Source organism: Salvelinus namaycush, chromosome 1, assembly GCF_016432855.1.
Source record: "Salvelinus namaycush isolate Seneca chromosome 1, SaNama_1.0, whole genome shotgun sequence".
NCBI classification, from domain to species: Eukaryota; Metazoa; Chordata; class Actinopteri; order Salmoniformes; family Salmonidae; genus Salvelinus; species Salvelinus namaycush.
The window spans coordinates 48,359,170-48,468,697 of record NC_052307.1 but is presented as its reverse complement, the minus strand read 5'-3'; the positions used below and the strand labels follow the sequence as shown (position 1 = coordinate 48,468,697).

Here is a 109,528-nt window from a genome sequence, read left to right as displayed (position 1 = left end):
TGCTAATGTTGATGGATGTGTGTTTTAAAATCCTAGCCCCCGTCCCCGCAGGAGGTCATTTGCCTTTTGGTAGGCCGTCATTGTAAATAAGAATATGTTCTTGACTGACTTGCCTAGTTAAATAAAGGTTTAATAAATGTTTTAAAAGCAGCCCCACATCATCACACCCCCTCCTCCATGCTTCAAGGTGGGAACCACACATGCGGAGATCATCCGTTCACTTACTCTGTGCGTCTCACAAAAACACGGCGGTTGGAACCAAAAATCTCAAATTTGGACTCATCAGACCAAAAGACAGATTTCCACCGGTCTAATGTTCATTGCTCGTGTCTCTTGGCCCATGCAAGTCTCTTCTTCTTATTGGTGTCCTTTAGTAGTGGTTTCTTTGCAGCAATTCAACCATGAAGGCTGATTCACGCAGTCTCCTCTGAACAGTTGATGTTGAGATGTCTGTTAATTTCTGAGGCTGGTAACTCTAATGAACTAATCTGCAGCAGAGGTATATCTGGGTCTTCCTTTCCTTTGGCGGTCCTGAGAGCCAGTTTCATCATAGCTTCAAAGTTTACTACTTTAGTAGTGGTTTCTTTACAGCAATCCGACCATGAAGGCCAGATTCACACAGTCTCTTCTGAACAGTTGATGTTGAGATGTGTCTGTTACTTGAACTGTGTGAAGCATTTATTTGGGCTGCAATCTGAGGCTGCTAACTCTAATGAACTGGGTCTTCCTTTCCTGTGGCGTTCCTCATGAGAGCCAGTTTCATTATAGCGCTTGATGGTTTTTGCGACTGCACTTGAAGAAACTTTCAAAGTTCTTGAAATTTTCCAGATTGACTGACCTTCATGTCTTAAAGTAATGATAGACTGTCATTTCTCTTTGCTTATTTGAGCTGTTCTTGCCATAATATGGACTGGGTCTTTTACCAAATAGGGCTATTTTCTGTATACCAACACTACCTTGTCACAACACAACTGATGGGCTCAAACGCATTAACTGTTACGGCTAGATGTTCCGCTAGCGGAACCCCTCGACAACATCCCGTGAAATGGCAGAGCGCGAAATTCAAAAAAACATATTAGAAATATTTAACTTTCATACATTCACAAGTGCAATACACCAAATTAAAGCTTTCAAAAAGGCTTTACAGCGAAAGCACACCATGCGATTATGTTAGGTCAGCGCCTAATCACAAAAAACATACAGCCATTTTCCAGCCAAAGAGAGGAGTCACAAAAAGCAGAAAAAGAGATAAAATTAATCACTAACCTTTGATGATCTTCATCAGATCGCACTCATAGGACTTCATGTTACACAATACATGTATGTTTTGTTCGATAAAGTTCATATTTATATCTAAAAATCGCAGTTTACATTGGCGCGTTATGTTCAGTAATGTTTTGCCTCCAAAACATCCGGTGAATTTGCAGAGAGCCACATCATAAACTTTGATGAAAGATACAAGTGTTATACATAGGATTAAAGATAAACCTCTCCTTCATGCAACTGCTCTGTCAGATTTCAAAAAAGCTTTACGGCGAAAGCACACCATGCGATAATCTGAGTACAGCGCTCAGCCACAAAACAAGCCATACAAGCCAAGTTGTGGAGTCAACAAAAGTCAAAAATAGCGTTATAAATATTCACTTACCTTTGATGATCTTCATCGGAATGCACTCCCAGGAATCCCAGTTCCACAATAAATGTTTGTTTTGTTTGATAAAGTTAATCTTTATGTCCAAATATCTCCTTTTTTTTGCACGTTTAGTTCACTAATCCAAATGCACAAAGCGCGGGCACTATGTACAGACGAAAAGTAAAAAAAGTTCCATTACAGTTTGTAGAAACATGTCAAACGATGTATATAATAAATTTTTGGGATGTTTTTATCATACATTTTTAATAATATTCCAACCGGACAATTCCGTTGTCATTAGAAAGGAAAGGGAACGGAGCTCGCGCTCACGCGCGATAAACAACTAAAGGCTTGAGCCACTTACTGTGAGTGGTCTTATTCTCTCCCCTTTCACAATAGAAGCCTGAAACAACTTTCTAAAGACTGTTGACATCTAGTGGAAGCCTTAGGAAGTGCCATCTGACCCCATTTACACTGGATATTGGATAGGAAATCACTTGAAAAACTACAAACCTCAGATTTCCCACTTCCTGGTTGGATTTTTCTCAGGTTTTTGTCTGCCATATGAGTTATGTTATACTCACAGACATCATTCAAACAGTTTTAGAAACTTCAGAGTGTTTTCTATCCAAATCCACTAATAATATGCATATCCTAGCTTCTGGGCCTGAGTAGCAGGCAGTTTACTCTGGGCACGCTTTTTACGCGAACATGAAATACTGCCCCCTAGCCCAAAGAGGTTATTAAGGAAAGAAATTCCACAATTTAACTTAACAAGGCAGACCTGTTAATTGAAATGCATTCCAGGTGACTACCTCATGAAGCTGGTTGAGAGAATGCCAAGAGTTTGCAAAGCTGTCATCAAGGCAAAGGGTGGCTACTTTGAAGAATCTCAAATATAAAATATAAAATGTGTTTAACACTTTTTTGGTTACTACATGATTCCATATGTGTTATTTCATAGTTTTGATGTCTTCACTATTATTCTACAATGTAGATAATAGTAAAAATAAAGAAAAACCCTTGAATGAGTAGGTGTGTCCAAACTTTTGACTGGTACTGTATGTACGAAGACATATGACCATAGTTTGGATCATAATTAAAGTATTTCAATACAAAGGGAAATCCACTGGAAACATTAGGATCCTGGTGGCGCAGCAGACTAAGTAGCCTATTTTTTCCTGCACCATAGGAAATTTAAACTTTTATTGCATTTAAGGTTAATAAAATGCTTATAAAGTTTGTAATTTCCACTTTAAAATGTCAGACTTTTTTTTGCCCAAACGAAAAATGTATCAACCTATACAAAATGTACCATTAATTATAATCCACATAGTAATTCACATTTCCTGTTGTTGCAGGATTATTTTCCTGCTGTGAGAAACTGGTCAAATTATGATTCTATACCTGGATAAGTGTCTCGGATGACATCTCCATTAATGTTAGGGAAATGTTCTAGTAATGTTCTCTCATAACCAATTTAATTGAACCCAGACATGACCGCTGAAGAATGTTTAGGGAGCGTTATTGGAACAATCATGGCATAACGTCACACGAAAACATTATGAGAGCATTGTGGGAATATTCCCTGCATGTTGCTATGGGTGTTTTTAATTACATCGCCATCAACATTAAGAGAATGTTCCTGTAATGTTTCCTCAGAACCATTTCTATTGCTCTCACATTTTGTTGCAGCAGTATGTTCTAAAAACATTACTTTTACATTGTTATTACCTGGAAACCTAATGAGAATGTTTGAAGAATGTTCTGTGGTGGATGTTACAGCTGTTATGCACAACATTTTAACGTTAGGAGAACATTCTAAGGACATTTTTTTATTTTTTTATTCAACAACAAAAAAACATGTTATCATCCTAATGTTATATAAAATCTTAACTAGAAGTTAATGGGAATCTTAACTAATGTTCTGGGAATGTTCCCGGTTTGCTGGGAAGCTTTTTGTATTTTTCAAATTAGTTAATTATATTGGGGGAATTCTAAGAAATTTCTGTTCAAACTCTTTATTTTCCTATGATTGGATTCAGGTCAATGCTGTGTCTGATTCAGCGACTAGTTTTGTTCTTCTAAACATTGACAGTCACTCATATGTGATCAGTTAACTGCTAGACAGACCAGTGCGACAATCTACTCTCACCTCGACGTGAGTATAGCTACTTTTATTGGTAATATTTTCTTTATGTGGTTCCTTGTGACTTTTTGTACTGAACACACTTTCAATGATTTATTTAAATGATAAGAAAAATTATTGTGTCCCTGCGTATTTCATTGGAATGAAATGTTAACTGAGACTGAGACCTCTAGGTGCCCAGACCCTTGTTAGTTTGTCTCTCTGTGATTTTGATGCCGAATTTCGTTAGTTTTATGACCAGTGCATAGTGTTGGCATGAAGAGGGACATAGTGTCAGTCAGACATAGCTGTGTGTGCATGTATGTTTGTTCACGCCTGTGCTACAGGGGGTACAGTGCCTATATTTAACCCAGCCACGGAGAATCTAGTCTTAAAGGGATAGCTGCAAGATTAGCCCTTTATACTCACACCTGTATACAGGTTTAAAATGGCAGGTTTGGGCACTGATAAGCGCCTAAATTGGAACGCAGTGGCTATACAGTAACATGCTATAAATTATCACAGAGCTCAGGCTCTGCGCTTCACAGCACTGTATGGGTTTTGACTGACAGCTGTTTTGAACTTGAGCACCACACGCGACAAGAAGTAGCCCCCTTCCCTCCTGCTAATTGGGAAACTATTAAAACATTTTTGTTGTCCGAGTGAGGGAAATGCTGTAAATTAAGAGGACTGGTACAGTTCATACAGTATAGGGAAATCAGTCAATTGAAATGAATTCATTAGGCCCTAATATATGGATTTAAATGACTGGGAATACAGATATGCATCACAGATATCTTTAAAGGTAGGGGCGTGGATCAGAAAACCAATCAGTATCTGGTGTGACCACCATTTGTATAATTTAGCATGGCACATCTCCTTCGCAGAGTTGATCAGACTGTTGATTGTGGCCTGTGGAATGGTGTCCTACTCCTCTTCAATGGCTGTACAAAGTAGCTGGATATTGGCGGGAACTGGAACAGTTGTAGAGAGCAGTTGTACACAGCGATCCAGAGCATCCCAAACATGCTCAATGAGTGACATGTCTGGTGAGTATGCAGGCCATTGAAGAACTGGGACGTTTTCAGCTTCTAGGAATTGTGTACAGATACTTGTGACATTGGGCCGTGCATTATCATGCTGAAACATGAGGTGATGGTGGCGGATGAATGCCACGACAATGGGCCTCAGGATCTCGTCACGGTGTCTGCATTCAAATTGCCATCAATAAAATGTGTTCGTTGTCCGTAGCTGATGCCTGCCCATACCATAACTCCACTGCCAACATGGGGCACTCTGTTCACAACGTTGACATCAGCAAACCACTCCCCCACACAACTCCATACATGCTGTCTGTCATCTGCTCAGTACATTTAAATCCGGGTTTCATCCATGAAGAGCACACTTCTCCAGCGTGCCAGTGGCCATCGAAGGTGAGCATTTTCCCGCTGAAGTCGTTTACGATGCCAAACTGCAGTCAGGTCAAGACCCTGGTGAGGATGACGAGCACGCAGATGAGCTTCCCTAAGACGGTTTCTGACAGTTTGTGCAGAAACTCTTCAGTTGTGCAAACCCTCAGTTTCATCAGCTGTCCGGGTGGGTGGTCTCAGATGATCCCGCAAGGTGAAGAAGTCAGATGTTAAGGTCCTGGGCTGGTGTGGTTACACGTGGTCTGCGACTGTGAGGCAGGTTGGATGCACTGCCAAATTATCTAAAATGACGTTGGAGGGGGCTTATGGTAGAGAAATTAACATTTCATTCTCTGGCAACAGCTCTGGTGGACATTCCTGCAGTAATCATGCTAGTTGCATGCTATCTCAAAACTTGAGACATCTGTGGCATTGTGTTGTGCGACAAAACTGCACATTTTGGAGTGGCCTTTTATTGTCCCCAGCACGACCTGCACCTGTGTAATTTTCATGCTGTTTAATCAGCTTCTTGATATGCCACACCTGTCAGGTGGATTGATTATCTTGGCAAAGGAGAAATGCTCACTTGCAATTATATTTTTGTTTCGTATAATTTGAAAGATGACACGTTGAGGATTATAATTAATATCACTTTGATGTCACACAAGCAAGCCAAACACCCGTGAGTCCAAATTTGCACTTCACATTTCCATATCATAAAACTCATATGCGGTCAATATTTATGATCACTTTGTTTGATGTACAATTACTAGATGACATGGCGTCATACCCTGGGTTGTTCTGAACTATGTTTGTCTTATGAAGAAAATTTGCCTCGGAACACGCACCTGAATGCACGCATGACTCCTTTCGATGCGCACCAAAATGACGATCCGTTTCTCTGAATTGCGCTGTGAAAACCTGACACTAAGATTTTATTTTATACCTTACCTAGTCATGTTGGCAATAGAACAAGCTTTCAAATGTGTATTTATTATGGATCCCAAGGCAGCAGCAACTCTTCCTGGGGTCCAGCAAAATTAAAGCAGTTATACAATTTTAAAAACATTACAATACATTCACAACACATTGTGTGCCCTCAGGCTCCAACTCTACGACCACATATCTACAACACAAAATCCATATGTACGTGTATATAAACTCAGCAAAAAAAGAAACGTCCTCTCACTGTCAACTGCGTTTATTTTCAGCAAACTTAACATGTGTAAGTATTTGTATGAACATAACAAGATTCAACAACTGAGATATAAACTGAACAAGTTCCACAGAGATGTGACTAACAGAAATGGAATAATGTGTCCCTGAACAAAGGGGGGGTCAAAATCAAAGTAAGAGTCAGTATCTGGTGTGGCCACCAGCTGCATTACGTACTGCAGTGCATCTCCTCCTCATGGACTGCACCAGATATGCCAGTTCTTGCTGCGAGATGTTACCCCACTCTTCCACCAAGGCACCTGCAAGTTCCCGGACATTTCTGGGGGTAATGGCCCTCGCCCTCACCCTCCGATCCAACAGGTCGCAGACATGCTCAATGGGATTGAGATCTGGGCTCTTCACTGGCCAAGGCAGAACACTGACATTTCTGTCTTGCAGGAAATCACGCACAGAACGAGCAACATGGCTAATGGCATTGTCATGCTGGAGGGTCATGTCAGGATGACCCTACAGGAAGGGTACCACATGAGGGAGGAGGATGTCTTCCCTGTAACGCACTGCGTTAAGATTGCCTGCAATGACAACAAGCTCAGTCCGATGATGCTGTGACACACCGGCCCAGACCATGTCGGACCCTCCACCTCTAAATCGATCCCGCTCCAGAGTACAGGCCTTGGTGTAACACTCATTCCTTCGACAATAAACACGAATCAGGCCATCAGCCCTGGTGAAACAAAACCACGACTCGTCAGTGAAGAACACTTTTTGCCAGTCCTGTCTGGTCCAGCGATGGTGGGTTTGTGCCCATAAGTGACGTTGTTGCCGGTGATGTTTGGTGAGGACCTGCCTTACAACAGGCCTACAAGCCCTCAGTCCAGCCTCTCTCAGCCTATTGCGGACAGTCTGAGCACTGATGGAGGGATTGTGCGTTCCTGGTGTAACTCGGCAGTTGTTGCCATCCTGTACCTGTCCCGCAGGTGTGATGTTCGGATGTACCGATCCTGTGCAGGTGTTGTTACACGTGGTCTGCCACTGCGAGGACGATCAGCTGTCCGTCTTGTCTCCCTGTAGCGCTGTTTTTGGCGTCTCACAGTACGGACATAGCAATTTATTGCCCTGGCCCCATCTGCAGTCCTCATGCCTCCTTGCAGTATGTTCACGCAGATGAGCAGGGACCCTGGGCATCTTTCTTTTGGTATTTTTCAGAGGCCGTCGAAAGGCCTCTTTAGTGTCCTAAGTTTTCATAACTGTGACCTTAATTGCCTAGTCTGTAAGCTGTTAGTGTCTTAACGACCATTCCACAGGTGCATGTTCATTAATTGTTTATGGTTTATTGAACAAGCATGGGAAACAGTTTTTAAACCCTTTACAATGAAGATCTGTGAAGTTATTTGGATTTTTACGAATTATCTTTGAAAGACAGGGTCCTGAAAAAGGGACGTTCCTTTTTTTGCTGAGTTTAGTACATATGCTATCGTGTGTGTATATGCATGTATCTGTGCCTATGTTTGTGTTGCTTCACAGTTTCCAACTGTTCCATAAGGTGTCTTTTTACCTGTTTATTAAATCGAATTTTACTGCTTGCATGAGTTACTTGATGTGGAATAGAGTTCCATGTAGTCATGGCTATATGTAGTAATGTGCACCTCCGATAGTCTGTTCTGGACTTGGGGACTGTGAAGAGACCTCTGGTGGCATGTCTTGTGGGGTATGCATTGGTGTTCGAGCTGTGTGCCAGTAGCTCAAACAGACAGCTCGGTGCATTCAACATGTCAATACCTCTCACGAATACAAGTAGTGATTAAGTCAATCTCTCCTCCACTTTGAGCCAGGAGAGATTGACATGCATATTATTAATGTTTGCTCTCAGTGTAAATTTAAGGGCCAGCCGTGCTGCCCTGTTCTGAGTCAATTGCAATTTTCCTAAGTCCCTCTTTGTGGCACCTGACCACACAACTGAAAAGTAGTCCAGGTGCGACAAAACTAGGGCCTGTAGGACCTGGCTTGTTGATAGTGCTGTTAAGAAGGCAGAGCAGTGATTTATTATGGAGAGACTTCAACCTATCTTAGCTACTGTTGGATCAATATGTTTTGACCATGACAGTTTTACAATCCAGGGTTACTCCAAGCAGTTTAGTCACCAAAACTTGCTTAATTTCCACATGGTTCATTACAAGATTTAGTTGAGATTTAGGGTTTAGTGAATGATTTTAAACTATGCCACTTTATGTTTACATACCCTACATTACTCATCTCATATGTATATACTGTACTCTATACCATCTACTGCATCTTGCCTATGCCGTTCTGTACCATCACTCATTCATATATCTTTATGTACATATTCTTTATCCCTTTACACGTGTGTGTATAAGGTAGTAGTTGTGGAATTGTTAGGTTAGATTACTTGTTGGTTATTACTGCATTGTCGGAACTAGAAGCACAAGCATTTCGCTACACTCGAATTAACATCTGCTAACCATGTGTATGTGACAAATAAAATTTGATTTGATTTGAAATACAATGCTTTTAGTTTTTGAAATATTTAGGACTAACTTATTCCTTGCCACCTATTCTGAAACTAACTGCAGCTTTTTAAGTGTTGCAGTCATTTCAGTCACTGTAGTAGCTGACGTGTTTAGTCATCCTCTTTCATAGACACACTGGCTTTACTCAGAAAAAAACGCCAGAATTTCGGTTTTCAATCGTTTGGCAGCTGTTTTCATAATTTGGTTCAGGTTTTTACAACTTGGAGAAAAAGCACAACACAGACAGCAGCTGCCTCTGTTCTCTCCCGTGATGGTCCTATACGCCATCCTTTCAGAAGTTTTGCCTTCACACAGCCTGTCCGCTGATGCCCACCTGACCCAGATTGCGATTTATAAATGGTCTGTTTTTGGGATTGCGTAAAACAGTAATTGTGTGATGGCGGGGTTGCAGGGTTGTGTTCCAAACAAAGCAACTACAAATGAGCTTGCTCTAGTTCCTCAACGGCACAGCTAGGAGAGTGCCTTGAAAGAGTGCCTTGAAATTACTTAGGAACTGTGCACACTTTGGAGAGGTGTCTGGCCACTTGGAGACACCAGATAGTCTTCTCACCCAAACCCACAATATTCTTATGTTACTGAATGTATCCAGAGTATTTTCAGATGATCAACAAATGTGTTAAAGTACAGTAAATGTCAAATATACATAAAATCAACAGTGTAACGTTTGGATTCAGTCTTGTCAGATGAACTGTTGTCCTCAATTTTCCCATAATCTCCAAACTGTTCCCTTTCATTTGCTACCATGCTTATATGTATGCATTTGAGCATATGCTTTTCATATTTCTTCTGTGAGAATCACTTCAATGTAGCCCTATCCTTATATGCCAATTCCCACAAGTGTAAAAGGGTAAGGCCTTTTTCTACTTACCCAGAGTCCGATGAACTCATGGATACTTTCAAATGAAAGTTCAAGAACATTGGGAAACGGCACTCCAATTTTATTTTTTATTCACATAGAAATGTGTATTATAGATCTATCATTCTACTTGAAAGCAAGTCTAACAAGCTATTTCTATGCTTCCCGTTCTTAAGTTTTGTTTTTGCATCTTTTACTTTTGTTTTTTCATACACTAGCTTTAAACAGCTGAAACAACACTATTTTTCGTTATGGAAAACATATTTCACAGCGGTTTAGATGGTACAATGATTATCAACACAACACTAGTTTATTTTGTAACATAAACTGAAATTAGGCAAACTATTAAAGTTTTAGCCACCAGGAAATAGCGGAACGATTTCTGCACAGTGCAACTTTAAAAGACAAAAAAAAAGTCACCTGATTTCACCTTTTTATTTTTGTCCGGGAAGGCTAACACGTTTTAGCACGTATTCCTTCATCAGAAATACCATTTGTATGTCTCTGAGGGTAGTTTAAAGGAAGTAAAAAAATAGTTTTGTGAGTCATTGCTAACTAGCGTTAGCGCAATGCCTGGAAGTCTACCAGAACAGCTAACATGCTCGCACTATCCCTTTAAACTCACACTGACCCTGATCCATGCTGCCACTAGAACACTGTGGCACTGTGACCCACTTAAAGCTATTTTAGTGTTATGACCATGTCATGTTTCTAACCAGGACCCACCATTTGGTGGACATTGATTTATAATTCCCTCTGTGTTGTTGCACACAGGGAGCAAACTTGCACAGCTTTAGATACTGTAGGCGTTGTATCTTAGGGAACAGTTGTTGCAGTGAGTGACATGTTACGTCTCTGTCTGAGGGTGTTGTTGTAGGTCCACAGACTGAAACGCAGGGGGCAGAAAGACACAGTGCCCTGTCTCACACTCCTCACCCCTCCGTCCCTCTCTTTCAGCCTCTCTCTTCTCTCCATCTCTCTCTCTCCCCTCCCCTCTCTCCCTGTCCCTTAGCCCTCTCCTGTCTCGCTCTGTCCCTCTCTGTCAGTCTATTTCCAGTGCTAGCTGAGTCAGGCGAATAGCTCTCAGCTTGGATTGACACAAATAGGAAGAGGGACTCCAATACTCTAAGAGGGTCAGACACCAACAGAAAAATAACAAGAAACTTTAGAAAACATCAGGAACTACGGAAATATACTGAAACCTGCTAAAGGAACCTGCTATAAACTACAAAAATGGACTCTGATATGGCGATGACGGAATTACAGGAGCATGAGTTGCCAGAGGCCGTCGTTCAGGAGGATGAAGACGACGTGGAGGAACTCAGGAACAGGTGCTTGAATTTCAGCTAAGTGCTTCACTGTCGTACTGTGCTCTGGAGCACACACACACACACACACACACTCTACAACACTAGGACAATTAGTGCTCTATTAATTCAGATCCAGCTAATGTTTTGGTTGTTTTGGCCGTGTCGGAGGTGAAACTGCGTTAGAGCTGTCAAATCCACAAGCGACTCCTGTCATTATACCTAAAGCGGACATTGCCAATGGCTGCACGGAGTCACATTACGAGAAATCCTATGCAAGCTTGTTTACAAGTTTGAACACTCAAAAGCGATTAGGCTGATAGAAAACCTTTTTCTATCAGCCTAAAAATTATTTTTGTTGAATGATTTTCAATTTGAGCATCATTATTTCTATTTAGCCTACATTTTCTCATTCTGAATTTGGGACGGGTGTGGCTTTGTGACAATGATCAAGAGCAGCTGCTCACCGGTTTGACAACTCCCAGGCAGTTACAACTCAGACACCGCCGAAACATCAGTATGCGGGTGTCAGTGATCACCAGTTAACACTTGATCTAATTGAATCTAGGCCTTACACTATCACACAGTTTAGTGCTTTACTCTAATCAGGTTATCCTGAATATTGCTACTGTAGGTACATAGATAGTTGTCCCTCAGCCCCAGTCACGATGACGTTCGGGGACACTAGCCTTCCCAGTTTTTATCTACCATTGGACAGAGCGAGTGCTCAGTGCATATAGGATCATTTGTTATACAGTTTTTCTCAATCGCGTACAAGCAATTTTTCAATCTGTGTTGAAACGTATCTATAGCATAACAGCAATGATCAAATGCTCAAATGCATATCTTAGACCACATTTTGCAAAACATGAAATACAAATGTCATCAGTGAATAGTACAAAGTTCAATGTTTTGTTCACAGAATATTAACACGTTGTTTTCATCATAAAATAAATGTGTGGAATTGTGTTCACTGTTTCTGGCGATCAGTAAATACTACTGCACAAAATTCTAAATCATCCCATCAGTGTCATACCATTTGAGTCGTTCCATGTCATTTCAGCAAGCCATGACACCCACCATTGTTCTGAAATCGTTTCTGTAATTATAAACTGGTAAGATTGACATTCCCGAAACCTTATTTTGTTGAAATTGTATTTCATCTCAGAAAAATTTATCAAATTGATTGCACCCAAATTGTCCATTTTAGTTTAAAGGATATATTCAATAAATATAGCACCCAACATCCGATTTGGACCAAACTTCTTCCTAGCAATGAGTAAGACATGAGGGATCCAATAAAATATTCAAAAGCCACCCACAAACCCCCCACTTCAATCCCACCCCAACAACCAGGATACAATATAAGTTCTCTATGTCTGACAAGTAGTATGAATATGCAGTTTGGAGTATTGTTTCTTCATACTATGTAATGTATTCCTTGTTAATTTGGTGATGGTTATTTTCCTCTGTTCTGAGAAATTTGAAATTGAAGTCTCTTGCAATTTTTATCATAAATTAGTGTGAAAATATCAGGTTTTGACCACTTGATGCTGCTGTTCCTGCTATGCTGCCAGAGATTTTGCTGGTCCCTTGTTGTTTTAAATAGATCACATTTCCTTTGCAACTTTGGGTAGAAAACCAATACATTTTGCTCATGGTAAATTAATTATGTGGTCATCCTCACAATTCAAGTCATTCCTTCATGAAAGCAATTCATTTAGTCTTTCTCTTAGCAACTTAATGCTTCCACCAAACATTCCTTGAATAGTCCAACAAGGCAGCCTTCTGCGAGAGCTATGCCTATGGTGCAATGAACCTTTTCTACAAGACTAAAACTTTGTTGGAGAAATGGGCTAGCGACTAAAAGGTTCTAACAACCTTAATAAAATATTACAATTGTAAACCATTGCATGGCAGTCTTATATTTCCAATAACATTATTAGAAAACAGCTCTATATGCAGTGTGATTAGTGACATTTATCATTAAACCCAACCCAACTCAATACCATTACAATTGCAAAAGACTATACAGTGTGTGTTTGGGACTTTCACAATTTAAGACCACTAGCGCCCTCTACTGAAGAACATTAGAATGATGCTTGACAAGGCCAATTCATTACCGGTCTCAATCAAATTAAGTGCATGCTCGGAAAAGCACAGAGCAAAGTTATTTTTTGAAGATATCTGCTGGGATGGTGTAAATACAACTAGGCTGCATTCCACGCTGCAAGGGATATTCCAACCCTGAGCACCGGCCTGCTCTACTCTTGCTGATTTGATTGCCGTAAATGCCAGAAGTTTGATTTTGAAAATATATTTTATTATAACTCTGGTTTCTCAAACCAACACTGACATTCTTATTATTACTGAATCTTGGTTAATAAAGTCTATGTCGAATACTGATGTGTCTCTGACTGGTTATAATGTATACAGATTTGGCAAAGGTGGGGGTGTCGTCATATTCGTAAAGGGCAGCTTAAATGTTTCCCTAAGCAATCTGAATGTCTAATCTTGAATGTAGGCCTTGGTAATAAAGCCCAGCTGACACTGGTGGGAATTTACCTCCCTCGGTTCTGCCTTGTGCTCTAAGGGGGGAATTACAACCAGAGTTAAGCACGCATAAATGGAATGGCATTCCCTTTTTATGCACTTTTTCTCTCTACGTGTATTCTGATCTTGAACTTAGACATGAGAATAGCATGTTATTGGGGTGGAGATCAAAGAAAGGATGTATGGCGGCGGTGTGTCTACAGATACGCCGTATTCTGACCTTAACTTAATTTCCAACAATTTCACGCGTGAATAAAGGATGAATAAGGTCGACATCTACTTTATTTTTCCCGATATAAATAGCACCATTCTTCATGCACTGTAATTTACAAATTGATAAGAGATAATGATAAGAGCTACTGTAGGTAAATGAGTAAGCCGTTTGGATAAGGGGATTGTAAATATAAATGACAATTGTTTCGATTTATTTTACCTTATGATTACAGGAGACACATATGTAACTAGTCATATGGCGGCAAACTGAAGCATATCAATATATCACCTTTTCCACAGTGACATTTATGAAATTCTGGCCTTATAACCTTGCAGGGATGAAGTTTGGAGAGCCATAGCTTCTGTAGCCATGCGCAAATTACAGTATAGCACCAAACATACCAAGTTGATTTATAATTTCTATCATGTTTAATTACAGTGTACGGCCAGACTTTTCAATGTATTTTTTACAATGTGTATCGTGTTAAATATTAGCCACTATCAGTAGCCTTTGTTCCTAAGGATTGCTAGCATTCGTGGATCATATTAGGCTAACAAATTAATTTGGGACATGTAGCCTATTTGAATCATAATGGGATGCATACCATACCGTAGCAGCTTAAACCTGGACCCTGGCGCACTGTTCACGAAGACTGGATTCAAATTAAAGGTACACCAAATTTAAAGGGATGGCTGTAGATACATGTACTGAAAACCATATTGAACACAACTCTACAAGAAAATCTGTTAGTGGGAGGGTTTTCAGGAGTTGAATTACATTTATTCAGTGTGTGCAGGGGAACCACACCTGCTAAGCCTGATACGCACCTGCATAAGGTAAGTCTGAATAACAATTACTGAGAAGTGCGTAGGAATGCCGTAAATTTTGTCTGAATCGGGCCCTAAGCAAATTGTCTGAATTACTGTCTTACTATGCTAAATCTTAATAATTCATATTGGGTCATTTTAATCTGGATTGGTTGATGCCAGTATCACATAGGCTGAAATATATTTTTACTGAGCTAACTCTAACTCTGCTGATAAGTAAACCAACTCTCCCCAACTTTAAACACCCTAAAGAATGTACTCTTTTAGATATTTTTCTAACTAATGCCCTCATAAATATACTGCCAACGGAATCTTTGCTAATGAGCTCGGTGAACATTGTCCCATTGTCTGCATAAGAGATGATAAACTACCTAAATCCTGCCCACGGATTATTACAAAGAGACATTTTGGGCATTTGAATTAGCAACATTTCATGTCTGATCTGGGGTTGTGTGACTCGGGGATTGTGTCATCTGACTCGGATCAGGCGCTAAATTGTTTTGCTTCTCTGTTCAACAATTGTAGATAAGCATGCATACATTTAACTAAAAATTACAGGAAATACATTTTGCTTGGGCTAAGGCTAAATTGACTGATACCATGTATGACTGGCAGTCCTATAGATATTTGAGAAATATATTTGCCTTCAGAAAGTATTCATACCGCTTGACTTGTTCCTGAATTCAAAATGTATTAAATATGTTTCACCCATCTACACACAATACCCCATAATGACAAATGAAAGCATGTTTTCATGAATGTTTGCACATTTATTGAAAATGAAATAGAAAAATATGTAATTTACACAAGTATTCTAACCCCTGAGTCAATACTTTGTAGAAGCAACTTTGGCAGTGATGAGTCTTTCTGGCTAAGTCTCTAAGAGTTTGCCACATCCTGATTGTGCAACATTTGCCCATTTATTCGATAAAAAATTATTCAAACTATGTCAAATTGATTGTTGATCATTGCTAGACAACCATTTTCAGGTATTACCATAGATTTTCAAGTAGATTTAAGTCAAAACTGTAACTAGGCCACAGGAACATTCACTGTGTTCTTAATTAGCAACTCCAGTGTAGATTTGGCCTTGTGTTGTAGATTATTGTCCTGCTTAAAGGTGAATTCATCTTTCATTGTCTGGTGGAAAGCAGACTGAACAAGGTTTTCCAATAGGATTTTGCCTTTACTCAGCGCCATTCCATTTCTTTTTTATCCTAAAGAACTCCCCAGTCATTAACGATTACAAGCATACCCATAACATGGAGCAGCCACCACTATGATTGAAAACACGGAGAGTGGTACTCACTGATGTGTTGTATTGGATTTGCCCCAAATATAACACTTTGTTTTCAGGACAAAAAGTGAATTGCTTTGCCACATTTTTTGCAGTATTACTTTAGTGCCTTGTTGCAAACAGGATGCATGCTTTGGAATATTTTTTATTCTGTACAAGCTTCCTTCTTTTCACTCTGTAAATTAGGTTAGTATTGTGGAGTAACTACAATGTTGTTGATCCATCCTCAGTTTTCTCCAACACAGCCATTAAACTCTGTAACTGTTTAAAGTCACTATTGGCCTCATGGTAAAATCCCTGAGCGGTTTCCTTCCTCTCCGGCAACTGAGCTAGGAAGGATGCCTGTATCTTTGTAGTGACTGGGTGTATTGATACGCCATCCAAAGTGTAATTAATAACTTCACCATGCTCAAATGGATATTTAATGTCTGCTTTTTTATTTTTACCCATCTACCAATAGGTGCTCTTCTTTGTGAGGCATTGAAAAACCTCACTGATCTTTGTGGTTGAATCTGCATTTGAAATTCACTGCTCAATTGAGGGACCTTCCAGATAATTGTACGTGTGGGGTACAAATATGAGGTAGTCATTATGCAACTATGCAACTTATGAATCTTTGCAACTTATGTGACTTGTTAAGCGCAGTTGTCAGGGTTGTGTGCGGAGAATATTTGGAGTCAAACGCAGGACACAGGTGTTGAGCGAAACCACAGTGTTTTACTCAAAATAAATGCACAATTCCACAAATGGAAAATAAACAGATACGTACACGTATCAACTACAACACCTAACGCACAAACAATCACGGACAAAACAGAAATGAAAGCCAGAGGGTTAAATAGGGAACATGATGGGGGAATTGAAACCAGGTGTGTATAATACAGACAAAACAAAACGAAACTGAAAAATGGATCGATGGTGACTAGAAAGCCGGTGACGTCGACCGCCGAACACCACCCGAACAAGGAGAAGGGCCGACTTCGGCGGAAGTCGTGACAGCAGTTTTACTCCTGAACTTATTTAGGCTTGCCATAACAAAGGGGTTGAATACTTATTGACTCAAGACATTTCAGCTTTTATTTTTGAATTAATTTGTAAAACTTGAAAACATTCTTCCACTTTAACATTATGGGGTATTGTGTGTAGGCCAGTGATGACAAATTCAGGCTGTAACACAACAAAATGTGGAAAAAGTCAAGTGGTGTGAATACTTCTAAAGGCACTGTATATGTCTATCTTTGGTTTGGAAAGCAAAGTCACCATACTGTACTTCTTGAACTGTGTATCTGAGAATAGTAGGAATCTAGCAAACTTCTGGAAAGTACTTAAATCTCTGAAAGCTAAAAAAACGTTAGCTGACATGGGCTAGTTGATCTGGACATTTCTGCCAAGTTATAAATAGCTCTCTAAGGTATTCAATGACTGACATGACAAGAGGAAAACTGATGACCGATTGCACCTTGTGCATTCTACTATTACAACTTTCAAGACTAAGTTGAAAGCTGGACTGAGGTCAGCTCAGACAGAGAACGTAGCGTCTGATGGAAACACCATTTTGCCTCAGCTGGCCATCTATTTAAAAGAATAGTTTCTAGAAATTCCTCTAATTCCAGTACAGGGAGTCATTTATTCCCCTCGAAACAGACTTTTGAAAATGATGCACTCCCAGATACACATTCTCTATTTTCATTTCAACCATTTTATATCTATGATTTAGTAAGTGCCTTGCTAACAAATCCACAGGGGCTGATTCTCTTGATCCCTTCTTACTGCAGCTCTCTGCCCCACTTATTGCAGAATCATTGTCCTATATTTTTTACTTGACAATTGTTTCTGGTGTTATCCCTAAGATCTGGAAAGTGACACGTCCTCCCCTTACACAACGGAGTAGATCATTTTGACTTAGATAAATGATCTTGCCTTTCCAAAGTTTTAGAATCCCTGGCCAACTATCAGCTAAGAACTTTTTTTAACTTCTCATTCTATTCTAAATGTGCACCAGTCTGGTTTTAGACTCAGACATAGCACAGTTTCAGCTGCTACGCTTGTTATAGACGATGTGCTAAATTGCTTAGATCATAAAAACCATTGTGCTGCCTTATTTATAAACCTTCCAAGGCCTTTGACGCTGTTGACCATTACGTTCTCATTCAAAGACTGACTTGACTGAAATAGGCCTGGATCAGGCTTCTTGCAAGTGGTTAGACAATTATCTGTGACAGGACACAACGAGTGATTTGTGATGGTGTCCGGTCTACTTTCCTGGATAGTACAAAAGGTGTACCGCAGCATCGACTATCCAAATAAAGAAAGTTCAACAAAAGAAAAATCCAACTCTGTTGAACAGATAAAAATGTTGTTGATCTTTAGAACATTTATCCTATATCTGCCATTTCCATTACACATCCAACTGGGCACAGACATCAATTCAATGTATATTCTACGTTGGTTCAATGACGTGGAAACAACGTTGATTCAACCAGTGTGTGCCCAATGGGATGTTGATTTTGTTGAATAAACCCGGGGCAATGGAAACCTGCCTATTGACTCTCCCCTTTGACTGCCCCAAATTGACCCATTTTTAGCTTCAACTTCTGAGTCCATTGGAGAGGACCAGCTTGAGCAAAGTGGGGTGTAGAATCTTTGCTCTAGAATTGATCTAGTAATAGTATTCCCTGCCTGCCAAATAATAGGGTTTGTACAATTAAAGATTCGCAGAGCTATGGTCAAGCGATACCCCTTGCCAAACACACGCGCCCAACCAGACATTGATTGATTGATCACTTATCACACGCACACACACACACACACATATATGCACACACACACTGCAGGTTGATGCACACTTCTCTAGTTATCAAGCTGAGAAACGGTTGAGGTAATCACGTTCAATGTGAGGTTTTTGCTCACAGTTTGCTATTCCCGGAGTACCCCGTGAAGTACCCCCACATGTGCATTTCACTTGTAGACCTATGTTCTTATGTGCTCCCAAGTAACTCATCTAACTCCCTGTTCCTTTCTTCAGTCTGCGGGAGGTGGTCCAGGACCAGTCTGTGAAGCCCAAGCTGCAGTGTCTGATGGCGGACCCGACCTTCTCCATGGTGACAGTTCAGAGTGAGGACAGCGGCATTGTCTGGGAAACGGCCTCCAGCCGATGCTCCACACCCTGGGCGTCGGAGGCCAGCTACAGCTCTGACACCTACAGTTTGGACGGCTCTGCTACCGGTGGTGGAGGTGCACAGGGCAAAATTACCATTGTCTTCGATGAGGACAAGATAATTCGGAGGAGGAAGAGGACGAGAGGAAAGGCCAGGCTGGGGGAGAGGCTAAGGAGACCCGGGAGCTCCAGGTCTGGCTCGACACTGGGGGTGGAGAGGCCTGAGATGGCTGAGGTGTCTGTGCCAAACATCCGAGTGGAGAGTGTAGAGTCAGACACAGAGTCAGGGGAAGTGAAAGACAAAGACCAGGAGTTGTTTAGTCTGATCTCAGAGGGTTATGAGATCCTCAACATCAAAGTCCCGTCCAAACTGCCCACAGTGGACGAGGAGGAGAGCACTGAGCTGCAGGATAACCTGTCCTACTTGGAGGAGACACCCAGGATCAGGTCCAAATCCAGGCGGGGCTCTGAGGCCTTACCTGCCCAGGACTACCCAGAAATTAAGGAGGGCACAGAAGGAGAAGAAGTGGGAGAGTCTAAACCCTCAGAACCCACAGAGCAACAGGGGCCTCACAGCCACAAGGACAGCACCAGCGACATGGACTACTTTGAGGCGTTTACCCTGCTGGATGAGGTGGTTCCTGGGCAGCAGGTTCCAGAGCCAGTGGGAGACGAGACACCCACGAAGCCCCAACGAGAGGAGCCTAATCTGGGGCAGATGACAGCCACAGACAGCCTCTCTGCAGCTCCGGACGATGACTTTGTGTTTGTCACAGACATGGAGATTGCCAGCGAGCGTTTGGATGAGGTGTTCTACGGGAACAAACACCACGCACCCCCAGAGGACCTGATGAAAAGGGGAGAAGAGGATGAAGAGGAGGGAGGGAAGGAAGGAAGAAGAGAGAGTATGAGGTCTCTGAAGGAGAGTGGGTCAGCGCTGTTCAGCAGAGAGGAGAGCATCCTCACCCCCATCTTCCTCTCCCCGGGACCCCCTAAGATCATTGATCCCATCCTGCTAGAGGAACCCACAGCCATGTCCTTCCTCTACTCCGACCTGTACGAGGACGCCATGGGGGAGAGGAGGAGGAGCGACGAGGAAGGCTCAGAGGCAGAGAGCGTGGGGTCGGACAGATCGTTCCAGAGGCGACTGTCTGATTCAGAGGAAACAGACGGATACCTGGAGAAGTTTATCCTGAAAGACGAGACTCCCAATGTGGAGGACCAATCAGAAGAAGCGGATGGTAAAGGGGAGGGGCTAATGATGTGGTCGCAGAGTAAGTTTGAGCTGACCGGATTCCTAACGAGAGTGGTGGAAGAAGAAGAAGAGGAGAAGGAGGAGTGTAAGAAGGAGGAGATCAAAGATGCAGAGATGAATGGGTACCTGCAACCAGCAGGATATAAAGAGATTAAGAAATCAACAGAGATGGAAGAATCAACAGAGAAATCTTTGTTGCACATCAAGGAAACTGGTCCTGATAAAGACTCTGAGTCTATAAATACAGACAGCAAAGTCACAGGAAAGAGACCTGAGAAGGTTGATGTGGTAGAGGAAGCTAAAAGTGAGACAACACCTGAGGCACATGAGTCAGAGGTTGACAGCCAGGAGGAGGTAGTGTCAGATAAAGTATCCCATGAAACAGAGCTACTAGCTCAGGCAGAGGAGGTGAAAAAACTAGACGAAGTAGAAGTGTCTAGAGTGGCAAAACCAGTTGTAATTCAGGAGCCTGTGGTTGTACAGGTGAACCAGGTGACAACTGAAAGTAAAACAGAGACTGTAGTTAAAGCATCTGAACCTGTAAGAGCAGAGGATGCTATTAAAGATCCAACTGAGGCCATAGCAGGAGCACAGGAGCTACACAGGGTGTCTCAAAAGGCAGTTACTGATTTATCAGTAGTTATTGTGAAAGTATCCGATGATACTAAAATGGCATCTGAAATTGCAGCTGAAGCAATCAATAGAATGGAAATGCTAGCTGAAGCACACAAAGTTGAAAAAGTAGAGAATAGATCTGAGGAGCCTTTGAGTGTAGAGGAGGAGTCCTTTACACACAATCCTGAAGCCGAAGTAGTTCCAACTGCCCCTCCTGCAGAAGCAGCGGACCGGTGGTCGTCACCTCTTGCCCCTGCTGAGGGAGATAAGGGACAGGAGGAAGAGCCAATGAAGAAGCAGGACTTGGACGGTGAGGACGAGTGGGTGTTCACTCCCCTCAGGAGCTTTGCTCCTCAGGAAGACCTCTCTGTGCTGCACAGAGAAACTGTGGTTTCAGAGATGGAGCTGCACACTGACCCTGGGGTCACGGAGAGAGAGCTGCACAGGGAGACTGCAGAAGAGCTGGAGTATGAGATAATCTCGCAGCAGGAGGCAAGAGAGATGATGGTGTCTGAGACAGAGAGAAAACAACTGTGCCCAGGCCCTAACTCTAATCTAGAGAGAGAGAGGGAGCTGGAGAAAGAAAAGGAGAGAGAGATGGAGTTGGAGAGGGAGAGAAAGAAACAGAGGCTCAAGGAGGAGGAGAGACAGAAGAGGGAGGGGAAGGAGAGACAGGAGAAGGAGAAACAGATGGAGTTGGAGAGGGAAAGAGAAAGGGAGAGGCTAAGGCTGAAGGAGGCAAAGGAGAGACAGGAGAAGGAGAGACAGGTGGAAAAGGAAAGAGAAAAGGAGAGGCAGAGGCTGAAAGAAGAGAAGGAGAGACAGGCGAGGGAGAGAACGATAGAATTGGAGAGGGAGAGAGAAAGGGAGAGGCAGAGGCTGAAGGAGGAGAAGGAGAAGGAGAGACAGGTGAAGGAGAGACAGGAGAGGGATAGACATATGGAGTTGGAGAGGAAGAGAGAAAGGGAGAGGCAGAGGCTGAAGGAGGAGAGCGAGGAGAAGGAGAGACAGGAGAGGGAAAGAGAAAGGGAGAGGCAGAGGCAGAGGTTGAAGGAGGAGAAGGAGAGACAGGAGAGGGAGACACAGATGGAGAAGGAGAGAGAAAAGGACAGGCAGAGGCTGAAGGAAGAGAAAGAGAGACAGGAGAAGGAGACACAGGAGAGGGAGAGACAGATAGAATTGGAGAGGGAGAGAGAAAATGAGAGGCAGAGGCTGAATGAGAGAGAGGAGAAGGAGAGACAGGAGAGACAGGAGAGACAGGAGAGGCAAAGAGAAAGGGAGAGGCAGAGGCTGAAGGAGGAGAAGGAGAGACGGGAGAGACAGATGGAGAAGGAGAGAGAAAAGGACAGGCAGAGGCTGAAGGAAGAGAAAGAGAGACAGGAGAAGGAGACACAGGAGAGGGAGAGACAGATCGAATTGGAGAGGGAGAGAGAAAATGAGAGGCAGAGGCTGAAGGAGAGAGAGGAGAAGGAGAGACAGGAGAGGGAGAGACAGGAGAGGGAGAGACAGATGGAGTTGGAGAGGGAAAGTGAAAAGGAGAGGCAGAGGCTGAAGGAGAGGGAGGAGAAGGAGACGAAGGAGAGGGAAAGACAGATGGAGTTGGAGAGGGAGAGAGAAAGGGAGATGCATAGGCTGAAGGAGGAGAGGGAGGAGAAGGAGACGAAGGAGAGGGAAAGACAGATGGAGTTGGAGAGGGAGAGAGAAAAGGAGAGGCAGAGGCTGAATGAGAGAGAGGAGAAGGAGAGACAGGAGAGACAGGAAAGGCAAAGAGAAAGGGAGAGGCAGAGGCTGAAGGAGGAGAAGGAGAGACGGGAGAGACAGATGGAGAAGGAGAGAGAAAAGGACAGGCAGAGGCTGAAGGAAGAGAAAGAGAGACAGGAGAAGGAGACACAGGAGAGGGAGAGACAGATCGAATTGGAGAGGGAGAGAGAAAATGAGAGGCAGAGGCTGAAGGAGAGAGAGGAGAAGGAGAGACAGGAGAGGGAGAGACAGGAGAGGGAGAGACAGATGGAGTTGGAGAGGGAAAGTGAAAAGGAGAGGCAGAGGCTGAAGGAGAGGGAGGAGAAGGAGACGAAGGAGAGGGAAAGACAGATGGAGTTGGAGAGGGAGAGAGAAAGGGAGATGCATAGGCTGAAGGAGGAGAGGGAGGAGAAGGAGACGAAGGAGAGGGAAAGACAGATGGAGTTGGAGAGGGAGAGAGAAAAGGAGAGGCAGAGGCTGAAGGAGGAGAGCGAGGAGAGGGAGAGACAGGAAAGGGAGAGAGAAAGGGAAAGGCAGATGATGAAGGAGGAGAGCGAGAAGAAGGAGAGACAGGAGAGGGAAAGACAGATGGAGAAGGAGAGAGAAAGGGGCAGGCAGAGGCTGAAGGAAGAAAAAGAGAGACAGGAGAAGGAGACACAGGAGAGGGAGAGACAGATAGAATTGGAGAGGGAGAGAGAAAATGAGAGGCAGAGGCAAAAGGAGAGAGAGGAGAAGGAGAGACAGGAGAGGGAGAGACAGATGGAGTTGGAGAGGGAAAGAGAAAATGAGAGGCAGAGGCTGAAGGAGGAGGAGGAGAAGGAGACGAATGAGAGGGAAAGACAGATGGAGTTGGAGAGAGAAAGGGAGATGCATAGGCTGAAGGAGGAGAGCGAGGAGAAGGAGAGACAGGTGGAGAGGGAGAGAGAAAAGGAGAGGCAGAGGCTGAAGGAGGAGAGGGAGAGACAGGAGAGGGAGAGACAGATGGAGAAGGAGAGAGAAAAAGACAGGCAGAGGCTGAAGGAAGAGAAAGAAAGACAGGAGAAGGAGAGACAGGAGAGGGAGATACAGATAGAATTGGAGAGGGAGAGGGAAAATGAGAGGCAGAGGCTGAAGGAGAGGGAGGAGAAGGAGAGACAGGAAAGGGAGAGACAGGAGAGGGAGAGACAGATAGAATTGGAGAGGGAGAGAGAAAATGAGAGGCAGAGGCTGAAGGAGAGGGAGGAGAAGGAGAGACAGGAGAGGGAGAGACAGATGGAGTTGGAGCGGGAAAGAGAAAATGAGAGGCAGAGGCTGAAGGAAAGAGAGGAGAATGAGACAAAGGAGAGGGAAAGACAGATGGAGTTAGAGAGGGAGAGAGAAAGGGAAAGGGAGAGGCAGAAGCTGAAGGAGGAGAGCGAGGAGAAGGAGAGACAGGAGAAGGAGAGACAGGAGAGGGAGAGACAGATAGAATTGGAGAGGGAGAGAGAAAATGAGAGACAGAGGCTGAAGGACAGGGAGGAGAAGGAGAGACAGGAGAGGGAGAGACAGATGGAGTTGGAGCGGGAAAGAGAAAATGAAAGGCAGATGCTGAAGGAAAGAGAGGAGAAGGAGACAAAGGAGAGGGAAAGACAGATGGAGTTAGAGAGGGAGAGAGAAAGGGAAAGGGAGAGGCAGAACCTGAAGGAGGAGAGCGAGGAGAAGGAGAGACAGGAGAGGGAGAGACAGATGGAGAGGGAGAGAGAAAAGGACAGGCAGAGGCTGAAGGAAGAGAAAGAGAGACAGGAGAGGGAGAGGGAGAAACAGATGGAAAGGGAGCGAGAAAAGGACAGGCAGAGACTGAAGGAAGAGAAAGAGAGACAGGAGAGGGCGGAGAAGGAGAGACATGAGAGGGAGGAAAAGGAGAGGGAGAGAGAACGAGAGAGAGAAAGGGAGAAAGAAATGGAGAGGCTGAGGCTGAATGAATTGAAGGAGAGGGAGGAGAAGAAGAGACAGGAAAGGGAGGAGAGTGTGAGACAGGAGAGGGATGAGAAGGAGAGACAGGAGAGAGAGAGAGAAAGGGAGAGGGAGAATGAGAGACAGGAGAGGGAGAGACAGATAGAATTGGAGAGGGAGAGAGAAAGGGAGAGGCTGAGGCTAAAGGAGGAGAAGGAGAGACAGGAGAGGGAGGAAAAGGAGAGAGAGAGGGAAAGGCAGGAGGAGAAGGAGAGGCATGAGAGGGAGAGTCAGAAGGAGAAGGAGAGGAGGGAGAGGCAGAAGGAGGAGAAGGAGAGGCATGAGAGGGAGAGACAGATGGAGTTGGAGAGGGAAATAGAAATGAAGAGGCTGAAGGAAGTGAAGGAGAGGGAGGAGAAGGAGAGGGAGGAGAGAGAGAGAGAAAGGGAGATGCAGAGGCTGAAGGAAGTGAAGAAGACACAGGAGAGGGAGAGACAGGAGAGGGAGGAGAGGGAGCAGAAGGAGAGACAGGAGAGAGAGGGGAAGGAAATACAGGAGAGGGAGAAAGAAAGAGACAATCAGAGGCTGAAGGAGCGACAGGAGAGGAAGAGTGAGATGGAGTTGGTATTGGAGGGAGAAAAGCAGAAGGAAAGGGTGAGAGAAAACCTCTTGATGGATATGGAGAGGCAGAAAGAGCAAGAGATGGAGGAGAGGGTAAGAGAAGAGAGAGGACTGTATCTCCCCGCTTACGAGGAGCCCATTGAGGCTGATTATGAGATATTCGATGCGGAGGAGGAGAGCCAGGCCAGAGCAGCTGCTGCCCTACAGGGGATGGATTGCTTCTGTCTGGGCTGTGGTTGTCTGCTCTCTGAGACTGACAGACTGTCTGGAGGACACCAGGATCATGAGGTCACCAGCGTGGAGACAGCCTACGAAGACATCAAGGTGAGTGACAAAGTTAGATGTTAGTGGATAGAGTACACTATTCACATCACCCCATGTCACAATTCAGGTAATTCATTATTGTGTCCCTTCCTGGAAATGTGTCTTGCGTCTTATACTCAACAGCACAGCATCACCACATTTAGTGCAGTTATACATAAATGCATAGAACAATGTAAATCATGAGCAATATACAACTAGATTCAACACTTGTGGATCAGACCTTGGTTCAAATACTATTTCAGGTATTTCATTACTTTTCAATACATTTCAAAACAAAATAAATTTGAACAAGTACAGTGGGTATTCACCCCTTTGGATTTTTTCACATTTTGTTGTGTGACAAAGTGGGATTGAAATGGATTTAGTTGTGATTTTTTTTGTCAACTACAAAGACCAGGGAGCTTTTTGAAAGCTTCATAAAGAAGAGCAGTGATTGGTAAATGGATAACAATAACAAATCAGACAATGATTCAAGTGTTTGTTTCATATGATTGTTGGTTATTGATGTGTTTATGGAGGGCTCATCTGCAAAAGAGACTGTGGTCTCAGCATGCCTTCCTGCTTAATTAAAGGTTGAATAAAATACAATAAAATTGAATATCTCTTTAAACATGGCCAAGTTAATAATTATGCTGTGGATGATGTATTAAACCACCCAGACCCAACAAAGATAGAGTCGTCACTCTGAACTGAGCTGCAGGATGAGGCCATTGGTGATTTTAAAACAGCTACAGAGTTCAAGGGCTGTGAAGGGAGAAAACAGAGGATGGATCAACAACATTGTAGTTACTCCACAATAATGGCCTAAATGAAAGAGTGAACATTTAATAAAAAATATGCAGAATTTTTAAAAACCAAAACATGCAACAAGGCACTAAATTAAAACTGAAAAAGACAAAAACACGGCAAAGGAATAAACTTTTTGGCCTTAAATGCTAAGCCTTATGTTTGGGGCAAATCCAACACAACACATCACTAAGTAACTGCCTCCTTATTTAGAGGAAAACCTGCTTCAGTCTGCTTTACACCAGAGACTGGGAGAGGAATTCACCTATCTGCAGGACAATAACCTAAAACACAAGGCTTTACACTTGGCTCATTCTGCTCTAGCTATCATGTTTCAGGTAATTTTATTTTATTTTTCCTTTATTTAACAAGGCAAGTCAGTTAAGAACAAATTCTTATTTACATGATCTGTGTAGTAATATTAATTGAATCAGAAATCCATTTGCATTGCTAGTTATAGCCTAATGTTAGCTAGCTAACAATGAACCAAGTTGGTTAGCTTTAGCTACCTGCAGATTCATACTACAGCTATGACAATGGTTGTATTGGTAGTAGTATGAGTTGGGATTATGCCGGTTAATTGTTTAGCTAGCTAGCTACATGTCTAAACAAAAGACTCCACTTCGCCAGATGATTACATGACCCATCAAGTTAGCCAGGTGTGTCTGGGGGTGATTATGGCCATCTATTGTATTTCATGAACATGTGTGTTCATGAAGGGTGTCCCTAGTGTCCCTTCCACATAGCTACATGTGGCTGGGAGGTGGTTATAGCATTTTCTTCACATGGCCCATCAATTTAGATTAGTGTGTTGGGTAAGCGTCATCTAATAATTTTAAAGTATATTTATCTGGACACTTTCTGTTTTTGATATTGCTACTATGCAGTAACCATTTCACTGCACTATTTTCACCTTCTGTATTCTGTGCATGTGACAAATAAACTTAGATTGTATTTGATACCAGAGTCTGTTTACCAGAGATGGTGATTTGAAGAACAACATGACCTGCACCAAAGTCAGATTACGATATAGGCCAGGGACTAGATAGTGTATTTTTACCTGAAGTTTTTCCTTATTGTTGGCTAATACTTTTACTACTTTTAGTCTTGAAATCGTTGGTTGTTTACTAAACTACTCACTCTGTTTAGCACATGGCCTCACGTGAATCCTTAAAGAGATGGGTGGGGCTAAGGCTCTAAGAGGGTGTGAACAATGCTGAATAGGTATAGACAAAGAAGAGCTCTCCAGTAGGTGTAGAAAAATATTCAAGATACATTTTATGGGTGAATATTGAAATATTGAAATATTGAAAAAGCTTCAAACTGTAACTTGTGCCTGCAACCTGCTTCAGGTTATAAGTCAACCTAGCAGGGTAGTTACAAACAGGACATGAATGACATCGTAATCATGTATTGATCACATCTTTACTATTGATGCAGAAATTTGCTTTAAAGTAGTATCCAACTCCATCGGATGTAGTGATCAAAATATGTTAGCCAAATCTAGGAAAACCAAAGTTACCAAAGTCTGGGCCTAATATAGTGTCTAAGAGGTCATACAATAAGTTTTGTAGTGATTCCTACATTGTTGATGTAAAGAATATTTGTTGGTCTGTGGTGTGTAATGAGGAGCAACCAGACGCTGCACTTGACGCATTTATGAAATTGCTTATTCCAGTTACTATTAAGCATGCACCCATTAAGAAAATGACAGCAAAAACTTAAATCCCTGTGGATTGATGAGGAATTGGAAAATTTAATGGTTGAAAGGTATGAGGCAAAAGGAATGGCAAATACTGTAAGTCTGGTTGCAGAACCGATTGGTAAACGTACTGCAAATTCAGAAATCATGTGTCTATCTGAATAAAAATAAGAAGTTATACTATGAAACCCTCCTGTACTCCCTGGTCAATCATGACTGCACGGCCAGGCACGACTCCAACACCATCATTAAGTTTTCTGATGACACAACAGTGGTCGAACTGATCACCAACAACGACGAGACAGCATATAGGGAGGAGGTCAGAGACCTGGCTGTGTGGTGCCAAGACAACAACCTCTCCCTCAACGTGATCAAGACTAAGGAGATGATTGTGGACTACAGGAAAAGGAGGACCAAGCACACCAAGACAGTCGTGAAGAGGGCACAACAAAACCTTTTACCCCTCAAGAGACTGAAAAGATTTGGTATGGGTCCTCAAATCCTCAAAAGGTTCTACAGCTGCACCATCGAGAGCATCCTGACTGGTTGCATCACTGCCTGGTATGGCTACTGCTCAGCCTCTGACCACAAGGCACTACAGAGGGTAGTGCGTATGGCCAGTACATCACTGGGGCCAGGCTTCCTGCCATCCAGGACTTCCATACCAGGCGGTGTCAGAGGAAGGCCCTAAAAATTGTCAAAGACTCCAGCCACCCTAGTCATAGACTGTTCTATCTGCTACCGCACGGCAAGCGGTATCGGAGGGCCAAGTCTAGGTCCAAGAGGCTTCTAAACAGCTTCTACCCACAAGCCATAAGACTAATGAACATCTAATCAAATAGCTACCCAGACTATTTGCATTACCCCCCCCCCCCCCCCCCCCTCTTTTACGCTGCTGCTACTCTCTGTTATTATTTATGCATAAGTCCCTTTAATAACTTTACCCACGTGTATATATTACATAAATTACCTCGACTAACCGGTGCCCCTGCACATTGACTCTGTACCGGTACACCCTTGTATATAGCCTCACTATTGTTATTTTACTGCTGCTCTTTAATTATTTGTTACTTTATTTTGTATTTTTGTAGGTATTTTTCTTAAAACTGCATTGTTGGTTAAGGGCTTGAAAGTAAGCATTTCACTGTAAGGTCTACACCTGTTGTATTCAGCACATGTCACGCCCTGACCATAGTTTGTTTTGTATGTTTCTATGTTTTGTTTGGTCAGGGTGTGATATGAGTGGGCATTCTATGTTTTATGTCTAGTTTATCTATTTCTATGTGTATGGCCTGATATGGTTCTCAATCAGAGGCAGGTGTTTGTTGTTGTCTCTGATTGGGAACCATATTTAGGTAGCCTGTTTTGTATTGTGGGTTGTGGGTGATTGTTCCTGTTTCTGTGTCTTTTTGTATGTCACCATACGGGACTGTTGCGTTTTCGTTCGTTTGTCCGTTTATTGTTTTGATCTTTGTTTTCAAGTTTTCTAATTAAAATGGATAATCATCACGCTGCATTTTGGTCCTCCGATCCTTCTTACTACTCCTCCTCAGATGAGGAGGACGACGTTCGTGACTGCGCATGTGACAAATAACATTTGATTTGATTCACCAAATCAAAGCGCCAAAGATAAATTCTATAACGATTGATAGTAAAAGCTTTGGAGCACCTTAAATAAAAATTTGGACAAAAAGGCTAACTCAGTTCCATCATTCATTGAATCAGATGGCTCATTCATAACAAAACCCACTGATATTGTCAACTACTTTAATGATTTTTTCATTGGCATGACATGCCAGCAACAAACGCTGACACTACACATCAAAGTATAACTGATTTGAATTATGAAAGACAAGCATTGTAATTCTGTGAAGTGAGTGTGAAGTGAAGTGAGTGTGGAAGAGGTGAAAGAATGATTGTTGTCTATCAACAATGACAAGCCACCGTGGTCTGACAACTTGGAGGGAAAATTACTGAGGATAATAGCGGACGATATTGCCACTCCTATTTGCCCATATCTTCAATCTAAGCCTACTATAAAGTGTGTGCCCTCAGGCCTGGAGGGAAGCAAAAGTAATTCACTACCCAAGAATAGTATAGCCCCCTTTACTGGCTCAAATAACCAACTAATCAGCCTGTTACCAACCCTTAGTAAACATTTGGAAAAAATGTTTTTCACCAGATACAATGGTATTGTACTGTAAACAAATTGACAACAGACTTTCAACACGCTTGTAGGGAAAGACATTCAACAAGCACGACACATACACAAATGACTGATGATTGGCTGAGAGTAACTGATGATAAAAATATTGTGGGGGCTGTTTTGTTAGATTTCAGTGTGGCTTTTGACATTATCAATCATAGTCTGCTACTGGAAAAACGTATGTGGCTTTACACGCCCTACTATATTGTGGATAAAGAGTTACCTGTCTAACAGAACACAGAGTGTTCTTTGATGGAAGCCTCTAAAACATAATCCAACAATTCGCCAGGACAGCTGTCTAGGCCCCTTACTTTTTTCAGTTTTTACTAGTGACTTGCCACTGGCGTTGAGTAAAGCCAGTGTGTCTACAACACTATACACGTCAGCTAGTGAGTGAAATTACTGCAACTCTTAACAAAGAGCGGCAGTTCGTTTCAGAATGGGTGGCAAGGAATACATTTGTCCTAAATATAAAAAAACTAAAAGCATTGTATTTGGGACAAATCATTCACTAAACCCTAAACCTGAACGAAATCTTGTAATAAATCATGTGGAAATTGAGCAAGTTTAGGTGACTAAACTGCTTGGAGTAACCCTGGATTGTAAACTGTCATGGTCAAAACATGTTGATACAACAGTAGCTAAGATGGTTTAGAAGCCTGTCCATAATTAAGCGCCATTCTGCATTTTTAACAACACTATCAACAAGGCAGGTTCTATCAGGCTCTAGTTTTGTCACACCTGGACTACTTTTCAGTCCTTTGGTCAGGTGCCACAAAGAGGGACCTAGGAAGATTACAATTGGCTCAGAACAGGGCAACACGGCTGGCCTTTGAATGTACACGGAGAGTTAACATTAATAATATGCATGTAAATCTCTCATGGCTCAAAATGGAGGAGAGATTGACTTCATCACTACTTGTTTTTGTACGAAGTGTTGACATGGTGAATGCACCGAAGTGTCTGTTTAAACTACTAGCACACAGCTCAGACACCAATGCATACCCCACAAGACATGCCACCAAAGGTCTCTTCACAATCCCCAAGTCAAGGACAGACTGTGGGAGGCGCACAGTACTACATAGATCCATGGAACTCTATTTCTCATCAGGTAACTGATGCAAGCAGTAGAATCAGATTTAACAAACAGATAAAAAAACACCTTATGGAACAGTGGGGACGTGAAGAGGCACACAGGCACAGACACACATGATAAGACATACACTCTACACACAGAACGATTTTGTATCGTAGATATGTGATAGTAGAGTAGTGGCCTGAGGGAACACACTTAATGTGTTGTGAAAAGTGTTATGAACGGTAATGTCATGTCATATTTTAAATTGTATATCACTGCCTTAATGTTGCTGGACCCCAGGAAGAGTAGCTGCTGCCTTGGCATGTGGTAACCAAAAAAAGTGTTAAACAAATAAAAATATATTTTATATTTGAGATTCTTCAAAGTAGCCACTCTCTGCCTTGATGACAGCTCTTGGCATAAAGAAAATAAAGAAAAACCCACGATTGCTTGCTATCTAGGGTGACACCCAGCAGTTTCGTCTCTTCAACTTGCTCAATTGCCACATTATTCAATAATAGATCCAGATGAGGTTTAGGGTTGAGCGAGTGATTTGTCCCAAACATTATGCTTTTAGTTTTTGAGATATTTAGCACCAGCCTATTGTTAGTTACCCAATCTAAAACTGACTAGAGCTCTATGTTAAGGGTGTCAGTTATTAATTTTACTGTTGCAGCCGTCGTGTATACTGTTGAGTCAAAAAGAAAAGAAGAAGACATTGTTATAATAGTAATCTTGGTCCTTTATGTGTAAAGACCCCTCCAACATGGACACACAGGTTTTATTCAAGGTCAGTGGAAGGTAATTAATACATGCAGAAAACAATAATGGTCCAAACCTGCTGCCCTGTGGTACACCACACTCAACCAAATTTGCATTAGAGAGGCTTCCATTAAAGAAAACCCTCTGTGATCTACTGGATAGGTAACTGCCCATTCTTGATAAGGCAGAGAATGTTAATCCACAACACCTACATTTTTTCAGCAATATATTATGATCATTGATATCAAAAGCTGCACTGAAGTTTAACAAAACGGCTCCCACAATCTTCTTATTATCAATTTCTTTCAGACAATAATCAGTCATTTGTGTCAGTGCCGAGCATGTTGAGTGCCCTTCCCTATAAGCATGCTGAAAGTCTGTTATTAATTTGTTTCTGTAAAATGACATTGTATTTGGTCGAACATAATTTTTTCTGAAAGTTTGCTAAGCAACGGAACAGGCTGATTGGCCTGCTGTTTCAACCATTAAAGGGTGCTCCTCCCTCCAGGCCTGAGGGAACACTCCGTATTATAGGCTTAGGTTGAAGCTTGAAGAATTTTGAAGATAATAATGGGCAAATGTGTTTCTAACATGTATTGACTCGGGGTAATATACCTCTAATCAATGTATATTAGTCCTGTATTTTTCATTAATTAAAAGAAATGTTTGAATATTGCTTGCACATTGACATTAGAGTATTTTGTGTAGATCAATGACAGAAAAAAATCACATTAAATTAATTTAAATCCCACTTTGTAATGCAACAAAATGTGAAGAAATCCAAGGGGGTGAATAGTTATGATACCCACTGTAATTGAATATTGGAATGTATTTGAAAATACTATTTGGAAAGTTTTGGCATGTATTTACAATGACTTCAAATACATATTGTTGGAAGTATTTGAAATACCAGTATTTTCACAATAAATAGTTGTGAATGTTCTGTACTTAGTAGTTACGTTTGAAATAACAAACAACTTAACATTAAAAAGACCAACTCAGCTCTACATATTTGCTGACCTGTGACCCACTGACATTGCCCCTGGTTAGAGGGGAGTTAACACACACTGGGAACTTTATTGACACAGACTGACAAAGATGAACATGGGAATGGCTCTGTAATACAGAAATTAACCTCTACAGGAATGGTGTCCCCCCCACGGGATGGTTAAGCTAAGTAACATGAACATTTCCCAGGACATAGACATATCTGATATGGGCAGAAAGCTTACATTCTTGTTAATCTAACTGCACTGTCCAATTTACAGTAGTTATTACCATGCTATTGTTTGAGGAGAGTGCACAATTATGAACTTGAAAATGTATTAATAAACCAATAAGGCACATTTGGGCAGTCTTGATCTAATATTTTGAACAGATATACAATAGTTCATTGGATCAGTCTAAAACTTTGCACATACACTGCTCCCATCCAGTAGCCAAAATCTAAATTGTGCCTGGACTGGAATAATACATCATGACCTTTCTCTTGCATTTCAAAGATGATGGTACAAAATAAAATAAAAAACGTTTTTTTTCTTTGTATTATCTTTTACCATATCTAATGTGTTATATTCTCCTACATTAATTCCACTTTTCCACAAACTTCAAAGTGTTTCCTTTCAAATGGTATCAAGAATAGGCATATTTGCTACAGGTCCTGAGCTATAGGCAGCTAGATTTGGCTATGTCATTTTAGGATAAAAAAAGGGGCGGATCCTAAAGAGGTTTTAAAAGGAATAATAAATACACATATGGAATGCAATGAATAGAGCAGGATGAATGTATGCATATCAAATATGCTACAACAGTGAAAAGAAATGGAACAGAACTGCAATGGTAGAAGCTGGTACTCCTGGTTGAGTGGGAATCCTTACTCTCAACCGCGCCACTCTCTCCAAGAACAGTGCTTTCATGCTCACTAAACTAACACCACTGATTTTACTTGCCAGCTTTACTATTTTGTCTAATTGTTTTTTGTTTGAGATGGAAAGTTAATTGTACCGGGCTTGGAAACAGAACGTGAGAACACTCTGAATGAAGGATGTGTGCAATATGTTTATTTTTTTATTGACCTGATATTTAGTTTAGTCTCCTCATGAAATATAGTCGTTATTGTCTCTTTTTGTATATCTGTTTTGTGTTAGGAGTCCAGGTGAGTTTTGAGTAAATTATAGTGCCAAGATACAGGTAACTGCCAAAATAAAGGAAACACTTGAGTAAACGAGGGATACAAAGTATATTGAAAGCAGGTTCTTCCATACAGATGTGGTTCTTGAGTTAATTAACCAATTAACATAACATGACACGAGTGGTCACTGAATAATTTGCTATGGCAGTCAGTCACTAGATCTCAACCCAGTTGAACACTTATGGAAGATTCTGGAGCGGCCACCATCAACAAAACATCAATGATGGAATTACTCATGGAAGAATGGTGTTGCATTCCTCCAATAGTTCCAGACACTTGTAGAATCTATGCTTAGGTGCATTAAAGCTGGTCTGTCTCGTGGTGGCCCAAAGCCCTATTAAAACACGTTATGTTGGTGTGTTCTTTACACTGAGTATACCAAACATTAGGAACACCTTCCACATTTTTTGTTGCACCCGTCCTCTTTTGCACTCAAAACAGCCACAATTTGCATGGACTCTACAAGGTGTAGAAAGCATTCCACAGGGATGCTGGCCCATGTTGACTCCAATGCTTCCCACAGTTGTGTCAAGTTGGCGGAATATCCTTTGGGTGGTGGAACATTGATACACACAGGAAACTGTTGAGCATGAAATACCCAGCAGCGTTGCAGCCCTTTACACAAACCGGTGCGCCTGGCACCTACTACCATACCTCGTTCAAAGGCACTTCAATCTTTTGTCTTGCCCATTCACCCTCTGTAAGGCATACGTATGCAATCCATGTCTCAATTGTCTCGAGACTTAAAAATCCTTCTTTAACCTGTCTCCTCCCCTTAATCTACACGGATTGAAGTGGATTTAACAAGTGACATCAATAAGGGATCTAAGCTCTGGTCAGTCTTTGTCATGGAAAGAGCAGGTTTTTATAATGTTTTGTAGACTTGTCAGTTATCTGTATTTGTATTGTTCCGCTGTTTCAATTTGCTCTGAGTCTATATGGAAGGGGCCCGTGTCTTCCCATGCCAAATCCCCTCTTCAGGCCTCAGTGATGCACATTCATAAAGTATGATGTCACCTGTTTTAATCCGTGTAAAGGTCCCATGTGACATCATCAAGCGGTGAAACTGATATGTGATCTGTTCTCCCTGTTCACTCAGTGTAGGTCATTGGCAATGTAAAGACACAGCTCATATTTCAGTCACACACAGAGTGCTTTCGTGAACCTGTTAGTGTGTGTTTGGTATCGATAATTGCCATGCTCCATGAAAAGTATTCACTCTTTCTGTCTCTAGACTCATAACATAGAAAAAACATTTAACCAAATAGATTTGTACAGAAAAATTGTATCCAGGCCAACCATTATCCTAGTTTGAAAGTGGTTCAGTGATATTTGACTGCCCCCCTCCCTGTCCCGAGTGGCCAAGCAGGTGTTGGGCTAGGTGATATGGCCTAGAACTCATATCTCACATTTTTAAAAATTATGGGCGATTCACAATATATATCTCGATTTTTTAAAAAGTTCTCTAAATAAGCTTTGTTGTACAATTAAAAGGTAAAATACACTGCATTTAAAATGGGCATTGTCAATAATCCAATGAATTCTGAGTTGTACCTGCTTTTTTTGCAATAATTACTGATCTGGCTTTCAGGTCTGTCTATAAAAATGCCCTTTTTGTAACAAATTTTCACCAGAACCATGCATAATGCACATTCACTAATAATGTAGCAGGCATTATAGAAAATGAACACCGGTCTCATAAAATATATCTCAAGCACAAGCCCACGTGCTAGTGAGTAGCCAGCTAATATTTATATATTAAGTTTAAGCCAAATTGGATCTAGGAATAATTTCACAAGCTCTGAATTCAGCTAACAAGGCAAAACAGTTGAATTGTTATGAACACAACCTTCTGTTCGTCTCCAACTGTTTGAACAGCATGCTAGCCTGTCCACTTTGTTCAGATGTTGAAATCAAGTGACCTACCTTATTTCTCAGAATGAGAACGAGTTGCCAATTCCCTATATAATTGTTTTATGCTTATTGCACATTTATAAAACACAGACTAAACAGCTAGTATAACCACCCAGGACATGGTACCGTATTGCACACGCAATAGACTGAGCATTAATTTCCCAGAATGAATGTTCATTGGTACATCCGTTTTAGTAGCGTCTGCTGTGCTCAGAATTTGAGGAGTTGAAGCATAAACAGTGTATGGTTCGAAAGGTTAAATTCTCCTCTACTACAGTAAAATAATGTCTCCATGTGTTTTGGTGTCCATTTGACCGATTCTGTTGGACCAAACCTCAAATGCAAATAGCAAGTTGAAACCGTTTGTCAGAGAGGAAGAAGTGATCTCTCATCTTTGTTGTTGTGAGTGGTAGGGGGAGGGGCATGGGAGAAAAAGGCAAAGTGAATGGTTTCACTCGCCAAAATATTATTTTGAACCTAAGCTTTGTCGCCTGCCTTCTCGCGTTTGGGACAACGGCTCCCATTGTTAGAGTTTATGTATTATTTCTTACATTGTTAGCCCAGAAAATCTTAAGTGTTATTACATACAGCTGGGAAGAACTATTGGATATAAGAGCGACGTCAACTTACCAACATTACGACCAGGAATACGACTTTCCCGAAGCGGATCCTTTGTTCCGACCACCACCAAGAACATTGGATCTAATTCCAGAGGCCGACCCAAAACAACGTCGCCGCAGAAGAGGTAGACGGAGCGGCCTCCTGGTCAGGCTTCAAAGGCATGCACACCGCCCACCGCTTCCGAGTATACTACTCGCCAATGTCCAGTCTCTAGACAACAAGGTGGACGAAATTAGGGCAAGGGTTGCCTTCCAGAGAGACTGTAACATTCTCTGTTTCACGGAAACATGGATCTCTCGGGATATGTTGTCGGAGTCGGTACAACCACTGGGTTTCTTCATGCGTTGCACCGACATAAATAAGCATCTCTCTGGGAAGAAGAAGAACGGGGGTGTATGCTTCATAATTAAAAACTCATGTTGTAACCATAACAACATACAGGAACTCAAGTCCTTCTGTTCACCTGACCTAGAATTCCCTACAACCAAATGCCGACCATATTATCTCCCAAGAGAATTCTCGTCAGTTATCGTCACAGCTGTGTATATACCCCCTCAAGCAGGTACCACGACGGCCCTCAAGGAACTTCACTGGATATATATCCTGAGGCTGCATTTATTGTAGCTGAGGATTTTAACAAAGCAAATTTGAGAACCAGGCTACCTAAATTCTATCAGCATATTGATTGCAGCACTCGCGTGGGCAATACACTTGACCACTTCTACTCAAACTTCCACAATGCGTACAAGGCCCTCCCTCGCCCTCCCTTTGGCAAATCTGACCACGACTTCATCTTGCTCCTACCGTCCTATAGGCAGAAACTCAAACAGGATGTACCCGTGACTAGAACCATTCAACGCTGGTCTGACCAATCGGAATCACCGCTTCAAGATTGTTTTGATCACGCGGACCGGGCAATGTTCCGGGCAGCCTCAGAGAATAACATCGATCTATACGCTGACTCGTGAGTGAGTTTATAAGGAAATGCATTGGAGATGTTGTGCCCACTGTGACTATTAAAACCTACCCTAACCAAAAACCGTGGATGGATGGCGGCATTCGTGCAAAACTGAAAGCGGGAACCACCAGATTTAACCATGGAAAGAGGACTGGGAATATGGCCTAATATAAACAGTGTAGTTATTCCCTCCGCAAGGCAATCAAACAAGCGAAATGTCGGTATAGGGACAAAGTGGAGTTGCAATTCAACGGCTCAGGCAAGAGGCTCAGGCAATTACGGACAAAAAAAAAAAAAAACAGCCACGTCACGGACATCGGCGTATTGCTTCTAGACAAACTAAACACCTTCTTTGCCCACTTTGAGGAGAATTCAGCGCCACCGCCACTGATTGCCCCCCCTCTCCTTCTCAAATAAAATCAAATTTGATTGTCACACACGTTATTTGCAGATGTAGCGAAATGCTTGTTTTTCTAGCTCAGACAGTGCAGTAATATCTAACAAGTAATATCTAACAGATTACACAACATATACCCAATACACACAAATGTAAGTAGGAATGAATTAACCAGCATGGCTACCACAGCATTCTGCAGCGATATGCCATCCCATCTGGTTTGGGCTTAGTGGGACTATCATTTGTTTTTCAACAGGACAATGACTCAACACACCTCCAGGCTGTGTAAGGGCTATTTTACCAAGAATGAGAGTGATGGAGTGCTGCATCAGATGACCTGGCCTCCACAATCACCCGACCACAACCCAATTGAGATGGTTTGGGATGAGTCGGATCGCAGAGTGAAGGAAAAGAAGCCAACAAGTGCTCAGCATATGTGGGAACTCCTTCAAGACTGTTGGAAAAGTATTCCAGGTGAAGCTGGTTGAGAGAATGCCAAGAGTGTGCAAAGCAGTCATCAAGGCAACAGGTGGCTATTTGAAGAATCACAAATATATTTACATTTGTTTAACACTTTGGTTACTACATGCTTCCATATGTGTTATTTCAAAGTGTTAATGTCTTCACTATTATTCTACAAAGTAGAAAATAGTAAAAATAAAGAAAAACCCTGGAATGAGTAGGTGTTCTAAAACTTTTGACTGGCCGTGTATGTAAACATTATGAAAGTAACTGGTGTTCCATTTCTTAAAGTGGCCAGTGATTCCTAGTCTATGCCTATAGGCATCAGCCTCTAATGTGCTAGTGATGGCTGTTTAACAGTCTGATGGCCTTGAGATAGAAGTTGTTTTTCAGTCTCTCGGTCCCAGCTTTGATGCACCTGTACTAACCTCGCCTTCTGGATGTTAGCGGGGTGAACAGGCAGTTGCTTGGGTGGTTATTGTCCTTGATTATCTTTTTTGCCTTCCTGTGACATCGGGTGTTGTAGGTGTCCTGGAGGGCAGGTAGTTTGCCCCCGGTGATGCGTTGTGCAGACCGCACAACCCTCTGGAGAGCCTTGCGGTTGTGGGCGGTGCAGTTGCCATATCAGGCGATGATACAGCCCAACAGGATGCTCTCAATTGTGCACCTGTAAAGGTTACTGAGTGTTTTCAGAGACAAGCCACATTTTTCGGCCTCCTGAGGTTGAAGAGGCACTGTTGCACCTTCTTCACCACACTGTCTGTGTGCGTGGACCATTTCAGTTTGTCGGTGATATGAACACTGAGGAACTTAAAACTTTCCACCTTCTCCACTGCTGCCCTGTCGATGTGGATAGGGGGGTGCTCCCTTTGCTGTTTCCTGAAGTCCACGATCATCTCTTTTTTTTGCTGATATTGAGTGAGAGGTTATTTTCCTGACACCACACTCCGAGGGCCCTCACCTCCTCCCTGTAGGCTGTCTCGTTGCTGTTGGTAATCAAGACTACCACTGTTGTGTCGTCTGCAAACTTGCGTGCATGGCCACGCAGTCGTGTGGGAACGGAGTACAGGAGGGGGCTGAGAACGCACCCTTGTGGGGACCCAGTGTTGAGGATCAGCGGTGTGGAGATGTTGTTTCCTACCTTCACCACGTGAGGGCGGCCCGTCGGGAAGTCCAGGACCCAGTTGCATAGGGCAAGGTCGAGACCCAGGGTCTCAAGCTTAATGATCAGTTTGGAGGGTACTATGGTGTTGAATGCTGAGCTGTAGTCAAAGAACAGCATTCTTACATAGGTATTCCTCTTGTCCAGATGGGATAGGGCAGTGTGCAGTGTGATGGCGATTGCATCGTCTGTGGACCTATTGGGGCGGTAAGCAAATTGAAGTGGGTCTAGGGTGACAGGTAGGGTGGAGGTGATATGATCCTTGACTAGTCTCTCAGAGCACTTCATGACAGATGTGAGTGCTTCAGGGCGATAGTCATTTAGTTCAGTTACCTTAGCTTTCTTGGGAACAGGAACAATGGTGGCCATCTTGAAGCATGTGGGGACAGCAGACTGGGGTTGTGATTGATTGAATATGTCCCGAAACACACCAGTCAGCTGGTCTGTGCATGCTCTGAGAACACAGCTAGGGATGCCGTCTGGGATGGCACCCCTGCGAGGGTTAACGCATTTAAATGTTTTACTCACGTCGGCCACGGATAAGGAGAGCCCACAGTCTTTGGTAACGGGCCGCTATGTCGATGTCCGCGACAGGGCTGGTTTTCTTTTTGTAATCTGTGATTGTCTGTAGACCCTGCCACATACGTCTCGTGTTTGAGCCGTTGAATTGCGACTCTACTTTGTCTCTATACTGACACTTTGGTTGTTTGATTACCTTCCGGAGGGAATAACTACACTGTTTGTATTCGGTCATATTTCCCTTGCCATGATTAAATGCGGTGGTACGTGCTTTCAGCTTTACGTGAATGCTGCCATCAAGCCACGGTTTCTGGTTTAGGGAAGGTTTTAATAGTCACAGTGGGTACAACATCTCCTATACACTTCCTTATAAACTCGCTCACCGAGTCAGCATAAACGTCAATGTCATTATCTGAGGCTACCCGGAACATATTCCATTCCACGTGAACGAAGCAATCTTGAAGCGTGGAATCCGATTGGTCAGACCAGTGTTGGATAGACCTAAGTACGTGCACTTCCTGTTTTAGTTTCTGCCGATAGGAGGGGAGCAACAAGCTGGAGTCATGGTCATATTTGCCAAAAGGAGGGTGGGAGAGGGCCTTGTAAGCATTGCGGAAGTTAGAGTAGCAATGGTCAAGCGTGTTACTCGCTCGTGTACCACAATCGATATTCTGATAGAATTTAGGTAGCCTTGTTCTCAAATTAGCTTTGTTAAAATCCCCAACTACAATAAATGCAGCCTCAGGATATATGGTTTGCAGTTTGAATAAAGTCCAGTAAAGTTCCTTGATGGCCGTCTTGGTATCCGCTTGCGGGGGGATATACACGGCTGTGACGATAACCGAGAAGAGTTCTCTTGGGAGATAATACGGTTGGCATTTGATTGTGAGGAATTCTATGTTAGTTGAACAAAAGGACTTCAGTTTCTGTATGTTGCTACAATTACACCATGAGTCGTTCATCATGAAGCATACACCCCTGCCCTTCTTTTTACCGGAGAGATGTTTATTCCTGTCAGCCCTGAAAATCCCGTTGGCTGTATGGACTCCGACAGCATGTCCCCAGCTAGCTATGTTTCCGTGGAACAGAGTATGTTACAATCCTGGATATCTCTTTGGAAAGCAACTCTTGCCCGTACTTCATCGACTTTGTTACCTAGGGACTGGACATTTGCGAGTAATATACTCGGGAGCGGTGGGTGGTGTGTGCGCATCCGAAGCCTCACTAGAAGACCGCTCCGGCACCCTCTCCTCCGGTGGTGTTGTTTTGGGTCGGCCTCTGGAATCAGTTCAAATGCCCTGGGAGGTGCAGACAAAGGATCCGTTTTGGGAAAGTCGTATTCCTGATCGTAGTGCTGGTTGTGCTGGTAAGTTGACGTCTCTCTGATATCCAATAGTTCTTCCCGGTTTTATGTAATAACAGTTAAGGTTTTCTGGGCTAACGATGTAATAAATAATACATAAAAATCTAAATACTGCACAGTTTCCTAAGGACTAGAAGCGAAGCTGCCATCTCTATCGGTGCCACCTTGGCGCCATCTCAGCAGGGGCTTGAACCAGCATCTATTGTTTTGTGTCCCAAGTACACTTACATAGTCCTTACATATGGAGAGTTGAGCGACAAAGGGGAGAGACTGAATTATTTATATTTATTTTACAGAAGAGCAAAACCAACACTTTTATTGTGTTCACTGCATCTAAAACAGCCCATCCTTACAGTAGCCTGTATTGTATATTCCTAGTTCAAGTTTTCATTCAGTGTGTTTCTGTGCTCTGTTCATATTCCAGGAGAGGCTGAGTGAGTGGATCTCAGAACTGCAGGAGAGATCAGAGAACATTGAGGATCTGGTGTCAGAACTAGAGCTGGGATACAACACTGTAGAGGTAGGAGGAAAGAGAGAATTTGCTATCTTCTCAAACTGAAGTAACTGTCTACTTGTGTGTTATTGAATGCGTAGAATAATGCATGTTCTAATGCAAAGTGTTACCACAAAACTTCCCTGAAGATTTTTTTCTGGCCTAACCCTTCTCGTTCAGTTTCTCTTCCAATGGACCAGTTTAGACTTCATGTTCCTCTCTGTGTCACTCTGTTCCTTGTCCCTCTCTGTCCCATGTCTCTCTCTCTTTCCCCTGTACCTCTCCCTGTCCCCTGTACCTCCTGATCTCTATGTTCCCAGGACCATTGCAGGGACAGTGAGGAGGTGATGGAGGCTCAGAATGAGGAGATGATGGCTCTGGTGATGGAGCAGTACAACACCATGTCTCTGAGCATGGAGGAGGAAAAGAAGGCAAAGCTGGAGCAGCTTTACGACCAGATCGTCTCCTTCCAGGAGAGTATAGACCAGACCAAGGTCACACTGGACACCACCGCTAGAGAGGCAGAGATAGACCCAGACACACAGGTGAGGGCCACACACACACACACACACACACACACACACACACACACACACACACACACACACACACACACACACACACACACACACACACACACACACACACACACACACACACACACACACACACACACACACACACACACACACACAATACTGTGTAGTGCTAATTAGACTGCTAAAAGGCTAACTCAATAGCTAACAAAATGGCTACACAGACTGTCTGAGTTAATCTTTGTATTTTATTTCTCTATGCACACTCACAGGGCCCTACACACTACGCACACTGATAATCTAACACACGCAAAAACACCACTTAATAACTTGCTCACACACACATTATATGCACATACATTAATACTGACTCTACACACACCCACTCACATACAATCATCATATAGGCTGCTGCTACTCTGTTTATCTTATATCCTGATGCCTAGTCACATTACCCTTATACATACTGTATCTACTGTACCTCTATCGATCCAGTATCCCTGCACACTGTAAATATGGTACTGGAAGTGACCCTGTATATATTATGCTTACTTACTTATTTTTTCCCCCCTTATTTTTGTATCTCATGTGTTTTTGTTCTACCCTGTTATTTTTAGTATACATTGTTATTGATTACTGCATTGTTGGCGTTAGAGCTTTGCGCGAAAGGCATTTCACTGTACTTGTGTATGTGACATAGAAACTTGAAACTACTGACAAATGCATCCTTCGTTAAGATAATCAGTTCTCAGAGGGTTGGATTAGAGTTCTCAATTTCAGCCCGGGCCCGACAGGTTTGGGCCGGCCATGTGTTTTCAAGAATTGATTTGGCCAGGTCGGGTTCTAACTTTCCGCGACGTGTAAAAAATGTTTTTACTGCGCGTGCCTTTGTGACTGGCGCACCTTGTCTCTCTTTCCTCCTCCCTGTCAGCTGCAGGTACAGGTACAGGCTCCAGTGTGTATTGCGCTGTCCGGGGTGCTGAAACTGCGATCTAATAACAGCTATTAACTTGTTTCTTACGTGTTGTTTCTCTGACTGAAAAGTCATGTTATCGAAATCCCTCATTTGCGGAGACTGCAAAAAACATTCCCTATTTGCTAATTGTGCCTTCCCTGCCATACTTCTTTCACATGACACATTCATACACCTATGACTGACCAATACGGTAGGGTCTGAACATAGGATACATCAGTTACAACAACTCTGTTATACCGTTACAACGCGTGTTACAGCGAATTGGATGCCAATCAGATGTGTGGATGTCATTCGACTTGGTTGTTGAAACAACGGAAGAATCAAGTGGCCATGTCAATTGCAAAGGATGTGAGGCTGTTCTACGTTATGACAGCAAGACGACAGGTACTTCTTCCCTGCAGCGCCATTTTGCACAATGCCGTGGCGCGACAGCCTACTCAGGCCAAGCTTTATTGTCAGCTTCGTCAACAAAATGGTAACTCTCAAGAAGACAAAACAGGCAGTGACTGATACATTTTTCAGTTTTCGTTTCAAAGACGCCAGGAGCTTACATATGTGGGAGCCACTTATGGGAGAGTTTGTTCTACTCAACCACAATACCATCTCTGCCAGGTGCAAGAGCATGGCAGAGGACAAAAGAGAAGAACTTACAGATAAGGTAAAGGATATCCTGAAAGAGGGCACAGTGGGGACGACTATCGGAAGCTTAGTTATCTGACAACAATAAGTCATTTCATAACTGAAGATTTCCAGTTAATTGAAAGAAACTTGACCACGGCTGTGTGTCCAGCTGAAGACTCAAAAACTGAGGAGAATATAAAGTGAGCGTTGGTGAAGCTGCTCATGACAAGATTTGGCCTTGACGCTATGTCACTGAGCAGAATTGTTTGGGTGACTGACCAGGGCTCCAACATCGTTCTTGCCCTTCGGCCATATCAGAGGCTGGACTGTCAGTACCACATTCTAAACATGGTGCTACGTCATGGTCTCGCTGAAACCGTCACCGCAGCAAAGATCCTGGTCAGGTAGGCTATATGATATAAGTAACATTTTTAAAATAATTATGACATGTTATCCTAATTATTTTGTTCAACCATGTCATACCAACAATGTATTTAGGAATATAATTAATATCATAGAGCCTTACTATGTGGGCAATCTTATTTTGCCATGTACCGGTTTTGAAAGTTTATGATGTGTTAATCATGCCTCTATCAGGTATGTCAAGAAGTCTGGACTGGCTACCCAACTCTCGAAGACCCTGCTTCAGATGGGGGACACAAGATTTAGCACAGTCTACCTGACTTGCACTCTGTCCAGGACTTGTACAACGAAGCGCACGAAAATCTGGAGGCCCGAGGAGAAAATCGCAGCTGATGACCTGCAGTTTCTCCTGGAGTTCCTCAAGCCATTTTACAACGCACAGAAGGAACTGGAGGGGGACAAATACCCAACACTGAATCTTGTGTGCCTATAGACGAGTTGGTAGCAACAAAACCGACGCATGCACAACTATGGGGCTAAACAGACAGGGTTGGCTTACATTGTTGATAACATGTAAACTATATTTTGCTTCCAATGGTTACTGAAAACGTAAATAAAGTAGAACAATGAGAAGTTGTTTCTCAAATACATCATTACAGTTGTTGGTTAGATTTGAGCCATATTAGCAAAACACCTCAAACAAGAACAAGATCAAATGAGCTGGAACAAGTCACTTACGATTCACCACATTCCTTGTCATTCCTTCCTTGTCATTGTTGCTAGCTATCTGGCCATCCAGAACCATAACAACACATGGCCTTCTGCCCCTTTTGAAGAGCATGTACCGTTTTCACGATGTTGTCAGCTAACCCGTCTATGGTCAGAGAGACTAAAGCATCACTGCCAGCTCAATGCACAAGACTCACAACAGCAAGCTGCAGTGTGACTACGACACAGTGAATGGTTGGAGAGGAAGGTGGACATCAAAGATCTACACAAGGTGGCAACGTTTCTCTGGCCCAAGTTTAACCAGCTGAGGATGCTTCCCCCCCAAGACAGGCAAGATGTGATCATATGAGCACACTTCCACAGGCCACAGAGGATGACTTCAGTGCCACCCCCCGCCAAGAGAGCAGAGCTTGACTTTTGAGAGTGGGAAAATGTCACAGCAGAGAATGAAGAAGAGGATGATGAGGTGACAAAATACACCGTGAAGTGACCTGTGATGACGGATGACAGAGAGATGTTGGGCTGGTGAAAGTCCAACAGCACAACGTATCCACTGCTAGCCAAGTTAACGAGACGGGTGCTTTGCGTCCCGGCCACCAGCAGCGAAAGGATATTCAGCGTGGCAGGCTAGACCATCGACCCGAGGAGAACAAAGACATGTTCTTCTGTTGTCTTAATATTTAGGCCATAGGTCTATAGCTAACAATATCCAGAACATGTATTTATACTTTAATTATTCAAGACTCCATTTTGTATGTTATTGACTTGTTCTTCTGTTGTGTTCTCTTCTGTTGTCTTAATACTTAGGCCATAACTTAATTATAACATTTCATTTATTATTTTCAAAATAAAAAGCTGTATTTAAAGGCATGACTGACTGACTTGTACTTATTTAGGCTGCATGAGACCGTTGGAGCTCACGGAATCAAACAAACACTTAAAAACAGGCAACAGAAGTAGCATCTGTCTAATTTATGAAGATACTGTATATTTTGATGTTTTACACACTTTGAGTCCACATATAATAGTTGTTAATTATATTCAAGTTGGGTTTTCTCCCTCTCCTCACTTTACTTAGACAAGTCAAGGCCTTTTCCCTCTCACCTACTCACTCCGCTCGGTGCCGTCTCTGCCGCATTGTTGTCAACACCAGTGTAAATGAATAGCCTACTGGTTAACTATCACAAAATAACTTTCGCAAAATGGTCTAGGAAAAGGTTGGGCTGTTTTCTAGAAACCTTTTTTTCGAGTTCGGGCTCATTACATTTTTGTGATGTCGGACTGGGTCTCGGGCTTCAGCTCATCGGGCTTGGGTCGGACCGGGCTTGAAGTTTCAGGCCCATTGAGAACTAGGTTGAATTGGTGGAAGCAGTTGGATGGAAACCTTGCAGTTATTATTGTAGGTTATCATTGTATGTACCTAATGAAACCTCTTATCCACAGACATCCAAAGACATCTATATGAGGTAACTGCACCGTGTCAGCTGTACTCACAATATTGGATGTAAGCTATACTAGCATGATTATACTGAGCAAAGGACAAAATTCTTGTTTAGGTGTGTGTCGTCATTTTGTTGACTGGTGGGGTTGGTCATATTCAGAGTGTAGTGAACACCAGGGTTGGAGTCAATTCCATTTCAATTCAGGAAGTACACTGAAATTCCAATACTCTTCAATTATTTTCAATGAGGAAAATGTGGAATTGGAATTTGGTTTACATTCTGAATTGACTGGATTTTAAACGGAATTGACCCCATCCCTGGTGACCATGTTGATTGATTTAACATTCCAACCAGCTGGTTCTATTGATGGCATATGACTGTGAGGTTTTGTTTCTAAGCTAACATTAAGTGCTGCAGGCAGGTACAGGTAACCGCGAAAATAAACGAAACACTTGAGTAAATGAGGGATACAAAGAATATTGAAAGCAGGTGCTTCCACACAGGTGTGGTTCTGGAGTTAATTAAGTAATTAACATCTCATCATGCTTAGGGTCATGTATAGAAATGCCCAGTTGCCCATCATTTTGGCTACCATGACTACAAGAAGAGATCTCAGTGACTTTGAAAAAGAGGTCGCAAAGGAGTATACAGGGTTTAAAGGGAGTGTGTGTGTGTGTGTCTCAGTCACCAAATCTCAACCCAATTAAACACTTATGGGAGATTCTGGAGTGTCGCCTGAGACAGCGTTTTCAACCACCATCAACAAAACATCAACAAAATGGTGTCGCATCCAATAGAGTTCCAGACACTTGTAGAATCTATGCTAAGACGCATTGAAGCTGTTCAACGCCCTATTAAGATTACTTTATGTTGGTGTTTCCTTTATTTTGGCAGTTACCTGTATGTCTCTGGCAATGGGTCTCACACACACACTAGCAATGTGCATGCCCTGCCCACTTGAGGCCTTTGACAGCCATCTATTTCCTGTGTTTGAGGGATGCAAAATCCACTTGTCCACTTAAATCTCTCTGGATTGATTTCTTTCATTTTACTCCTGCGAATCTTTCAAACTCTCACTTGTGCCCGTCTTATTTTCGCGTTAATGTTACGACAGAGGACATGTTTGTAATAACCTGTCAATCACCCCGGTAATGGCTGAAATGTGCTCAATGTAATACATTGTCTTTCCGTAGAATCTATAAGAATGCTAAAGTTTCGTTGGGGATTTAACACACCGTCTCGACACTTACATAACAAGAAAGAGACGAAAGACAACTTTATTTTGATGGGTGTTATTAATACAGTTGACATTTTTACAAATTTGATACGCTGAAACGAAAGAAATTAAAATGAACACTTGGATTATAGTGATACGTTTGATCTCCCAAACATGTATGTTTAGATAGGTGTAATGTACACTGAGTATACAAAACATTAAGAACTCCTGCTCTTTTAATGACATAGACTGACCAGTTGAAAGCTATGATCCCTTATTGATGTCACTTGTTAAATCCACTTCAATCAGTGTAAATGAAGAGTATGAGGTTTAAGAAGGATTTTTAAGCCTTGACAATTGGATTGTGTATGCCATTCAGAGGGTGAATGGGCAATACAAAATATTTAAGTGCCTTTGAACGGGGTATGGTAGTAGGTGCCAGGCACACCGGTTTGTGTCAAGAACTGCAACACTGCTTGGTTTTTCACGCTCAACAGTTTCATGTGTGTATCAAGAATGGTCCACCAACCAAAGGATATCCAGCCAACTTAACACAACTGTGGGAAGCATTGGAGTCAACATGGGCCAGCCTCCCTGTGGAACGCTTTCGACACCTTGTAGAGTCCATGCCCCAACGAATTGAGGCTGTTCTGAAGGCAAAGGGAGGGGGATTGCAGCTCTATATTAGGAAGGTGTTCCTAATGTTTGGTATACTCAGTGTCTGAGGGTATCCTGCTATTATCTGAGGGTATCCTGCTATTGACACACTTGTTACTGCACTGTTGGAACTAGAAGCACATGCATTTTGTTGCACTAACATTAACATCTGCTAACCATGTGTATGTGACCAATAACATTTAATAACAGTAATTCATGAGGCAGTCTAGACAGCGCAGGTGAGTGCAGGTAGGTAGGGTAGACAGAGTAAGTGTTTAGTGGTTGCAGTCCTGTTACACCCCGTTATGTTAATTTATTCATATATGTATATCCAGTGGATTTATGCAAATGACACACATTTTCTTTAATTTAACACAAAAAATGTAATAAATACCTAATACAATAAGAAAATGTATATACTGTATGAGTGCATTCTAATAAAAAAAGGTGACATTTGAAAAATTGAATACACGAATTCCCGCCAAAATCCCTGTCCCAGTAAAACGTTGTATGTGCTATAATTCAGTCAATATCTAACGGAATATAAAAATGCTAAAAGTTTTGAGTATCTTCATCCACTGTCCAACTGTTGCATTTATTAGAATTGTTTCGATGAACGTTGCCACATACACACAAACACTCTCATAATTGTTGTTTGCCTCTCCAAGGTTAACAGAAGCACTACAGTCAGCCATGTCTCTGGAGCTGGGTCCTCGGGGACTACTAGTGTTTGAAGATTACGCCAAGGGCAATGCAGCCAATACACACACACGACGCAAGGGAATCCCAGGTGGGTCTCTCTCGAACAGAAACAAACACTGTCTCTTTCTCTTTCTCTCTAACTCTATCTATCTGCCCCCTCTCTCTGTGTGTCTCTCTGTGTGTCTCAGTTCCTCAGAAGCCGTCTCTGCAGCCTCAGGAGTGTGCTTCAGCCAGCAGCACCAGTGTGACTGTTTACTGGAAGGTCAACCCTGGAGACATCATAGACTGCTTCCAGGTCTACTGTATGGAAGACCCACAAGGAGGTAGCCTACACATACAGGCTGTATTTAGACAGGACCCACAAGGAGGTGGCCTACACACACACACAGGCTGAATTTAGACATGATCCACAAGGAGGTAGCTTACACACACACACACACACACACACACACACACACACACACACACACACACACACACACACACACACACACACACACACACACACACGCTCCACTTAGACAGAACCCACAAGGAGTTAGCCACACACACAGACAGGCTGAATTCAGACAGGTGCCACAAGGAGTTAGCCGACACATACACAGGCTACATTTAGACAGGACCCAAAAGGAGGTAGCCTACAGACAGGCTGCATTTAGAATTGACCCACACGGAGGTAGCCTATACACACACACACACACACACACACACACACACACACACACACACACACACACACACACACACACACACACACACACACACACACACACACACACACACACACACACACACAGACAAGATCTACAAGGAGGTAGCCGACACACAGGCTGAATTTAGACAGGACCCACAAGGAGGTAGCCTACACACACACAGGCTGCATTTAGACAGGCAGCTCGATTTTTATGTTAATTTCACAAATGTGTATTTTTTTTTTAGGTCTGAAAAAGATCTAGTGTGAAAAGATCTGATGTGATTGGTCAAAAGACCAGAAACATCAGAATTTGCCTGTCTAAACGCAGCCTAACAGCTCTTTCTGTGTTCTCTGCCCAGCGGTGTCGGATGAGTACCGTGTGACAGTGAAGGAGAGTTACTGTGTTCTAGAGGAGCTGGAGCCTGACAAGGTGTATAAAGTGTGGGTGATGGCTGTCAACTATACCGGCTGCTCCCTGCCAAGTGAGAGACTACCCTTCAGAACTGGTGAGTCTAGTCGATAAAGCAGAAATGTCTTCTGATGTCATACTGTGGTCATATGGACCAATGCATGGTTCTCTTGTGATTTATTGATTAATTGGTTGACAGCCCCATCGGTGCCAGTGATTGATACGGGGAGGTGTACGATACTGTGGGACTCGGCCACGTTGCGTTGGAATGTGGACAACCAAACACCCACGCAGAGTTACACCCTGGAGTACTGCAGACAGTACGCCCTTGAGGGAGAAGGGCTTAGGTGGGTCTCACACAGGCACACACACATGGCATGCAACCCCCCCCCCCCCCCCCCCCCCCCCCACACACAACGTACTACTCTAATATCCTCCATCACTTCAAGCATACACACAAAAATGCCACTGAAAACGAGATTTGTGTCTTGGAGCATGGTTTGATGTGGGTGTTTCCAAGTTACCACGGGTAAAATCACTTTGGCAATCTAATCCAATAATAGAACACTCTGGTTTGAGATTCCCAGAGTGCAGAATAATTTATACATTTACGAATGACCTACACCTGGTTGTTAAGACAGGTTTCGGTAATAATTGTTGGGTGTAAATTCTTGCCATTGACAGAGATACAGTTACTAACCTTCTTGATAACAATGAAAACAGTCTAACCAGCTCTGCTAGGGTGAGTAAAATAGATGCCAGATTTTTTTTTTATGCGACAGCTCTTCTTTAAATGACAGTTATGTTTCACTATATTGGATCACTCCAATATATTGGTATCACTCCGCAGAGGAGGGATACATCCGAGGTGAGGATTTAAAGATTTACTCCCGTGTACACCTTGTATCAAGGCTGGGGTCCGCCCCTATATATAGACCCCATGACCGCAACACGTTTTCTTTCATTTTCTCGGCGGACGTCTGTATGGCTTGAGGTACAAACTTTCTGAAGTGCCCTTGGTAAGTCACTGGTAAGTGTAATATCTTGCATGGAAGTATACTCGCTGGTTGTTTGCACCCTGTAGCAGCTGGCCCCCCTCCTCTTGAATGGTCCACTCACTGCCCGCGGTTGATCTGTATTCTATCTGTATCCTCCCCCGTGGTTTGTCGTGCTTGTGTTTCGTTAGCGTTACACGGAACCCAAACCGTCTGCGCCATCGTGCATAATTGTATTTTGTCCCCCCACACCAAACCCGATCACGACACACAGGTTAAAATATCAAAACCAACTCTGAACGAAATTACATTAACTTGGAGACAGGTCGAAAATCATTAAACATGTATGGCAATTTAGCTAGATAGCTTGCACTTGCTAGCTAATTTGTCCTTTTTAGATAGCTTGCTGTTGCTAGCTAATTTGTCCTGGGATATAAACATTGAGTTGTTATTTTACCTGAAATGCACAAGGTCCTCTATTCCGACAATTAATCCACACATAAAATGGTCAACCGAATCGTTTCTAGTCATCTCTTTTCTTTCCAGGTTTTTTCTTTTGACTTTATATTGTGATTAGCAACTTTCATAAATTAGGTGCATTCCCGCCACTGACCTCGTTCGTCTTTCAGTCACCCATGTGGGTATAACCAATGAGGAGATGGCACGTGGGTACCTGCTTCTACAAACCAATAAGGAGATGGGAGAGGCAGGAATTGCAGTGCGATCTGCGTCACAAATAGAACTGACTTCTATTTTAGCCCTTGGCAACGAAGACGCGCGTTGGCGCCCGCGAGCGGTGTGCGTGCAATAATTGAATAACATATATGTCTACATTTAGTCAGCTTGTTACACTATGACTCTGTGTGCATCCATTAATATATTGGTGGCTCTTGCTGCCACAAACTCTATTTACCTTACACAACTTGCCTACTGGCTTGTTTTGTGTGTGTTGTGAATTGCTTTTAACATGCTGTTCTCTGATAATTACCCTAAACGGGTTCTCTGCTAATTCCCCTACAGGGTTTTCTTGTTCTTTCTCCTGCAGAATGTAAGAGTATGGTGGTGGGCTACCACTACGTTGAGACATTAACTTTGGAGTTCCTTAACGGAGTTACTCCATCATATGGTGCTGTTTTTTGTTTTCTACTTGGATATGAATCCTGCTAGGTAAATCGCAGTTGGCGTAAAACAAACACACACATAAGTCTTATCCATTACCTGTTTTTTTTGTGTTTTTTGGTCTGCCTGTGTTTGCAGAGGTACTGGGTAATTTATCCCTCACCGGGTCCCTATTCCTCCAAGCGGGTCACGACATAGCTCTCCCAGGGCGTCAGACCCCTGCTCCGTGGCCTAGTTGGCTTGGCTGAGCTTATGGCTTCCCTTTGTGACAGGGGTGATGGTGGCATCCCCCTGGGGGACATACCTCGTGTATGCACTGCCTGGGTTTGAACCATACTGGATGCCTGTTTTGTGTGGTGTTCTTAGAATGCCTGCACTTGGCGCGATTGGAGGCCATGCGCAAGTGGGTCGGCCAGGCTGGGGCTCAGGCTGGGGACAAGCTCCCTCCCTCAGGAGTGGTGCGGCAGCGAGCTGTTAATCCCTCTACTGGGCCCAGTACCCCTAAAAGGAAGCGTGGCGAGAGCCACCGCAGGCAGAGCCCATCTGCTGCCAGTCCTGTACGGACCACTGGGACCACCTTGAACGGAGGGCGCATGCGCTGCGTCAGGAGGTTGATAGCTTCGATGGCAACGACAGCTGTTCCCTGTTGGCCAGTGATAGGCTGTTCCTGGGAGACGATGCTGGAACTGTTCCTCATGTGAGCGGAGCTACCAGGCTGACAGGCCATCTGAAGCCGCCAGCGGGGCTTCATCGCCCCGAGCGGCTAGAGAAGGTATGAGCGGCCTACTCACTTGGGTAGCCACTGCACTGGACATCAACTGGTGGACAGTGAGGACTCTCCATCTGTCCCCATCTCTGCTGAGTTCCGCGAGGCCTTGCAGGAGAGCTGGGCCTCTGCCAGGGCGGAACTCGCGACTGAAGGCGGGACCCCCCCAGAGTCTTTGATGTGGACTTGAGAGCCACATATACAGTTGAAGTCGAAAGTTTACATACCTTACCCAAATACATTTAAACTTAGTTTTTCACAATTCCTGACATTTAATCCTAGTAAAAATCCCCTGTCTTAAGTCAGTTAGGATCACCACTTTATTTTAAGAATGTGAAATGTCAGAATAATAGTAGAGAGAATGATTTGATTTCAGCTTTTATTTCTTTCCTCACATTCCGAGTGGATCAGAAGTTTACATACACTCAATTAGTATTTGGTAGCATTGCCTTTAAATTGTTTAACTTGGGTCAAACGTTTCGGGTAGCCTTCCACAAGCTTCCCACAATAAGTTGGGTGAATTTTGGCCCATTTCTCCTGACAGAGCTGGTGTAACTGAGACAGGTTTGTAGGCCTTCTTGCTCACACAGACTTTTTCAGTTCTGCCCACAAATTTTCTATGGGGTTGAGGTTAGGGCTTTGTGATGGCCACTCCAATACCTTCACTTTGTTGTCCTTAAGTCGTTTTGCCACAACTTTGGAAGTATGCATTGGGTCATTGTTCATTGTTCAATGGAAGACCCATTTGCGACCAAGCTTTAACTTCCTGACTGATGTCTTGAGATGTTGCTTCAATATATCCACATCATTTTCCCTCATGATGCCATCTATTTTGTGAAGTGCACCAGTCCCTCCTGCAGCAGAGCACCCCCACAACATGATGCTTCCACCCCCATGATGCTTCCACACCATCCCACGGTTGGATGTTGTTCTTCAGTTTGCAAGCCTCCCCCTTTTTCCTCCTAACATAACGATGGTCATTATGGCCAAACAGTTCCGTGGCCTTGTTGGCTTGGCTGAGCTTCCCTTTGTGACAGGTGTGATGGTGTCAACCGTCACCGCCATAGGGGCGTGCCTGGGGGACCCATGCGCTTGGGGCGCCAGAGGAGAGGCGGGCCCCGGCAGGTCCCCTGACACGCCCTTCCCTGGCCTCTGTCTCAAAGTGCAAAGTGGGAGGTTTGTGTGGAGTCCCCATGGGTGTTGTGCTCGAGGGGTACTGACTCCAATTCTGGTGCCGTTCTCCATCTTTCAGGGACCACGGTGGAAGAAAACCCTGCGGCGAGAGATTTCCTCACTCCTGGACAAGGATGTCATCCGCAGGTTTGAGAACCGATAGGTGGGTTCTACTCCACTTATTTTGTGGTCCCAAAAAGAGACGGAGGGTTTCGAGTGATTCTGGACCTCTGCAACCTCAATGGGTACTTGATGGTACTGAGGTTCCACATGCTGTCCCCAGCCCACATGTTGCAGGCCTTGTCCAGGGACCAGTGGTTTGTGACGCTGGACCTGATGGATGCGTACTTCCATGTTCCTGTTCACCCAGGTCATTGGCAGTACCTCCGATTCGCTTTCGAAGGGAGGGCTTACGAATTCATGGTTCTTCCCTTTGGCCTCTCCTTGGCACCCCGCACTTTCGCAAAGTGCATGGACGCTGTCCTGACACCTCTCACGTCCCGAGGATTGTTGATCCTCAGTTACCTGGACGATTGGCTGATTTGTGCTCTGACCAGGACCCAGGTTCTGTCAGACAGTGGCAGGCTCCTGACCCACATTGGTGGGCTTTGCATTATTATACATGACAAGAAGAATCATCTGATGCCCACCCAGAGAGTGGCCTTCATTGTCATGGAACTGGACTCAGTTCTCATGAGAGCATGCCTGCCCACCAGAAGGGTTCAGGCGATCTTATTTTGCCTCGACCACTTTCGGCAGGGGTGGTTGGTATCTGCCCTAACCTGCCAACGCCTGTTGGGCTTGCTGACGGCAGCCTTGTTGTTGATTCCCCTGGGACCTGACCAAGGCCAAGTCAGCCAGCGGCTGTTGGCTACCCCCTTAGAGTGGCAGGCACATCAATACACTACAGCTCCGAGCTATATTGCTGGCCCTGTAGTCTTTTCTTCCACATCTGAAGGGAAGACATGTCCTGGTGAGAACGGACAACACCACAGTGGTGGCTTACATCAACCATCAGAGTGGACTGAGGTCCCAGCGCCTCCATATTATGGCACAGGACCTCCTTCTCTGGGCTCAGGGACGTCTAGCGTCTCTACGCTCAGCGCATGTACCTGGCATCCTAAATGTGGCAGCGGATATGCTCTCGAAGGAGGGCCTGCCACCTTGGGACTGGAGCCTACATCCCCAGGTGATGCAGCACTTGTGGGACAAGTTCGGTAGGGTGCAGGTGAACCTGTTTGCCTTCCTGGACAATGCACATTGCCCCCTGTGGTACTCCATGTCGGAGCCACCAGGGCCTCTGGGCTTGGATACTCTGGCTCACGATTGGGCATTCCCCCCTTTTCCCCTGATCCAGGCTGTGCTGGACAGGACCAGAATAGCAGAGCATTGTCTGCTTCCGGTGGCCCCATACTGGCCCAGACGACCCTGGTTCAGCCTTCTCCTGTTGTCTGGGACACCTTGGCAACTTCCCCTGAGACCGGACCTGCTGTCTCAGGTCGGGGGAACTCTGTGGCATCCGAGGCCGCACCGCCTCAGTCTGTGGGCTTGGCCACTGAACGGCACCCATGGTCCATGTTAGGACTACAGGAGGGTGTAATGAACACCATGCAGAGCGCAAGGGCGCTGATTACAACCGCGGCATACCAGTTGCGCTGGCGATTGTTCTGCTCGTGGTGCACTTGTAATTGAGGTTGTGCCTGAGTCATGCGGGGTGCAGTATGTCCTCCAATACCTGCAGTCTCGCTTGGATGAGGGCTTGGCAGCCTCTACACTGAGAGGGTATTTGGCCGCTATATCTTTCTGCCATGCGGGGTGGATGGACAGGCCAGTGGGGCGCCATCCCTTGGTCTCCAGGTTTATGAAGGGAGTTTGTTCATTGCCTGCGTCCAGCTATGACCCGCTCAATGTCGAGCTGGGATCTGGATGTGGTCTTGGCAGCTTTGGCAAAGCCGCCTTTCGAACCGTTGAAGTCTGCCTCCCTGAAACACCTCTCTATGAAGAGGGTGGGTGAGCTCCATGCTCTTTTGGTGAGTTCTGAGTGCTACTGGATGGACCCTGGGGGGAGGAGTGTATCTCTCCGCCCCAACCCTTCATTCCTCCCGAAGGTTCTGTCAGACAGACATGTGAACATCCCTTTTGATCCTGTCTGCTTATGACCTCCCCCCTGCAGTGGCGGGTGAGTCTTGGCCTCCCTCTGGCATGCTGTGGCACTGGCTGCCTGTGTGGAGCGGACAAGGTCAGTGAGAACAACAGACCAGCTCTTTGTCTCAATGGATCGTCGACACGATTACGACAGCATACCGCCTGCCTGGCAGGCCAGTGCTGGGATCTGTGGTGGCACATTCAGCATGAGGTGTGGCTGCGTCCTGGGCTCTACTGAGAGGAGTGCCCCTCGCTAATATCTGTGCTGCGGCCAGCTGGGCTTCCTCTTGCACCTTTGCTAGGTACTATCGGGTAAATGTGACACCTCCCTCTGCAGTTGGGTCCTGGGCGTTGCTTCCCCTTCCACATTGACAGCCCCTGCGTCTCGGTCCCGCGCTGGGGCTTTGCGGCTGGTTGGCCAGGTCCCTCTAGCACCGACTAATCTGGTACGGGTATACCAATATATTAGAGTGATCCAATATAGTGATACATAACGATGGTTAGTTATGTAACCACAGTTATTTGAGCTATATGGATCACTCCAAACCTCTACGGTGCTAGAGGTGCCTCAAAAATGATGTAGAGAACGTGTCGCGGCCATGGGGTCTGTATATTGGGGCAGACCCCAGCTGTGACACAGTTGTACACGGGAGTAAATCTGTAAATCCTCACCTCGGATGTATCCTTCCGCCGCGCAGTGATACCAATATATTGGAGTGATCCATATAGCTCACATTAACGTGGTTGCATACGTAACCGTCGTTTCCATTTACAAACTGCTATCATGTCGTCATTCAAAAATGTCAAGCAATGATTATCCCTCGTGTGTGTGTGTGGTGGGTGCATGGATGTGTGTAGGTCTATCTCCGGTATCCAGGGCAGACAACAGAGGGTACTACTGCATCCCAATGAGAACTACCTGTTCTACATCAAAGCTGTCAACAAAGCTGGAGCCAGCGAACAGAGCGAGGCTGCTCTCATATCTACCAGGGGTGAGAGCGAGACCCGCGCGCACATACACAAACATACACACACCCACAGCCACACACACTGACCTCTGTACACTGTATCCAGGAACTAGGTTCCACCTGTTGAAGGCTTCGGCTCACCCTGTCCTGAAACTGTCTGAGGACCAGACCACCCTGTACTACCCCCAGGACACATACACAGAGAGAGGGGATGTGGTTAACGAGTGAGTTTTGTCTTGCTCAGGTATCTTCTGTCTGTGTGATGTGTGTGCTGCTCTGTAATATAATGTTTGATGCAAATGTTATGCTTTTACTTGGCTGACATTTTGCCAGGTCTCTGGATAAATGAGATGCTAACTGTGGTGTGTGTGTTTTACCCCTAGATGTCCATCTGTCCTGGGTGAGTTGTTACCCATGAGGGGGCATCACTACTGGGAGACCAATGTGACCAGAAGTTCTGCATACCGGGTGGGAGTGGCATATGAGACAGCCAATAGGGACAGCCTACTGGGGGAGAACAGTGAATCCTGGTGTCTGCATTGTGTCCCTACACCCTACAGGTATCTATTCCTTTATTTATATCCAATCTCTTATCTATCCTCTTTCCCAACAGCCTTTTCTATTAGGGGTTCAAGCAGCGAAGCTGCGAGAAACTCTATTCTATTTGTTGGCATTAATTCTTCTTCCGTAAGGGCAAATGCAAATTCCTGTGAGAGGGTAAGACCTACAAGGTTAAGTCTTTGCAAGAGGGTAAAGGGCCCAGGGCTACACCCTCTCAAGCAATATAAAATCAAAGATTATTTGTCACGTGCGCTGAATACAACAGGTGTAGGTAGACCTTACAGTGAAATGCTTACTTACCGGCTCTAACCAATAGTGCAAATAAGGTATTAGGTGAACAATAGGTAGGTAAAGAAATAAAACGACAGTAAAAAGACAGGCTATGTACAGTAGCGAGGCTATAAAAGTAGCGAGGCTACATACAGACACCGGTTAGTCAGGCTGATTTGAGGTAGTAGGTCTACCGGGTCTTTTGACATAATTGAGTTCACTGGTAGTTTTTTTTCTTGTTAATGATGAACCAAACTGTTAACTTGGGCATGCCCAGGGTTTTTGCAATGTTCCTGATTGATTAATTTTCATTTCTGAGCCTTATGACTGCCAGCTTCATTTGAATCGACACAGCTGTCTTCCTCATGTGTCACACCCCAACAACAACCTCCAAAGGCAATAGCAAAGTCTAGAATCAATACTATTCATCAACAGCTCTCCTGCATTCACTAACGACACAAATGAATACACCTGCCTAACGACACACATCTGTGAAGCCAGTTCAACAAATACTTGTAGTACCTTAAAATGGGGGACCATGTACAAAAGGTGCTGTCATTTCTAAACGGTTCATCCGATATGTATGAAAATACCCTCAAATTTAAAGCTGACAGTCTGCACTTCACCATCATTGTATCCTTTCAAACTCAAAGTGCTAAAGTACAGAACCAAAATAACAAAAAATGGTCACTGTCCAATGAATTATGGTGCTCACTGTATATCTCGAACTGTTTGACTCAGATGGATGTCAGTCTAGTGAACTTGTAAAGTCGTGTTTGGCCACACGGGGGCACTATTGGACAGGAAAAAACATTCAAGCTCTTCTACTAGGTAAATCCGCTCTTAGTTTTAATGCACCTCATTGCTGGAACCAACTACAAAATACATTACAATTGGATGTTTTTGTGCCGCTTGGACAATTTCAAATATTGATTGGGGACCTTTGCACTGTATTTCTTGAATATTTTTGTTCTGTAATTTTTGTTTTACATTGTATCTGATTTTTTATTTATTTTGTATTATGAATTGTATATGCAGGGCTCCCTTGTGAAATAGACCATGGTGTCAATGGTGACTCCCTGTTTAAATAAAGGTACAGTGCATTCAGAAAGTATTCAGACCCCTTGACATTTTCCACATTTTGTTACGTTACAGCCTTTTATGTTTGAGATGCTACTTACTAAATTTGGTGCCGATCGGTCCAGCCATTCTAGAGAAGAAAATGTTTAAAGAGATTCTCCGGTACTTTTGTTTACTTATTAGCCAGTAGTTCTGAATGTAGTGCTCACGAGCCAAAAGTGGTTCCCGAAAATGGCATACTATGTGACATATGTGCACCACGTCATTGCTCTCTCTTTTACTCTGCTATGTGTGCATGATGTGCCTTTTGCTAGATGTCACTCAAATGGCAAGGGGCTGAAGCTCGTTGGTAGAACTTGAATTGCTAGTGGGAAAATGCTACGTGAGGGGAAAATATAGGGAAAATGGTGGAGCACAGCTTTCAGAAAAAAGGGATTTCTTGGCTAATTGAGGTAAAACAGTAATTCTGCTCATAGATTATGCATGTATGAACTACACTTTGACATATCCAGCCCAAAGTGGGAGGTTTAAAAAATATTTAGTAGTCGCCAAAGTTCTGGAGCATGTCTTTAAAGTAGTCAACATAAAAAAACAATGTCCAAAATACATCAAGGGTTGTTTCACCAATTCGGTGCCTTTTGAGAAGAGTAACTTGGTCAAAAAAAACCATTTGATTTCACCCAAATTTAACATTCTGTCATAAAGAGCGCGTTCTACTTAATTATAAAAACACATTTTCCCATTGACATAAACTCAACCTTCATTTACGTTGTGACATACTTCGGAACTAATGTTTTGGACATGACTGACTTTATGACCAAAATGATCCTATTTACATTTTGTAGTAAATGTTTGATTTCTTTATTCATCAGTATATATTTTTTTGTTATATCCTTGTCAATCCAAATGCCTAGGTATTTATATGCAGAAACCCAATGAATAAATATGTAGGTCATCAGATTTATTGTTGAGAATGAGAGAACAACATGTATTTAGTCTTGCCCACATTAAGTACAAGTTTTTGTAAGACAACAAAGTCAGATTGTAGTTCTATCAAGGCCTGGTCTACAGTTGGGGCAATGGCATACAGTGCCTTCAGAAAGGGTTCAGCCTGATTTTAAAATGGATTACATTTAGAGTTTTTGTCACTGACCAACTATGTAGTTGCATGTGATAGAACGCTATTTGTTAGCTTTTCCCATCACATAACCTGACATACTTAGCCCTATGGTAACGACACCAGCTGGACGTAACAAAGTCTGTATCAGCCAATTACAAATGTTGACGTAGTTAGACGTGATTTAACACTTTTTTTATGAGCGCGTCCTTAACAGAAGTCACACGGCACCATCAGCTAATCAAAATGAATAAAACACACACAAAAGTTCAATTGGAGAGAGAGCTCAGTATTGCGAGCTAGGGTTCTGTTAATTTTTTACATTTGCAGCAAGTTCAAATTCCAGGTGAGTTTTTTTTTTCATTTGAAATGTAAATTAGATTTATTGTGATAGTGAGTTGCCAAGAAGGGTGCAAAACCTTCTAAAACCTTATAAATTAATATGTAATAAATATATTTAATGAGGGGCTTCTTGCAGACCGACATAGCCTACTGCTAGACAGGGGTGTAGATCTGCCGGAGAGCATCGGAGCCACGCTTCGCCACTTCTCAGAATGGTGCTTCACATTTGGATGAAAAGCGTGCCCAGGGTAAACTGCCTCCTACTCAGTCCCAGATGCTAATATATGCATATTATTATTAGTATTGGATAGAAAACACTCTGAAGTTTCTAAAACTGCTTGAATCATGTCTGTGACTATCGCGCCGGGAGGGTTGAAATATGATGGTCTGTGTTTGTTTGCTTGGTTGCTATCCTCAGATAATAGCATTGTTTGCTTTCGCCGTAAAGCATTTTTGAAATCTGACACGTTGGCTGGATTCACAAGTGTAGCTTTAATTTGGTATATTGAATGTGTGATTTCATGAAAGTTACATTTTTATAGTAATTTATTTGAATTTGGCGCTCTGCATTTTCACTGGATGTTGGCCAGGTGGGACGCTACCGTCCCACATATCCCAGAGAGGTTTTAATAAAGTTTAGATCAAAGCTAAATCAATGTCTTGCAAGATCACTTAATGATTCATTAGTATTCTACATAGGCCTAAATATTACAGCATAGTTTAACGTTACTGTTAGAGAAAAAAAAACGTAATTTCTGATGTAGGCTACACTTACATGCAGTGGCGATCTTGGTGGGGCAAAAAAAAAAAAAGTGGGATGCATAAAGCTGTCCCAACAGCAGAGTCCCAACACCTTATCACTGCTATCAGCGGAGATTTGTCTGCCAGCGAAACAGTTCATTCAGCCACATTTACTGCCTTTAAAAAAAACATGACTGACTTGCTTAAACAAATGTGGTTTCTACTGACAATTGAGATGTACAAGCTATGGCATAAGGGACAACAAACAGATAAGAGGCAATCCGTCATTTCGATTAAGACAATAATGAGCGAGCGATGACGGACGTAGTCAATTTAACAATTTGTTCAGCACTTTTGAAATGTACAGCGGCAGAATTCAGAACATTGGCCGTTCTTAGTGTACTCCCTGTACACCAAGTCAGAAACGTAGGATAAATTTAGGGGGCAGACAATGAAAGCTCTTACAATATTCAATGATTACATTTGTTTTAGCAAGTCAGTCGTTTTTTTTAAAGGCAGTAAATGAGTCTGAATGAACTGTTTCGCTGGCAGACAAGGCTCCGCTGATAGCCAGGTGTAGCAGTGGTAAGGTGTTGGGACTCTGCTGTTGGGACAGCTTTATGCAGGCCCTAACAGTTTGTGGGCACCGTTTGTCACCGTTATAGTGCAATCAATTTATTGTTTAGTGTTGTGTAGTGGCTTTGCTGGCATGCATCCCATTTTTTTTGTTTGCCCCACCAAAACGTACATGATTACATGGATATCTGGCGCCGATGGACATGGCGGCCTCGCGACTAGCGGTATTTTGTTTTTTTAATGTATTTTTTACATTATTAGCTCAGGAAATGTTGTGTCATTACATACAGCCAGGAAGAACTGTTGGATATCAGAGCGGCGGTAACTTATCAGAACTACCAGCATTACGACTAGGAATACAACTTCCCTGAAGCAGATCCTTTGTTCACTCTCCCCAGTGCAATTGAACTCATTCCAGAGGCCGACCCAAAACATCGCTGGTGGAGGAGAGGCACTCGGAGCGGCCTGCTGGTTCGACTTAGATGGTGTGCACACCACCCACCGCTTCTGAGTATATTACTGGCTAATGTTCAGTCTTTGGATAACAAAGTTGACGAGCTCAGGGCAAGGATTTCTTTCCAAAGAGACATCAGGGCCTGTAACATACTTTGTTTCACGGAAACATGGCGCTCTGGAATGAAATCGGTCCAGCCAGAGGGATTCTCAGTTCATTGCGAAGACAGGAATAAATATCTCTCCGGGAAGCAGAAGGGCGGAGATGTGTGTTTCATGATTAACGATGGTGTAATTGTAATACATGAACTCATGTCCTTTTGTTCACCCAACCTAAAATATTTCACAAAAAAATGCCGACCGTATTATCTCCCAAGAGAATTCTCCTCGGTCATAGTCCCGGCCGTTTATATCCCCCATCAAGCCGATACCACAACAGCCCTCAAAGAACTTCACTGGACTTTATGCAAACTGGAAACCACATATACTGAGGCTGCATTTATTGTAGCTGGGTATTTTATCAAGGCAAATTTGAGAACTAGGCTGCTGAAGTTCTACCAACATATCGATTGTTGTACTCACGCGGGTAAAACACTTGACCACTGCTATTCAAACTTCCGGGATGCTTACAAGGCCCTCTGCTCTCCTTTCGGCAAATCTGACCATGACTCCATTTTGCGGCTCCCTTCCTTTAGGCAGAAACTCAAACAGGAAGTACCCGTGCTTCGTACTTTTCAACGCTGGTCTGACCAATCGGACCAATCGCAATTCAACGGCTTGGACACGAGCCGTATGTGGCAGGGTCCATAGACAATCACGGACTATAAAAGGAAAACAACAAGCCACATCACAGACACCGTCTTGCTTCCGGACAAGCTAAACACCTTCACCCGCTTTGAGGATAACACAGTGCCACCGACGCGGCCCGTTACCTAGGACTGTTGGGCTCTCCTTCTCCGTGGCCGACGTGAGTAAGACATTTAAACGTGTTAACACTCGCAAGGCTGCCGACCCAGACGGCATCCCTAGCTGCGTCCTCAGAGCATGCGCAGATCAGCTGGCTGGTGTATTTACGGGCATATTCAATCTCTCCCTATCCCAGTCTGCTGTCCCCAAATGCTTCAATATGGCCACCATTGTTCCTGTACACAAGAAGACAAAGGTAACTGAACTAAATTACTATTGCCCTGTAGCACTCACCTCAGTCATCATGAAGTGCTTTGAGAGACTAGTCAAAGATCATATCACCCCTACCTTACCTGCCACCCTAGACCACTACAATTTGCTTACCGCCCCAATAGATCCACAGACGATGCAATCGCCATCACTCTGCACACTGCTCTATCCCATCTGGACAAGAGGAATAACTATGTAAGAATGCTGTTCATTGACTATAGCTCAGTATTCAACACCATAGTACCCTCCAAGCTCACCATTAAGCTTGAGGCCCTGGGTCTGAATCCTGCCCTGTGCAACTGGGTTCTGGACTTCCTGACGGGTCACCCCCAGGTAGTGAAGGTAGGAAAGAAACAAAACCTGGCCTTCTGGGCAGAGTTGCAAAGAAAAAGCCATATCTCAGACTGACCAATAAAAATTAAAGACTAAGATGGGCAAAAGAACAGACACTGGACAGAGGTGTGCCAGCATCCCGGAGTCACCTCTTCACTGTTGACGTTAAAACTGATGTATTGCGGGTACTAAACTCAGCAAAAAAAGAAACGTCGCTTTTTCAAGGCCCTGTCTCTCAAAGGTAATTCGTAAAAATCCAAATAACTTCACAGATCTTCATTGTAAAGGGTTTAAACACTGTTTCAATGAACCATAAACAATTCATGAACATGCACCTGTGGAACGGTTGTTCTGACACTAACAGCTTACAGACGGTAGGCAATAAAGGTCACAGTTATGAAACTTAGGACACTAAAGAGGCCTTTCTACTGACTCTGAAAAACACCAAAAGAAAGATGCCCAGGGTCCCTGCTCATCTGCGTGAATGTGCCTCAGGCATGCTGCAAGGAGGCATGAGGACTGCAGATGTGGCCAAGGCAACAAATTGCAATGTCCGTACTGTGAGATGCCTAAGACAGCGCTACAGGGAGACAGGATGGACAGCTGATCGTCCTCGCGGTAGCAGACCACGTGTAACAACACCTGCACATGATCGGTACATCCGAACATCACACCTGCGGGACAGGTACAGGATGGAGGGTCCGTCATTCTACATGTCTGTGGAACTTGTTCAGTTTGTCTCAGTTTGTCTCAGTTGTTGAATCCTTGTTATGGTCATACAAATATTTACACGTTAAGTTTGTTGAAAATAAACGCAGTTGACAGTGAGAGGACGTTTCTTTTTTGCTGAGTTTATTTAATGAAGCTGCCAGTTGAGGACTTGTTAGGTGTCTGTTTCTCAAACTAGACACTCTAATGTATTTGCGCAGTTGTGCACCGGGACCTCCACTCCACTTTCTATTCTGGTTAGAGCCAGTTTTCGCTGTTCTGTGAAGGGAGTAGTACACAGTGGTGTACAAGATCTTCAGTTTCTTGGCAATTTCTCGCATGGAATAGCCTTCATTTCTCAGAACAAGTATAGACTGAGTTTCAGAAGAAAGTTCTTTGTTTGTGGCCATTTTTTGCCTGTAATCGAACCCACAAATGCTGATGCTCCAGATACTCAACTTGTCTAAAGAAGGCAGTTTTTTTGCTTCTTTAATCAGAACAACAGTTTTCAGCTGTGCTAACAATTGCAAAAGGGTTTTCTAATGATCAATTAGCTTTTTAAAATGATCAACTTGGATTCGCTAACACAACGTGCCATTGGAATACAAGAGCGATGGTTGCTGATAATGGGCCTCTGTACGACTATGTAGATATTCCATTAAAAATCAGACGTTTCCAGCTACAATAGTCATTTACAACATTTAACAATGTCTACACTGTATTTTTGATCAATTTGATGTTATTTTAATGGACAAAAAATGAGCTTTTCTTAAAAACACAAGGATTTTTCTAAGTGACCCCAAACTTTTGAACGGTAGTGTGTGTATATATTCTTAATTCCTTTCCTTACTTAGTTTTTTTGTATTGGGTATATGTTGTGAATTTGTTGGATATTACTGCACTGTCGGAGCTAGAAGCACATGCATTTCACGACACCCATAATAACATCTGCTAAACACGTGTATGTGACCAGTAAAATTTGATTTGATTTGGCAAGGTCACAAGCGACAAGGTGGAGGTTCAGCTCTACTGGAGAGTACCCTCCTGTAGCTTATCAACCTGCTAGTTATTAGAATCAGGTGAACTATACTTAACAAAAATATAAACGCAACATGTAAAGTGATGGTCCCATGTTTCATGAGCTGAAATAAAAGATACCAGAAATTTTCCATATGCTCAAAAATCGGACTTCACTCAAATTTTGGGCACAAATTTGTTTACGTCCCTGTTAGTGAACATTGCTCTTTTACCAAGAATATCCATCAACCTGACAGGTGTGGCATATCAAGAAGCTGATTAAACAGCATGATCATCACAAATGTGCACCTTGTGCTGGGGACAAAAGGCCACTCTAAAATGTGCAGTTTTGTCACACAACACAATGCCACAGCTGTTGTGAGGGAGTGTGCAATTGGCATGCTGAATGTCCAACAGAGCTGTTGCCAGATAATTGAACGTTAATTTCTTTACCATAAGCCGCCTCCAACGTCGTATTCGAGACTGGCAGTATATCCAACCAGTTCTTTCATGGCCTGCATACTCACCAGACATGTCACTGTAACTCAGTAAAACTTTGAAATTATTGTGTTTATTTTAGTTCAGTATAGATTAGGGTTGAAGAGAACCTACAAGATGGTAACTCTCCAGAAGAGCCCTGTATCACATAATACTGGAGTGTTGATTCCATCTCGATCTGGTCATTCTCATCGTGTTACTTCAGCCATCTGGGGCCTGATTGGTGTCACTTACCCTGCCCCAGCTAACACACCTGATTAAACTAATTGCATTCTGAGGACTAGAGTTGCCCATCTCTATGATAAACGGCCACCACCATCACCTGAAAAACATCAATCGTGTCAGAATTACAACATTGAAAGTTTTTAACAGGCATGCTTGTGGTCTGAAAAGAAAGCAGATAGGTACACATAATAAACATTAACTGACTTATAGTCAATGTGATCACAGAGTTGGATCATGTCTACATACAGTAGCCAGGGAGAAGTGAGTTGGGGAATGTGATTAGTCTAGATGGAACATCATTTCTTAATCCTGGTGTTGAGGATCCAAACGGGTGCATTTAAGTTTTTGCCCTAGCACTGCATAGCCGACTCAAACGATCAACTTATCAAGTGTTGATGATTTGAATCGGGTGTGTAGTCCTAATGCAAAAACAGTATACAGTTGAAGTCGGAAGTTTACATACACCTTAGTCAAATGCAATTAACTCAGTTTTTCTCAATTCCTGACATTTAATCCTAGTAAAAATTCCCTGTCTTAGGTCAGTTAGGATCACCACTTTATTTTAAGAATGTGAAATGTCAGAATAATAGTAGAGAGAATGATTTATTTCAGCTTTTATTTATTTTATCACATTCCCAGTGGGTCAGAAGTTTACATACACTCAAATAGTATTTGGTAGCATTACCTTTTAAATTGTTTAATTTGGGTCAAACGTTACAGGTAGCCTTTCACAAGCTTTCCACAATAAGTTGGGTGAATTTTGGCCCATTCATCCTGACAGAGCTTGTGTAACTGAATCAGGTTAGTAGGCCTCCTTGCTCGCACGCGCTTTTTCAGTTCTGCCCACATATTTTCCATAGGATTGAGGTCAGGGCTTTGTGATGGCCACTGCAATACCTTGACTTTGTTGTCCTTAAGCAATTTTGCCACAACTTTGGAAGTATGCTTGGGGTCATTGTCCATTTGGAAGACCCATTTGTGACCAAGCTTTAACTTCCTGACTGTCTTGAGATGTTGCTTCAATACTGTATATCCACATAATTTACCTTACTCATGATGCCATCTATTTTGTGAAGTGCACCAGTCCCTCCTGCAGCAAAGCACCCCACAACATGATGCTGCCACCCCCGGGCTTCACGGTTGGGATGGTGTTCTTCTGCTTGCAAGCCTCCTCCTTTTTCCTCCAAACATAATTATGGTCATTATGGCCAAACAGTTCTATTTTTGTTTCATCAGACCAGAGGACAGTTCTCCAAAAAGTATGATCTTTGACCCCATGTGAAATTGCAAACCGTAGTCTGGCTTTTTTATGGCGGTTTTAGAGCAGTGGCTTCTTCCTTGCTGAGCGGCCTTTCAGGTTACGTCGATATAGGACTCGTTTTACTGTGGGTATAGATACTTTTGTATCGGTTTCCTCCAGCATCTTCACAAGGTTCTTTGCTGTTGTTTTGGGATTGATTTACACTTTTCGCACCAAGTATGTAAATCTCTAGGAGACAGAACGCGTATGCTTCCTGAGCGGTATGACGGCTGCGTGGTCCCATGGTGTTTATACTTGCGTACTATTGTTTGTACAGATGAACGTGGTACCTTCAGGAGTTTGGAAATTGCTTCCAAGGATGAACCAGACTTGTTGAGGTCTCAATTTGATTCTGAGGTCTTGGCTGATTACTTTGGATTTTCACTTGATGTCAAGCAAAGAGGCACTGAGTTTGAAGGTAGGTTTCGAAATACATCCACAGGTACACCTCAAATGATGTCAATTAGCATATCAGAAGCTTCTAAAGACATGACATCGTTTTCTGTAATTTTCAAGCTGTTTAAAGGCACAGTCAACTTAGTGTATGTAAACTTCTGACCCACTGCAATTGTGATGCGGTGAAATAGTCTGTAAACAATTGTTTGAAAAATTACTTGTGTCATGCACAAAGTAGATGTCCTAACCGACTTGCCAAAACTATAGTTTGTTAACAAGAAATGTGTGGAGTGGTTGAAAAACTATTTTGAATGACTCCAACCTAAGTGTATTTAAACTTCCGACTTCAACCATATGCATCTGTTCGCCACAGTTGAGTAAAAAGAAAAAGGTAGGGGCTTGGATCAGAAAACCAGTCAGTATCTCTTGTGACAACCATTTGCCTCATGTAGCGTTACACATCTCCTTCGCATAGAGTTGATCATGATCGTGGAATGTTGTCCCACTCCTCTTTAATGGCTGTGTGACGTTGCTTGATATTGGCGGGAACTGAAACACACTGTCTTACACGTTGATCCAGAGCATCCCAAACATGTTCAACGGGTTACATGTCTGGTGAGTTTGCATTATCAGCTTACAGGAATTCCCTTGCTACATGGGGCCTTGCATTATCAAGCTGAAACATGAGGTGATGGCGGCGGATAAATGGCACGACAATGGGCCTCAATCTCGTCACGGTACCTATGTGTTTTCAAATTGCCATCGATAAAATGCAATTGTGTTCGTTGCCCGTAGCTTATGCCTCCCAATACCTTATCCCCACCGCCACCATGGGGCACTGTCCGCAACATTAACATCAGCAAATCGCTCACCCACACGTCTGCCATCTGCCTGGTACAGTTGAAACTGGGATTCATCCATGAAGAGCACACACCCCCAAACATTTCACAATTTTGCTGTAGCGCTGAACTAGCTTTCATTTTAGTCATTTTGCAGACGCTCTTATCCAGAGAGATTGAAGAGCTTGAGGATGAGTTGACAAGTTTAATCAGGTGTGCTTGCTCTGGAATAGACCAAATGCATTATCATGACACAAGTTGAGACCCAGATGCAGACACAGGAGGCAGATGGTTGTAGTCTTACAATGCTTACTATTCCAAAAGGAGTAGGCCAGAGAATGGTCATGGACAGGCAAAAGGTCAAAACCAGTTCATAGTCCAGGAAGTACAGAGTGGCAGACAGGCTCGTAGTCAAGGCAGGCAATCGGGTACAGAGTCCAGAAACGGGCAAGGTTCAAAATCGGGAGGACTAGAAAAAGGAGAATAGCAAAAAGCAGGCGAACGTGAAAAACACTGGTTGACTTGGAAAACATACAAGACAAACTGGCACAGAGAGACAGGAAACACAGGGATAAATACACAGGGAAAAATAAGTGACACCTGGAGGGGGTGGAGACAATCACAGGGACAGGTGAAACAGATCAGGGCGTGACATGCATGAAATGGGGACCAAACCAAATCTAAACCAAACATAGATGTCTATGTTTGGGCCAAATCAAGGCCAGTCCGGATCAGACTAAATCTGAACCAAAAATAGACGCCTATGATTGGTTCAGATTTGGTCCTGACCAAAAATCGAAGTCCGTGGATGAGATTCCCTAAAAACAAGCCACTTCGCCACTATGACTTCTTCATAGCAGGTTAGGAGACTTAGGGCTAGGCGTCCCGCTAGCGGGGCACCTGTCGACAGCTTCCGGTGAAACTGGAGGGCTCACAATTCAAATAAATAATCATACAAATTATGGATATTAAACATTTAGGTACATACTAGTGTCTTTATATCGGTTAAAAGCTTAAATTATTGTTATTCTAACTGCACTGTCTGATTTACAGTAGCCATTACAGCGAAAGCATGCCATGCGATTGTTTGAAAACGGCGCACAACATCAAAATATTTTTCCACCGGCACAATCACAAATAGCAATTTAAATACTCACTTTTTGAAAATCTTCCTCTGATTTGCAATCCAAAGGGTCCCAGCTACAACATGTAGTGTCACTTTGTTAGATAAAATCCTTCTTTATATCCCAAAAAGTCAGTTTATTTGGCGCCATCGATTTTGAGTAATCCACTCGTTCAACATGCAGAGAAAAGAATCCAAAAAGATACCGCTAAATCTTGTTAAAACAAGTGAAATTAAGTTTCTATGTATTACTCAGGTACCCTAAAATGTAGTTAAACTATAAAATTTCATAAGGAAAGAAGTATGTTCAACAGGAAAATGATATTAGCAGGTGCGCGCACAGACTGATTCCAACTCTGAGTCCCAGTATTAAAACTCATAATTCTTCGTCGTTTTGGAAGAAACAAGCCTGAAACCTTGAACAAAGACTGTTGACATCTAGTGGAAGCCATAGGAATTGCAATCTGGGAGCTGGATTTGGATATGCCCCTATACTTTCCATTGTAAATCAAAATATAATTGATATTCTTCAAGGTAGCAACCCTTTGCCTTGATTACAGCTTTGCACACTCTTGGCATTCTCTCAACCAGCTTCATGAGGTAGTCACCTGGAATGCTTTTCCAACAGTCTTGAAGGTGTTCCCTAATATGCTGAGCACTTGTTGGCTGCTTTTCCTTTACTCTGCGGTCCAACTCATCCCAAACCATCTCAATTGGGTTGAGGTCGGGTGATTGTGGAGGCCAGGTCATCTGATGCAGCACTCCATCACTCTCCTCCCTGGTCAAATAGCCCTTACATGGCCTGGAGGTGTGTTTTGAGTCATTGTCTTGTTGAAAAACAAATGATAGTCTCACTAAGTGCAAACCAGATGGGATCGTGTATCACTGCAGAATGCTGTGGTAGCCATGCTTGTTAAGTGTGCCTTTATATTCTAAATAAGTCACAGACAGTGTCACCAGCAAAGCACCACCACACCTCCTCCATGCTTCAAGCTGGGAACCACACATGCGGAGATCATCCGTTCACCTACTCTGCATCTCACAAAGACATGGCGGTTGGAACCAAAAATCTCAAATTTGGACTTATCAGACCAAAGGACAGATTTCCCCTGGTCTAATGTCCGTTGCTCGTGTTTCTTGGCACAAGCAAGTCGCTTCTTCTTATTGGTGTCCTTTTAGTAGTGGTTTCCTTGCAGCAATTTGACCATGAAGGCCTGATTCACGCAGTCTCCTCTGAACAGTTGATGTTGAGATTGTGTGTGTGTTCCTTGAACTCTGTGAAGCATTTATTTGGGCTGCAATCTAAGGTGCAGTTAAGTCTTGATTTCTGAGGCTGGTAACTCTAATGAACTTATCCTCTGCAGCAGATATAACTCTGGTTCTTCCTTTCCTTGTGGTGGTCCTCATGAGAGCCAGTTTCATCATAGTACTTGATGGTTTTTTCAACTGCACTTGAAGAAACCTTCAAAGTTCTTTGGAAATGTCCAGATTGACTGACCTTCATGTCTTAAAGTAATGATGGACTGTCATTTCTCTTTGCTTATTTGAGCTGTTCTTGCCATAATATGGACTTGGTCTTTTACCAAATAGGGCTATCTTCTGTATACCACCCCTACCTTGTCACAACACAACTGATTGGCTCAAACACATTAAGAAGGAAAGAAATTACACAAATTAACTTTTAACAATGCATACATGTTAATTGAAATGCATTCCAGGTGACTACCTCATGAAGCTGGTTGAGAGAATGCCAAGAGTGTGCAAAGCTGTCATCAAGGCAAAGGGTGGCTACTTTGAAGAATCTCAAATATAAAATATATTTTTATTTGTTTAGGTCTTTTTGGGTTACTACATGATTCTATGTGTTATTTCATAGTTTTGATGTCTTCACTATTATTCTACAATGTAGAAAATAGTAAAAATAAAGATAAACCCTTGAATGAGTAGGTGTGTCCAAACTTTTGACTGGTACTGTATATAGTGTATTTATGTGTTGTATTGTGCAGGGCTCATTTGAAAAGGAGACCTAGGTCTCAATATGTCTTCCCTGGTAAAATAAAGGTAACAAATTATAATTTGCCCAACAGTGGTGTGGAGAACTCATTCTTATTGTTTAAACTGCTGATTGGTCTTTAAAGTTAAACTGTTTCTAATGTTCGCAAGTATGGCCCCGCCCAGTATTAAAACATTGTTTTTGTAAGGTGAAATGGAGCCCATTTTGACATTGCAATCACGTTGAAACTAAAAAACAGGTACGTGTTGAACCATCGCTGGTTGAAACTAAAAAACAGGTTCAACACATACCTGTTTTTTAGTTTCAACGTGATTACTTGCGAACATTAGAAACAGTTTAACTTTAAAGAGCAATCAGCAGTTTAAACAATAAGAATGAGTTCTCCACACCACTGTTGGGCAGTGGAAACGCAACTTTTCTGATGGATAAACAGCGCATCACAAAGGCCCTCCCACTACGTACTACCCCCATCGAGAACCATTGAGTTGCTGCGTTTTTTTAATGCAACCTTTATTGATACGTTACCAAAACAGTGCTGCATTAGGCTAATGCTAACTGACAGTGAAATTATCTCAAAATGTATTTTTCTCACTCCCTCTCTCTTATTCCCTCACGTCTTTCTCTAGTTGTCGGTTTGAGCTGCTCCATGGCAGTGTTCAGTCAGATGTGTTCGTGGGGGAGGTGCCCTCTCATATTGGCACACTGCTAGACTACAAGCATGGCCGTCTGTCCTTCTATAACACCCAGCGCGGCCAGCTGCTCGGGACCCTCGCCCACTGCTTCACCCAACCATGCCACCCTGTCCTGGGCATGGAGCAGCCAGGCAGCCTGAAAGTCAGCATGGCCCTGGAGGTGGCCGACTTCGCCAAGCACAGCTAGCCAAGCACCAGATCTTCCCTATGCAAGTTATGTGATCATAAGTACCCATGGATTTAATATACATTTTATAGAAATATAAATTTTATACAGCTAGAACAGTGATAGCTACACTTTTAATGGAATAAATAGCCAGTCTCTCTGGACTCTCCCCGATGAGGGTGGTGCCTATAGTAGTATTAGGACATTCACTGACTCAGTGATGAAAGACAGACAGGAGCGAGAGAGGAAGTACTGTAGTTGCTTCAGTAGTATAGATTTGAAAGAAAGTGCAAATCTTGAAGGTAATAGGAAAAATATTTTATAAATAGGAAAAACATAATCGGAGCAATAGTCAATATCTATCGATCAATTATTGCTGTTTTATTTCTCTTGTGAATTTGACTGAGTATGTTCTTGTTCAGGTGAAATGTTTAATCTCTGAGATTTAGTATTAATTCATCTTTTGGCTATATTTTTTAACATGTTTTGTCAATTGTTTTGCGTGCTTTAATTTCTCCAGTATCTCCTTCTCTCTTTTCTCAGCAGTCTTACTCATCTCTCCTAGAGCCTTTAGTGGGTACAGTAGGCACAGACTGCTGAGATGCACATTAAACTGTATGCAGCTACCAGGGTATTGAGCCCAGGTAGTCTGTGTGACTTAGTACTGTGTTAGCCCACTGAGCTACATGCAAAGCAAGGTCATTACTTGGAGATTGTGTGGATAAAGACACTAGTAACTATTTTGTTTAAAGCCATAGCCCTAGTTGTGTTTCATGTTGTGAATACTGGTGTATAAATAACCTTGTAAACAGATATGTTGAATCCATTCTGTGTATTTGTTTGGAAACATTTCTGAATGTTGATGAATTTGAGTTTTTTTTCTCTTTGTTGAATGTCTTCATGTTAGAGTCTGATGAAGAGATGGTTATTTTTGTATTTGAGACAGCACTGAATAAACTCCTAAGGTGATCTAGAAGGATCTTTCATTTTATGAACTGAAAGACAACACATTGTAACACAGGCGACTCCTGACAACTGCAACAGCTTGGGACTGATGTGACAGCATGCACTAAACTAGAGAATGCCGTTATCAGGAGCAATTACAACAAATAATGTTATCACTTCCTAAAAGATTAAGGACTCAATTCAATCCGTATCTCCAAAGTTCAGCGCTATAGCGCGCTTTATTTTTAAAGGTAATTTTCAATTGAGCTGACATATGCACGTTTTACCATGAAAGCAGTCTCCACGAACAGAGAACATTGCCATTACATTTCAACCATACTATAGCGCTGAACTTCAGCGTTACGGATTGAATCTGGCCCTAAAACAATATCATGAATGAGCAACAAATTCAAGGAGATATTTGCTGGAAAGTATCAATTTCTTTTTAATAAACAGGATGAACAAACATACTTGACAATGCAGCAAAGCCCTAACCCAACCCACCCTAAAATAAAATACAGGAGATTAACAAAATAGCAAATATGCTTCTTAAGGCTCATGCAAACAAACTGGAATCACTGACTCACTGAGTCACGCAACTTGAAAGAGAGCTTGATTTTGGCTGTTTTAGGGCACCCCACTATATTTGACACAAGCTACCATGCGTACCGTGATCTGAACACAATGTTGCATGGAAAAGTGTTGCAACAAGGGTTAACTCAATTATATATATATTAATTTTTACATTGTTTGCAATCTGATATGTGACACATATTAATGCCAAAATAACATGCAAAACAGGAAAGCACCCCCCCCCCCCCCTCAAAATGACGTGTCACCACTGTATATGTTTAAGTTAATTAATGGGGCGAGTGACAGAGAGGAGTTGGGGGCTCAACATTACCCAATTGAACTTCCATATGTGACTGGATCACAACCAGTCATATCTAATATCCATAAAAGCAACATTCGCAATCATTTGGACATTTGCTTAGTACTTGAAGGGCGAATAGAAAAACTCTTACAGACCTCTTTGAAGGTGGTAGCACATTACTGCCATATAGCGTATAAGAATTGTACAACACAAGGAATATTCTTTAAATACACTACAATTCAGCCATATATGAGACTTGGCACAAGATTAATAATGGTAACTTCAACCCATGACAGATTGAAGAATATTCGATTCCTCATTGTACATACAGTACCAACACATACATAAGCATAATAATACAGTCTGTATCACATTTTTTAAGCTTAATCCAAAGTGGGTCTTTGTAGTTCAGTTGGTAGATCATGGTGCTTGTAATGCCAGGCTGGTGGGTTTGATTCCCGCGACCACCCATAAGTAAAATGTATGCACACATGACTGTAAGTTGCTTTGGATAAAAGTGTCTGCTAAATGACGAATATTATTATTATGGCAAATATAAAGTGGTTTACCTTAGATTTTTTTAAACAGGCCTAAAAACTAGAAATGCTGTCTGAAGAGATTGGTGACTGCATTTGGCCAGTGGTGAATAGATGTGTAAAGAAAGTCATATCACATATATATATATATATATATATATACAGTATATGTTTTTTGTCTTAGCTTGTGACTCATAAAATATTTGATTTGGGATCACAGGTAAAATGCAGCAATAACATTCACTTTTATTCCCTATCAAGAGAAGGGAGGTAGGGGAGAAGGATTTTCTTCAACCAAACCCATCTACACCCATCTATCCATTCTCTCCCCCACACCCACATCCCTCCATGCAAGTGTCATCTGTCACCCTTCAGTAAAAAACATATTTGAAGCAAATTTAAACATTGGGCAGTTGAACAAGAGAGAACAAAGTTTAGTATGAGGGGAATAAAGCCTGGCAGGATGGAATTGGTGCCAACATCAAGACAACTTCCCCTGATGTATCCTGGAGAGAAAGAGAGATAATACCAAACGACATGAGAGAAATGGACAGACACACTTTGATAGCATCATGCCTAATAGGAAGTGTAAAGAAGGGTATTTTCTTAAAGGACAGGGAAGGAGAGGAGGATCTCAGCTGAAGTACAATAATTCTGATATGTTCTGTCCAGTTGTCCCTCAAACAGGCCTGCAGGTGCCATCAACCAGCCTACATACAGTTGAAGTCAGAAGTTTACATACACTAAGGTTGGAGTCATTAAAACTAGTTTTTCAACCACTCCACAAATTTCTTGTTAACAAACTATAGTTTTGGCAAGTCGGTTAGGACATCTACTTTGTACATGACACAAGTAATTTTTCCAACAATTGTTTACAGACAGATTATTTCACTTATAATTCACTGTATCACAATTCCAGTGTGTCAGAAGTTTACATACACTAAGTTGACTGTGCTTTTAAACAGCTTGGAAAATTCCAGAAAATTATGTCATGGCTTTAGAACCTTCTGATAGGCTAATTGACATAATTTGAGTAAATTGGAGGTGTATCTGTGGATGTATTTCAAGGCCTACCTTCAAACTCAGTGCCTCTTTGCTTGACATCATGGGAAAATCAAAATACATCTGCCAAGACCTCAGAAAAATAATTGTGGACCTCCACAAGTCTGGTTCATCCTTGGGAGCAATTTCCAAACACCTGAAGGTACCACGTTCATCTGCACAAACAATAGTACGCAAGTATAAACACCATGGGACCACGCAGGCATCATACCGCTCAGGAAGCATACGTGTTCTGTCTCCTAGAGATGAAAGCACATTGGTGTGAAAAGTGCAAATCAATACCAGAACAACAGCAAAGGACCTTGTGAAGATGCTGGAGGAAACTGGTACAAAAGTATCTATATACACAGTAAAACGAGTCCTATATCGACGTAACCTGAAAGGCCGCTCAGCAAGGAAGAAGCCACGGCTCCAAACCCGCCATAAAAGAGCCAGACAAAAATAGAACTGTTTGGCCATAATGACCATTGTTATGTTTGGAGGAAAAAGGGGAAGACTTGCAAGCAGAAAAACACCATCCCAACCGTGAAGCACGGGGGTGGCAGCATCATGTTGTGGGGTGCTTTGCTGCAGGAGGGACTGGTGCAACATCTCAAGACATCAGTCAGGAAGTTAAAGCTTGGTTTTAAATGGCTCTTCCAAATGGACAATGACCCCAAGCATACTTCCAAAGTTGTGGCAAAATGGCTTAAGGACAACAAAGTCAAGGTATTGGAGTGGCCATCACAAAGCCCTGACCTCAATCTCATAGACAAAATGTGGGCAGAACTGAAAAAGTGTGTGCGAGCAAGGAGGCCTTACAAACCTCACTCAGTTACACCAGCTCTGTCAGGAGGAATGGGCCAAAATTCACCCAATTTATTGTGGGAAGCTTGTGGAAGGCTACCCGAAACGTTTGACCCAAGTTAAACAATTTAAAGGCAATGCTACCAAATACTAATTGAGGAATGTGATAAAAGAAATTAAAGCTGAAATAAATCATTCTCTACTATTATTCTGACAATTCACATTCTTAAATTAAAATAAAGTGGTGATCCTAACTGACCTAAGACAGGGAATTTTTACTAGGATTAAATGTCAGGAATTGTGAAAAACTGAGTTTAAATCTATTTGGGTAAGGTGTATGTAAACTTCCGACTTCAACTGTATCATCTGTGAGTGAACTGTGAGGATTGTCAAGACAGAGAGAGTGTCACACCCTGGCCATAGAGAGGCTTTTATTCTGTATTTTGGTTAGGCCAGGGTGTGACTAGGGTGGGCATTCTAGTTTCTTTTTTTCTATGTTTTCTATTTCTTTGTGTTTGGCCGGTTGTGGTTCTCAATCAGAGGCAGCTGTCTATCGTTGTCTCTGATTGGGAATCATATTTAGGCTTTTCCCACCTATGTTTTGTGGGTAGTTGTTTTCTGTATAGTTTAGTTACCTTACAGAACTGTTCGTTTTTCTCTTTGTTATTTTTGTTCAAGTGTTCTGATTAAATAAAATATCATGAACACGTACCACGCTGCGCTTTGGTCCAGTCATTTCCAGGAAGAGGATTGTGACAGAGAGAGAGGGAGAGAAAGAGATAAAGGGAGAACTAAATGTTCATTTGTGATTGTTTATTCCACTTGCTTTGTCAATGTTAACATGTGAATTGAGAGAGAGAGAATAATCACAGTTGAGCATTCAATTTGTAAAATACTGTAAAACTGTTCTAGAGTCATATTGTCTCAGCAAAGTAGAGTACAGCAGGGTTAGAGAGATATGCAGACTTACAGTCATGGGGCTAGGGTTAATGCTTCTCATCGGGATGTTGTAGGAGGTGGTAGTGCAGGACCTTTATAGCATCATGTCCACTGGATATGGCTGAGTGACTGAACTGTGTGAACGGTCCTATCGGTGTATATTCGTGAGAAAGAGAGAAGGGGGGAAATCAGTAATCAAGTACACTGAACAAAAATATAAACACATAACTTAAAGCATTTCATAAGCTGAAATAAAAGATCCCAGAAATGTTCCACACGCACAAAAAGCATATTTCTCAAAATTGTTGTGCACAAATTTGCTTACATCCCTGATAGTGAGCATTTATCCTTTGCCAAGATATTCCATCCACCTGACAGGTGTGGCATATCAAGAAGCTGCTGGGGACAATAAAAGGCCACCCTCAAATGTGCAGTTTTGTCACACAACATAATGCCACAGATTTCTCAAGTTTTGAGGGAGTGTGAAATTGGCATGCTGCCTGCAGGAATGTCCACCAGAGCTGTTGCCAGATAATTGAATGTTCATTTCTCTACCATAAGCCGCCTCCAACGTTGTTTTAGAGAATTTGGCAATACGTCCAACTGGCCTCACAACTGCAGACCACTTTTGACCATTCCAGCCCAGAACCACCACATCCGGCTTCTTCACCCACAGAATTGTCTGAGACCAGCCACAGGGACAGCTGATGAAACTTTGCACAACCGAAAGATTTCTGCACAAACTGTCAGAAACCGTTGCAGGGAAGATCATTAGCGTGCTCGTCGTCCTAACTACCCCTACCTTGTCACAACACAACACAAATTGCCTCCACCAATCCAATGTGTTTAGATTTGTGGAAAGTACTTACCTGGTGCACACTTCAGGAGAAAGGAGATATTTGTGGGATGCACCCATATTGCACTTACACCTTGATCACACCGACAGTGTCCTTGCGTAAGGGGTACACCAGAAGTACATTAATTTCCAATGGAACGCTGCCTTTGCCTTGCTGCATTGCGTTGCAGAGCTTCTACGTGGTGAATATGTTGGATTTATCGAACTTATCTATAAAATTGTATGCGTAGGCTGCTTTACAGAAATGGTATCAGAAAGTGAATGTTGAACTGCAGGTTACCATTTTTCGCAAAACACTTTAAGTGTGTTCGAGGCGTTGGTTGTGACATCTACAGTATGGAAAGGCTCCAAACGTCCACGAGAGGTCACCAGACCCAAGTATAGACCCTAGGCTACTTAAGGTGAGAGCTCAATCAGGAGCACAGCACAGCAGCAGTTAACGAACATGAAAGCTCCAAGGTAGCCACCTCACCAAAGCTTCGGAACGGTAAATGTTTATGAATTCTATTATGTTTGTACAGTCAATCTGGAATTACTGCATTGATGATTCACTTGGTACTCAACCAAAAAGTCGTCTTGCGTCACGTTATATTGCCCTCCGTGCGCTGAAGGCTTTTTGCTCACGAAGCTGCACCCCCCCCCATACCTCACCGCGCAGATCAAGGAGCAGCATATAGGGCGCCTTGAACGAATTAACTGTCCTGCCTGGTAACTTTCTCTCTTAGGCAAGTACACTGGATGCATAGGATACTTTTCCATTGTAGCTTTTTCCATTGGGAAGTGCGTTCATCAGAACCACATTTTGTGACATGCGAAATTAGGTAACGTGGTCTTTGGTTGACGTCTCACGAGAGCAATAGTTTACTGTAGTTTCTCTCTCTCTCGCTCTCTCTCTCTCGCTCTCTCTCTCTCTCTCTCTCTCTCTCTGTCATTCACACATTTATTTATAACTCTTACCTTACGAAAAAAGATTGCAGTCAGAGTTTCTGAAAGAAAGAAACAAAGAAAAAAAGCTGTTGGTGAGTAAGGCTGCTTGAATGCTGCATCACTGTGTTACAAAGTGCAGGAAACTCTGCTATTCCACAGCTCACACAGATTTTTACAGTAGTATCTTCTACACACTAATTGTTTGCCCATATGGAAAACTCATGTATTATAATATGTGACATATATGCAGGGAATTCAACATGTATTAACATACATTTCCAGAATATATTCATTAAATATAGAGGTTGAGCACATCACAAAATATATGTAAATATAGAAAATGTATATATATTAAATATATTTTTGCGCCACATGTATCATGCTGAATTGTTTAATGTTGAGTCTATTGACCTCTGGTAGCTTGGCATTAGGTTCCCAAAGTGGGGTTTGCATGCAAAAGTTATAAAATTAATTAATTATGCAACTATTGAGGCTACCTGCCATTTATTAAACATACTAATATTAGCTATGTTAATTTCGAAAAGAGATACATGAACCTAGAAATATATTTCTCCTGAGCTGTCAATCACAATTTGAAATGCTTCTAAGCTCTGCCCCCAGCCCACCTCCAACTAACAGAGCAGCTGTTGTAATTTTGAAAGTTCTCCAGATGAAGGAGAAGGGCAGGTGTCAGCACCAAAAATCATTCTCATGGATAATGGCATTTTATTTGATAATATAATCATAACATTAATTTAAAATGTGTTTTTCACCTGGCGGGTGACATAGGAAGAAGATATTTTCTTAAACTGCCTGCAAGCAAGAGTTTTCACCGAGATAGCTAACACATCTAGTTAGTTAGCTAGCTCCTTTAGCTTGCCACCAGAACATGCAGTGTAACTGACCAAGGTAAGACTTTTTGGGATATTAAAGCATTGATTTCATATGTGTTAGATATAATTGTATTGCCAACGCTAGCTAGTTAATGGTATATGTTGCTCGCAAAGCAATATGCTTCTTGCTAGCTAGCTTTTTAGTGAGGGCTGGGTTTCTCTGACAGCAATATAGCTAGAATTGGTTAGCTACAGATTTTTCCCCGCAGTGGAGCCTTCTGATCTGGAGCCTAACTGCCTATGGACAAACCCCATCCAATGGAAGTTAGCATTTTGAATAATTTAGCTCACTGATGTGTGGAATTGTTTTACTGACTCTCTGTCCCTGCATTATCCACATGGGAACTGTCAACTTGTGAGTCTAAAATTAGACACTGGAGGTCAAGGAATCTGCATTGTAGGTATAAGTTTGATGTTCATTAACATTTATGACCGAACAGCTCGATCCGGTCCTATGTAGCAAAATTTGAAATTGTGTTTTTTACATTGGATAAAGGAGTAGAGGTTCAGAGCTAGAACATTGTATATCATACACTGCAGTTGAGGAATAATGGGAAAGTAATTCTGCTTTGAAAGTTTATAAACTTGTAACCCCACTTTTGAGAAAATGGCCCTTGAATGTTTTGGTACATTTACTGGAGAGCTCTTCTTTGTCTACACCCATTCAGCATCGTTCACAACCTCTTAAGCCTTAGCCCCACCCATCTCTTTGAGGATTCACATGTGAGGCCATGTGCTAAACAGAGTGAGTAAGGTAGTGCAGTTAATAACCAAATATTTCAAGACTTAAAGTGGTGAAAGTAGAAGAAAAATACACTATCTAGTCATTGGCCTATATCCTAATCTGACTTTGGTGTAGGTGATGTTGTGCTTCACATTACCGCCTCTTGTAAACACACACTATATTAAATAAAATCTGTTTATTTGTCACATGCACAGGATACAGAAGGTGTAAACGGTACAGTGAAATGGTTAGTTGCATAGTAGCAATATAGAAAGTGTCCAGATAAATATTGTATAAATATTTTATAATTATTAGATGATTCTTACCCAGACACAGTTGTATGGGTCATGTGAAAGAAAGTCTATAACCACCGCCCAGCCACATCCACCTAAGTGGATGGGGCACTATTGTCTAAACATGTACACATGTTCATGAAATACAATAGATGACCGTAATCACCCCCAGACACACCGGGCTAATTTGATGAGTCACGTAATCATCTGGCAAAGTAGAGTCTTTTGTTTAGACATGTAGCTAGCTAGCTAAACATTGAACCCAATGGTGCTTTCAAAACAACTGCGAACTTGGAAAAATATGAAGTCAAATCAGGATGTCAGTGATATTCAGATCGGAAAGTCGGGGCTCTAGAAAGAGGCCCGAGTTCCTGAGTTGAAATTCCGAGTTGGACGACAGTTCAAAATTATTTTTTCCTGTCGGAGCTTGTTTTTATTTTAAAAAATATATATATTTTTGAGTTCCCCATTGTCTTGAACGAACTGAAGTTGGAAGTTGTAGATTTCCGAGTTCCCAGTTGTTTTGAACTTGGCAATAATCCCAACCCATACTGATTGTCATAGCTAGCCACCATGCATGAATCTCCAGGTAGCTAAAGCTAACCAACTAAGTTCAATGTTAGCTAGCTAGCTAACATTAGGCTATAACTAGCAATGCAAATGGCTTTCTGAGATACAAATAATATTACTACACAGATCATACACGTAACGTTAGCTAGCAAGCCAGCCAGCTAACGTTAGCTAGCTTGCTAACAGTATGCATTAACTTGCAATGAAAACAACTTTCTGACAAAGTTAGAAACAACATCTCCCTCTCTGTCACAGATGCCATGTTTGCCCTTAGTTTGAAGATGTAAACCGGAGACAAGTGTTTTATACAACAGTCTTCTGTCTTCTTTTTTCGGCCCTCCACATATTCGCACTCAAACACCAGAATTTTCTCCATATCCTTAGCTATCATACTGTGCTTGTACTGGGCATTCCACAAATTTTCAAAACTCAGTCAGCTTCTTCCATGACAACAACACGATTGGTCACCGTTTCTTCCCCATCATTGTCAGCAGAAGACTCCACAATATCTGCTTCAATGAAAATGTTTTGACCTAAATCTCCTCATTGCCTGATTAATTTTCAGAGTCAGAGAGTATGACACAATCGTGTCATAATAGTATGCCACAATCGTCCTCGAGAAAGTTGAGAGCAGAAGCAACACTTTTGCAGTTTTTCATGGTATCTTTCAAAAAAGCTGCGGTAGAAAGGATTATCTACACATAGTGAGCAGCTGATGTTATGGACATGCTACATGGCAGACCAATCTGAACTCATCTCTCAGCATGTCCAGCCCATCCGTTATCTCAGACAATCATGGCTAGCATAAAGGTTCCTGTCTTTTTCCGTGGCTAAACCAACTAGGCTCATAATTTAACCATTTTATTTGTATTTACAGATGGCATAGAAGTTTGTTATTAAGGCACATGAAAGTTCACACGTTACAGAAGGCATTTCTGCCAAAAAACGCATTTTGATCAAAAATAAATGTTTACATTAAAATAAATGCCTCTTGTGAAGTAGTGGCATGTGACATATGCCTAGTTTCCTGAAACAAATAAAAAATAAAAAATAAACTTTTTATTTCACCTTTAACCAGGTAGGCCAGTTGAGGACAAGTTCTCATTTACAACTGCGACCTAGCAATGATAAAGCAAAGCAGTGCGACAAAAACAACAGAGTTACACATGGGATAGACAAACGTACAGTCAATAACATAATATAAAAGTGTATATATACAGTGTGTGCAAATGTAGTAAGATTAGGGAGGTAAGGCAATAAATAGGCCATAGTGGCAAAATAATGACAATTTAGCATTAACACTAGATGTGCAGATGATTTTATTTAAAATTTTTATTTCACCTTTATTTAACCAGGTAGGCAAGTTGAGAACAAGTTATCATTTACAATTGCGACCTGGCCAAGATAAAGCAAAGCAGTTCGACACATACAACAACACAGAGTTACACATGGAGTAAAACAAACATACATTCAATAATACAGTAGAAAAATAAGTCTATATACAATGTGAGCAAATTAGGTGAGATAAGGGAGAAATAAAGGCCATGGTGGCGAAGTAAATACAATGTAGCAAGTAAAACACTGGAATGGTAGATTTGCAGTGGAAGAATGTGCAAAGTAGAAATAATGGGGTGCAAAGGAGCAAAATAAATAAATAAATGCAGTAGGGGGAGGTAGTTGTTTGGGCTAAATTATAGATGGGCTATGTACAGGTGCAGTAATCTGTGAGCTGCTCTGACAGCTGGTGCTTAAAGCTAGTGAGGGAGATAAGTGTTAACAGTTTCAGAGATTTTTGCAGTTCATTCCAATCATTGGCAGCAGAGAACTGGAAGGAGAGGCAGCCAAAGGAAGAATTGGTTTTGGGGGTGACCAGAGATATACCTGCTGGAGCGCGTGCTACAGGTGGGTGCTGCTATGGTGACCAGCGAGCTGAGATAAGGGGGGACTTTACATAGCAGGGTCTTGTAGATGACCTGGAGCCAGTGGGTTTGGCGACGAATATGAAGCGAGGGCCAGCCAACGAGAGCGTACAGGTCACAGTGGTGGGTAGTATATGGGGCTTTGGTGACAAAACGGATGGCACTGTGATAGACTGCATCCAATTTATTGAGTAGGGTATTGGAGGCTATTTTGTAAATTACATTACCGAAGTCGAGGATCGGTAGGATGGTCAGTTTTACAAGGGTATGTTTGGCAGCATGAGTGAAGGATGCTTTGTTGCGAAATAGGAAGCCAATTCTAGATTTAACTTTGGATTGGAGATGTTTGATGTGAGTCTGGAAGGAGAGTTTACAGTCTAACCAGACACCTAGGTATTTGTAGTTGTCCACGTATTCTAAGTCAGAACCGTCCAGAGTAGTGATGTTGGACAGGCGGGCAGGTGCAGGCAGCGATCGGTTGAAGAGCATGCATTTAGTTTTACTTGTATTTAAGAGCAATTGGAGGCCACGGAAGGAGAGTTGTATGGCATTAAAGCTCGTCTGGAGGGTTGTTAACACAGTGTCCAAAGAATGGCCAGAGGTATACAGAATGGTGTCGTCTGCGTAGAGGTGGATCAGAGACTCACCAGCAGCAAGAGCGACATCATTGATGTACACAGAGAAGAGAGTTGGTCCAAGAATTTAACCCTGTGGTACCCCCATAGACTGCCAGAGGACCGGACAACAGGCCCTCCGATTTGACACCCTGAACTCTATCAGAGAAGTAGTTGGTGAACCAGGCGAGGCAATCATTTGAGAAACCAAGGCTATTGAGTCTGCCGATGAGGATGTGGTGATTGACAGATTCGAAAGCCTTGGCAAGGTCAATGAATACGGCTGCACAGTTTTGTTTCTTATCGATGGCGGTTAGGATATCGTTTAGGACCTTGAGCGTGGCTGAGGTGCACCCATGACTAGCTCTGAAACCAGATTGCATAGTGGAGAAGGTATGGTGGGATTCAAAATGGTCGGTAATCTGTTTGTTGACTTGGCTTTCGAAGACCATAGAAAGGCAGGGTAGGATAGATATAGGTCTGTAGCAGTTTGGGTCAAGAGTGTCCCCCCCCTTTGAAGAGGGGGATGACCGCAGCTGCTTTCCAATCTTTGGGAATCTCAGACGACACGAGAGGTTGAACAGGCTAGTAATAGGAGTTGCAATAATTTCGGCAGATCATTCTAGAAAGAGATGGTCCAGATTGTCTAGCCCGGCTGATTTGTAGGGGTCGAGATTTTGCAGCTCTTTCAGAACATCAGCTGACTGGATTTGGGAGAAGGAGAAACGGGGAAGGCTTGGGCGAGTTGCTGTGGGGGGTGCAGTGCTGTTGACCGAGGTAGGGGTAGCCAGGTGGAACGCATGGCCAGCCGTAGAAAAATGCTTATTGAAATTCTCAATTAGTGGATTTATCGGTGGTGAAAGTGTTTCCTGTCCTCAGTGCAGTGGGCAGCTGAGAGGAGGTGTTCTTATTGTCCATGGACTTTACAGTGTCCCAAAACTTTTTGGAATTAGTGCTACAGGATTCAAATTTCTGTTTGAAAAAGCTAGCCTTTGCTTTCCTAACTGACTGTGTATATTGGTTCCTGACTTCCCTGAAAAAGAAGTGTCCAATGAGCAGCAATAGGTGAGTCAGGGAGCTGTTCGGTAGTCGCTACTATGCTAGGCGTGCTGGAGACACTGCATTCGGAATGCTGGCGGGCCAGAGCTAGCAGATGGGTCTTCGGCGATATCGCAATGGAAAAGCCTGTTGAGACCACATCGGACGATTTCTTCGGCAGATCAGTTGTGATGGATCGGCGGGGCTCTGTATCGACAATAAAGGGTCCAGGCCATTTGGCAACAGAGGTATTGTAGCCCAAGAATTAGCTGGTATACTCCATCAGCTGGCATGGAGATGGGCCTAGCTCGAGGCTAGCTCAAGCCTAACTGGTGCTTGCTTCGCGACAGAGGCATTAGCCAACAGTAGCCACTCGGTTGCAGCTAGCTAGCTGCGATGATCTGGTGAAATGGTCCAGAGCTTGTGGCAGAAATCCGGTGATATGGTGGAGAAAAGCAGTCCGATATGCTCTGGGTTGATATCGCGCTGTGCAGACTGGCAGGTAATTGTCCGAGCTAAAGCTGGCTAGTGTCCGAGCTAAAGGTGAAGACCGCTAGCAGTGGCAAACAATGACTAGTAGCTAGTAGCTAGTTTGCTGGCTAGCTGCTGATGGAGGTTCCAGTTATGAGGAATAAAAAAAATAGCAGATCGTACCACATTGGGTGAGGCGGGTTGCAGGAAAGTATGTTTAGTTCGTAGATGGAAAGTAAGATTAAAATATATTGGAAAAAACTAAAGACAGACTATTTACACACTAACACAGGACAAGACACATCCCACTGCTACTCAATCTTGGAATCACGTTTAGATTGGGCTACCAGATTTGGTCGGGATGCATTGTAGCTAAGCCTTACCCTAATCCTTTTCCTAACCTTAACCTATTTCTCCTAACCTGCCATGTGAATTCACCTAACCTGCTACTTTAATTATCCTCACCTGTCAATTTTGTTGTCCTAACCTGTAATTCACCTAACTGCCACTGAGGCCGATGGAACCGTTGCCAACAGTGGTGCCCAACCAAATCAGGTAACCTGGCCTCATTGGGTAGTCACACATTAACCCCTAATTCTTCATCTTTTGTAGATTTTTTTTTCACTGAGTCTGTCACATGCTTAAAGACCTTATTTTCATATACAGATAAGTGCACAGAGACAATTTGTACATTATATTTAGTTTTTCAGAAGAGTCCTTCCAGTGACTTTCTGAGCTCACAAAGGGAAACAATAAATGTTTTCGTCTTGATCGTTTGTGTTGTGTGCCTTTTTCTATTGCATTTGACATGCGTTTAATTACATTTCTTGCAATATCACCATATATTATGAACTATGTATTACTCATATATAGCAATATAAATATAATGACCATAAATAATCATGCATACTATTTACATACAGTGCATTCAGATAGCATTCAGACCCCTTCACTTTCTCCACATTTTGTTACGCTACAGCCTTATCCTAAAATGGATTAAATAATTTTTTTCCCTCATCAATCTACACACAATACTACATATTGACATATAAAAAAACAGGTTTGTTGAAATTTTTTCAAATGTATTAAAAATATACAAAAACACCTTATTTACATAAGTATTCAGACCCTTTCCTATGAGACTCAAAATTGAGCTCCGGTGCATCCTGTTTCCATTGATCATCCTTGAGATGTTTCTATAACTTGATTGGAGTTCACCTGTGTTGAATTAAATTGATTGGACATGATTTGGGAAGGCACACACCTGTCTATATAAGGTCGAACAGTTGACCATGCATGTCAGAGCAGAAACCAAGCCATGAGGTCGAAGGAATTGTCCGTAGAGGTTCGAGACAGTATTGTGTCAAGGCACAGATCTGGGGAAGGGTAACAAAAAAATCTGCAGCATTGAAGGTCCCTAAGAACACAATGGCCTCCATCATTATTAAATAGAAGAAGTTTGGAACAACCAAGACTCTTCCTAGATCTGCCCCCCCGGCCAAACTGAGCAATCGGGGGAGAAGCGCCTTGACAGAGCTTAAGAGTTCCTCTGTGGAGATAGGAGAACCTTCCAGAAGGACAACCATCTCTGCAGCACTCCACCAATCAGGCACTCCTCAATAAAAAGCACATGACAGCCCGCTTGGAGTTTGCCAAAAGGAACCTAAAGGACTCACACACAATGAGAAGCAAGATTATCTGGTCTGATGAAACCAAGATTGAACTCTTTGTTTTTCAGTGGCAGGGACTGGGAGACTAGTCAGGATCAGGGGGAAAGATGAACGGAGCAAAGTACAGACAGATCCTTGATGAAAACCTGCTCCAGAGCGCTCGGGACCTCAGACTTGGGTGAAGGTTCACCTTCCAACAGGACAACGACCCTAAGCACACAGCCAAGACAACGCAGGAGTGGCTTCGGGACAAATCTCTGAATGTCCTTGAGTCGCCAAGCCAGAGCCCGGACTTGAACCCGATGGAACACCTCTGGAGCGACCTGAAAATAGCTGTGCAGCGACGCTCCCCATCCAACCTGACAGAGCTTGAGAGGACCTGCAGAGAAGAATGGGAGAAACTCCCCAAATAGTTGTACCAAACTTGTAGCGTCATACCCAAGAAGACTCGAGGCTGTAATCATTGCCGAAGGTGTTTCAACAAAGTACTGAGTAAAAAAACGATTTAATACATTTTTGAATGAGGTTGTAACGTAACAAATTGTGGAAAAAGAGAAGGGGTCTGAATACTTTCTCGAATGCACTGTTTTTTAAATATATGTAAAAATATTAGGCTTCACTTTTCTAGAAAGGAGAATATAATTTGACCTGAATTTCATATTTTTATTTATCATTGAAAGAAAGGGCTGATGCGGGGTACCATGGGGACTACGGTAAAGTTAGATACATTCAGACTTTGCTCGTCAATACCTCTTCAACAGTACATGCTAGGATGATACATTGTAAATGACATATTCTGAATCAGCTAACGATAGTGACCAAGCTACAGCCCTTGTTTTCTCTTTTCTGTTCCATTTTCAGAAAGTGACTTTACGTTCATTTCAATAGCTGATTCTCCGTTTAGTCGCAGTTTAGGGACTGTCTTAAAAGTGCAATTGGAAACCAGTGTTAAGTGAAAAACATCAAAAGCTTTGCAACCACATGGTATATAACTCTCAAACCAACTGTAATACGTTTAGGGACCTCTACTCTCAAACCAAAGGAAATTACTTTTGTATTTTTTTACTTGGTCTATTTTCTATATATTTAAAATGACTTTAAAAAAAAACGACTTCCTTAACTTCAATAGCTTACACCTCTTATCACTTGCATGATAACAACCCAGTTTTATTGGTTCAGGGACCTCACCCCTCCATTCAACAGCAATTACTTTTGTATTGTTTGACTTTGTCTATTTTTTTATACATTTTTATTCAATTTACATAAGGAATTATTTTTAAATTTCAATAGCTTCTACCCCATATCACTTGAATGAATACAACCAGCTTTTGTTGGTTCAGGATTGTTGGTCCATGGATTGGAGGGACCTCATCCCTCCAATCCATGGCAATTCTTAGGGAAAGGGCCAGGGAGAGCTGGGACCACCTCAGGGACTATGCCCTTCCCCCCAGAGCGAGTGTCACTCACCCAGTCACCCAGCCCCAGCTCTAGTACTCAGCAACCTCTTTACACACCAGAAGTCCAAAAGGAAGGCAGAGCAGTCAACCTTCACAGAGACGCCTACTCACAGCAACGTATTGCGTGTGTGTGTGTGTTAGGAGATAGTCATTTGAATAGAGGCACTGCAGATAGTGCTGATAACTGGTCTGTCCGAACCACGCACGAAAAAGGGAATCTATATTCGGAGAGCCTGTTTCGGACCTGCCCTTGACTTTGATGCAGGGCATGTGATGTCCATAGCCTCCTTGTCGCAAAACTCCCTGATCTTCTCAAAGACAAGCTGTCAAGCTGTGTCCAGTCCAGGTGGTACTTGTACAGGCAGACCATCTATTGGAGGAAGGATGTCAGCGTTGAGCAGCAGCTGAATCCTGGCCCCGACTGAGTCCGAACGCTCCTTGGCGACAACAACACCATGATCCAGAGCAGTTTGCGCTGTTCTTTGAAGGGAGTAGGACAGGTTGTACGAGATCTTCTATTTCTTGGCAATTTCTCGCATGGATTAACCTGTTTGGGCTGCAGGGGCAGTATTGAGTAGCCGGATAAAAGGTGCCCATTTCAAACGGCCTCGTACTCAATTCTTGCTCGTACAATATGCATATTATTATTACTATTGGATAGAAAACACTCTCTAGTTTCTAAAACCGTTTGAATTATATCTGTGAGTAAAACAGAACTCCTTTTGCAGCAAACTTCCTGACAGGAAGTGGAAAATCTGAAATCGATGCTCTCTTCTAGGGGCTGCCTATTAAAGTCCTTGATATTTATTAGTTTAGATGCACTTCATACGTCTTCCACTAGATGTCGACAAGGAGTGAGAGAAGAGATTGAGTGTGTAACTTGATCTGGACTCGAATAAATGCTCTTTGCATGACGTGTCACCAGTTTCCTGTTTTCTGGAGAGCGCGTCAAGGGACCTGGATTTGCCTTCTGATAAGCTGTCGTTATGGACGACTAATATCTCCGGCTTTGATTTTATTTGATACATGTGACAATATCATCGTAAAGTATGTTTTTTCAATATAGTTTAATCAGATTATTGAAATTTTTTCGGGAGTTTTGCCGTGTTCCGTTCTCTTCCGTTTGTTGACATGGAGAGATTCGCGCCACTTGGCATGTGTGCTTGCTAAATCGAGAGGGAAAAAGGCCGTTCTAAATCCAAACAACGATTGTTCCCGACAAAGGACCCCTTGTACAACATTCTGATGAAAGATCAGCAAAAGTAGGACCCATTTTATGATGCTATTTCATATATCTGTCGAACATGTTGTGCTAGTCGTTTGCGCCCAGCTTTTGGGTACTCTCTCGCTATACCTAAGCTGGATGTCGTAATGAAGTTATTTTTAAAATTGTAACACGGCGAATGCATTAAGAACTAGTGTATCTATCATTTCCTATACAACATGTATTTTTTTGTTATGTTTATGAATAGCTATTTGGTCAGAATATGTGTGTCAGAAAAAGTGTCAGAAAAATATCCGGGCGTTGTGGGAAAAAGATGCTACGTTAGCACAATGTATAACCACTGATTTCAGCTCTAAATATGCACATTTTCGAACAAAACATAAGTGTATGTATAACCTGATGTTATAGGACTGTCATCTGATGAAGCTTATCAAGGTTAGTCAAAAATTATATATTTTGCTGGTTTGTTACGATCGCTAACTTTTGCTACTGGGGAAGGGCTTGTGTTTCTGGCTATTGTGGTAAGCTAATATAACGCTATATTGTGTTTTCGTTGTAAAACACTTAAGAAATCGGAAATATTGGCTGGAATCACAAGATGCCTGTCTTTCATTTGCTGTACACTATGTATTTTTCAGAAATGTTTTATGATGAGTAATTAGGTATTTGACGTTGGTGTCTGTAATTATTCTGTCTGCTTTCGGTGCAATTTCTGATTGTAGCTGCAATGTAAACTATGATTTATACCTGAAATATGCACATTTTTCGAACAAAACATAGATTTATTGAATAACATGTTATAAGACTGTCATCTGATGAAGTTGTTTGTTGGTTAGTTTGGTTGGTTCTTGGTTAGTTAGGTTGGCTTTGTGCATGCTACCTGTGCTGTGAAAAATGTCTGTCCTTTTTTGTATTTGGTGGTGAGCTAACATAAATATACGTGCTGTTTTCGCTGTAAAACATTTAAAAAATCGGACATGTTGGCTGGATTCACAAGATGTGTACCTTTCATATGCTGTATTGGACTTGTTAATGTGTGAAAGTTAAATATTTAAAAAAAATATATTTTGAATTTCGCGCCCTGCACCTGAAGTGGCTGTTGACATATTGTGGCCGGCCTCGGGCTTGCAGCCAGAAGAAGATAATCTTCATTTCTCAGAAAAAGAATAGACTGACGAGTTTCAGAAAAGTTATTTGTTTCTGGCCATTTTGAGCCTGTAATCGAACCCACTGATGCTCCAGATACTCAACTAGTCTAAAGAAGGCCATTTTTTTTGCTTCTTTAATCAGGACAACAGTTTCCAGCTGTGCTAACATAATTGCAAAAGGGTTTTCTAATTACCAATTAGACTTTTAAAATTATAAACTTGGATTAGCTAACACAACGTGCCATTAGAACACAGGAGTGATGGTTGCTGATAATGGGCCTCTGTATGCCTATGTGATATTCCATAAAAAAATCTGCCGTTTCCATCTAAAATAGGAATTTACAACATTAACCTCTCTAGGGTATGTGGGACGGTAGCGTCCCCCCTCGTCAACAGCCAGTGAAACTGCAGGGCGCCAAATTCAAAACAACAGCAATCCCATAATTAAAATTCCCCCAAAAAGTATTTTACACCATTTTAAAGATACACTTGTTGTAAATCCAGCCACAGTGTCTGATTTCAAAAAGGCACACTAAACGATTGTTAGGTCAGAGCCAAGTCACAGAAAAATACAGCCAGTTTTCCAGCCAAAGAGAGGAGTCACAAAAAGCAGAAATAGAGATCAAATTCATTATTAACCTTTGATCTTCATCAGCTGACACTCATAGGACTTCATGTTACACAATAAATGTTTGTTTTGTTCGATAAATTCAATTTATGCCCAAATACCTCCTTTTTGTTTGTGCGTTTAGCCCAGTAATCAAAATTCATGACGCGCGATCACTAGGTGCAGACGAAGTCAAAAAGTTCCGTTGCAGTCCGTAGAAACATGTCAAACGATGTATAGAATCAATCTTTAGGATGTTTTTAACAAATCTTCAATAATATTCCAACCGGAGAATTCCTTTGTCTTCAGAAATGCAATGGAACGCAAGCTAACTCTCACGTGAATGCGCATGGTCAGCTCGTGGCTCTCTGGCAGACCTCTGACTCATTCCCCTCTCATTCGCCCCCACTTCACAGTAGAAGCCTCAAACAAGGTTCTAAAGACTGTTGGCATACAAGTTTGACAGATGGCATACAAGTTTGATGTTAATGCACATAAAAGTTCACATGTTCGAGAAGGCATTTCTGCCAAAAAAAAACGTTCAAACAGCTCTCCTGTGAAGTTGTGACTTGCGACATGCATATTTTCCAGAATCGGGTCACATATAGCCCTAATACCAGGAACTATAGGCACCTGGTTACCCAAACGCGCTCTCTGCACCTGGTAACCTCCAACAGGCTCTTTACACCCAGTAAATCACTCACTTTTCAGCTCAGAGACTATGTCCGCACTGAGCTCCACAGACCAAGTCAAGCCATGCACCTGGTGACTGTGCTCCGTCTCTGCGTCAGAGACTAAGTCCAAACATCCTGTTTCTTATGATTTCTCTTTTAACTGACTTTTTTCCATTCATGAATGTGTTGTATTTGTATTTATTATGGATCCCCATTAGCTGCTGCCAAGGTAGCAGCTACTCTTCCTGTGGTCCGGCAAAAATAAGGCAGTTATACAATTTTAAAAAATATTGCAGAATTCACAACACACTAAGTGTGTGCCATCAGGCCCATACTCCACTACCACATATCTACAACACATAATCCATATCTACGTGTGTACGTTATCATGTGTGTGTGTCTGTGCCTATGTTTGTGTTGCTTCACAGTCCCCACTGTTCAATAAGGTGTATTTTTATCTGTTTTTTAAATCTGATTCTACTGCTTGCATCAGTTACCTGATGTGGAATAGAGTTCCATGTAGTCATGGCTCTATGTAGTACTGTGTGCCTCCCATAGTCTGTTCTGGGACCTCTGATGGCATGTCTAGTTGGGTATGCATAGGTGTCTGAGCTGTGTGCTAGTTGTTTAAACAGACAGCTCAGTGCTTTCAACATGTCAATACCATTCACAAATAGAAGTAGCGATGAAGTCAATCTCTCCTCCACTTTGAGCCAGGAGAGATTGACATGCATATTATGAATGTTTGCTCTCTGTCTACATTCAAGGGCCAGCGGTGCTGCCCTGTTCTGAGCCAATTGCAATTATCCTAAGTCCCTCTTTGTGGCACCTGACCACATGAATGAACAGTAGTCCAGGTGCGACAGAACTAGACTGTAGGACCTGCCTTGTTGATTGGGCTGTTATTAATGTGTGCATGCTTATTAGTAACTGGGAAAAGCAATTTCATAAATGTGTCAAGTGCAACGTCTGTTTGCTCCTCATTCCACACCACGGATCAACAAATATTCTTTACATCAACTACATAGGAATCACTACAAAACTTCTTGTATGACCTCTTATACACTCTATTAGGCCCAGGCTTTGGAATTTTGGTTTTCCTAGATATGGCTTCTAAACTCTGCAAAAAAAAAAGAAACGTCCCTTTTTCAGAACCCTGTCTTTCAAAGATAATTCGTAAAAATCCAAATAACTTCACAGATCTTCATTGTAAAGGGTTTGAACACTGTTTCCCATGCTTGTTCAATGAACCAGAAACAATTAATGAACATGCATCTGTGGAACGGTTTTTAAGACACTAACAGCTTACAGACGGTAGGCAATCAAGGTCACAGTTATGACAACTTAGGACACTAAAGAGGCCTTTCTACTGACTCTGAAAAACACCAAAAGAAAGATGCCCAGGGTCCCTGCTCATCTGTGTGCCTTAGGCATGCTGCAAGGAGGCATGAGGACTGCAGATGTGGCCAATAAATTGCAATGTCCGTACTGTGAGACGCCTAGACAGCGCTACAGGGAGACAGGACGGACAGCTGATCATCCTCAGTGGCAGACCACGTGTAACAACACCTGCACAGGATCGGTACATCCGAACATCACACCTGCGGGACAGGTACAGGATGGCAACAACAACTGCCAGAGTTACACCAGGAATGCACAATCCCTCCCTCAGTGCTCAGACTGTCCGCAATAGGCTGAGAGAGGTTGGACTGTAGGCCTATTGTAAGGCAGGTCCTCACCAGACATCACCGGCAACAACGTTGCCTATGGGCACAAACCCACCGTCGCTGGACCAGACAGGACTGGCAAAAAGTGCTCTTCACTGACGAGTCGCGGTTTTGTCTCACCAGGGGTGATGGTCGGATTTCACGTTTATCGCCGAAGGAATGAGCGTTACACCGAGGCCTGTACTCTGGAGCGGGATCGATTTGGAGGTGGAGGGTCCGTCATGCTCTGTAGCAGTGTGTCACAGCATCATTGGGCTGAGCTTGTTGTCATTGCAGGCAATCTCAACGCTGTGCGTTACAGGGAAGACATCCTCCTCCCTCATGTGGTACCCTTCCTGCAGGCTCATCCTCGCATGACAATGCCACCAGCCATACTGCTCGTTCTGTGCGTGATTTCCTGCAAGACAGGAATGTCAGTCTTCTGCCATGGCCAGCGAAGAGCCCGGATCTCAATCCAATTGAACACATCTGGGACCTGTTGGATCGGAGGGTGAGGGCTAAAGCCATTACCTCCAGAAATGTCCAGGAACTTGCAGGTGCCTTGGTGGAAGAGTGGGGTAACATCTCACAGCATGAACTGGCAAATCTGGTGCAGTCCATGAGGAAGAGATGCACTGCAGTATTTAATGCAGCTGGTGGCCACACCAGATAATGATTGTTACTTTTGATTTTGACCCCCCCCCCCTTTATTCCATTTTTGTTAGTCACATGTCTGTGGAACTTATTCAGTTTATGTCTCAGTTGTTGAATCTTGTTATGTTCATACAAATATTTACACATGTTTAGTTTACTGAAAATAAACACAGTTGACAGTGAGAGGACGTTTCTTTTTTTGATTTATATTGTGATGACTACATCCGATGGATCTGGATACTGCTTTCAAGCACATTTCTGCAGCATTAGTAAAGATGTGATCAATACATGTTGATTTAATTCCTGTGCTGTTTTTAACTACTGTGGTAGGTTGACTAATAATCTGAACCAGGTTGCAGGCTCTGGTTACAGTTTTGAAGGTTTTTCTTGAGTGGGCAGCTTGTTGAAAGCCAGTCAATATTTAAATCGCCCAGAAAATATACCTCTCTGTTGATATCACATACATTATCAAGCATTTCACACGTTATCCAGATTCTGACTGTTAGCACTTGGTTCCCACAAGAATGGGTTTTAGGTGAGGCAGTTGAACCTGTAGCAATATTACTTCAACAGTATTTAACATGAGATCCTCCTCTAATCTTTACAGGAATGTAGTTGAGTATAAACAGCAACACCTCCACCACTGGCATTTCTGTGAATGTTATAACCATGTATTGCTAACACTGTTTCATAAAAGTTATTGTCTAAATGAGTTTCAGAGACGGAATATGAATGTCATCTGTTACTAGCAAGTTATTAATTTCATGAACCTTGTTTGTTAAGCTACATATGTTAGCGTGGGCTATTTTGAGCGCTTTTCTTGTGTGCTTGCTTTTTTTCATTGCTTTACTGGGAAGCTTAGCAGAAGTAGATATTCTCATGTTATTTATGTCAGTGCAGGGTGAGCTGCACACAGTGGACTTCCTACTAGGTCACATCGCCTCAGTGCTAACAGCATAAATAGGGTTTATAGACACATGATTGCTGCGTACAATAGCTGTAGCATCAGCAGAGTCATTCGAGGCAGTTAGAGGGACATAAATTAAGTTACTTACATTGTGTCTATGATGACTGAACTGGGCTTGGGTCATTGATAAGTCATTGTCAGAACGCAGCCTTATAATGCTGTGAAAGGATCCAGGAACTCAAATGATTTGTGTGGATCCCATCCTCCTTATAAAACGTGTTTTGTTTCCAAAAGGTATTGAGATTGTCAACAAAAGTTAAACCCATTGAGCTGCAATAGTTACATAGCCAGTTGTGTAGAGAAAGAATCTCGCTAAAGCGTTCAATGCCATGATTCAGAGGGCACAGGGCCAGATATAATGGTTATTTTATTAGTGTCTAGCAGAGTCAGTCAGCTCTTTGAAATCCAGTTTCAACTGTTCAGAGCTGCCCTTCATAATGTCATTAAAACCCATGGACTACGATAGAATTGATGTCCTGGCGTAGTACAATCGAGAGCAGCTTAGTAATGTCATTTACTCAAGCTCCGGGCTAGGACATAGTTTCACCAGGAACAGTTAGATTTCTTACCATGGAGCTGCCCAAAATCACGGCTGGCGAGAAGGACGAGGAAATCCACACACTCCCACGCTTCACAGCATGGTGCAGGCCTGTGGTCTGTTGTGCAGACCTTGGGTCTGTTGTTGTACCCCTTTTCCTAATATGTTTCTACTATGTTTGCATGCCCAATGATAATTTGGGGCCATCGGCCACCACTATTTTGTTAAATAGCTGAGGGAGTTTAGCAAACCTAATTGAGAAAAGAGCATAGACAGAGCTATGCAAACAAGGACTGACCATCCGTGATATCAAGTGTATATTTTTAAGCATGTTTAGGCTAGGATTTCCCCCGGGATTTTTTTTCCCAGCAGTGGTGGCAATGGTAGGGAGATTTTTTTGTAGAACGACCTCTGGTGACTTTAATAAGTAATTCTACTCCAAAATGCTTGAAAATAAAATGATGTTGACACCATCTGGAATAAAACTGATTTGTGCTACTGCACTGTAGGGAGATAAGGAGTAAGCAGTGGCTAGTGGCTCTCATTCACGCCACTGCTCGCTCTGTTTCTACAAATATATGTTGTAACACTAAGTGATTGAAGAGTGTGTCAATTTAGTAGGAAAACGGAAGACAGTCCTCCTCTCCTCGATAGCCTCCTTTTGGCTTGGAAGCACAAGGGTATCCTAAAGCGGAATAGTTTTGATATCTGCCACACCCCCTTTGTATCAGCTGTTGTACTGTCCGAGGAGAAAAGCATGCACACAAACATTTTTTGCACAACTAAATTAATTTGTTTTTATCACTTTAAACATTTATTTTGGGATCCATCCCTGTAAACATAATTTGCCTGATGATGCGCGAGTGGAGAAGGAGCTTCTTATTTCATACAAGCGCATTTCCGTCCACGTTCACTCTCCCAGCCGCCTCTCAATTACCTTTGGGAGGGAGGCGAAAAGGGAATTTGGACATCTCCATCTGCATATCATTTGCATCATCACACTCTTTGCTCTATACTGCAGTGTTTCTCAATCCTGGTCCTGAGGACCCAAAGGGGTGCACTGTTTAGTTTTTGCTGTATCACACACACACACTTGATTCAACTAATCAACTCATTATCAAGCCTTTGAATTGAATAAGTGCTAGAGCAAAAACAAAAATGTGCATCCCTTTGGGACCAGGATTGGGGAACACAGAATACTTTCAGTACAGCAATCTTGAGAACTTCACTGCTGGTATGCACATTTTTGGCATTGATTTCCTTACACTGTATACAATATGTACATTTGTGATTTGCTAGATTTTTCCCTTTAATCAGATTTCTTGCATTGCATATGATCTGAGCATGTGATATGAATAAACATGTATTTATTTAATAAAGAAAACTATGATTTTGTCATCTCTTAAGAAAGCTTGCTTGGGCAGCAGCATCTGGGGCCTGTATGGAGACTGAACAAACCCAGGTTGGTCCCAGGTGGTCATCCCAATTTGAAAATCACATTCATAGCCTACTTATTGCCCATATGCTGTAGGTCTCACTACACACCCATCCTATACCCAGATGTAACCCATTTGGGTAAACACCTGGGACCCTTGTTTGCAACTTATGAAGCCCAACATTACCCCAAATAAATCCCAACATGGCAACCACGTGGAGCCAACATGGATCCTGAGGACCAAACTTTGTGGGTCCTTAAAACTTGGGGCCCCTGTTAGGGCTGGACGGTATACCGTATTATATGATATACCGATATTGATGCAGGGACCGGTTTGGGTTTTTACTTTTCCTTTTATACCGTTATTTGAGGGTTTGGTTTGTTAAATGTGATACGCCATGTGTAATGTCAATTTTATAGTCTACTTCGCTACTTGAATCATCTCTCTCTGCTCTTTCTCGCCGTGCCACTTTCCACACAGACCTAGCCACGCCCCCCGTCACTCAAGGAGCGCATTTGATGTTCCTCAACCGCGAAACAACAATGCTGTTTTCACTTTGCTTCTTAATATAACTCCAATAGCGTTCTATAATTACACTATTAGTTTGTGTTTCTTAAATCACTAAACAGCTAGTTTGTCTTTTCTTAGGAAGTTGCCCTAAATCTTGTGAGACGCCAATTGTTAGCCACTAATGCTAATAGCTAGCTAGCTAATAAATCTACAGAGTAAGAGCAAACGTAGCTAGCTAATACAGCCTGATAATACCAGTGATTGTGTTGACCTAAATCAACATGTTTGTGCAACAGTATCTTCTAAATCAAAGAGGAATATGCAAAGCAAGAATATGTTAGCTACATGACGTAGCTAAGAGAAAACATGCAATGTAGCCAATGCTTTTAGGGTCCCCTAGGAAACACGTATCAACACTTTTGTTCTTACCCTGTCACAATAACGCCTCCCTGGCATTTTAATTTGTTGTCATCTCAAACAACACCATATTCAATGTGCCGTTCTATTTCCATGATTCCAACAGTTTTGCTCTAATTCGCAAGTCAAATTGCAATTGCAACATTTCTTTAAAAATACATCCTTGATTATTTGCACATATTGTGCAGCCCTACGTGGCAATGTGGAAATTCTCTCAATTGAGCAGTGGTGTAAAGTACTTAAGTAAAAATACTTTCAAGTACTACTTAAGTCAGTTTTTTTTGGTATCTGTACTTTACTATTTTTATTTGACAACTTTTACTTTTGCTCAACTACATTCCTAAAGAAACTACTGTACTTTTTACTCCATCCATTTTCCCTGACACCTAAAAGTACTCATTACTTTTTGAATGCTTAGCAGGACAGGAAAATGGTCCAATTCACACACTTGACCAGGGATGTTCTCTTGACATCTACTGCATCTGATCTGGAGGACTCACTAAACACACAAATTATTTGTTTGTTAATTATGTCTGAGTGTTGGAGTGTGCCATAGGGCGGCGAACAATTGGGTCAGAGGAGGGTTTAGCCGGGGAGGCTTTACTTGGCTCATTGCGCTCTAGCGACTCCTTGTGGTGGGCCGGTTGCCTGCAGGCTGACCTCCGGTTATCAGTTGAATGGTGTTTCCTCTGACACATTGGTGAGGCTGGCTTCCAGGTTAAGAGGGTCATGTTTCGGACGACTCACGACTCGACCTTCAACTCTCCCGAACCTATTGGGGAGTTGTAGTGATGAGACAAGATTGTAACTGGATATCACAAAATTGTATTTTATAAAATAAATAAAAGAAAGACCAGGAACATTTTTGGTTTCTACATTTATTTAACCCCTTATTTTTGGCACTAAACAGTCTCCAGATATACCGTACTTACATTCATTTTTTTCAACTGGTACCACGGGACCAGATATCTCTAGCTTAAACTGACTTCATCCCAAAGGTGTTTGATGGAGTTGAGGTCAGGGCTCTGTGCAGGCCAGTCAAGTTCTTCCAGACCGATCTCGATTGATTTGATTTCTGTATGGACCTCGCTTTGTGCACGGAGGCATTGTCATGCTGAAACAGGAAAGGGCCTTTCCCAAACTGCTGCCTCAATGTTGGAAGCACATAATCGTTTAGAATGGCATTGTATGCTGTAGCATTAAGATTTCCCTTCACTGGAACTAAGGGGCCTAGCCTGAAACATGGCTGAGACATTGTTGCTCCTAGACGTTTCCAATTCACAATAACAGCACTTACAGTTGACCGAGGCAGCTCTAGCAGGTAATACATTTGATGAACTGACTTGTTGCAAAGGTGGCATCCTATGATGGTGCCACGTTGAAAGTCACTGAGCTCTTCAGTAAGGCCATTCTACTGCCAATGTTTGTCTATGGAGATTGCATGGCTGTGTGCTAAATTTTATACACCTGTCAGCAACGGGTGTGACTGAAATAGCCGAATCCGCTAATTTCAAGGGGTGTCTACATACTTTTGTGTATATATAGTGTATAATGCACAATGTCAAAGGAAAGACTGTCTGCGTTGACAATACTCAGTATAGAAAACATTTTGGCCCGCAATCTGAACTTACAGGCTGTGGTGAAAACATTTGCACAAAAAAAAGAGGACTTCAGGGGAGTTTCTCAAGTTGGAATTAATTCGATTTAGGCCTACTTTGAATATTGCAGCCAATTTGTGTAGGCTATTAGCCAGACCAAACTTGCTGAATTCAACAATAAATAGTGGCTGAATTTATCCTCAAGCCGTCTACTTTTTCCTCATTGATAGGCTATTTGATGTATAATTTTTATTAAAGTTCATAAATAGCTTCGAAATAGCAGCTAAAGACGGTATATACAGTACCAATCAAAAGTTTGGACAGGGTTTTTCTTTATTTTTACTATTTTCTACATTGTAGAATAATAGTGAAGACATCAAAACTATGAAATAACACACATGGAATCATATAGTGACCAAAAAATATATTTTATATTTGAGATTCTTCAAAGTAGCCACCCTTTGCCTTGATGACAGCTTTGCACACTCTTGGCATTCTCTCAACCAGCTTCACCTGGAATGCTTTTCCAACAGTCTCGAAGGAGTTCCCACATATGCCGAGCACTCACTATGTGGTCCAACTCATCCCAAACCATCTCATTTGGGTTGAGGTCGGGTGATTGTGGAGGCCAGGTCATCTGATGCAACGCTCCATCACTCTCCTCCTTGGTCAAATAGCCCTTACACAGCCTGGAGGTGTGTTGGGTCATTGTCCTGTTGAAAAACAAATGATAGTCCCACTAAGCTCAAACCAGATGGCATGGCATATCGCTGCAGAATACTGTGGTAGCAATGCTGCTTAATTGTGCCTTGAATTCTAAATAAATCACAGACAGTGTCACCAGCAAAGCACACCCACACCATCACACCTCCTCCTCCATGCTTCACGGTGGGAACCTCACATGCGGAGATCATCCGTTCACCTACTCTGCATCTCACAAAGATATTTCCACCGATTTAATGTCCATTGCTCGTTTTTCTTGGCCCAAGCAAGTATCTTCTTATTATTGATGTCCTTTAGTAGTGGTTTCTTTGCAGCAATTTGACCATGAAGGCCTGATTTCACTCAGTCTCCTCTGAAGAGTTGATGTTGAGATTTGTCTGTTACTTGAACTCTGTGAAACAATTATTTGGGCTGCAATTTCTGAGGCTGGTAACTCTAATGATCTTATCCTCTGCAGCAGTAGGTAACTCTGGGTCTTCCTTTCCTGTGGCGGTCCTCATGAGAGGTAACTTCATCATAGCGCTTGATGGTTTTTGCGACTGCACTTGAAGAAACTTTAAAAGTTCTTGACATTTTCTGCATTAACTGACCTTCGTGTCTTAATAAGAACTACACTATGAAACAAAGATAAATGACAAAGAATGATAGTCGTGGCACTCCGTCAATGACATTTTGGGAAAATAGGCAAACTCAGCTCCATCATTCATTGAGTCAGATGGCTCATTCATTATAAACCAGACTGATATTGCCAATTACTTTAATGATTTTTTCATTGGCAAGATTAGCAAACTTAGGCATGACATGCCAGCAACAAACGCTGACTACACAGCCAAGTATATCTGACCAAATTATGAAAGACAAGAATTGTAATTTTGAATTTTGTAAAGTCAGTGTGGAAGAGGTGAAAAACTTGTTGTCTATCAACAATGACAAGCCACCGGGGTCTGACAACTTGGATGGAAAATTACTGAGGATAATAGCGGACAATATCGTCACTCCTATTTGCCATATCTTCTATTTAAGCCTACTAGAAACTGTGTGCTCTCAGGCCCGGAGGGAAGCAAAAGTCAATCCACAACCTGAGAATAGTAAAAAAAAACTTTACTGGCTCAAATAGCCAACCAATTAGCCTGTTACCAACCCTTAGTAAAGTTTTGGGAAAAATTGTGTTTGACCACATACAATGTTATTTTACTGTAAACAAATTGACAACAGACTTTCAGCACGCTTATAAAGAAGGACATTCAACAAGCACAGCACATACACAAATTACTGATGATTGGCTGAGAGAAATTGATGATAAAACGATTGTGGGGGATGTGTTAGAGTTCAGTGTTGCTTTTGACATTATCGATCATAGTCTGCTGCTAGAAAAACTGATGTGTTATGGTTTTATATTGTGGATAAAGAGTTACCTGTCATACAGAACACAGAGGGTGCTCTTTAATAGAAGCCTCCAACATAATCCAGGTAGAATCAGGAATTCCACAGGGCAGCTGTCTAGGCCCCTTTGTTCAATCTTTACTAATGCCAGTGTGTGTATGTATGCGGATGACTCAACACTATACGTATCAGCTACTACAGCAACTAAAATTACTGAAACACTTAACAAAGAGCTGTAGTTAGTTTTAGAATGGGTGGCAAGGAATAGGTTAGTCCTAAATATTTCAAAAACTAAAAGCATTGCATTTGAGACAAATCATTCACTAAACCTTAAACCTTATCTAAATCTTGTAATAAATAACGTGGAAATTCAGCAAGTTGATGTGTCTAAACTGCTGGGAGTGACCCTGGATTGTAAACTGTCATGGTCAAAACATATTGATACAACAGTAGCTAAGATGATGAGAAGTCTGTCCATAATAAAGCGCTGCGCTACCGTCTTAACTTCTTATGGCTGGGGGCAGTATTGAGTAGCTTGGATGAATAAGGTTCCCAGAGTAAACTGCCTGCTACTCAGGCCCAGTTGCTAATATATGCATATTATTAGTAGATTTGGATGGAAAACTTTCTGAAGTTTCTAAAACTGTTTCAATGATGTCTGTGAGTATAACAGAACTCATATGGCAGGCAAAAACCTGAGAAATCCAACCAGTAAGTGGGAAATCTGAGGTTTGTAGGTTTTCAACTCATCGCCTATCGAATATACAGTGGGATATTGGTCATTTTACACTTCTTAAGTCTTCCACTAGATGTCAACAGTCTTTAGAACCTTGTTTGATGCTTCTACTGTGAAGGAGGGGGGAATGAGGGCTCTTTGAGTCATGGGTCTGGCAGAGTGCCATGAGCTGACCAAGTGCGTTCACGTGAGAGTTAGACCTGCGTTCCATAGCATTTCTACAGACAAAGGAATTCTCCAGTTGGAACATTAGGATGTTAAAATAAATCTTCAATAAAGATTGATTCTATACTTCGTTTGACGTGTTTCTACGAACTGTAATATGACTTTTTGTCTGAACTTTCGCATGGACTTGCCCACGCGTCGTGAGTTTGGATTCTGTACTGAACGCGCAAACAAAAAGGAGTTATTTGGACATAAATTATGGACTTTATGGAACAAATCAAACATTTATTGTGGAACTGGGATTCCTGGGAGTGCATTCTGAAGATCATCAAAGGTAAGTGAATATTTATAATGCTATTCTGACATCTGACTCCACAACATGGCGGATATCTTCATGGCTTGTTTGGGCTCTGATCGCTGTACTCAGATTATAGCATGGTGTGCTTTTTCCGTAAAGTAAAAAAAAAAAATCTGACACAGCTGTTGCATTAAGGAGAGGTTTATCTAAAGTTCCATGTATAATACTTGTATCTTTATCAATGTTTATGATGAGTATTTCTGTAAATTGATGTGGCTCTCTGCAAAATCACCGGTAGTTTTGGAGGCAAAACATTACTGAACATAATGCGCCAATGTAAACTGAGATTTTTGGATATAAATATGAACTTTATTGAACAAAACATACATGTATTGTGTAACATGAAGTCCTATGAGTGTCATCTGATGAAGATCATCAAAGGTTAGTGATTAATTTTATCTCTATTTCTGCTTTTTGTGACTCCTCTCTTTGGCTGGAAAAATGGCTGTGTTTTTCTGTGAATAGGTGCTGACCTAACATAATGATATGTTGTGCTTTCGTCGTAAAGCCTTTTTGAAATCGGACACCGTGGTGGGATTAACAACAAGTTATCTTTAAAATTCTGTAAAATACTTGTTTGTCTGATGAATTTTAATTATGAGATTTCTGTTTTGAATTTGGTGCCCTGCAGGACATACCCAAATCTAACTTCATGTAGCTCAGGACTGGAAGCAAGGATATGCATATTTTTGATATAATTTGAAAGGAAACACTGACTTTGTGGAAATTTGAAATTAATGTAGGAGAACATAACACAATAGATCTGGTAAAAGATAAAACAAACAAAAAAACATGTTTCAGACTCATAACTTCAAGAATCAGCGAGCTACATTACATTTATCATGAAGTCACCCAGGTGTCCCATACGAGTTGTCCAAATGTACCCAAGTTGCCGAATTGGTAAATTGATACATTTTCAAGACAATAACTATATAGAACATACAAAAATGCTATGCTAATAAAAAATACAAGTTTACACATTCTCAGGGATGTCAAAAATGATGGATCATTAGCTTCCCTACATAAAAGGTACTAAGAATGCTGATACAATGTCTCCAATCAGAGGTGAAGTATTTAAGATAAAGGCCAAGTTAGCAGCCCACAGTGATCTAATATCAGTGTTGTTTAACACACCACAAACCACAAACAAAGTAAAAAATATAACTATTTACACACTTTAGAATGACAGTATTTGTAAGACCCTTAGTCCTCTACACAATATCGTGCTGCTGATGCCAAGTCCCATAGCAGTCTCTTTCTGCTGTAAAGCAAAGGGTAACAGAACAAGTAGTGCAGGTGATGGGAGATTTCTTGTGACACAGAGCACAACAATGCCTCCCAGTTGTGCCCAGTTGGCCCTGAGCCACATTCATGTTTGCAGTTATGAATTTGGGCATGTGAACACCACTGGTGGCAGGAGTAGAAGGGACAGAGCTAGAGGGGACAGAGGTAGAAGGGACAGAAGGTGCTGCAGTGGACTTTGTGCAAGCTTCCGGATGAGCAGCTCTCTGAGGGCTACCTGTGTCATGGGGGTCTGTCCACAGCTCTTAGCCATTTCCTCCTGGAGGGTGAATGCATTTACCACAGCAATGTCGATGAAGTGATAGAACAATGTCTTGTACCATTTCATTGTCTTGTGGAGGATATTGTAGTGGAGGATATTGTAGTAGCCTATCATTGCTTATGACAGATCCACACCTCCCATGCTCTTATTGTAATTCTTTACAGCAGCTGGAATGGAGACATTTTTAGTGCACCATGCCCCATTAGTGTCCTTCACACGCCTGACGACGTGATCGCCACTGTAGGATTTGTGGATAGTGGTGCACATGACCACCTCTCTGGTATCCATCCACTTTACAAAGAGCAGCTCATCTTTACGAATCCATTGCATGGTACCCCTATCAGCCCTCTTAGGCATGTCATTCACTTTAGTTTTGGGAAAACCCACTCTGTTGGGACGAATGGTGCCACAAGCCCACACATTCAGCTTCTTCAGGTCTGTAAACAGGGTAGGGCTTGTGTAAGAGTACCTCCTCCCAGCTGCCCACTGCACTGAGACTAGGAAACACTGTCACCACTGATAAATCAACGATAATCGAGCATTTCTCTATGGCTGGCCATGCTTTCCACCTGGCGACCCCAACCCCGGCCAACAGCTCTGCACCCCTCGCAGCAACTTGCCCAAGCTCCCCCCCCCGCTTCTCCTTCACCCAAATCCAGACAGCTGATGTTCTGAAAGAGCTGGAAAATCTGATTCTATACAAATCACCTGGGCTAGACAATTCATAAAATTATCCATCGCCATTGTTGCAACCCCTATTACTAGTTTGTTCAACCTCTCTTTAGTATTGTCTGAGATTCCTAAAGATTGGAAAGGGGGAGACACTCTAGACACAAACTGTGAACAAACAGATCACAGACCATTTCGAATCCCACCGTACCTTCTCCGCTATGCAATCTGGTTTCCGAGCTGGTCACGGGTGCACCTCAGCCACGCTCAAGGTCCTACACGATATCATAACCGCCATCGATAAAAGACAGTAATGTGCAGCAATCTTCATCAACCTGGCCAAGGCTTTCGACTGTCAATCACCGTATTCTTATCGGCAGACTCACCATCATTGGTTTCTCAATTGACTGCCTCTCCTGGTTCACTAACTACTTCTCAGAGAGTTCAGTGTGTCAAATCAGAAGGCCTGTTGTCCGGGTATGGCTTCCTATTTCAACAAAGCCTTCTTCGCTCATGCTGCCAAACATACCCTCGTAAAACGGACTATCCTACCAATCCTTGACTTCGGCGATGTAATTTACAATATAGCCTCCAACACTCTACTCAGCAAATTGGGTGCCGTCCGTTTTGTCACCAAAGCCCCATATACTACCCACCACTGTGAATGGTATGCTCTCGTTGGCTGGTCCTCGCTACATATTTGTCGCCAAACCCACTGGCTCCAGGTCATCTATAAGTCTTTGCTAGGTAAAGCTCCGCCTTATCTCAGCTCACTTGTCACCATAGCAACATCCACCCGTAGCACGTGCTCCTGCAGGTATATTTCACTAGTCATCCCCAAAGCCAACACCTCCTTTGGCCGCCTTTCCTTCCAGTTCTCTGCTTCCAATGACTTGAACGAACTGCCAAAATCACTGAAGTTGGATACTTATATCTACCTCACTAACTTTAAGCATCAGATGTCAGAGCAGCTTACCGATCACTGCACCTGTAAATAGCCCACCCAGCTACCTCATCCCCATATTGTTATTTTTATTTTTTGCTCTTTACACCCCAGTATCTCTACTTGCACATCATCATCTGCACATCTATCACTCCAGTGTTAATGTTAAATTGTAATTCTTTTGCCACTATGGCCTATTTATTGCCTTACTGCCTAATCTTACTACATTTGCGCACTCTGTACATAGATTTTTCTATTGTGTTATTGACTGTACGTTTGTCTATCCCATGTGTAACTCTGTGTTGTTGTTTTTGTGGCACAGCTTTGCTTTATCTTTGATGGCACTGTATAACGGATGGCACTGTATAAATCTCCAACTTCAGTGATTTTGGCAATTCGTTCCAGTCTTTGGAAGCAGAGAACTGGAAGGAAAGGCGGCCTAAGGAGGTGTTGGCTTTGGGGATGACCAGTGAAATATACTCAATTGGCATACCTGGTTTAATAAAGGTGAAATAAAAAAATAAAAAAATAAGAATCTCTGGATTAACTATCTAATGTCAGCTAAATGAAGTAATAAATACATTGGCTACATTTCTTTAAATTGACAATTCTGTGAACTGTCTTCGGCAAGTTTTAAATTGACATAATACCTGTTAGCAAAGGTGTCAGCTAGAGATAATGTGCAGGAGCTTGCAAGGATTTGTAGACTTGCATGATGTCTCCTTTGATGTTAATGATCATTTTCTAATCTGAGAGTAAATAGAGCTGAATATATTGATAAAAGTCACCTTGTCCGGAAGAGATTTACATGGTTATCAAAACGTCACGCCAGGGTTAGCGTACACGAAACACGGCCCTTATTTTAAGTGTTTCTAAAATCACATATGAGAAAGATGTATGGTGGAAAAATGATTGGAACCATTTCCCTGTTTGACCGCTTGGTTTTATGGGCATTATGACACATCCACTGTGGGGCTCTATTATATTACACTCTTAGGAAAAAGGTTTAGATTTGTTCCTAAAGGTGTACAAACACTTGCCACTGTAGTGGTACCCTTTAACGATCCAATTCAGATGTATTCATCTCAAAATCAAATACTTTCTGGGTAACAATTAAGTACCTTACTGTGGCGGCCTCCCGGGTGGCGCAGTGGTCTAGGGCACTGCATCGCAGTGCTAACTGCGCCACCAGAGTCTCTGGGTTCGCGCCCAGGCTCTGTCGCAGCCGGCCGCGACCGGGAGGTCCGTGGGGCGACGCACAATTGGCATAGCGTCGTCCGGGTTAGGGAGGGTTTGGCCGGTAGGGATATCCTTGTCTCATCGCGCTCCAGCGACTCCTGTGGCGGGCCGGGCGCAGTGCGCGCCAACCAAGGGGGCCAGGTACACGGTGTTTCCTCCGACACATTGGTGCGGCTGGCTTCCGGGTTGGAGGCGCGCTGTGTTAAGAAGCAGTACGGCTGGTTGGGTTGTGCTTCGGAGGACGCATGGCTTTCGACCTTCGTCTCTCCCGAGCCCGTACGGGAGTTGTAGCGATGAGACAAGGTAGTAATTACTAGCGATTGGATACCACGAAAATTGGGGAGAAAATGGGATAAAATTAAAAAAAAAA

At 42.5% G+C, this 109,528-nt stretch overlaps 1 protein-coding gene across 1 annotated transcript; it reads left to right on the top strand.

Annotated features, from left to right (window-relative positions):
• Positions 1-11,002: 11,002 nt before the first annotated feature.
• Positions 11,003-73,345, top strand: cmya5 (cardiomyopathy associated 5). The gene is made up of 15 exons (XM_038998886.1): positions 11,003-11,082; positions 18,975-21,468; positions 22,045-22,116; positions 25,312-25,572; positions 42,118-42,213; positions 42,507-42,737; positions 46,855-46,877; positions 49,395-49,516; positions 49,617-49,751; positions 50,482-50,628; positions 50,731-50,878; positions 57,588-57,721; positions 57,804-57,921; positions 58,081-58,257; positions 73,093-73,345. Exons 1-15 carry the CDS (start codon positions 11,003-11,005, stop codon positions 73,343-73,345), a joined length of 4,491 nt encoding a protein of 1,496 aa, XP_038854814.1.
• Positions 73,346-109,528: the final 36,183 nt, after the last annotated feature.

What these genes read in the sequence shown, in the direction of transcription:
- cmya5 (XM_038998886.1), top strand. Translation starts at nt 11,003, where the DNA reads ATGACGGAATTACAGGAGCATGAGTTGCCAGAGGCCGTCGTTCAGGAG. An exon ending in TATGGAAGACCCACAAGGAG is followed by an intron (nt 49,752 to 50,481) that starts GTAGCCTACACA and finishes TTCTCTGCCCAG; the next exon opens with CGGTGTCGGATGAGTACCGT. An exon ending in CTTGAGGGAGAAGGGCTTAG is followed by an intron (nt 50,879 to 57,587) that starts GTGGGTCTCACA and finishes GGATGTGTGTAG; the next exon opens with GTCTATCTCCGGTATCCAGG.